Source organism: Phocoena phocoena, chromosome 13, assembly GCF_963924675.1.
Source record: "Phocoena phocoena chromosome 13, mPhoPho1.1, whole genome shotgun sequence".
NCBI classification, from domain to species: domain Eukaryota; kingdom Metazoa; phylum Chordata; class Mammalia; order Artiodactyla; family Phocoenidae; genus Phocoena; species Phocoena phocoena.
This window is the reverse complement of record NC_089231.1, coordinates 63,657,952-63,789,208: the sequence shown is the minus strand read 5'-3', so window position 1 is coordinate 63,789,208 and position 131,257 is coordinate 63,657,952. Positions and strand designations below refer to the sequence as shown.

At 48.4% G+C, this 131,257-nt stretch overlaps 2 protein-coding genes across 2 annotated transcripts in view; both read right to left on the bottom strand.

Moving 5' to 3' along the window:
- The window catches only part of SLC25A1 (solute carrier family 25 member 1), a 2,436-nt gene extending 573 nt beyond the window's left edge, over positions 1-1,863 (bottom strand). Inside the window, exons 1-8 of the mRNA XM_065889990.1 lie at positions 1,779-1,863; positions 1,409-1,516; positions 1,241-1,340; positions 1,017-1,155; positions 572-656; positions 324-428; positions 117-232; positions 1-40 (exon numbers count right to left, since the gene is read on the bottom strand). The exon at positions 1-40 is cut by the window's left edge and continues 34 nt beyond it. Coding sequence (XP_065746062.1) covers positions 1-40; positions 117-232; positions 324-428; positions 572-656; positions 1,017-1,155; positions 1,241-1,340; positions 1,409-1,516; positions 1,779-1,863 — 778 coding nt within the window. The remainder of the gene's footprint in view (positions 41-116; positions 233-323; positions 429-571; positions 657-1,016; positions 1,156-1,240; positions 1,341-1,408; positions 1,517-1,778) is intronic.
- Positions 1,864-57,465: 55,602 nt separating this feature from the next.
- HIRA (histone cell cycle regulator) lies at positions 57,466-116,364 on the bottom strand. Its single transcript, XM_065889632.1, has 24 exons — positions 116,310-116,364; positions 114,974-115,084; positions 113,706-113,796; positions 112,399-112,493; positions 107,327-107,422; positions 106,154-106,314; positions 104,299-104,466; positions 103,701-103,814; positions 101,900-101,970; positions 101,229-101,334; positions 99,176-99,391; positions 98,234-98,319; positions 91,781-91,978; positions 89,973-90,134; positions 77,840-78,044; positions 77,388-77,492; positions 75,689-75,837; positions 73,813-73,974; positions 73,628-73,686; positions 73,325-73,430; positions 71,977-72,099; positions 71,453-71,616; positions 69,635-69,723; positions 57,466-58,327 (listed from the first exon to the last, which is right to left on the bottom strand). The coding sequence occupies exons 2-24, from the start codon at positions 115,050-115,052 to the stop codon at positions 58,211-58,213; spliced, it is 2,922 nt and encodes a 973-aa protein (XP_065745704.1). The 5' UTR covers positions 115,053-115,084; positions 116,310-116,364; the 3' UTR covers positions 57,466-58,210.
- Positions 116,365-131,257: the final 14,893 nt, after the last annotated feature.

Genomic DNA, 131,257 nt, shown 5'->3' with positions numbered 1-131,257 from the left:
CGCAGTCCCACGTGTTGCGGTACTTGTGCGCCTCCAGGCCCTGCAGAACACCAGCAGCTGCGGGATTCAGCAGCCAGTCCCACCCCTTCCCGGCCCCGCCCAGGCCCCGCCCCCACCTGCATCCGGGTCTTGATCACGTCCAGCGGAGTGTTCCCGAAGACACTGGCTGCGCCCGCGATGGCTCCAAACACGCCAGTGATGAGCGGGTTCATGGGCTTGTCGGGGTTGTCCCCTGGATGGGCGTGAGGGCTGCGGTCAGAAGGGGACGGAGGACAAGGGCTGGGTTCCAGGCCTGGAGGTAGGGTCTTGGGGAACAGACGCACCTCGGTACCAGTTGCGCAAGGAGGTCATGACGAAGAATCGAATGGCCTGGTTGGATCCCTGCTTCAGCACGGTGGCCGTGAGGCCCTGGTACGTCCCCTTCAGCCCTGGGGCGGGCAGGCACTGCGGTCACACTGACGCCTCCAGGCCACGGCCCGCAGGAGCGCCAAGGCAGGAAGGGGAGGTGCCAGCCCTTTCCAGCCGGACCCAGGTCCCTAACCCCACCTGAGGGTAAGGCTGAGTGGCTCACCTTGTTCCCGCACGATCTCCCTGACCCCGTGGAAGAATCCTCTGTATTTGGGGCTGGGGGAGGTCTGGTCATGGATGAACTTCACCTGAGAAAGAGGGAAGCAAAGGCGCTGGCTCCCAAGGGTCAGGGCAAGGGCACACCTGGCCTCTGAGACACGTGGCCCCAGGAGCAAGAGGGCCGCCTTACCGAGGAGCCTCTGCCGTCATGTCTGCTGGTTTTTCCCCACAACTTAGGCAGCAAACACATGGTTTGTGCTCGTAAGTTTTTTAAGACCTTGTCTTCCCACTGCCTCCAGAATAGAGTCCAGTCCACAGAAGGCTCTTCCAGCGGGCCTCCTGCTCCAGGCTCCCCAGGCAGACCCCTGCCCACCTTGATGGTCTCCACCGGGCACAAGACCACCACCCCGGCCCTCTCTCACGCCTGTCCCCTACCGAGACCTGCCCACCTTGATGGTCTCCATGGGGCACACGACCACCACGGCCTCGGCCACACCAGCGCCCAGGCCGCACAGCAGCCCGCGCGTGCTGTCCAGCCGTCCCTGGGCGTCCCGCATGTGGTTGCTGAGAAACTCGAACATCCCGAACCTGGGGTGGGAGGCAGAGGCATGAGAGCGGACGGCGCGGGGCCGGGACTCCCTCCCGCGGCCCCGGGGCCCCGAGCCCGCCTCACCTGACAGCCGCCTTCGGAATGGAGCCGTACAGCAGGGAGCTGAGGCCGCGGTACAGGCCCAGGACGCCATGGTTGCGGACAGTCTGCCGCACGCAGTCCCCTGGGGGAGGGGGCGGTCAGCGACCCCACCCGCCGGCCTGCCCGCCCCCGCCGGCCGCCCCCACTCACCGATGCCCCGGTAGCGCGGTGGGTGCGAGCGCTCGTCCAGCTGTAGCTGCGTTTTCACATACTCGGTGGGAAAGGTGATGCAGATTTCGATGCCACCCGCCAGGCCGCCTGCGGGGAAGGACCGAGACCCGGACCGCGCTGAGACCCCTCTTCCTCCCTGCCGGCGTGCCCCTCCCCTGCCCCCGCCCGGACTTTGCCCGTCTCCCGGGAGCCAGGCCCACGCCCCTCCCGCGGTCCTAGCGGGGGGGCCCGGGGGGACACGCGGAGGGGCCCGGGCCCGCCCGGAAGCGCGGCAAAGCCGGTGTCCTGGACCCACCCGGAAACGCGGCGGGGTCGGGTGGGGGTCGGGGTCCGCGTGCGCGTGCCCCACCTGCCAGGATCGCCTTCCCCGGGTGCGTGAGCGCGGCCTTCCCAGGCGCTGGCGCGCCGGCCGCCAGAGCGCGGGGCGCGGGCATGGCGGGCGGGGTTCGGGGCCCGGCGGCGGCCTCGAGTCCGCGCTCCTGCGCTCGGTCTTGGCGGCGGCGGCGGCGCCGGTTATGGGCCGGGACGGGTCGGCCGCGTCGCTCCGGGGCTCCGCCCTGCGTAGTCCGAGCCCGGCCCTGCCCCCGGGCCGCCCGGAGCCCGCGGGAAACTAAGGCCGGGTGGGCCGGCGGCCCAGCCAATGGCCGCGCGGGCCCGACTAGGCACCGCCCCCGGAGCCCCGCCCCCGGGGCGCGTGGGGCCGCCCCCTCCCTACCGGGAGGGCGGGGCCGCCCCGCACCCAACGCGCCGCGAGGCCGCCGCGGGATTCCAAGCCCCGGGCGGCGCACACGGTGGAGAGAAGACCCCTGACAAACCCTGCTCACCGCCCTCCCCCCACAAGAGGCTCCGCAGCTCTTCTGGCCCCTCCCGCCCACGCCAGCACCTGCGGGGAAGCTCGGCCCGGATAAACAGACTTTCATTTAATGTGCGAGTTACACGTTCTGTCCAGCGGGTCCGCAAAGTGACCCGTTGGGTGGGGGCAGCTCTGCCAGCGCGGAGTGGACAGGGCGCCGTTCCCCTGCGCCTGGGAGTACTTGCGCTCGACTCCCCAAAAGTGCAGGCTCCAGCCAGAGGGCCCAGAGGTCGGAGTCCACCTCCTGCGCGGCGGCCGCAGCGGTTGCCTCGGGCAGTCAGTGGCCGCCCCAGGCCCCGGGCGGCTCAGAGGCTGCCATCACTGGGCTCCAGCAAAATAAATGACGTCCAGGCGTCCCGTCTCCCGTGGGTTCTCTGCGCTTCTGGGGTGACGCGGTCCTTGGGGAGGTTAGTGACCCGTAGAGGGTGCTGCACCCGGCGCCCTCCCCACGGAAGCTGCACAAGGGAGCCGGCGGGGGATTCGGCAGGCCGGGCCTGCAGTGGGCCTGTTGTCTGCGTAGCGGCGGCCTGCGGAAGAAGAGGCCCAGGGTGAGGACTCCTGCTGCCCCCGAGTGGCCAGGGGTCCAAGGAGCAGGGTTCAGGCCAGCCCAGACCACACAGGGGCTGCAGGGATGGTGGGAGTTGCTGTTGTGGGGCCCCTGGAGGGCTGGCCAGGCTGTAACCTAGTCCCCACACAGACACCTACTTAGCTCAGTGGGCTGCGTCCATGCATGTCCATCAAAATATTAAGAAACAGACTGACATTAATGCTGGGTGGGCCTGAGTATGGAGGACACAGGTGTGGGAGGCCTGAGGCTCCGTGCCGCCTGCCCACAAACTTCAGGCCTGTGTCCCTCCTGCAGCCTCTGTGTAGAGGACACCAACCGCTCTGACTGCTCACGGCCAGGCCATCCAGGCAGCTTTCCAGTGCAGAGCAAGCGCAGGCTTGTTGCCTGGGGCCAGGCAGTGGGGGGGGGACGACACAGCAGTGTTTGTAGCTGGGCAGCCGCCAGGCATGCAGATCTGGGAAGATGAGGCCATGCCAGTCCAGCAGTCCTGGAGCACTGACCTTTGTCCTCCCTGGCCATCCCACCCTGCCCGAAACCCAGCCAGGGAAGGGCAGGCGGTGTCAATCACTGCCCCACTCTCCTCCCCTCCCCAGGGGACTAGGGGCTACGAGCTGCCCCCTACCAAACAGCAGAGGGGCAGGTGCCACCATGTGCTCCTCTCACTGCCACAGTCTGTCTGGGGCATCCAGTCTGTCCACCTGCAAAGAGGAGGGAGTGCCGAGTGCCTGCCTGACAGGCTGCGTGCGGGCTGGGCCTGAGTTTGGTGGGGGGCTGGGCAGCAAGCACACAGCCTCCAGGAGAGTTAGAGCTGAGGCCGGGCACACAGGGCACCCACCATGACCTCTGTAACCAGGCAGAGATGGGGCGGGGGACCCTGGTGGACCCCAGCCTCCGCTGCAGCCCTGTGCCTTCAAGTGGGCACTTGGCCGCCAAGGCACCAGAGTGGTAGACAGTGACAGCAGTCCATGGGTGCAGCTGAGTCCTCTTCTGGACATGGGGACACTGCCAAGACAAGGCAGTGCTTCCTGCTTTCAGCTAGTCCAGGCTGCCCATCCCTCTTAAGGAGGCCAGTCAACTGACACCTGGGACTCACCCCCCGCAACAGCCATCTGAGGACAAGCTGCCCCCCGCCCTTCCTCCAGGAATTCCCAGATGCTGCCCGTGCAGTGCTCACAGGCCTGTGCAGACACATGGACAGGGAGGGAAGAGGGTAAGGCGTAGCCATGGGGCTGCAGGGTGGTCACACTGTGTTCTCCAGACAAGAGCAACTGTGTGTCTGGGACTCCAAACAAGCACCTGGGTGAGAAGAAAGTCACGTGTCCGGCACATACTCAGATCTGGGAGAGACCAGACCAGCCGGGACCAAGCAGAGACAGCCCTCCCCTCCCTCCATGAGACCAGGGCTGAGGAGAGGAGCTGGACAGTCTGAGCTGGGCCCATGGACTCCCCTGGGAGAGCCCAGGGGGTTGTTCCAGGAGGGTTGGCCCTCAAGCTTCCCAGATGAGTCAAGAGGCCCAGGGCCCGGTTTTCCACTCGGGAAGGGGCCCTGGCCTTCTTGTCCAGGCCCTTGGCCTCACAGCACTGTCCAGTCGGCCAGGCCCCCCACCACCTGAGCAGCCCCCCTTGAACCCCCTCAGCTTGTCCCAGACAAGCTCCTGTCCTGCCCTCCAGCCGTCTCTGCTTTAGTCTTCCCCATCAGTGATGATAACCCTCTGTTTCTGATGTTCAAGTGCCAAAGCAGTCATCCTTGGCTTCTGTCACTCCACACCCAATCCATGTGCACGTGGGGATGGCCGCCCTCTCACCCCGAAGGATCACTGATGGCCTCTCACTCGAGTCAGCACCACCGGAGGGCTCCTGGCTCCCACCCCTGAAGCCTGTTCTCAGCAGCAGGCCCCTCACCTCAGGTCCCAGGTCCCACTGCAAGTATGACCTGAGGCCTGATGACAGCCTGTGACCCCCGCCCCTACCCCCAAGGCCCTTCTTTGAACATCTGGCACGTTTCTGCCTTTACCTGCCCTGGCCGCTGACACTCCCTTCAAATGTCCCCAAGACCAGGCCCCTGGATTCCTCTGGGCTCTGCTCAGGGCCGCCTTCTCACTGAGCTGCCTTGATGGCCCTGCTGTGAAGCTCCACTGGCACCGTGGCCCCCGCACCTGCCCCACCCCCAAAACTCACCCCCTTCAAACACTGTGTCACCTGTCAACCTCACTGAATGTGAATTCAACCGAATAGGGTTTTTTCTGTTTTGCCCACTGATAACCATTACCTGGAATAATGCCCAGCACACAGTAGGTGCTCAAACATTTGCTGAACGGTGAGTGTTCTATTTGCCAGCCTCCGGGCTGCTTCAATACCCTCCACTGTTTGCTTTACAATTCATTTCGAGAACTTCTACGCAATAGGAAATCTCATGTCACCGGACCTTGGTGGCAGGCAGCTTCACAGGCTCACAGGTCCCCGAGTCCTGGGACTCATTAAGCCCCCCCAGGCTCCTGCCCCTCAGTTGTGGGGGGCGGGGCTGGGGCTCAAGCTCCATGGGAAACACTGCTGAGCAGGGTCACATCTCCAGGCTGCCCTGACCGATCCCACCCCCGTGACCACAGCCCAAGGGAGGCCCAGGCACTGCACACCACGGCATCCGCCTGTGAACCACCCAGCAGCAAAGTGTAACTACAGCACCAGCACGAAGGCCCCACCGTTCCAAAGGTCTCCCGGGGTCCCCCTCCTGGACCGTTGCACAGCCTCTGTCCCTAAGGCCCCATGGGTGTGGCTATGGCTCTGTCACCACCAACCCACTGGTCTCAGCAAGTCACCCAAGGGTGGTCCCATGGGGACTGATAGGGCTTTTGAAGGTCCCAGGACACAAGAGAGGGGAGGGCATTTGGAAAACCCCAAATACCAGCTGGCAATGGGGCCCAGGATGTCTCATATGCCAGTTGGGGTTCATTTACAGAGGGGTCATCAGCCTACCATCTGGGTGACAACCGCCCCTTTGTCTGCAGTGCTTAAGCGCCAGCGCCGGAACACCAGCACTGGGGCTTTCGCAGGTGGATTCTGAACAAGCAGAGACCTGGTGAGCTTCACGAAGCTGGGGGTGGGGGGACGTGGGGGCGCATCTGACCCACAGGCCAGGCGGGTGTTGGAAAAGTGGGGTGAGGAGGACTCCCTGATCCTGCCAGGCCTGCTCAGGGGACGGGGGTGGGTTTGGGGTGCACAGAGGGTTTGATGGGGTCCCCAGGGCTGTCCGTGCAGGTGGCGCTGATGATTATCTTAACTGTACTTGTGCTCCCGGCACATACCGTGTGCACCCACGATGCTGATGTCAGGAAGTGAAGAAAGAGCCCCTTGTTCTTTATTTGTTTTTTTTTGAGAGTTCTGTTTTATTCAGTGGAAATTTTTAGGACTTCAAGCCCAGGAGGCAGCATCTCAAGTAACCCTGAGCGAACTGCTCTGAGGAGATGGGGGAGTCAGGATATATAGGAGTTTTGCAACAAAGGGCAGGTAGTCTGCACATCAAAAGATTACTGTTAATTAAAGGAAACCAGATATCTCAAGTTAAGGAATTTAGTGCTTTTCCATGTATGGGAAGATGCAAGAGTCTGGAGTCCCTTATTCTTGAGCAGAAGAGGCTTCTGCTCCAAAGGGCTCTGGCGAGGCCGTCAGGCTGCAGGCCTCTCCAGGGCTGACCGGGAGGACCACCGCCAGCAGAGCCATCTTCTTGGAGCTTTCCCACCTCCCCACCTGTGGCATGCAATACAAGTTTTCTTGGAGCAAGAGGCAGAAAACGCAGATAAAAGTAATCAGCACCCAGAGATGACTGGTCGCTACCCTGGGGCGTGATCTTGGCCCGTGTTTTCTGTGTGATGTGTCACCAGCAAACCCTGGACCTGCACACTCACACATACAGATGGGGTTGTGCTGTTTACCACTGAAACTGGAAACACCCTCTCCTGTAGCTCTGTCTGTTCATTCTGGACAGCAGGGTAGGTAGAGTCATGACATATATACTGTTTAATTAACGCCTTGCTACTGATTGGACTTTTTTATTAAACAATGCTTCACACATTCATTGAAGCTAAACCATGTGCACATCTTTACAAACTTTTTCCCACTCACAGATGATTCTGATATTGTCAGAGAGCTTCGAGAATCTTCCTGCCAACCGACCACAGAAAACCAACAACGCCAACTGACACTGATTATGCCAATAAGGTGATACGATTTTAGAAAATACTTTAAGTTGGGATGCTGCTTATAACACTGATAATTCCATGCTATTAGCACAATTTCTGGAGCTGATTAACCAACATGGAGCTCCCCTGGGCCTTTGCTTACAGGGTTCTCCTAGTCATCCCAGAGGACAAGGCAGGCTGAGGGTGTGGAGGTGACCAGGGTGGAAGCCAGGTGAGCATGAAACCAAGTTCCCCCACAACCCAGCTCCTCTGCCAAGTTTATTTTATTTATTTATTTTTAAGGAGTGTTTATTTATTTATTTAGGGCTGCGTTGGGTCTTCGTTGCCACGTGCAGGCTTTCTCTAGTTGCGGTGAGCAGGGGCTACTCTTTGTTGCGTTGTGTGGGCTTCTCATTGCGGTGGCTTCTCTTGCTGTGGAGCACAGGCTCTAGGCGTGCAGGCTTCAGTAGTCGTGGCTCACGGGCTCTAGAGCACAGCCTCAGTAGTTGTGGTGCACGGGCTTAGCTGATCCACGGCATGTGGGATCTTCCCGGACCAGGAATTGAACCTGTGTCCCCTGCATTGGCAGGCGGATTCTTAACTACTGCACCACCAGGGAAGTCCCCTCTGCCGAGTTTATGATGAACCTCTCTGTCCAAAATGTTATTCCCTTTTCTTGTCCAACACCTGTTCCCTCAAGATTGACACGTATCAAAGAAAAGGGGGAACTGAAACCGAGCATGACCCTGTGGGGCCCTCCCAGGCACAAAAGCCTTTCCGTGTCCCTGCTTCTTGTTTGTAGGAAAATGGCTTCAGCCTCCTAGACCTTCCCTGAGTTCCAAAGGGCAGATTCAATTATTGATACTAATTAGGGAGTGAGGGAATGCAGAAAGCAGCAACAGTGCAGCATGGGGCAGGGGCCTGGCTCCTCCTCATGGGAGGCACATAACAGTCTGACATATACCTCTGAGTACTTCTGCAAGGAAGGACAAAAGCCCCCACCCAGGTGGAGGATGGTGACTTCAGGCTGAGCACAAGCAGTGGACCCCAGACGGGTTAGAACCATAAGACTGATGATTGAGATTCTGGGAACACCACCCTGTTACCTCCCCACCAACCAATCAGAGGAAGGTCACACACCCTGCAGACTTCCCCCCAAATTTTACCTATAAAAACTCTTACTCAGGACTTCCCTGGTTGGCGCAGTGGTTAAGAATTCGCCTGCCAATACAGGGGACACAGGTTTGAGCCCTGGTCCGGGAAGATCCCACATGCCATGGAGCAACTAAGCCCATGTGCCACAACTACTGAGCCTGCGAGCCACAGCTACTGAGCCCATGTGCCTAGAGCCTGTGCTCCACACAAGAGAAGCCACCGCAATGAGAAGCCTGCACACCACAACAAAGAGTAGCCCCCACTTGCCACAACTAGAGAAAGCCCGCGTGCAGCAACAAAGACCCAACGCAGCCAAAAATAAATACAAAAACAAAAACAAACAAACAAAACAACTCTTACCTGGGGGAGGGATGGATTGGGAGCTTGAGATTAGCAGATACAAACTACTATATATAAAATACATAAAAAATAAGGTCCTACCGTATAGCACAGGGAACTATATTCAATATCCTGTGATAAACTGTGATTAGTTCTCTGATCTAAACTCCTATGTTTCAGTTTGTTTGGCCTCACTGTGTGTCAGGCACATGAACTTGTGTTTGACAACAGGTGTGGTTGGGGACATTGTTGTACAGCACTCGGTGGCCTCAAACAACCCCTCCTCCTAACAGGGGTCTCCAACTTATAGTCAATCAGGTCTACTGAGATCTTCTTAAATGGGACGCCCCCCAGAGTTGGTCTGAAGTTTCCAGGTGGAAGCAGTGTTTTCTGTTTCAAAGCAGGTGAGTATCTCGCTGATCACACAGCAGCCTGGGCCTGCAGAGCCCTGGAGGAAGGAGCGGCTCCAGCCTGGCCCCACTCCTGGTGTGTGACCCTCATGGCCCACCTGCTCCCACGGGAGGTGCAGGTGTGCTCTGTGCTGCAACCAGACCAGCCTTCTTCCCACTAGCAACCGCCAACTGGGGATCTTGTGCTGTGATTCCCCACCAGCTTTCTTCCCTGGTGGCTTCAGCTTCTACGTCCTCTGCTCCGAGGCCCTGGTATCCCCCACCTCAGCAGCCACATCAGAGCTGCGCCTGGGGAATGGCCTCAGCAGACCCCAGCTACTGCCCCACCGCCCTCGCTCCCTCGGTGGTGCTGGCTCTCTGGCCTTGCGGAGAGCCATTCTCTGCCGAGTTCACACCAGGGGCGTGGGGTGAATCCTGATGCCTACCATCTGCCTTGAGCTCCGACACCAGCCCTGGGGCTCCCCCACCAGCAGCCATGTCTGGTCTTGTCTGCTCCTCAGACCCAGCTGAGAACCTGGCCTCCCACTCCCCGAGGAAACGGTTTCAGCCAGAGGGGCCGCATGTGCTGGAGGCCCAGAGTCAAGTGTAGTCTAAGAAGTCTGAAGTCTTTTTTTTTTAAGGCTGCACCATGACGCTTGCAGGACCTAAGTTCCCTAACCAGGGATAGAACCTGTGCCCCCTGCAATGGAAGTGCAGAGCCTTAAGCACTGCACCTCCAGGGAAGTCCTGAAGAAGTCTGAACTCTTAATGAACCACTTTGTTTTTCTTGCATAATAGTTTATATACTAAAGTAAATATATATTAAGTGGTTTATAAAGAAAAACCAAAAAGTTACTCAGTAATTTTAAAAGCTTACTTGATCTTTTTTTTTTAAATTTTTATTGGAGTATAGTTGATTTACAATGTTGTGTTAGTTTCTGCTATACAGCAAAGTGATTCAGTTATACACATACATGTATCCAATCTTTTTTAGATTCTTTTCCCATATAGGTCTACTTGATCTTTTTTGGAATTTTCTGTTCTGTGCCAGATAATCCCAGTACCCACAGTCTGTCTGGGCAGGTCTAGCTCTTATTAACGGGGCCTCATTTCCTTACACATTTTGTCAGTGTTTTTACGACGAGTTCAGTTTTTCTTGGAATGGTATCTGTCAGAATTCTTTGAAGCCTTGATTGAAGGTAGGTTCTCCTTAAGAGGACTTGTGGGGCTTCCCTGGTGGCACAGTGGTTAAGAATCCACCTGCCAATGGAGGGGACACGGGTTTGAGCCCTGGTCTAGGAAGATCCCACATGCCGCAGAGCAACTAAACCCGTGCGCCACAACTACTGAGCCTGCGCTCTAGAGCCCGCGAGCCACAACTACTGAGCCCATGTGCCACAACTACTGAAGCCCGCATGCCTAGAGCCCGTGCTCTGCAACGAGAAGCCACTATAACGAGAAGCCCGCGCACCGCAACGAAGACACAACGCAGCCAAAAATAAATAAATGTATAAATAAATTTATTTTAAAAAAAGAGGACTTGTGTTGGTCTCTGGCAGAGATTGGAAATTGTTTTAAAATTAAATTCCTTACTTGAGGTTTTTTTAATACATGAATTTGTGCTACAACCATCTGAGGGCTGGCTTGCCAGGCCCAGTTTTGTCCTCTTAATCTAGCACCGTGGTTGCAAAGAGCTCTTTCTGTTCCTTTTCGCCCAGTCTCTCAACAGAGGGCTAGGCAAGGCTGGAACAGCCTTACCTTACTCATTCTTGCACTGACCGCGGACACTTTTTTGTCGGCCTGCTACGTCCTGTAGCGAGTGAGAGCCACAGCTCAGTTCAACAGGGTTGGGCAAAAGTCAATCATGTCCCTCTTCCTTCCCGGAGTTTTTTACCTCAGGCTTCTTTGCTTACTTGCCAGCCCACTGATTCACTTTGTCTGTTTCACCCTACATTTTACTGATTCACTTTGTATGTTTCACCCTACATTTTATGTTTTTCCGGTGACAGGTTTGTGGGTGCCTCAGTCGGCTGCATGGACAAACCTAGGCTATTTTCGCCTGCACAGAAAACCACGCCTGTATGAGGCTGTCAGTCACAGGAAGGACCACAAGAATACAAAGGTCCCTGCGTGTCCAGGAAGTACCATGCCCAGGGAGGTGACACAGAGTCAGGACCACCTTTCAGTGCTTTTTGTGCTAATATTTATAAAGGAGGTCGGCCAACAGCAGGACAGAATATCCTGGTCACCTCAGGCCCCTTAATGCCGGCATCCTGTAATCAATCAGGGTTTACAATTCCATTAAAATATAATTTCACATTCTGTAATTTACTGAACAGCATCTCCAAGTTTAAACACACACACAGCCCTAACACAATACCACAGGCCTTGGAAGCCTTTCTGGACTACAAAATACACCTTTCAGTTAAATTTTGACAGCAGGATTTTGAACGCACCATAATCTGTTTAATCAAGACTTTAAAGTGAAGACAAATACTGGTGAGGCGGTGCGGAAGCAGGCTGCCAACCCCCCCGCCCCGGGTTGCCATGTGGCCGCTTCTGCCCTGCCCGCCACTCCCCACTATGTCTCCAAGGGGTCCTTCCTGCCACAGGGTCCAATGTTTGTTCACCGTGATTTCCAGAATCTAACACGCATGGGACATACCAGCCCTGACATGTGCTCGCTCCCTTGTTGGGGACTCGCAGGCAAAGAGAAGTCGGGAGGGCGGCTTCCCAGGAGGAGCGGGACTCAGGCTGCAGGACACAGGCATGTTCAAGTGAGGGGCGGCGGCAGTGGGAAGGGTTGGACTGAAGGCTCAGGAGGGCACGGGAAGACTGGCCCCGCCTGTAGAGGCTGGTGGGGGCAAGACAGGTTGTAAGGGAAGGTCTGGTGAGTTTGGGATCTGCTGTCGAGGCCAAGTTTCTGGGGCTTGTCGGAGGTGGGCGAGAAAGAGCAGCCAGCTCTGAGGAGGTCTGACCGCTGACGTTCAGCCCCGGCTGTGGACGTGAGCGGCTTCAGGGGAGCCCACTCTGTAAGAGGCCACCTGTACTCCGGGTGCTCTGAGACACGGGGCCTCCCCGAGGCGTCTCTAATGATCCGATAGGACCGCTGGGGGATGGAGGGGGCAGCACGGAGGTAAGCACAGGGGGCACCGGACTGGGAGGGGGACGGTGGCATAGAGGGTGCCCACTGGGGTAGATTCCTTCTCGCCATCCTGCCATCTGTCACTTCCTGAACGCTCACAGCATTTGAAATACACACTGGCTGTTTTGAGGGCAAAAATGAATTTCTACTGTCTGAGTGGACACTGGGTGCCCAACCCAAGGTCAGCTCAGGAACTGCTTCCCTTAAGGGGACCTTCCGTAGTGAGCTTCCACTGCAGACCTGAAGCATTGGCCGCCCCCAAAGCACTGCTCAGAGGCTCTGCGGGGACAGTCCCAGGGTGGGGTGGGGGTGGGGGGTGGGGCACGGCTGTGAGTACCAGTCTCGGTGACAACACGAGGGCTAGCTTTCTCTAGTTGTGGCGAACGGAGGCTACTCTTCATTGCAGTGCATGGGCTTCTCACTACGGTGGCTTCCTTGTTGTGGAGCACAGGCTCTAGACGTGCGGGCTTCAGTAGCTGTGGCACACAGGCTCAGTAGTTGTGGCGCATGGGCTTAGTTGCTCGGCAGCATGTGGGATCTTCCCGGACCAGGGCTTAAACTTGTGTCCCCTGCATTGGCAGGCAGATTCTTAACCACTGCGCCACCAGGGAAGTCCCCATGTCTTTAGACCTCGGTTGGGAGAGGTGACTTGGGGAGCACAGCACCTGCTTCTCCAGCCCCCATCGCAGGGGCTCCACGCTGGAGGGGAGCAGTGTGTGCTCATGGCTGTGGTGGGGACGGTGCGGAGAGGCCAGGGGGGACTCGGAGGAGGTGCGGGAAGAGTTCGTTTCAGCTGCAGGGGGCCTGCAGGTGGGCGGAAAGGGAGGTGAGCCCTCAAACTACACGCCTGAGGTCCACGCTCTGAAAGGCTGAAGTTAACACCGCGTCTGATAGAACAAGACAGTCTCTGTCAGAGGCTCGCGTCACTCACTGACCCACTGAACAGCAAAAGAACAGCAAGACCCAGCGCCAGTACCCCTGGGGACGGCCAGTTCCAGCACATTGGCTGGGTCCCTCCCCGTCTCTGGGCTCCACTGGGATCTTGGAGACTCTTCCAGCCCCACCGCCCTGCTCTCCTGGAAACGCTGCCAGGGCAGGCAGCAGACAGGATCTCATAACCACAAGACAGTTTATCGTGGCAAAGGCCTGAGTTGTTCAAGGCTGTGCTGGGGACGTGAGACTCTTCAAGAATCGGAGAAAGGACGGTGGACGAGAGGCCACCCCTGCTCTCATCAGAAAAGCTTCAAGTTCCTTTCATCGAGTGGAGAGGTGCCGCAGCTAAAAAAGTCTCGGAACTAAAAAAGTCTCGGAAACTCACAAGCAGAGGTGGATCAGAGACACAAAACAAGGGTCAGGGAGGCAAGCAGAGAAAACGGGTGTGAACTTGGGGGACAGTGGGTCCAGCTGGGCAGAGAGAAGGGGGAACCCCAGAGATTCAGGCAAACAGAGGGAGACCAGGCAGGAAATGGGGCTGATGCAGCGAGAGCAGGGGCTCCTGCTGGTCAACATGGGGGGCCTGGAATCCCAGCCTAAGGGCACCTAAGGTAAATGGGAGTTTAGGAAAGTTCTCCTCCATGGGTGGGTGGGGCTGAGGACCTAACAAAGGGCTGTTCCCGCCCAGGTGATGAGGGTCTAGTGCACCGCAGGCGTGAGCTTTGCTATAGCTGGGCGGTGGCAACAAGAACAGAATGGGGGCGCGGACGGAGGCCTATTAATGTACGAGGCTTCTGATGAAATAAAATTCATATTTTAAGTTAAGACAAGCAACATTTAAACAAAATTTTTTCTCTGCCTATCTGAGCCTCCTCCCTCCCCTCCGCTGTGCCCTGTGCATCTGCATTAAGCATGACCCGACTCCCCAGTGGCAGAAATACCTGCTCAACCACAAACATCAACTTTTCTCCTCTGGTGCCAGCCATGTAACTCCTTAGGAGGTAACATTCCTTTCTCAGTCCTGTAAGGGGTCATGATGACCCACCACTGGCCTTGTAGGTGCAGGACTTTATGGACAAGGCCACTATATCATTTCCCTTGAAGACAGCGATTGGTGCAGAACAGACTGGTCAGACGACCTGGGGAGATACTGGGCTGGAGTTCTCAGCTTAAATACTTACTGATGACCTTATTAATGTCACTAGCTATAGTTCTGCCTATTTTACAAGATTATTGTTTCTTTTCTTTTTTTAAATAAATTAATTTAATTAATTTATTTATTTTTGGCTGCATTGGCTCTTCGTTGCTGCACACAGGCTTTCTCCAGTTGTGGCGAGTGGGGGCTACTCTTCGTTGCGGTGTGTGGATTTCTCACTGCAGTGGCTTCTCTTGTTGCAGAGCACGGGCTCTAGGCATGAATGCTTCAGTAGTTGTGGCACGTGGGCTCAGTAGTTGTAGCTCATGGGCTCTAGAGTTCAGGCTCAGTAGTTGTGGCACACGGGCTTAGCTGCTCTGCGGCATATGGGATCTTCCCGGACCAGGGCTCGAACCTGTGTCCCTTGCATTGTCAGGCGGATTCTTTTTTTTTTCTTTAATATTTGAATTTTATTTTATTTTTTTATACAGCAGGTTCTTATTAGTTATCTATTTTATACATATTAGTGTATATATGTCCATCCCAATCTCCCAATTCATCACGCCATCACCACCCACCCTGCCACTTCCCCCTTGGTATCCATACGTTTGTTCTCTACATCTATGTCTCTATTTCTGCCCTGCAAACCGGTTCATCTGTACCATTTTTCTAGGTCCACATATATGCGTTAATATATACGATATTTGTTTTTTTTCTGTCAGGCGGATTCTGCGCCACCAGGGAAGCCCAAGATTATTGTTTCTTTAATGACCAAATGTGTGGCTGAGCCTCTGATAAAAATAATGATGACTAGAAGACCTGAAACAACTGACCAAATATATAGTTCTGTAAGATCAGGAATTTTAATAGTGTAGCTCTAGATGTGGGAAGAAGCAACAACAGGGCAATAACAGACTAGTAGGACAGGCGGCCCAAAGGCCTTGGGCTACTGTTAGTTAACAGGGTCTAGTCTGGTAACAGCACATTGAAGGGCCTATCAAGGATATCCTCACCTAACCTGGGAACGAGCATTCTTAACACCATGGGACAAATCTGTCATGAAATGCCTCCCAAACCTTGGTTGAAATTAAGGCTGAAAGGAAAGGGACTGTAACAGAGAGAATGTTGCCCACCACCCAGTTCTACAAGAATCAAGTCATTAACCACTGCAGTCGCTGACCTACCTGAAAGGAATTCAGGGTGAAGATCGGGATGAGGCACTTTGTGCTCTGGGAAAACTGGCAGAACTGGCCCTCAGACACTTAAAGATATTTTCAGGAGAAAACTTTTTATTGCCTCTTTCCATACTTAGAAAAGCACTAAAACTATTAACTAAGGTAATGTGTTCCTCAAGAATAGCAATAACCTTCTACCAAGCTGGGTGCTTGGTTGCACATATCCCTTCACCAAAATCACATATATACTGGCCTCCCCTCTTTCCTCTTTTTTAATTTTTATTTTATTTATTTTTATTAAAAAATTAAAAATTTTTTTTATATTGGAGTATAGTTGATTTACAATGTTGTGTTAGTTTCAGGTGTACAGCAAAGTGATTCGGCTATACATATATATATATATATTTTTTTTTTTTTGTCAGATTCTTTTCCCATTTAGGTTATTACAGAATATTGAGTTCCCTGTGCTATATAGTAGGTCCTTGCTGGTTATCCATTTTATGTATAGTAGCGTGTATCGTTAATCCCAAACTCCTAAATTATCCCTCCCCCCTTTCCCCTTTGGTAACCATAAATTTGTTTTCTAAGTCTGTTTCTGTTTTGTCCATCCACATTCCCCCTTTCCTCTTTGGAACAGTCCTCAGACCTTTCTGAAAGACTGTCTCTGGGTTATAATCCTCAAGTTGGCTTGATTAAAAGTTTCCATTTCTTTCTTAGATTGACTATTGATTTTTTTTTAACAACAGTTCCAATCATTCCATATCCCCACAAATACTTATTTTCCATTTTAAAAAAATTACCACAATCCTAAGAAGTAGTTCATTGTGACTTTGATTTGCAATTTGCTAGTGACTAGTGATGTTGACCATCTTTTCATGTGCTTATTGGCTATTTGTATATCTTCTTTAGATAAATGTCTATTCAAGTCTTTTCGCTCATTTTTTATTTTTATTTTTAAATTTTATTCTATTTTTTTACATCTTTATTGGAGTATAATTGCTTTACAGTGGTGTGTTAGTTTCTTCTGTATAACAAAGTGAATCAGCTATACATATACATATATCCCCTTATCTCCTCCCTCTTGCATCTCCCTCCCACCCTCCCTATCCCACCCCTCTAGGTGGACACAAAGCGCCGAGCTGAGCTCCCTGTGCTATGAGGCTGTTTCCCACTAGCTATCTATTTTACATTTGGTAGTGTATATATGTCAGTGCTACTCTCTTACTTCATCCCAGCTTACCTTTCCCCCTCCCCATGTCCTCAAGTCCATACTCTACATCTGTGTCTTTATTCCTGTCCTGTCCCTAGGTTCATCAGAACCATTTTTTTTAAGATTCCGTATATATGTGTTAGCATACGGTATTTGTTTTTCTCTTTCTGACTTAGTCTCTAGGTCCATCCACCTCACTACAAATAACTCAATTTCTTTCCTTTTTACGGCTGAGTAATATTCCATTGTATATATATGCCACATCTTCTTTATCAATCTGTCGATGGACACTTAGGTTGCTTCCATGTCCTGGCTATTGTAAATACAGCTGCAATGAACACTGTGGTACATGACTCTTTTCGAATTATGATTTTCTCAGGGTATATGCCCCGTAGTGGGATTGCTGGGTCATATGGTAGCTGTATTTTTGGTTTTTTAAGGAACCTCCATATTGTTCTCCATAGTGGCTGTATCAATTTACATTCCCACCAACAGTGCAAGAGGGTTCCCTTTCTCCAACCCCCTCCAGCATTTAATGTCTGTAGATTTTTTGATGATGACCATTCTGACCAATATGACGTGATACCTCATTGTAGTTTTTTTTATTTTTGCGGTCCGCGGGCCTCTCACTGTTGTGGCCTCTCCCATTGCAGAACACAGGCTCCGGACGTGCAGGCTAAGCGGCCATGGCTCACGGGCCCAGCCACTCCACGGCATGTGGGATCTTCCCAGACCAGGGCACGAACCCATGTCCCCTGCATCGGCAGGCAGACTCTCAACCACTGCACCACCAGGGAAGCCCTGTTGGATTGTTTTTTTAAAAATTTTTATTTATTTATCTGATAAGAGTAAATATAAATAAATCTACTTATCTATTTTTTGCTGCATTGGGTCTTTGTTGCTGTGCGCAGGCTTTCTCTAGTTGTGGCAAGCAGGGGCTACCTTGTTGCAGTGCGCGGGCTTCTCATTGCGGTGTCTTCTCTTGTTGCAGAGCATGGGCTCTAGGCACACAGGCTTCAGTAGTTGTGGCACATGGGCTGAGTAGTTGTGGCTCACGGGCTCTAGAGCGCAGGCTCAGTAGTTGTGGTGCACGGGCTTAGTTGCTCCACAGCATGTGGGATCTTCCCGGACCAGGGCTCAAACCTGTGTCCCCTGTATTGGCAGGCAGATTCTTAACCACTGTGCCACCAGAGAAGTCCCTGTGCTGTTGGATTCTGTTTGCTAGTATTTTGTTGAGGATTTTTGCATCTTTTGCCCATTTTTTAATTGGGATATCTTTTTGTGGCTGAGTTGTAAGCTCTCTCTGTTTATTCTGGATACTAGACTCTTATCAGATGCATGATTTGCAAATACTTTCTCCCATTCTGTAGGTTGCCTTTTTACTTTCTTGACAATATCCTTTGATGCACAAAACTTTAGTTCTGATAAAGTCCAATTTATCTATTTTTTTCTCTTGTTGATCATGTCTTTGGTGTTGCACCTAAGAATCCATGGGCAAACACAAAGTCATGCATATTTCCCATTTTCTTCTGAAGATTTTTATAGTTTTAGCTCTTAAATTTAGGTCTTTGATCCTTTGAGTTAATTTTGTATATGGTGTGAGGTAGGGGCTCCACTCCATTATTTTGCACGTGGATGTCCATTTGTTACAGAGAACAAATGGATGGTCTGAAGTTTACCCCTCATAATAAACCATTCATAATAAGTAAAGTGCCTTCCTGAGTTCTATGAGCCATTGTAGCAAATTACTGACCCTGAAGAGGGACTGTGGGAGCCCCTGATTGACAGCCTGTAGGTACAGGTGGCCTGGAGCTTGAGACTGGGGTCTGAAGGGGTGGGGAGTCTGGCAGGAGTATGCACCAACCCTGGGTGTTAGCGTCAGAACACAGTTGGATTCTTGGACACCCAGTTGCTGTCCACAAAGAACTGGAGAATTGTCTGATGTAGAAAAACCAACACCTTTGGTGTCAGAAGTGGCGTGAGAGTAAAAGAGGTTTAGCTTGGATTTTTTTAATCATTGGTTTTAATTCTGTCAGCAAAGCATAAACAAGTGACACTGTGATTTATAGTCTTTTACTTTAAAACATTTTATCAAACATGATGATCTCCCTGTAAATAGGCATAATTCCCAAAGGTATTAACAACTTAACTGAGATGTAACTCACACACCATGGAACTCATTTGTTTAAAGCACGCCATTCAAGTTTTTAGTTTCTCACAGTATTGTGCAGCCATGGTTACAATATAATTTTCAACACTTTCATCACTTAAGAGGAACCTCATTGGCTGTCAATCTCCATCCAACCTTCACACTCCACCCCAAGTCTAAGCAACTACTCACCTATTTTCTGTCTCTATAGATAACTATTCTGAACATCTCATCTAAGTGGAATCGTACATCTTTCCCTTTGCTTAATATGTCCAAGGTTAATCATGGTATAGCATACATCAGTACTTCATTTCCTTTTGCCATCAAATTAACATTCCATTGTATGGACATACATTTTATTTATGTATTTAGCAGCTGATGGACATTTGTACTGTTTCCACTTTTTGGCTAGAATAAACAGTGCAGCTATGAACATTCATGTATAAGTTTTTAGTAGTAATTTTTATTTTAATATCTATTTTATCTGATATTAATATGGCCAATCCAGCTCTCTTCGGAGTACAGTTTGCATGGTATATCTTTCCCATCCTTTTACTTTCAATATATTGTGTCCTTGAATTTATTTATTTATTGTTTGTCTGTTTCTGTTTTGTTTTTTGGCCACACCGTGTGGCTTTCGGGAACTTCTCCAACCAGAGATTGAACCTGGGCCACAGCAGTGAAAGCCTGGAATCCTAACCACTAGGCCACCAGGGAACTCCCTATTGTGTCTTTGAATTTAAAGTTTGTCTCCTGTAGACAGCATACAGTTGGATCATGCTGTTTTAAAAAATACTTGCCAATTTCTGCCTTTTTATCAGTGTTTGATCCATTTAATACAACTATCAATAAGGTAAGATTTACTTCTGCCATTTTGTTATTTGTTTTCTTCATGTCTTACATCTTTTTTGTTTCTTTATTCTTTCATTACTGCCTTCTTTTGTGTTAAATAGGTATTTTCCAATGTGTCATTTCAATTACCTTGTTATTTCTTCTACTATTTTTAGTTATCTCCTTAGTGGTTGCCTTAGTATTACAATTAACCTCATAATTTTTTTTTTTTTAATTTTTTTTATAACCTCATAATTTGATTTGGATTCATACCAATATCATTTCAACAGCACACAAAACCTTTGCTCCTGTATAGCTCTGTGCCTCCTCCCTCCTTTGTACTAGTACTGTCATACAAATTACATCTTTATATACTTTATATACGTATCAAAACAGATTTATAATTATTGTTCAATGTAGTTGTCTTTTAACACAGACAGGAGGAAAAAGAGTTATAAACAAAAATTACATTTATGGTCTTGTACATTTACCTATCTAGATACTTATATATCAGGACTCTATTTCTTCATGTGGGTCAAGTTCTTACTTGTGTCTTCTCATTTCCACCTGAAGGATTCTCTTTAGTATTTCCTACAAAGCCGATCTGTTAGAGACAAGTTCTCTCAGTTTTTGTTTACCTGGGAGTGCCTTAATTTCCCCTTCAATATTTGAAGGACAGATTTGCTGGATACAGAATTTCTGCTTGACCGTCTTTTTTTTTTTTAACATCTTTATTGGAGTATAATTGCTTTACAATGTTATGTTAGTTTCTGCTGTATAACAAAGTGAATCAGCTATACGTATACATATGTCCCCATATCTCCTGCCTCGTGTCTCCCTCCCACCTTTCTTGGTGGTCACAAAGCACAGAGCTGATCTCCCTGTGCTATGCAGCTGCTTCCCACTAGGCAGTCTTTTTTTCAAAGCACTCTGAATATCTCATCCCACCATGCTTTCTGATGAGAAATCAGTTGTTCATCTTATTGAGACCATTGTACAAGATTGGTTTGCTTCTCTTTTGCTGCTTTCATGATTCTTTGCCTTTTGATGGTTCAACTGTGATATGTCTGGGTGTGGATTTCTTTGAGCCTCCTGGTTATGTACAGGAGTCAGTTTTTTAAAAATCAAATTTGGCACGTTTTGGCCATTATTTCTTTAAATATTCTTTCTTCCCCTTTCTCTCTCTTCCGTCTAGGACTCCCATTACGTCTGTTGGCCCACTTGATGGTCCACAGATCTATGAGGCTTTGGCTTTTCCTTTCTTTTTTTTAATACTTCCTAGTTCTTTATTGCTAATGATCTATGTGGTGAGACGTTGGTCTCATACTTTAGTTTTTTAGATATGGTTTCTATTAGTTATTTAAACATATTTAAAATAGCTGATTTAGTCTTTGTTTGTTTGTTTGGCCACGCCATGTGGCATGTGGGATCTTAGTTCCCCAACCAGGGATTGAATCCATGCCCCCTGCATTGGGAGTGTGGAGTCTTAACCACTGGACCGTCAGGGAAGTCCCCTGATTTAAAGTCTTTTCAAAAGTAACTCTAATGTCTGGGCTTCCTCAGCACAGTTTCTATTGACTGCTTTTTTCCCCCTGAATATGCTTTGCTTCTTTGCATATTTTGTAATTTTTTTCCCTGAAAACTAGACATTTTAAATGCTATGATGTGACAACTCTGGATGGAAATCAGACACTCCCTGCCTTACCTGAGCTTATTGCTGCTGTTTGTTGGTTTAGCAAATTTCTTGAACCAATTTTGTAAAGTCTGTGTTATGTGTCATATGTGGTCAGTTAAGTCTCTACTCAATTAGCTTAGTGGCCAGTTAATGAGCTGAAAGAGATTCCTTAAATGCCTTGAATCTCAGCCTTTACTGAGAGGCTCTGCGTGTGCTGAAACATGTCTTCAGTGCCCTGGAAGGCAGTTTCCAATTTTGCCTTGGCCTCCAGCCTACGCTTCTTCCTTGTGCATAGCCTCGAGGTCAGCCAGAGGTGAGAGCTCAGGGCCTTGTCAATTCTCTCTTGGACGTGTGCACAGCCCTGTGCATGCACAAGGCCTTCTAGATTCCCCAAAATATGCTGAAGCTTTTGAAAGCCCCCCATGAACATCTCATTCCACAACCGCTTTTTAATTTTTTTGCACCCTCTGCCCACCATAAAGGCCAGCAACATCCAAATCCTTTCAGAGGGAAGCCAAGGGTAGATAGTAATTCAAGGTAATAGATGATGCACCACAGAAAATGTCCTGGTATAAAATTACTCCTTTCACGTAAGCCTTGGCAATCAGACCCAAACAATCCCTGACATGGGTGACAGCATCATGTCATTTCATGGGTAGGAGCAATGGGAATGTCCATTATCCCAGATGTGATATGAGGTTTCCCACAAATACGCTGCCACTCCAGCTTCACCCTCAGCCCCGACAACCAGAAATAACTGAGGCTACAGGACCTCTCACTGGAAGGTTCTGTGACTCTAAGTAAATCCCTTAAATTACATCAAAGAACCCCAGGTCACCCAGGAAGAAAAACTTGTCCGTACATCACAGATGAAGGGTTAGACCCCAGGTACGCCAACTCTTCTGAGGCAAACGCCAGGCCACCATCTCACTCTCCTCTCCCCGACAGCAGACGCCCAGCCCAGCACCAAGTCCTAGCCACTTCGCCTCTAAAATCTGAAGTCTCGCCTCTCCTGTTCATCTGCAACACCACCACCTCCAGCTAAAGCACACAGAGACTCCCAAGGTAGAGAGAAGTATTCCTTCCATCTCTGTTCACTCCTCACCTCTCTCCTTCACGTCTCTGCCCCACATCATGCTGCGTGGCTTTATTCTGATATCTGCCCGTCAACTAGCCTCTCGGCCTCCAGTCTCACAGTGGCCCATCTCAACATCACCCACTGCAAGAGGGAGGATGAGACACGGGACTCTCACTTTAGAAACTGCAGCAGAATCCCCACTGCCTGCAGGACAGAGCACCCCCATCTCTCCTGCTTTGCCCGCTAGCTGCTTCTTATACTCCCTACAGGTACAGTCATAGTGGAGGACCACAACCTCCCAGAAGGAGCAACACTCTTCCAGTTCCATGCCTTTTCACACATTTTCCTCTCAAAGTGAACTTTTACAGCTGGCAAAATGCAGCTTTAGGCCCCCTCTACTGTGGGCCCTCCCTGACTTAGGGTATCATCTGACACCCCCGCAGCACTCTCTTCAAATGTCTGACAGTCGGTTAAGTACTAGAATCCTGCAGTCCCACCTTCTCTACTGGGCTATGGAAGACCGATCAATGGCCCAGATTGGCTAATAACAATCTAAGACCAAACACCCTACGGTTGTCTAATATCTGAGGACTGGATTAGGAATGAAAAAAGAAACCGTGGCAGACAGTTGCTGTTTTCATTATAAAAGGACATGGGTTAGCAACATTCCACTAAAACTCTTAAAATAGAGACCCCCAAACTTCATCCTATAAACTTATAGGTTCTAAGTAGTTCTACAAAAATCCTCAACAATTCACTTCTTAAAACTGTGCCAGAAATAATTTATAGATTTAATATTAGTAACCTGATGGGATACAATAGCTGATGAGGCAAAGTTGCATTTAAATACTTATATGATCTGGGACTTCCCTGGTGGCACAGTGGATAAGACTCCATGCTCCCAATGCAGGGGGCCCGGGTTCCATCCCTGGTCAGAGAACTAGATCCCATGTGCATGCTGCAACTAAGAGTTTGCATTCCACAACTAGAGTCCATGAGCTGCAACTAAGGAGCCCTGGAGTCGTAACTAAGGAGCCCACCTGCTACAACTAAGACCCGGTGTAACCAAATAAATAAATATTAAATAAATAAATAAATACCTATATGATCCAAAGTTTGGATTTCTTTGTAACCTCTACTTCTTTCAGTCCGGGGCCTACTTCTCCTGCCTTACACCTACACCAACTTAAATATTAGGCCTTGATGGTCCGTTAGGCCAGGCCCTGAAGGCAGCCAAAGCTCACCCTGGCCGAGATGCCAAGAGGCGCAGTCCCTCTGGGTATTCACCCGTGCGGCAGTGGATGGCCCAGTGCCCCATGAGACCGGCGTGTCCATCCAACATCTTGGTGGGCTCGGAGTCACCTCATGCTCCGGGGTAGACTGTGGTCTCTGTCACCAGGGCAATGGTGCTCGCAAAGACCCATTTCTGTAAATCCCCCTTTCCGCCATTGTCTGAGACGTCGCTTTACTCTTTGTCTCAATATTAAGGATCTGAAGCGTCTTCCCAGCTAGTATTTAATGTGAGGGAGATTAGAGAAAGATAAATTAAAAATTAGAAAGACAAATTCTACACTCTTAATTCTGTATCTTTCTATTACTTTAAGATGTACTACTTACAGCTAATCTGATTAAGAGGAAAAAGAAAATGTCTCGAGTAGTAATTAACCACGTTAACTTCTAAATATTGACAAGAGCCTCCTAGGCATTACCTCCTTCTCAGAAGAGTGTAAAAGTGTGTCAGTATTTATACTCACGTTAGAAAATATGTTGAAGGACTTCCCTGGTGGTGCAGTGGTTAAGAATCTGCCTGCCAATCCAGGGGACACAGGTTCGATCCCTGGTCCAGGAAGATCCCACATGCCACGGTGCAACTAAGCTGGTGCACCACAACTACTGAGCCTGTGCTCTAGAGCCTGCGAGCCACAACTACTGAGCCCACATGCCACAACTACTGAAGCCCGTGCACCTAGAACCTGTGCTCCACAATGAGAGAAGCCACTGCAATGAGAAGCCTGTGCGCTGCAACTAGAGAAAGCCCGTGCACAGCAACGAAGACGCAACACAGACTAATGTAAATAAATAAATACATTAATTAATTAATTAAAAAAAATCACTTCTGTGGTGTGATGCCCAGGGTGTGGCAGTCATTTAAAAAAAGAAAAAAAAATAAAGGAATTTTATGGCCTTTAAATTCCACCTGCATAAAGTAGTCAGACACAGAAACAAAGGCTGGGCTGCAAGTGCAACTCCAGGATAGGGCTGCCTTCCGGGGTCAAACAGCCCAGGCTCAGGGGAAACATCCTCCAGCTGGAAACCTGGTCAAGCTGTCCTCAGACTGGCTAAAAATAACTTGTTTTACATGCAGTACAAACTATCTAGCATCACAACAAAAAACAAAACAAGGACCAAACACCCCTTTGGGAATCAACCTCAGGACTGAGGTCCTTGCAGTGAAGGGGTCCCGCCACGAGGGGGCGCCATCCACTGCCCTGCGTGCCCACCTGAGCCTGGCCACCTGCTTGGCTGGCAGCAGCCTGCACCCGACGTGCCTCTAAAAATGAAGGGAAAGAGGTAACATTTGTGAAGAGAAGCACACGCGAATGCTCAGAGGACAGTGTTTCCTAATAACAGCAGGAATATCACACTTGGGCCGTGATACAAAGTCACAAACTGTAGGGGGACGAAGACCCTGGTCACACATTCATGTTTTGTGTTTACAACTCTTTAAAATATAAAAACCACCCTTAGCTTGGGGTCTAAGTCTGCTGATCCCGCAGGCAGAGTATTAATATTCCATGAAAACAGCAGCAGTGAGGGATTCTACCCGACTTCAGGCTCTTTGGGTCAAGGGTGAAAATGCATCTCTGAAAATATCCACCAGGAATCCATCAGTGGACGGTCTGAAGGGCCCAGGGTGAGTGAGTCTGCTCGGACGGCTCCAGAAGGAACTCTCAACCAGGTGGGAGCGGGCTGCAAAGCAGAGCTTTTAAACAAGAGCCCGATGGACTTCCCCGGCCGTCTAGTGGTTAGGGCTCTGTGCTTCCACAGCAGGGAACGTGGGTTCGATCCCTAGTCGGGGAACTAAGATCCCGCATGCAGCATGGCGTTGCCGAAAACAAGAAAGAACCCTGTTCCCCCACGAGCCCTCAGCCAACATGGGTGCCCGTGATCGTCCAGGCTCAGACCCCCACCCCCACAAGTTCACACCAGCCCCCATGGAACAGCCCGGGCTTGTGAAACAGTAACAGTGTAATTCAGTTACCTGTGTAATGCTATCTTGTATTTAAAAAAATACTTTTTTAAAGACAACTTTGCTCACTTTGGTGTTGCCTCCATTTGCCAGCAACATGTACTACAGGGTCCAGGATCCTCCTGTGGCCACAGGGTTGCAGTAAGAACAGGAGAAAAGCCTTAAAATGACATCACATTGGTCCTACCGCCTCACGCTTCCTTGTGCAAAAGAAAACAGCAAAAAAAAAAAAAAAGAAAAAGAAAACAGTGCCACACGTGGTTCCAGCTGCAGCAGCTCATGTGAGCACGGAGAGAAGAGGGGCAGCCGGGCAGCTGGAGGCGGGCCACGCTGCCCTCCCGGAATGGGAGCTACTCACAGAGCCCCCGGGGACCGAGATGCAGTGAGATGGGAAGGCCGCTTCAGGGCGTGATCCAAGCACAGATGACAACCAAGTCACTGTGCCTCTCCTGAAACACAAAGAGCCTCCGCTTGGCAAAAATGAGTGGCTGCTGTCTCTTCACCCATCCCAGCTTCACGCTCTCCAGTCTGCCCCCACCGCACCCCACCACCGCCGTAGGGAGGGTTCCTGAGATGCCCAATCAGAGAATCACTCCCCTCTCTGACAGCGTCCAAGCTACAGCAAACTCTGGCTTCCTTAGACCGTCCCCCAGACTACCCAACGGAAGCCCAGATCCCATCAAAGCTTCTACTTAACACCCTCCTACCCAGGCCCACCCTCCATGGTGCTCCTGGTGGTCTCTGGCTGGAGGGACGGACAACATGCAGATGCCGTGTTCTCTCTGCCCCCATGCCCACACCCCAGGAGAGCCACATGTTAAAGGGCCCAGGAGACCAACAGGCTGGGCATCGCGAGGCCCGTGGAGCACACCAAGCAGCAAACAGCACACTAGACAGGGTCTCCCGACAATACTGTAAAAACAGAAAACGCAGAGGAGCCAAAAGTATCATTAAGAGTTCAGGAAGTTTAATAACTTCAATTAAACTTAAAACAGTTTACAATGCTTACACTACATGTTCAAAAACATAGTGACAAGAAATAGAGCTGATAACAGACAAAAGATCATTTCAAATAAAAGTTATTCAGCTATTTCTTTTTGAACAGAAAGGTCTCCACTTCCAGATGTCCCTCTACCTACTGAAATGACCAAGCAGACCCTCTTTCTGTAAAAAAATAGAAGCAACGCAAAGCTAATATTTGGCCTTCACAAATTTTAGGTCCAGAAAGTGCTTTCACTTTTCAAAGTAAGGATAAAGGTTTCACGTAAAACACTAGCAAGCCCAGTATATACATAATCCTTTCATTTCCTGAATCCTGGCAGTAAGGAAAGATTCTATGTCCTCAGAGTAACTAGATTTCAAGCACTTGAGACCCCAAGTCCAGGGAAGTGAAATTCTACTAATGCCCAACGGCCCCGTCATTGGCACATTTCCCAAGTGAAGCAGGATCTGGATGCACACTCCAAGCTGCCTGGACAACCTCCCTCCCCCCCCATCACCCAACCTTCCCCTCTGAGGTCAAGAGTGCCTGCAGGGCGAGGCATGGCGCTCCCTCCCTCACGTGCATCTGGACGTAGGGGTGAGGGCACCAAAGCTCAGGGCCTCTCTTACTGAACAGGACGCGCAAGACACAGCTTCTGCTAAAACTTCTGGAGTTTAATGCTATTGATGACACTTTGCTTTGAGTGTCTGACGCTTGTTCAATATAAAAGGTAACAAAGCAGGTGAGGTAAATGCCTTTCTGAACATCCATCAGGAGTACCTTCCAGAGGCTGGATGCACGGTGGCTCTGTCTGCAGACTGGCCGTGCAGCAGGTGCCGTGGGTCACTCATGCCAGCGTTCACCACCTGTGCCGGCTCGTCCTGGGCACACGGAATCCTGCCAGGTCCCATGGTCAGTATGCTGAAGCCAGCGTCAGTTGGATTAAGTCCCAGGTTTTGGAGCTAAACAGAAAAGAAGCATTTGATTAAAGTAAGTTTTTCCTCTCTGAAACAGATCAGATCTAGACCAGATAAGGGATCACAGCAAGTGACTACTGGAGGCTAATGCGAACATGCGTCTCTATGCCTTTAACAGGTACAGCCAGCACAGCAGCAACAGGCTTCCAGGAGCCCGCAACCGTGAGGGGCTGAACACACGGGAACCCACAGGAGTAAGGATGACAGCAGTAGTGGGGAGCCCGGTCATGACCATGGCGAGCCAGCGGGAAGGAGGCCTTGGGGATGGGCCCAGAAACTGGCTTCCCCAAAGGAAGCAATAACAAAGACCCGCCCAAGAGCTTTTGCTTAAAGCATTCCCCTGCATGTCACAATGTCTAAATCTACTTCCTTGGGGCTTCCCTGGTGGTGCAGTGGTTAAGAATCCGCCTGCCAATGCAGGTGACACGGGTTCAAGTCCGGGTCTGGGACGATCCCAAATGCGTCGGAGCAACTAAGCCTGTGCGCCACAACTACTGAGCCTGTGCTCTAGAGCCCGCGAGCCACAACTACTGAAGCCCACGCGCCTAGAGCATGTGTTCCGCAACGAGAGAAGCCACCACAATGAGAAGCCCGTGCACCGCAAGGGAGAATATCCCCCGCTCAACGCAACTAGAGAAAGCCCGCACGCAGCAACAAAGACCCAACGCAGCCAAAAATAATAAAATAAATAAATTTAAAAATACATATGTTAAAAAAAATTAGTGATTTGAGTCCAGTTCCTCACGTAAGAGCTTATACACACATTCGTGGCAGTGGGAGAAGTCCAGTACCTCACAAACATAAGATGGTGTCTTAACACCTGGGAACCATGGACGCAAAAATTAGCCAGAGACCATTAGAACCCGAACAAATGAAGACGGTGGTTCTAGCCGGGTGGGATCCTGTAGTCTCTGGAGACAGGCAGGGACAGCTTTAACTCCAACGACTCGAGAACCCTGAGGGCTGGGGCCCGGGATGCTAAACACAGCACAACCCCACACAGAGTACCAGATACCCCTGAGTTTTACTCCACATGCAAAAAGAGTCCCGAGATGCGGTTTTCCATTAGTCAGTAGAAATAACCAAGGACTCTGATTCCCAGAATAATCAGTCTGGTAGGTAACCAAGCTACACATTTAAACAGCCCATATCAGAGTTAATAAAAGTAGACAAGGGACCTCCCCAGCAGTCCAGTGGTTGGGACTCTGCCTTCCGATGCAGGGGGCACAGGTTCGATCTTTGGTCGGGGAACTTAAATCCCACATGCTGTGTGGTGCAGCCAAAAATTAAAAAAAAAAAAAAAAAAGGCACTCTCACAATCCTTTCGGTTCTCTAGACCTGCGATGAAACGAACCCAAATTCGAATCTGACGCTGAGGAAAACATAAAAGCAACTGCGCATCTGAATGTCCTGTGGCTGCTCTACTGAAGGGACCGCAGCCTGGCCGGCAGGGCCGCAGCTGTGCTCACACAAGTCGCTGGTGACAACACTAGCTTCTCGTGTCAAAGAGCCAGACGCCCCACGGGGTCAACACCTGGGCTGTCACCTCTGGGCCTTGTTCCTTCTGCGTCTGTCTCCTCCCCAGGTTCACTCACTGCCGATCCCAGGGCCCAGAACATGGATGTTATATAATTAATTGGTAGAGAGGTTACTTGTTCTAGGCAGTCAAGAAAATATGCAGTTTAAGAAAATATATTTCAAACTTATTAGCAAGACTTTTCCTATGTTAGAGGAAGCTCTGTAAATGAGGGCCTATGAAAAAATGGTGATACTAAGGTCTTTTCTGGAACTTACCTAAATTTTAGGACTAGGTTAGTTCAGGATAGTTTAAAAGCTACATTTTTAGTGCATTACAGACTTCTCTCAAATTACACCACAGCAAGTTTTCTCTATTTTAAAACCAATGCATAAGACCCTATATTTATCCCTGTTAAATGTCATCTACTTGGATCCCAGGCTGTCAAGATCTGCTTGGATTCTAATTTTGCCCCTGAACTTCGCCATCCCAGCTCCGTGGCGCCATTCCTCAGCCAGCCCAGGGGGATGGTCACCTCCCCTGCACAGAGGGTCCAGCGGGCCTCCAGCAAGAGAGATGGCAGAAGAAAATGAACAGGCTAAAAGCAGAGAAGGAGGTGAAGCAGCAAGGGAAAGAAAAATCAGGACGAGCAGGGAGGCGAGGACACATTTCCAGGACAGGGTGACAGGGAGCCAACAACTACCATCCCAGGGGATGTTAGTAAGCAATTCTGTCAAATACATGCTGGGATCTATATGTGATTTTTTTCCCCCTTGGCCACACTGTGCAGCATGTGGGATCTTAGTTCCCCGACCAGGGATCGAACCCATGCTCCTGGAATTGGAAGTGCAGAGTCTTGACCACTGGACCGCCAGGGAAGTCCCAGTACAATATGTGATTTCAAAAGAAATCTTCAAACCGTGTTAAGTTACAAAAGCAAAGGCCAGGAGAATATTTTTACTATAATTCTTTTAATCATTTTTTTGAAAATATAATGCTTTCCTTAACAGTTTCTTATGGGGAGAGAGACCCCCCTGGTTGCACAGTTTCCATTCATACTTTTTATTTGGGGCAATTCTTCCATGCACACATATTACTTTAAAGTCTGTTCCAAATACTTCTGCCCCAGCTACAGGACGCTGAGGAGCCTGGGGAAGCTTGGCTAAGATCACGTGGGACATGACACCTCCATCGACCCAACAAAGCTCAAAGAGCACTGGGAAGCATGTGCGGTTTGGGAATCTTGAACATTTAAAATTGTTTTTCCAAAGATGCCCGACTCTAATCCATCCGATACTCGGTCACTCACCTGCCACACACTCCCTTTGTAAACAAGGTCAGACGCAAATGATCAGCCCAGCGTCTACCTCCAGTATAAGGACAATCAGTCCGCCAACAGGTAAAATTTAACAGCTTACACAAGACCTTACAAAAAGCTTCATATAAACGTAGAACAACAATTCTAGGACACAGTAAGCCCACTGTTGTGCGTCTCAGAATCTGAAAAGTGGCAGAAATAGAAACACAGATGGAGAGAACAAACGTATGGACACCAAGGGGGGAAAGTGCGGGGTGGGGTGGGGTGGTGGTGGTGGGATGAATTGGGAGACTGGGATTGACATATATACACTGGTATGTATAAAATAGATAACTAATAAGAACCTGCTGTATAATAAATAAAGAAAGAAAAGAAAAAGAAGAAGAATCTGAAAAGCAAGGCAGCAACATAAACCCAGCATGTTCTGGGCGGACATGTCCTCCCCAGAGCCCTGCCAGCACACTTGGATGCTCAACGTCTTCAGTTCAAGCTCAGACCCCACGTGAAAAAGGCTTCGAACATCAACCTCTCTAACTATGAATAATGACTAACCTCTAGAAGACTGGTTCTCAGCTTCGTCTGGAGGCAACGCCACAGCGCAGAGACTTGGATTTCCACCCGAGGTGGCCCCGCCGGGTGCTGTGAAGTCCCAGCCGCACGGAGAGGCGCTAATCAAGACCAGAGACTGCCGGGCTCCTGAAACTTACACGGGTTCCCTTGGCCAAGTCCGCGTCTGTTAAGAGCATCACCTCTGAGCTCCAAGATCAGACCCTGAGGGATCAGTCTGTATGCCTCTGTGGGGGAACTGTGCCACGTTTCAAAACTCACACACTAGCAGCTGCTTTCTGACGCAGCCGGGAGAGAATTCCTGGAGCTCTGAACAGAAATTTTCTGCCACCGAACGGTCCAGCCAGTCCTCTTGCGAATCAAGGCATACCCAGTTCTTAGCCCTTTAGTTTTTTGCCGTTCTCGGATATCACAAACAGCAACCGCCTTCAAACTCAGGTATCTGATTTTGTTTTAAGTTCAGATAGTACGTACGAGAAATGTTTCTGCAGCACCAGTCCGCCCCTCCAAACTAGGGTGACAGGATAAATAAAGCAAAATAACTCGCCACTGTCTGAAGCCCAAGTGGAGGGAACACCTTATTAGGACGCAAGAGACGTAACACGTGTGGCCTCTGCCCACTGCGCTCTGGAGAAGCTGACCATAGAGTAACGGTTCCTGCACATGTATTTGTTTCCCCACCGACCGTTATAAAAGTATTGTTTTTCCTCTAGGGAAAATCATGTGGAACAAACTAAATTTAAAAACAGAAAAAAAATATTGTTACAATTAGATCACCTGTAAAAGTATCTAGAATTATTTTTCTATAGGTGGCACAGAAACCAAGATCTAGAGGAAAAACAGTTTAAACGAATAGAACTGATATTTTACAGTCACAAGTCTACATCCTCCACTTCCTAATACTGTACAACTGGAGAACCGATGTCCACTCTCTTAAAGGATTTTTGGTCTGGGGAGCGATCAGGTGGGGTGAAGGGCCCCAGGGGAGCAAGCTGGGGGCCCGGAAAAGCACACGAACCGCGTCACCAGACAGTCCTCGTGATACCTGATCGGTCACCGACTATCCAAACATCTTATTAGGAAATTGCTTTCACTCCTTCACGGATCTGAGGGCCTGCTTGGCCCCGGGCAGTGGGTTCCTGTGCTCGCAGGCCCGAGGGAAAGCAGCGACCACACCACGGGATGGGGCGTCCTCAGGGAAGCCCCCAGACCACGGGCGCGGAGAGGGGGCCCCTCACCCTGGAGGTCAGGGCCGGCCTGGGGTGGGGGGCGTCGTCTGATCAGAAACCAGAAGCTAAGCAGCTGGTGGCTGGGAAAGAGGGGGCGAGGGGGGAGCGTGCTCTGCAAAGAGGCAGCAGCACGTGCCCAGGCTCACGGGCCAGCGTGGGGGCTGCAGAGAAGGTGCTGGAGGACATGTGGGGGGGCAGCGAGAGGGTCTTCCCGGGGCCCCGCGGGTCCAGCATCCTCACCCCGGGGCGACGGGGCCGCTCACCAAGGGACTTGAAGCGGACAGCTGTCCTCTGGGAAAACGCCTCTGCCCGGGTGCTGGGCAGGGACCCGGGGCAAGGCCGGAGAACGAAACCCAGGGACAGAGTCGGCGCCGCCCCCACCCAGGGAGGAGCGCGAAGCCCGGGAAGAACACTCGGGCCCGAGGGCCGAGCAGCCCCCGCTGTCCGCGCACCGGGAGGCGACATGTGGTCGGACCTTCGTCCTCCGCCCGCGTCCAAGTCTGAGCCCCGGGGGTTTTCTAGCCCGCGAACGCCAGGCGGCACGCACGCGCGGCACCCGCGCCCCCACCGCACCAGGCTGGGGTCTGGGGTCGGCGGTGCCCTCTGGGACCCTCAGGCGGCTGGGACGCGGCCGAAGGACCGAGCGCGACCCAACCCCGCGCAGCTCCCAGATCTCACCTGGAAGGTCCTGAGAGAAGCGCACAAGCGCGCGGACAGGGAAGCGCGGAGCCCCGACCAGAAATGCGCACGCACACTAATTGAGGCGCGCATGCGCACTGATTGGAGCACGCCGCAACGACTCTTTCCGTGCTCCCACCGCCCGCGCTCCCTCCGCCGGCCGCCCGGGTGTGGGGGCGGGGGGTCTGCGAAAAGTAGTCCCGGGTGTGGCTGCCGGTCCTCTCAGTCCACTGAGCAGGAACGAGTCTGCGCTGCCCCGCTGGTGCCCAGGGAAGGTGAAGGGGTCCCGGGTTGACCCCCGGCAGGTGTGCGTGGGAAGGTGAAGGGGTCTCGGGCCGACTCCTGGCCGTGCACAGGTCAGGTGCGCGCGGACAGACTTGGCACGGGCTGCACTCAGCAAGTTCCCCGAGTGACGGGGTTCCAGGCGGGAGAAGCCCAGTTCCGGCGCCCTTCCCTCGAGCCGTCCATGTGCAGAGAAAGGGCAGAGGGGGAAGGTCTGGACAGTTGAGTTCAGGGACATTTTTAAAATTCAGGCACAGATGGGCCAAAAACACCGCGAAAGGAGTCTCGGAATTACGGGTAATGTGTTTACATGCAAGGCGCTCCTAAACATCTTTCCTGGCTTTGCATGTAAACATTTCTGGACACTGTTGGGTCAGAACATCGGTGCGGAGAGCTGAGAGGTCGCAAAGCAGCAGGTGGGCCACCGAAGGCGCAACGGTCACCTGGGTGGCCGGTGGCTGCACATCTGTAGTGGCAGGTCCGGCACGGAAAGCACACCTGGTTCGCCCAGCGGTCATTGTTTCCCGAGGCACCTTTTGAAGGTGTTTTGCGCACAGGTGGCTCCGCTGCATACAGGATGTTCGTCAGGGAAGGTAGGCCTGAGCTGTCTGCGTTCCCACGCTCGGGGTAACCCATCTCCTCTGCGCTCCGCCTTGCTCCCCGGTAATTTTAAGAAATGAATAGGACACCGTGAATAACACAGTGATGGTGCAATTATTTGCACAACAGCTTCACAATCTAGCAGCCAAAAATACGTTAAAGAAGAAAACAGACTATTCACTTTCAAATTAAATCTCTTTCCAGTGTTAGCTGAGACCTCTGCAGACTGCAGGTTCCACGTCTGCAGCCTCATCAGCTAACAATATGGACTCTGGCGGTAGCACTACATTTCCCAAATCTCTATTTTGGCAGTAATGCCTATGATCCCAAGCACCCTTCACCCCGAACACTATATAAAGCCTTTAGTATTTGTAGTATTTCATTCCCTAAATCCCCACCCTTCCCCCCACCCCACCCCTCCTCCCACCCCAGGGCTTTTGGAGGTCAAAACTAAAAACGTACAACCTAGAAGAAAAGAATTTTAGGAAAATTGTAGTTAAGCAGAATGACAGGATTGTTAATAAGTCAGGACCTCGCCCAGTGTCTTTACGTGTAAAGGAACTAAACGTCTGATTTGAAAGGGATTCTAATAACCTCACTGCTGGTAACTTGCCAAGTAATCCTGAAAAAAATCTTTAAATCCTTTGTGATGATTTCCCATCTTCACAATAGAAATGATGAGCTCCCACAACTCAATAAGATCAACAACCAAATAGAAAAATGGGCAAAAACATATGAAAAAAAAATGCATAGAAAAGAAATACGACTGATTCTTAAACATGAAAAATAAGAACCTAACTTCACTCATAAGCAAAAGGCAAATTCTAGCTATCCTACAGTTATTCGTGCAGACCTCCATCCTACAAATAAAACTCTAAGGAAAATAAGCTCATGTTAAAATATAATAATAAAATTTTAAAAAACCACTCAAGGAAACAAGTCACCACAAGAAAGAACAAGGAGAACCAAGAGACAGATACTGTCACAGAGGTTGAGAAAATGAACTCATCACAGACTTTAAATTACTATATTTAATGTATTTAAAGAGCTAAATGGCAAACTTAAAAATACACGTGGGGAAGAAACTGTAAAGAATGACCAAGCAGATTTGAAAAAGAACCAAATAGACATTCTAGAAATGCAAATTGTAACAGTATAGTAAAGTCTTGGCGTAACATTCTAAGTGGGTCCAAAATATCTAATCATGTTGTTGTCAGTGAATAAAATGAGACTAGAGGAGGGAAGGTTGGGAATTCTGTCCGTCAGAATCCAGCCCGGTGACAGAAACCACACCAGCTGCTTGAACAGAGGGAACAGAATGTAAACAAGAGGTAAGGGAGAGCTGGAAGGGTAGGACCAGAGCTCAGGTGGTGGTGGAGGGGCAGGTGTAGGAAGGGCCATGCCCCCAGAGGTCGGGGTGAATGGGAAGAACCTGGAAACATTGCACCTTTGAAGAAGGGTCTGCAGAGCTGGAACTCAGCCCCTGGGAGGAGGAGGTGGACGGCTGGGGCCAGAGTTTCCAATCCTAGAGGAGGGGTCCCCAGAGGCTGGGATACAGACCTCGGAGGAGGAGGTGCGTTGAGGCTGGTTCTGCAAGTCTTGGAGAAACTGCAGCCTGGCTTCAGCCTCTTGGGCGGGAAGACTGCTCTGCCTGGTGAAGAGGTGGGGCTAGGGCGATGCCTCTGGGATCAGAGCCCGCAGGCGCCCTCCAGCGCCCCTAGGCGGAGGCCGACTGAACATCTGCCAGCGGTTTTCAGAGCCTCAGCCCCAGCACCACATGGCCGTTTATGGAAGGGGGAAGGAAGGGAGAGCTGAAAAACAGAAGACGATAACGGGCAAAGAAAGCGTGTCATATCCAAATCCAAGTTCTCACGGGCTTTCCCATACGTGAAATTAAACCGTCCCTGGAGAACTTCCGTTTCCGGAAAGCAGCAGAGAACCAACAAGGCGGTGACTGACAACTGGGCCAACATCCGGGAAACAGAGGAAGTGAGCAAGGTTATCCGGGTATCAGGGATGCTTCTCCTGAGGGGCGTTAGCCAGTTCCAGAGCAGGGCCAAGAGGGCCGCAGCACCTTTAACACCCTCGCAGCCCTGGGAGGACAAAGTTTGGAGTCTGGGAACCACCACGGAGGTACCCTCACGTGGTATTTTGGACCCCAGGTTGTTTGGGACTCCGTTCAAATAATGTCAGTCCTTGCCAGCAGCAAATATAGGTTCTCTCAGGAGAGAGAGAACCTCATGATAGAGTTCAAATGATTTCTACAGTTGTTCATGTGCAGTGATCAGCATTCAGTCAGGAATAAGCAGATGTCCAAGGAGAGAAGACAAATGACTGTAAACGAAGAGAAGTAACAAACAGACCTGCAGCGGGTCCAGATAACAGACTTTTTCCAAAGACTTAAAGGGCTATGCTTTATATGGTAAGAGGATGAAAGACAAGATTGAGAACCTTATCACTGACCTGCAAACTATGAAAGAAGAACCAACTGGACGTTCTAGAACTGAAAAATGTAACTGAAACTGAAAATTCAATGGATAGTGTTGTTGGTAGGTTACACACAGCTGAAAAGAGAAAAGTAATGAAGGTGGAGTTACGTCAGAAGAATATACCCAAACTGAAGCACAGAGAGAAGAGGGTAGAAAGATACATAATACAGTAAGACAGCCTGACCTTCATGGAATTGGGGTCCTAGAAGTGGAGAGAATAGGCAGAAGCAGTGTCTGAAGAGATAAAGGCTTGAAGTCTTCTTAAAATTGATGGAATACGTCAAGCTTCAGGTTCCAGAAGGCTTACAGATTTCAATCATAATTCATAAAAAACAAACCACACTTAGGCATATCATAGTAAAACTGCTGAGAACTTAAAAAAAAATCTTAAAAGCAGCCATACTGAAAAAAAAAATCACTTTCTAAGAAGCAATAATTAAACTGAGAACTGACTTCTCAAACTATAGAAGCCAGAACACAGAAGAATCATATCTTCAAAGTGGGAAAGTAAAATAACTGCTAACCTAGATTTTATATCCAGCAAAAAATTCCTTTAGGAATGAAAGGGAAATTATGACATTTGCAGACAAATGAGATCTGAGAAAATCCATTACTGGTAGACTTTAACCAAAGGAAATACTAATGGATTTTCTTTAGACAAAAATAAAATGATTTCTAATTGGAAGGTCAGAGATGTAGGAAGAATAACACAAAAATAACAATGCCTTCAAGGATTAAAAACATATCAGGGCTTCCCTGGTGGTGCAGTGGTTAAGAGTCCGCCTGCCGATGCAGGGGACGTGGGTTCGTGCCCCGGTCCGGGAAGATCCCACATGCCGTGGAGCGGCTGGGCCCATGAGCCATGGCCACTAAGCCTGCACATCCGGAGCCTGTGCTCCACAACGGGAGAGGCCACGGCAGTGAGAGGCCCGCGTACAGCAAAAAAAAAAAAAAAAAAAAAAATCAGAATTAAAATATATGAAAACTATAGTGTGTAAGTTGGGGTGGAATAAATTGATTTAAGGTATTCTAATATCAAAACCCAAGCATCGTCTGAGAAAAGGGTGCACAAAGGCTAGATTTGTAGTACATTGAATTATCGATCCTACGTCTTAATCCCCTGCAGCGGTTTGTTCATCCATCCTCTTGCTGTGGCTTTGTGACGAGCTAAGGGGACCCCTTCACCCCTTGGGTCCCGGCATGGCCCTGGGACTCGCTTTGGTGGACTGAGTGTTAGCATCATGATACCAGCAAAGGTTTCAATGCCCTGCGCTGTCTGGCTTGCACTTCAGCACTTGCGCTGTGTCCGTGAGTACAAGTCCCCAGTACCCACTGCCTTTCCAGCCTGAAGTTCAGATTAGAGCACGTGGAGAAGACCTGGGCCCAATCTGAAGCCTTGGCACAAGATTAGCCAAGTTCATCCAAACCCCAACCAACCCACAAGTGAGTGAGGGAAAAAAAGTAAATGTGATTATAAGCCACAGATGTTGAGGCTGTTTTATACGTAGCATTATTGTGGTAAGGAAGTTACTACCCAGAAACAATGTACTTCCATAACAAAAAACAAATATGGGGCATTGCTTTGGGACCGGATGGTGGGTAGTAAGAAACTGTTATACAAAAAAAGAAAGAAAGAAAGAAAGAAAAACTGTTATACAACCCTGAGAAAATGAAGATCTGTGTGATTGACAAAATTGCCTGTGGTAAATGTTATGGGTTGAATTGTGTCCACCCCAATTTCATGTGTTGAAGTCCTAACCTCTACTATCTCAGAATGTGACTGTATTTGAAGACAGGGTCTTTAAAGAGGTGATTAAGTTAAATGAGGTCATTAGGGTGGGGTCCTGCTCCATATGAGAGGAGGAGATTAGGACACAGACACAGAGGAAGGACCATGTGAGGACACAGCGGGGAGATGGTCATCTCCAAGCCAAGGAGAGAGGCCTCAGAAGAGAGAACCCTGCTGAGACTTTGATCTTGGAGTTCTAGCCTCCAGAGCTGTGAGACAATAAACTCATTGTTAAACCAATCAGTCTGTGGTATCCCTAGTGGCAGCCCTAGTAAACTACAGTAAACCTACAGTAACTTGTAAGAAAGAAAATATATCTAATGAACATAAGGCATCACTGGGTGAGGAGAATGAGGCAAGTACTGAAACCATGAACTCTTACCTCTAGCTTCACTCTGTAAGGCATGCTCTCAGAAAGGAACAGATCCATCTGCAAGCTGAATTTAGAAGCCCTGGAGAGAGTGCAAAAGTTGCAGCATTGGGAAATGAAACTATTTCCAAAACAATCAAATGTGAGCCTCTCGGGAAGATATCCATATCCAAAACTCGGCCAGCAGGACAAGGATCGGGGTAAACGGCGACTCAAGGCATAGCTGTAACACACTTTGTTGGGGTGGCCTCTGGTAGAGCCTTTCAGTGGGATAAGAGCACTGCCATACCTCAGTGTGGTTCTGTAGAAGCCTGCCCTGCTCAAAGTAAACTCAGAGGCATGTTGTGAAAAGAATTTGGGTTGTGGTTTTTGGTACGTGAAGTTGATTCATGACTGTGGCACAGGAATCAAGGAGGGAAACCCACCGCTGTGGTCTGAATGCCTGTGTCCCCCCAAAGTTCATCAACATGATGGTGTGGGAGGCGGGGCTTTTGGGAGGTCATGAGGTCATAGGGTGGAGCCTGGGTGAATGGTGTTAGTGCCCTATTAAAAGAGGCCTCAGAAGGCTCCCTTACCCCTTCTACCCTGTGAGGACACAGCCAGAGTTTGGCAGTCTACAGCCCGAGAGAGAGCCTTCACCAGAACCCAACAATGCTGGCACCCTGGCTTCCAGCCTCCAGAAATGTGAGAAATAAATCTCTGTGGTTTATAAGCCACCCAGTCTGTGGGCATTTTGTTATAGCCTCCCAAACAGCCTAAGACACCCAGAAAGTTTTTGAGAGAGTGGTGTTGGCAAAAGCATCACCCAGACTAGACTAAAAGGCAATGATGCTGTTTGAGATGAAACAGATGACTGGGCCCTGAGCTCTCTGCTGGCTGAGGGTACAGAGAGAGCTGACCAAACACTGCAAGGGCATGTTCCTTCATGTGTCTTCAGAAGCAGCCAAGGAGAATGATGGAAGGGAATGTCCTCCTGGAGCAGATGAATAAATTGTAGTTTGATCACACAACAGAATGCTGTAAACAACGCAAGTAAATGATCTAAAACTCTACACCATGTTATGGAGGAATCACACAGAATGTTGAATAAAAGAAATCAGACCTAAAAGAGTACATATTGTAGGACGCCACACAAAATAGGCAAAACTAATTTATGTGTAAAAGGATAGGGTGGCATATGTGCTTAGTGGGTTTTGTGACTGGGAATCAGAAGAGGGGGCTTTAGGGATGTTGTTACTGTTCTGTTTCTTTTTTTTTCTGTGGTACGAGGGCCTCTCACTGCCGTGGCCTCTCCCGTTGCGGAGCACAGGCTCCGGACGCGCAGGCTCAGTGGCTATGGCTCATGGGCCCAGCCGCTCCACGGCACGTGGGATCCTCCCGGACCAGGGGACGAACCCGCGTCCCCTGCACTGGCAGGCAGACTCCCAACCACTGTGCCACCAGGGAAGCCCTACTGTTCTGTTTCTTGATCTGAGTGTTGATTATATGAGTAAGTTTGGTTCGTGAATTGTCACTGAGTTATTCAGTTGTATTATTTGTGGTTTTGTAACAGATTTCCCCAAAACTAAGCACCTGAAAATAACAAGTATGGATTAGTGGACAGTTCTGAGGGTCAGGAGCCTGGGATCTGTCATGAGGTTGCAGTTAAACTGCCAGCAGGGCCTGAGTCATCTGGAGGCTCAACAGGACCCTCGAATTTGCTTCCAGGTTCACTTGTGTGGGGTCTGCAGCCTGTTCCTCCATGGCTGTTGGCTGAAAGCCTGCTTCTCTGCATGGGCCCCTCCATGTAGTACCCAGTGTCCCTGCCACATGGCAGCCATCTTTCCCCAGAGCGAGTGATGAAAGGAGATGAAGATGTAGAGGAAGGAGTAAGGCCCAGTGTCTTTCATAACCAGGTGTCAGAGGGACATGTTACTTCTGCCTTATTATATTCACAGAAAGTGAGTTACTAAGAAGGGCTGGGAGGGACTTCCCTGGTGGTCCAGTGGTAAAGAATCTGCCTTCCAATGCAGGGGATGTGGGTTCAATCCATGGTCAGGGAACTAAGATCCCACATGCTGCAGGGCACCTAAGCCTGCGTGCCACAACTACTGAGCCCACGTGCCTCAATGAGAGTGCCCTTGTGCCACAAACTACAGAGCCCACATGCCCTGGAGCCCGTGCACCACAACTACAGAGAGAAAACCCACTTGCCACAACTAGAGAGAAGCTTGTGTGCTGCAACGATGACCTGACGCAGCCAAAAAAATAAAATAAATAAATATTTTAAAAATATATACATTTAAAAAAAAAAGGAAAGAAAAAGAAGGGCTGGGAAGTTGAGGTCCAGTTCATGAAAGGAGGAGCTATATCAGTCAGCTCGGGCTGCCATAGCAAAATACCACAGACTGGGTGGGTGGCTGAAACAACAGATATTTATTTCTTACAGTTCTGGAGGTTGGAAGTCCAGGATCAAGGTTCCAGCTGACTGGGTTCTTGGTGAAAACCCTCTTCTACTGCTCACAGATGGCTGTCCTACTATGTCCTCACATGGCAGACAGAGCAAGAGAGGGAGTGCAGTCTGGTCTCTGCTTACAAGGGCACCAAGCTCATCATGAGGACCTCACCCTCATGACCTCATCTAAATCTAATCACCTTCCAAGGGTTCCCATGGCCCAATATGGAATTGTTTCACGTGGTCATGGAGTCTGGGAAGTCCCAAGAGCTTTAGTCTGAAGATCTGATGGGGTAAGTTCCAGTCGGGTCCTAAGGCACGAGGAGACTGATGTCCCAGCTTAAGACTGTCAGGCAGAGAGAGCAAATTCTTTCTTGTTCAGTTTTTTGTTTTATTCAGGCTTTCAGTTGATAGGATGAGGCCCTCCCACACTGGGGAGGGCAATTTGCTTTGGCCCACCAATTCAAATGGTAACCCCATTTAGAAACACCCTGCAGACACACCCAAAATAATGTTTAATCAGATACCTGGGTGCCTTGTGACCCAGTCAAACTGATGCATAAAATTAACCATCACAAGTAAAAAGGAATTTGTGGACATATTTTAAAAACCACTATAACATGTTCATATGTACCTTTATATATATAAATTTAAAATTTGTTGAGCAAACTAGAAATCAATAATGGAAAGATAACAGGGACATCTCCAAACACTTGGGAAATAACATATTTCTAAATAATCAATGGGGGAAAGACAAAGTCTCAAGGGAAATTTAAAAAATATATTGAACTGAACAAAAATGAAAACATTAAAAAAATTTGTGGTTTGCAGCCAAAGCAGTGTTGAGAGGAAAACTTATAGCAGTAAATACTTACATTAGAAAAGAGGGAGTGATGTCAGCAACATGGCTAAATATGACAACACTCATTTGTGTGCCCCCCCAACAATAACAATTTGGCACCCATCCATCCATGCCCAAATGATACTTTGTGGGAACTGTAGAACCCTGCATCATATACCAATGGACGCAGGAGGAGTCTTGCACAGCAGTGCACCAGGTAATAGGCAAAAGACCTTGGTTCTTGCTGTGGACCCTTCAGTGGCCTGAGAACTGGCTCTAGCCCCTCTCAGCCAGGAGCCCCTGGAGAACACTGTCTTACACAATCACTCACAGATGAGAGAGTCTTTGTGGAAGTCTGGATTTCCAGCAGAGTAGCTCTAGCACAGCACTGGAGCAAAAAAAAAAAAAAAGAGTTTGGATGCACTGGAGAGGGTAAGAGGACAGCTCAACTTACCCACATCACTGCTTCCCCAAGGTGGCACAGCTTAGGGCCAAGAGAGATCTTCCCTGCCCATGATTTCTCCTGCAGGGAAAAGTGAGAGTGTAGAGTGAGTGCCTGACTTCCCCAACTGTGCAGATGCTGCCAAAGAGGCCTGTTTCTCCCCCACCGCCTCCAGAGTACTGAATCATGGCCTATGTGACTGGGGAGCTGGGAAGAGGCTGGGGGAGCAGCAGATAGGACTCTTTGAGGGCACTGAAAGTATGTGAACTTTATTAACCATATCACAGACTCCATCAAGAAGCTGCCTATGAGCTGCTAGGTATGCCTCACCCACAAATTCTCCCAACTGGTTCATGGCACCCCCAGCACTCTGCATGCCTCATCTACACCCCCATCCTGTGGCTGGCTCCCTGTGTGTGCTCCCAATGACAATGGCAAGAGAGAGCTTTGGCAGACAACTACTGGGCATGCACAGAAAGCCAGCCCAAATCTGCAGGCCAGAGAGACATAAACGTGAGTTTTACTGCCACACTTGGGAAAGAAAAAGGGAGGCTATCAGCACCCAGCCTGGTGTGTCACTGGATTGAGAGAAGGTGTACAAGCTTAAGAATTCTGCCACAAGAGGGAGCAAAAAGTGTGGAGCAGATGTATCCATAGAAGGTCTGAGAAAGCCTCAGAATCACTAGCAGGGCTGATAAAAGGTATTTTTCTCCTGAAGGGAGCTAGTAAAGATTGGAAGAGGTGACTGCTACTTCAAATGCAAAGACATCAGTGCAAAAACTTCAAGAAACATGAAGAATCAAGGAAACATGACACCCCAATAGATCATAATAATCTACCAGTAACCAATCCCAAAATATGGAGATCTGAGGTTTACCCAATAAAGAATTCAAAATAGCTGTTTTAAGGAACTTCAGTGAGCTATGAGAAAACACAAAGACAATTCAATGAAACCAGGAAAACAATACACAAACAAAATGACAAGGTAGCAAAGAGAAAGAAGTCATAAAAGTGACCAAACAGAAACTCTGGAGCTGAAGAATTCAGTTATTGAAATGAAAAATGAAACAGAGAGCACCAACAGCAGCATGGATCAAGCAGAAGAAACAATCTGTGGATTAGAAGACAGGAACTTTGAAAGTATCCAGTCAGAGGAGAACAAAGAAAAAAGAATGAAAAGAGTGAAGGAAGCCTACCTGATATATGGGATAGCATCAAGAGAAACAATATGTGACTTATTGGAGTCCCAGAAGGAGAAGAAAAGCATAAGGGGGTAGAAAGCTTACTTAAAGAAATAATGGCTGAGACTGTCCCAAATCTGGGGAGAGATTTAGATATGCAAGTTAATGAAGGTCATAGGTCACCAAACAAACTCAGTGAGATATTCTCCAAAACACATTATAATAAAACTATCAAAAATCAAAGATAAAGAGAATCTTAAAAGCAGCAAGCAAAAAGAAGCTTGTAACTTACAAGGGAACCCCCATAAGGCTATCAGTGGATTTCTCAGCAGAAACCTAACAGGCCAAAAGAAAGTGGGATAATATATTCCCTGATATATTCAAGTGCTGAAAGGGGAAAAAAAGGCCAACCAAGAATTCTATATCTGGCAAAGTTGTCCTTTAGATATGATGGAAAGATGAAGATGTTGGGACTTCCCTCGTGGTGCAGTGGCTAAGGATCCACCCTGCCAATGGAGGGGACACAGGTTCAAGCCCTGGTCTGGGAAGATCCCACATGCCACGGAGCAACTAAGCCCGTGTGCCACAACTACTGAGCCTGTGCTCTAGAGCCCATGAGCCACAACTACTGAAGCCTGCATGCCTAGAGCCTGTGCTCTGCAACAAGAGAAGTCACCACAATGAGAAGCCTGCCTGCCGCAACGAAGAGTAGCCCCGATTCACCGCAACTAGAGAAAGCCCATGCGCAGCAATTAAGACCCAACGCAGCCAAAAATAAATAAATAAAAGAAATAAATTAAAAAAAAAAAGAAAGATAAAGATGTTCCTAGACAAACAAAAGCTGAGGGAGTTCATCACCACTAGACCTGCCTTACAAGAAATGATGAAAGGAGTTCTTCAAGCTAAAATTAAAGGATACTGATTAGCAACATGAAAACGTTTGAAACTGTACAGCACACTGGTAAAGTATACAGTCAAATTCAGAATACTCTAGTACTGTAATACAGTTGTGTGTTAACCGGTTAACTCTAGTATAAAGGTTAAAGGACAAGAGTATTAAAATAACTATAGTTAAAATAATTAGTTAATGAGTACACTGTCTAAAAAGAAGTAAATTGTGACATCAAAAATATTAAAGGAGGGCAGTAAAAGGGTAGTTTTTGTATGTGATCAAAGTTCAGTTGTTATCAGCATCAAAATAGACTGTTATATCTGTTAAATGTTTTATGTAAGCCTCATGGTAACCACAACAGAAAAACCTATTGTAGATTCGCACAAGATAAAGAGAGGAGAATCAATGCATATCACTAAGGAAAATTATCAATTTACAAAGAAAGGCAAGAGAGGGAGAAAGGAACAAGGGAACTACAAAAAAGGCAGAAAGCAATGAATAAGATAGCATTACCTATAATTACCTAAAAATTCCTCTTACCTAGTAAGTCCTTACATATCAATAACTACTCTAAATGCAAATGGATTAGATTCTCCAATCAAAAGGCATAGAGTGGCTAGAAGGATTAAGCAAATACTAACAGATCTGCAGAGAGAAATAGACAACAATACAATAATAGTAGGGGATTTAAATACCCTACTTTCAACAATGGCTAGAGCATTCAGATAGAAAAGCAATAAGGAAATGTTAGACCTGAAATATAGTTTTAAATGGACTTAGCAGACATATACAGAACATTCCACCAAATAGGAGCAGTATACACATTCTTAAGTGCACACAGAATGTTCGCCAAGATAGATCACACGACAAGTCAAAAAACAAGTCTCAGCACATTTAAGAAGATTGAAATCATACCAAGTATCTTTTCTGATCACAATGGCATAAAACTAGAAGTCAGTAGGAGGAGGAAAGTTAGAAAATTTACAAATATGTGGAAGTTAAACAACACACTCCTGAGCAACCAGTGGGTCAAGAGGGTTGCCAATTTCGTTGATCTTTCAGAAGGATTATACCTAAACATAATAAAGGCCACAAATGATAAGCTCATAGTCAACATCAAATTCAATGGTAAAAGGTTGAAAGCGTTTTCTCTAAGATCAGAAACAAGACAAGGGTGACTACTTTCACCACTCCTATTCAACATAGTACTGGAAGTCCTAGCCAGAGTAATCAGGCAAGAAAAAGATAGAAAAGCCCTCCAAATTGGAAAGGAATAAGTAAAATTGTCTTTGTTTGCAGATGATATGATCTTATGTATAATGAGTCCTAAAGACTCCACCAAAAACTGTTAGAACTAATCAACAAATTTAGTAAAGTTGCAGGATACAAAATCAACATACAGAAATCAATTGCATTTCTATACACTAACAATGAAATATCTGAAAAATGAAATAAAACCATCCCATTCATAATAGCATCAAAAACAATAAAGTACTTAGGAATAAATCTAGTCAAGGTGGTGAAGGATCTGTACATTGAAAACTATAAGGCTTTGATTAAAGAAACTGAGGGCACAAATAAATCGAAAGGTATTTGTGTTTATTAATCGGAATATAGATATTGTTAAAATGTCCATACTACGTAAAGCCAGCTATATACTTGAAAGTTACTAAGAGAGTAGATCATAAATGTTCTTACCACAAAAAAGAAATGGTAATTATGTAAGGTGATAGAGGTGTTAACTAACCCTGCTGTGGTAATCATTTTATAATATATATATGTATCAAATCATCACACTATATAACTTAAACTTACACAGTGTTTTATGTCAATTATATCTCAATAAAGCTGGAAAAAAAGAAGAAGTTCTTAGGTCAATAATCTAAGCTCCCATCTCAGGGAAAGCAAAGTAACACTAAAAAAGCAGAAGTAAGGAAACAAGGGCATAGATCAATGAAATGGAAAGTGGAAAATAGAGAAAACCAATTAAACAAAAGTTCTGAAAGATCAATAAAATTGGCAAACCTCTTGCAAGATGCACAAAGAAAAAAAGAGGCAAGCCACAAAGTACCAATATTAGAAACAAAATAGGGGATAAAATACGAGTTATCATGACAAACCCTGTAGACCTGAAAAAAATAAGAGAATAGTAGGTACAACTCCACAAAAGTAAATTTGACAACTTAGATGAAATGGGCCAATTCCTCAAAAAAATACAAACTGTAACACCAAACTAATATGAAATAATCTGAGTAGTCATAAAACGATTAAAGATGTTGGACTTGTAGTTAAAGAATTCTTGAAAAAGAGATATCTATTGCCAGATGCTTTCATGAAGAAGTTTACTAATTTTTTTAAAGAATCAACACCAATTCTATACAATCTCTTGCAGAAAACAGAAGAGGAGGGAACACTTCCAAATTTATTTTATGAAGTTAGTATTACCCTGTTATGAAAACTAGACAAGTACTACGAAACAGGATACTACAGGCATGAATATACATGTAAAAATTCTTAACAAGGTATTATCAAATGGAATTAAGTAATACATAAAAAGAACTATATACCATGACCAAGTGGGGTTTATTCCAGGCATGTAAGGCTGGTTCAATGTTCAAATATTAATCAATGTAAGCCACCATACTAACTGGCTAAGTAAGAAAAATCACATCATCTTATCAGTTGAATTTATGCAGAAAAACATACGACAAAGTCCAACACCTATTCATGATAAAAAGTCTCACAAAGCTAGGAATAGAGGGCGATTTCCTCAATTTGATAAAGAACATCTCCAGAAACCTACAGCTAACATTGTACTTAACGGTGAAAGACTGAATGCTTTGCCCCAAAAATGAGGAACAAGAAATCTATCCTCCTGTTGTCAGATGGCTTTTTATTCAGAGACATTGTAGAGACTCTAAAGGGCCCAGGACCGTCAGATATGCTGCTTTCAAAACAATGGCTGCTATGGTTGCCTAGCAGGCCTCGTGTGAATTCTAGGCCTCAGTAACCTGTGCATGAAAAGAACCATGATATTAAATCACTAACTGGATTTTCGAATAAAGTGACTGAAGTGAAAAAAAGCAAAAAACAAAATACAAAACACTCAACAAAATACTGGAAATTCCAGCCAGTGTAATAATGTAGAGGAAATAAAAGGAATACCAATCAGAAAGGAAGAAATAAAATTGTCCCTATTTTCAGATGACATGATTGTCTGTGTGGATAATCCCAAGGAATCTACAGAAAAATCCTGGAACTGATAGTGAATTTAGTAAGGTTGCAGGATATAAGATCAATATATAAAAATCAATTATATTTCTATATACCAGCAATGAACATGTGGACACTGAAATTAAAATACAACATATTTGTAATTGCTCCAAAAAAATTCTTTGGTGTAAATCTGACAATACAGGTACAGGACTTGTATGATGAAAACTACACAGTGCTGATGAAAGAAATCAAAGATCTAAATATACGGAGAAACATACCATGTTCATAGGTTGGAAGACTAAACATAGTAAGGATATCAATTTCCCCCAAAATGGCATACAGTTTTAACACAATTACTATGAAAATCCAGGTACTTTTTAAAAGATGCACACAAGCTTATACTACAATTTACATGGAAAGCACAGGCCCTAGAATAGCTACAATAGTTTTGAAAAGGAAAAACAAATTTGGAAAATTACCCAATGTTAAGCCTTTCCATGTAGCTATAGTAATTAAGACAATGTGATATTGACAAAGAGACGGACACATAGATCAAAGTAACAGAGTACAGAACCCAGAAAAAGACCCACACAAATGTCCAATAGGTTTTCAAATATTAATAGACAATTATTGTATAGCAGTTTTAGGTTTACAAAAAAAAAAAAATTGAGTAGTTACCTCAGAACCTTTAGAACTCTCCCTCTACAGAGAGTTCCCATATATCCCAATGCCCTTGTTTTTGTTTTTTTTTTTTTTTTTTGTGGTACACGGGCCTCTCTCACTTTTGTGGCCTCTCCCGCTGTGGAGCACAGGCTCCGGACGCGCAGGCTCAGCGGCCATGGCTCACGGGCCCAGCCACTCCGCAGAATGTGGGATCTTCCTGGACCGGGGCACGAACCCATGTCCCCTGTACTGGCAGGCAGACTCTCAACCACTGCGCCACCAGGGAAGCCCACCCTTGTTTTTTAACATCTTGCCGTAGTATGGTACTTTTGTTACAATTTATGAACCAATATTAATACATCATCATTAAAGACTAAAGTCTATAGTTTACATTAGGGTTCACTCTTCGTGTTGTACATTCAGTGAATTTTGACAAATGCATAATGTCATGTACCCACCACTATAGTATTGTACAGAACAGCTTCACCACTGTAAAAATCCCCTGTGCTTCACTTATTCATCCATTCCCCTCTGTCCAAACCCCTCCCCCAGACACAGAATCTCTGGCAACCAGTGACATTTTTACTCTCTTTATAGTTTTGTCTTTTACGGAATGTCATTTAATTGGAATCATACAGTATGTAGCCTTTTCAAATTGGCTCAGCAATATCCATTTAAGATCTTCACATCTTTTCATGGCTGTGTAGCTCATTCTCATTTTTCTTTTTCTTTCTTTTTTTTTTTTTTGCGGTACACGTGCCTCTCACTGCTGTGGCCTCTCCCATTGCGGAGCACAGGCTCCGGATGCGCAGGCTCAGCGGCCATGGCTCACGGGCCTAGCTGCTCCGCGGCATGTGGGATCCTCCCGGACCGGGACACGAACCCGTGTCCCCTGCATTGGCAGGCAGACTCTCAACCACTGCGCCACCAGGGAAGCCCTCATTTCTTTTTCTTGATGAACAATATTCCAACACACAGATGTACAAGTTTGCTCATTCACCTACTGAAGGACACCTTGGTTGTTTCAGTCTTTGGCAACTATAAATAAAGCTACTAAAACATTCATGTGTAGGTTTTTGAATGAATATAAGTTTTAAACTCATTTGGGTAAATACCTAGGAGTGCAATTGTTCAATCATATATAAGGCTATGTTTAATTTTGTCAGAAACTACCAGAACTATCTTCCAAAATGGCTGTACCATTTTGCATTCCCACCAGCACTGAATGAGAGTTCCTATTGTTCCACATCCTCACGAGCATTTGGTGGTGTCAGATTTTTGGATTTTAGCCAATTTAATAGGTATATAGTAGTATTTCATTGTTTTTTGAATTTTAGATTCCCTATTGAAATATGATGTTGAGCATCTTTTTACATACTTATAGCCATCTGTATATCTTCTTTGGTGAGGTATCTGTACAGACCTTTGTCCATTTTTTGTGTTGCTTGTCTTCCTATTGCTGAAATTTTAGAGATCTTTAAAGAGTTTGTATATATTGCATTGAAGTCCTTTATCAGATAAATAATTTGCAGATACTTTCTCTGAGACTGAGTCTTGTCTTTTCATTCTCTTAAAGGTCTCTTAGAGCAGCATTAAAAAAGTCTAGATCCTTTTTTCTTTTTTTGCATGTGGATGTCCAGTGCTTCCAGCAGCATTTGCTGAAAAGACTATTCTTTCTTCATTGAATTGCCTTTGTCAGATTACTGAAAAATTACAGGGAGTTCCCTGGTGGTCTAGTGGTTAGGACTCAGCACTTTCACTGCTGTGGCCTGGGTTCAATCCCAGGTCGGGGAACTAAGATCCTGCAAACTGTGCAGCAGAGCATGGCCAAAAAAAAAGAAAGGAAAAAATTACACCTGCATCTACTGTATCATGCAATTGTCCTCTTGGGCATTTATCTCAGAAAAACAAAGATTTATATTTATATAAAAACTTTAATAGCAGCTTTAATTGTAATAGCCAAAAACTGGAATCAGCCTGATTGATGTCCTTCAACAGGTGAATGGTTAAATAAACTATGTAGCAAAACCATGAAATAGTATTCAGTAATAGAAAGGAACGAAGTACTGATACATAAAACAATTTGAATTCATCTTCAATTATCCTGAGTGAAAAAGGCCAATACCAATAGATTACATACAGAATGATTCCTTTTATTTTACATTCCTGAAATGAAAAATTGCAGATGTAGAGAACAGATTAGTGGTTGCTATGAGTTAAGGAGATCATGGGGTGAAAGGGAAGTGGTGTGGCTGTAAAAGAGCAACATGTCTGCACTTAACAACAGACTATATGTTCTTCTCAGGTGTATATGGAACACTTCTGGCATAAGCCATAAAACAAACCTCAGTAAATCTAAAGGATAGAAACAATACAAAGTGTGTTTTGACTACAATGGAATAAAGTTACATCCATAACAAAATAAAATTGGGAAATTCACAGATATGTGGAAATTAAACAGCACACTCTAAAAGACCAATGAGTCAAAGAAGAAATCAAAAGAGAAATTAGAAAATAATTTGAGATGAATTAAAACCAGAACACGACATACCAAAACTCGTAGGATCCTCCTAAGGCAGTGCTTAGAGGGAAATTTTATAGCTTTAATCACATAACGTTCCATCTTAAGACACTGGAAAAAGAGGAGTAAACTAAACCTAAAGCAAGAAGAAGAAAGAAAGTAATAAAGATTAGAGCATAAATTTATGAAATAAGGAATAGGGAAGCAATAGAGAAAATAAAGGAAACCAAAAGCTGGTTTTCTGTAAAGATCAACGAAATTGTTGAACATTTAGCTATATTGACCAAGAACACAAGAGAGAAAACTCAGATTATAAGAATCAGAAATGAAAGAGGGGACACTACTAACTTTACAGAAATAAAAAGGATTATAAAGGAATATTATGAACAATTATATGCCAATTAATTGGATAACTTAGATGAACAAATTTCTAGAAAGATGAACTATTCTAACTGATTGAAGTAGAAATAGACAGTACAAATAGACCTATAAGAAACAGAAAGATAGAATTAGTAATAAAACAACCACCTACAAAAACAGCACTAGCCCATAGGGCTTTACTGCTGAATTCTACCAAACATTAAACAAATCATTACTAATTCTTTACAAATTCTTCAATGAAACAGATGAGGAGGGGATACTTCCCAACTTACTCATTCATTTTGCAACACCCTGACACCAAAACCAGAAAAGACCTCACAAATAAACTGCGAAACTATCTTATGACTATGGACACAAAAATCCTCAAAAACACAGTGACACATAAACAAATTTTATACCATTACCAGGTGGGATTTATCTTGAACCAAGGATGGTTCAATATACAAAATAAATTAATTAGCATTAGAAGGGAACTTCTTCAATCTGATGAAGGGCATCTATAAGAAAAACAGAATTAGTATAATACTTAATGATGAGAGACTGGATGCTTCCCCACTAAGATCAGTGAAAAAACAAGGATGTCCACTCTTGCCACTTCTATTCAATGTTGTACTAGGTGGAGGGTCTGGCCAGAGCAATTAGGCAAGAAAAAGAAATAAAAGGCATCTAGGTAGGAAAAGAAGTAAAACTATATTCACAGATGTCATGACCTTATATATAGAAAATCCTAAGGATCCCAGTAAAAGTTATTAACACTAATGAATGAATTTAGCAAGGTTGCAGAATACAAGAGTAATATACAGAAATCAATTGTATTTCTATACACTTGTAGTGAACAATCTGAAAGTGAAATTTTAAAAACACTTCCATTTATAATGGCATTAAAAAGAATTACATAGAAAATTTTTATAAAAGAACTGTAAAATTTATATACCAGAAACTATAAAACATTACTGAAAGAAATTAAAGACCTAAATAAATGGTAATCTGTTTGTATTCATCAACTGGAAGATATTTTAAGATGGCCTTCCCCAAACTGATCTACAGATTCATTGTAATCCCGATCAGAATTGCAGCTTTCTTCTTTGCAGAAATTGACAAGCTGATTCTAAAATTAATATGGAAACTCAAAAGGCTCCAGAATAGCAAAAAAATATCTTGAAATAGAACAATTAAGTTGGAGGAGTCACACTTCCTGATCTCAAAACTTACTGTAAAACAACATTAATCAAGACAGTGTGATACTGGCATAAGAAAAGACATATAGATCAATGGAATAGAACTGAGTCCAGAAACACCCCGTGTGTCTATGATCAACTGATTCTCAACATGGGTGGCAAGACCATTCAATGGGGGAAAGAACAAACTTTTCATAAATGATGGGACATTGGATAGCCTCAAACAGAACGGTGAAGTTGGATTCTTACCTCACACCATATACAAGTATTTACTCAAAATGGATCAAAGTTCTGAATGTAAGAGTTTAAACTATAAAACTCTTAGTAGAGGGCTTCCCTGGTGGCACAATGGTTGAGAATCTGCCTGCTAATGCAGGGGACACAGGTTTGAGCCCTGGTCTGGGAGGATCCCACGTGCCGCGGAGCAACTAGCCCGTGAGCCACAACTACTGAGCCTGCACGTCTGGAGCCTGTGCTCCGCAACAAAGGAGGCCGTGATAGTGAAGAGTGGCCCCCGCTTGCCACAACTAGAGAAAGCCCTTGCACAGAAACAAAGACGTAACACAGCAAAAATAAATAAATTAATTAAGAGTTAGGACTTCAACATATTCATTAAAAAAAAAAAAACTCTTAGTAGAAAACATAGGAGTAAATTTGCATGGTCTTGGATTTGGCGATGGTTTCTTAGATGAGACCAGAGAAGCGCAAGCAACAAAAGAAAAATAGATGGACTTCATCAAAACTGAAAACTTCTATGCTTCAAAGACACTATCAAGAAAGTAAATATACAGAATGGGAGGAAATATTTGTAAACCATATATCTGATAAGGAATTTGCATGTAGAATGTATAAAAAACTCCCACAACTCAATAATAAAGACAAATAACCCAATTTAAAAGTTAGCAAAGGATCGGAATAGACATTTCTCCAAATAAGATATTCAAATGGCCAATAAACACATTAAAAAATGCTCAACATGTTTTGTCACTAGAGAAATGCAAATCAAAACCACCCACTCAGGGGGAAGGGTAAGCTGGGACTAGGTGAGAGAGTGGCATTGACATATATACACTACCAAATGTAAAATAGTTAGCTAGTGGGAAGCAGCCACATAGAACAGGGAGATCAGCTGGGTGCTTTGTGACCACCTAGAAGGGTGGGATAGGGAGGGTGGGAGGGAGGGGATATGGGGATATATGTATACGTACAGCTGATTCACCTTGTTATACAGCAGAAAGTAACACAACATTGTAAAGCAATTATACTCCAATAAAGATGTTAAAAAAAAAGAAGAAAAAAAAACCCCCACCCATTCAGATGACTATAATAAAAAAAATCAGACAATAAGAATTGTTGGTGAGGGAATTCCCTGGCGGTCCAGTGATTAGGACTCTATATTTCCACTGCTGGGCACCTGGCTTTGATCCCTGGCTGGGGAGCTAAGATCCCACAGGCCATGCAGCGTGGCCAAAAAAAAAAAAAAAAAGAATTGTTGGTGAGAATGTGGAGAAATCAGAATCCTCATACACTGCTGGTATGAATGTAAAATGGTGCAGTCACTTGGAAGGCAGTACAGCAATTCCTCAAACAATTACAGTCACATTATTACCTACTAATTCTACTTCTACATATATATAACCATGAGAAATGAAAACATGTCCACACAACAACTTGTTCACAGATGTTTAGAGCAGCATTATGCATAATCACCAAAACTGGAAACAACCCACATGTCTATCAGTGGATGACTGGAGAAGCAAAATGAGGTATACCCATACAATTAAATATTATTTGACCATAAAAATGAGTGAAGTACAGATACATGATTGAATCTTGTAAACATTACACTATAGAAGCCAGTCACAAAATACCACAGTCTATGATTCCATTTGTATGAAATACTGGAATAGGCAAGCCTATAGAGACAGAAAGTAGACTGGTGGTTGCTTAGGGATGGTAGGGATGGGGGTATGGAGCATGATAAAGGGCATGAGGTTTCTTTTTGAGGTGATGAAAATATTCTAATAGTAACTGGTGATGGTTGCACATATGTGTGACTATCCTAAAAACCACTGAATTGTACATTTTAAATAGGTGAGTTACATGTTATGAGAATTTTATCTCAGTAAAGCTGTTTTTTTTTTTTTAAAGGGAAACATGAGATATCCTTGTGATGAAAAATGTTATGTATCTTTAAAAACAAAACAAAAACAAAAACCTAAGAGTGGAATACCTGGGTCCTCTGATGACTGTACATTTAACTTTGCAAGGAACTGTCAAACTATTTAAGGTGACTATACTATTGTGCCTTCCTGTTGGCAATACATGAAAGCTCCAATTGCTCCACATCCTCAATACTCAGTATTTTATATATATTCTTAACTTTATGACATTCTAATAGGTATGTGCTGTTATATCACTGTGGTTTTAATTTGCATTTTCTAAATGACTGGTGACATTGAACATCTTTTTTTGTGCTTATTTTAATTGCCATCCATGTATCTGGTGAAGTGTCCTAAGGTTAAAAAAATAAGTTACAAAAGAACAAAAATTAGGGACTTCTCTGGTGGTCCAGCAATTAAGACTCCGTGTTCCCAATGCAGGGGGCCAGGGTTTGATTCCTGGTCAGGGAACTAGATCCTGCATGCCGCAACTTAAAGATCCCACATGCCACAACAAAGATCCTGCACATAGCAACGAAGATCCCATGAGCTGCAACTAAGATCCGGAGCAGCCAAATAAATAAATATTTTTTAAAAATTATATTAAAAAAAAGAAAATTAAATTTCACAAAAATTAAAAGCTTAAATTAACACACAAATAAAATTTAAAGATGAACTGAGAAAATATTTGCCATATATGTGAGAGAACAGGAATAATAGATTTAACATGGAAAGAGACGATGCCTTATCTCTTATCTTATGCCTTATCTTATCTTATGCTTTGCCTTATCTCCTCAGTGTACCTGCTGCAGGTATATACAACCTCCCACAGCATCAGCCTAATGTGTAAAGGGCTCTGACTCCTGTGAGTCAGGCTGAAGCTGGGAGGGGCCTAAGGGGATCAGGTCAGAACTTGGAGAGAGGCAGGGAGATACAGCCCAGGAAAATACACCCAGTGCTCTGCGTGCAAACAAGTTCAGCAGGCAGAGGTAGTGGGAAGGTGTGGAGCATCAGTGGACAGGCGTAGGGAGGTCATTATGACATTATGGTAGGGATGAGGGCACAGTGGCACAGAGGTTGCCTGTAGGGACACAAGGGACAGCAGGAAGGGTAGGGTAAATTTTTGGCCGTTATTTATTCAAATATTTTTTCTTATCACCACTTTCTCTCTCCTTTCCTTTGAGGACTTCAGTTACCTGTGTATTAGGCTATCTGACGTTGTCCCATGACTTACTGATGCTCTTTTCTGTTCTTTCCTCCTTTGGATTGTCTGTTTTGGAGCATTTTTATTGCTCTGCCTTCAAGTTCACTTACCTTTTCTGCAATGTCCAATCTGTCATTAATCCTATTCCACACATTTTTCATCTCCATGTTACAGGTTTTCATCTCTAGAAGTTTGATTGCAACTTCCTTGTTACGGTCTTCTATGTCTCCACTTAACTTTTTTGAACATAAGGAATAGTGTTATAATGACCATTTTAATGTCCTTCTCTGCTAATTCTAATATCTGTGTAACTTCTGGGCCAGTTTTGACTGATCAGTAAGATTGCTTATTCTCATTTTGCATTGTGTTCCTGCTTCTTTGTACGCCTGGTGTGGATGCCAGACACTGTAAACTTTACCTTGTTGGATGCTGGGTACCTCTGTATGCTTATAAATTCTCTGGAACTTTGGTTTGCAATGTAATTAATTACTTGGAAACAATTTGATCCTTTTGGGTCTTGCTTTATTTTCTGTTAGATGGATCTGGAGTAGTGCTCTAATTATTCTCCAAAACTGAGGCAAGACTTCCTGAGTAACTCTTCTATCCCAAGCCTGTGAGTTATGAGTTTTTCTAGTCCTGTTGGTAGGAAGAGGCACTATTCCCAGCCCTGGGTGACAACTAGACAATTGTCACCCTAATCCTTTCAGATGGTTCTTTGCCTGGCCTCAGCCATTTCCTCATCACACAAGCACTGATCAGTATGCAGCTGAATATGCAAAGGCACTCCCTCTGCTGAGCTCCAGGGTTCTCTCTCCATGGAGCTCCCTCCTCTCTGGAATTCTGTCCTGAAAACTCTAGCTGCCTTGGTCTTCCTGGGCTCTCAGCTTCATGTCTTCAACTCAAGTATCCTGCTGGGCTCTACCTCAGCTTCCCCTCCCTTTGCTGCAGGCTGGAAACTCTCTCTCCAGGTAGGAAGCTGGGGCAGTCACAGGGCTCATCTTCTTTGCTTTCCATCTCCCAGGGATCACTGTCCTTTGTTTTCTGATATCCAGTGCCTTGAGACCATTGTTTCATGTATTTTGACTGGTTCCTTTGGTTGTTTCAGGCAGAAGGGTCAATTTGGTCCCTGTCAATCCATCTTGGCTGGAACCAGAAGTTTCCAGTCTTTCTGCTGCTTGTCTCCTCCCCTGTCCAAATAGTAGTGTATAAAAACACTTGATTGTCAAAGTTTTATTCACGGGAACATGTGCTCAGTGCCATGACTTTGCCTCTGTGATCCCAGTTGGTCCTCACAACCATGCACGTTTTCTTAACCTCACCTCCCTTTGACAGCTGAAAAGTGAGGCCCACGTTTTTCGTGGTTTGGATCCCAGGCAGGCCTGTCAGTTCCGAGGCTGCGTGCATCCTGGGGCTCCAGAGTTCTCAATGCCTGTGCAGCATCTCTGGCTCATTCCTCAGCGAAAAGCTCACACTTGTAGCCTGGCTTCTGGGTGTCCATGCCCAGATGCAGTGTGTGTGCCGGCTCTGTCGGGCATGCAGGTGTGCCTGGTTCTCATGCAGCCACGTGACTTCTGAGTGAGACAGGCAATGGGATGGCCACCTGGCAGGGAGGTGCTGAGGAGGTCCAGGACCCTGGGGAGAAGGTGCTTGGCCCTCACCAGGCTTGAGGATTCTGATTCTGGCTGTCTCCTCTCCTGTGGGTCAGCATCGGAACCACTTTCTAAGAAAATCCCAGCTTCCAGATAATTCTTCAGAAAACTCAAGTCTGTATTTATGGATTTCCTTACATGATTTCCTTGGTGCCCAGCACAATCAGAGACCCAGAGCACAGCACAGACAGAACCAAGGACCTCTCCACCTGGCTTGGGAGAAGACAGGTACACAGTGGCCAGCCCGCTCGCTCAGCTCAGCCTGAGATGCTGCAGGACCAGGAAAGTGACTCCATGCTGTGAAATGACTTTTTGCATGAAGGGGCCGGGGAAGCAGATGACATCAAAGGCGAGGGATTCACAGTGCAGGGGAGGGAGGTGGAAGTTAGAAGGAAAAGGCAGGGGAAGTCAGGACCATTTGGTATCCAATGCGTGTTCATTTATTTTACACTTACAAAAGAAATCGCCCACCCTCTGCCCCATCCCCCCCAAAAGTCTCTTTTTACAAACATTTAAAAATTAAAACTAAATGAAGATAGACAAGTTAATTTCAGTACAATTATTTTTCAATGTAGCTGTCATAATTAGAGTTTAAATTTCCTACAAGTGACCAATGTCCAAGTGACTTATAGGGAAATCCTGATTATTGGCCAAAAGGAAAATTCCATATTACAAGTTAGCAAATTCTAGTACAAAAATAGTCCATGTGTTGGAATAGGCTTTCTTTTTACATAGGTTTCAGGTCAGTCTACTGACTGCATAATATGCTAACGTCTCAGGGTTCTCTCTTTCACAAATGGCTCATTCGTCATAGCTGGAGCAGCATGGCGCCTACAGTAGCAAGGCTAGTGTCCATCTGGGGACCGTGCTGGAGACGGCAGGCCTGGGCTGCCTCACTGGCCCCAGGGCAGTTGGGCAGAGCTCCAGCTCCGCACTGGGGTCCTGGAGGGAGGAACGAGTTGCGGGCAGAGCTGCTCCCCCTGAGGGAGAAACAGGCCCAGGACACAGGGGAAGTGTGCCCAGGGGCTGAGCCGGTACTGGTGCAAGACAGCCCACCTCCTGCCAGTGTCTCCTCATCCTGTAGCCCAGCGAGATAAGAGGCCGACCTGTGTGTCCTCAGTGGCGAGAGTGTGGCCCTGCCCTTGCTGCGGCTGGGCAGGCTACTTGTCCCTCAAGATGTCGAGCTGTTCCTGACACTCGGTGAAGAGGCGCTGGAAGCGGAGGTTCTGCCCGATGACTGGCAGCAGCTCCTTCAGCAGGTCCCTCTTCCGCAGACCCTGAGGATACAGGAGTGACAGCTGAGTGCAACTGACAGTGAGGAGAGCTAGACTGTGGGGGTTTCCCTGGCCCAACAAAGACCCTTGTGCCCATCTGCCCCATGGGCACCCCCTGGAGAAACCATAGATGGATGAGAACAATTTCTCTGTATGCTGGGAGGCCTGGGACAGCTAAAAAGCTGAGCTTGGGCACATGGGGTGGAGTGGCAGGGCCCAGGGAGGGACATAGTTCAAGGGTGGGTACCAGGTAGGTTCTGCTCTTCCGTGTCCCCTAAGTCTGCTGGCACAGTCACCGCTGGCCTCTGATTGCACTGGTTAGTGGCCAGAGTAGCCTGACCTTCCAGAGCAGAATGCAAGTAAGGCTACTAGGGCAGAGGGCCAGGCAGACGGCTATCCTGGAGGGGCCACTCCCTTATGTGGATGTGTTCCAGGGACGTGAGGTCAAGGCCAGGAGCGAGGAGGTGCCTGAGTGACAGTGACTGGCCTTGGTTTTACAGTCCTGGAGTCTCTGTCCTCAGCTCTTGCCTATGCCTCCTCCACCCTGGGTGGCACCATGTCTGCCTGGGCCCTCCTGCAACATGCACTGCCATGCAGGGTCTCCACCACACAGACCCTTGAGGAGCACGGCTGCTGCAAAGGGAAAACCACCAACTGACAGCACTGACCACTGGAAGAGAAGGGCCAATATGTTAAAACAAGTGTGGTAACAAGATGATGAATTATAGAAAAGAACCAAGTGTAGATACCAAGTTTGAGCAACACAGTGGTTGAAGGAGGTGGGATTAGCAGGAGACTGGACACTGCTGAAGACCAAGTCAGAGTGAGGTCAGATAGAGGAGCAGCCCACACTCAGCAGGGAGGCAGGCAGAGGGGAAACTGTAAGAGGAGAAACTGTACCATTGCCTACAAAGGCAGGTGAGCGCAGCAGGTAGGCCCAATATCCACATAATGGATCCCACAGGAGACAGAGAAAGAAGAGAGAAGGAAATATTTAAAGAAATAATATGGGTATATTTCACATAATTAAACAACGAATGGCCTTAGGTTGAAAGGCTCCACTGAGTGCTGATCAAGTAATATATGGGAAAACTGATAACCAGACACATTAGAATGAAATATACAGAATTTTCAGATATAAAAGACAGAAAATTTCTGAAAATTTCGAAAGTACAAGAACATATTACCTACAAAGGAAGATATACCAAGATTCACAATAAAGTGGTTTTTTTTTGGCTGTGCTGCGTGGCCAAAAAAAAAAAAAGATGGCAACTCATGACCAAGTAGGGTTTATCCTGGAAATCAAGGAGAATTTAATATTAGAAAACTTAGAACTGGAAAATAGGAAATAAAAAGATTATTTGAGATGACTTCATTGTTTAAACCACATAGAAAATGCAAAACAATTAATGGACAAATTAATAAAAATAATAGAAATGTGTAGAAAGATGGCTGGTGATTAATATACCAAAGTCAAATGCATATGTACAGCAGCAATGAATAATCAGAAAACATAAAACAACTTATCACTTAGAATACTCACAATTATAAAATATCTAAGAATAATTCTAAAAATGATGCGTATGGCCTATGTGCTGAAAATTAAAAAACCTTACTGGAAGGCATTAAAGAAAACCTAAATGAATGGAGAATACTGATGGGAACAGTAGCATAGTATAGATATCAGGATGGAGGCTGCAAAAGGCAGTGGTGAGCACTGTGGCGTGTGAAAGCAGCAGGGGAACTGCAGACTCTTGGGAACCTGGGGTCAAGAGATACAGGTAGAATACGACAGAATGTCTAAGGTTGTGGGAAGAAGCAGGAGTGAAACTTTTAGGGAAATTAAAAAATTTAAAAGCAGTCTTGTAAAAAAAAAAAAAAAGCAGTCTTGTATAGCATAAGTGGAAATACAGCACATGTTGAAAATGGATTAAACTCCTTAATCAAAAAATGGATAAAAGAACAGGATCCAAATATATGCTGCTTACAAGGAACTCACTTAGATCTAAAGGAGGATATACACAGGTTGAAAGTGAAAGAATCAAAAAGATATCCCATGTAAATAATAAGCAAAATAGAAAAGAGATGGCTATACTAATAACAGACAAAATAGACTTTATGTCAAAAATTGTTATAAGACACAGGACACTGTATAATGATAAAAGGGTCAATTGACCAAGAAGATGTAACAGTTATAAACATATACCCACCAAACATCAGAGTTCCTAAACACATGGTGCCAACATTATCTGAACTGAAAGGAGAAATAAGACAGTCCTACAATTTGCAGAAGACTTCGATATCCTATTTTCAATAATGGATAGAACAACCAGACAGAAGATCAATAAGAAACAGAGGACCTGAAAAGCAGTATAGACCAACTGGACCTAAAGCACACATATGCAGAACACTCCACACAACAAGAGCAGAATATACATTTTTCTCAAGTGCATGTGTAACACTCACCAGGACAGACCAAAACAAGTCTCAATAAGCTTAAAAAGACTGAATCATAAAAGTATCTTTTCCAATCACAATGGAATGAAACTAGAAATCAACAGCAGAAGAAAAACTGGAACACACACAAATATGTGGAAATTAACACACTGTTAAACAATCAATGATTCAAAGAAGAAATTACAAGGGAAATTTAAAAATATCTAGGGACAAATGAAAATGAAAACACAACATACTGGAATGCAGCAAAAGCACTGGCTAGAGAGAAATTTATAGCTATAACAATCTACAAAGAAAGATTCACAAATCAAATCAATAACAGAACACTGCATTTAACAAAACTAGAAAAATAAAAGCAAACTAAACCCAACAAGCAGAAGAAAATCACACATATCAGAAAATAAGTAAAATGGAGAACAGAAAAACTATAGAGAAAATAATAAAACCAAAAATGAATTCCTTGAAAAGATCATCAAAATTGACAAGCATTTAGCTTACATGGACTAAGAAAAACAGAAGACTCAAATAATGAAAATCAGAAGTGAAATAGGGACATTGCAACTGATGCCACAAAAATAAAAGGAGTATAAATAAGAGAATACTATGAACAACTGTACACCAACAAATCGGATGACCTAGATAAAATGGACAATTTCCTAGAAATACACAGCTTACCAAGACTGAATCATGAAGAAATAGCAAATGTGAACAGACCTATAAGTAACAAGGAGACTGAATCAGTAATCAAAAACCTCCCAACAAAGAAAAGCCCAGGACTGACCAGATGGCTTCACTGGTGAATTTTACCAAAAATTTAAAGAAGAATGAACAACAATCCTCCACATACTCTTTCAAAAAACTGAAGAGAAGAGAACATGTTTAGATTCATTGTATGAGACCAGCATTATCCTGACGTGAAAGCCAGACAAAGACACTACAAGGAAAGAAAATAGTCCAATGTCCTTTGTGAACACTGATGAGTCCTGAACAAAATACTAGTGCAGTGGTCCCCAACCTTTTTGGCACCAGGGACCGGTTTCATGGAAGACAATTTTTCCACGGGCTGGGGGTTGGAGGTGGGAGATGGTTCAGGCGGTAGTGCGAGCAATGGTTCAGGAAGTAATGCGAGTGATGGGGGGATGTTTCAGGAAGTAATGTGAGCGATGCGGAGCAGCAGATGAAGCTTCACTCGCTTGCCCGCCACTCATCTCCTGCTGTGCGACCTGGTTCTTAACAGGCTGCAGACTGGTACCGGTACTGGTACTAGCGAACAGAATTTAACAGCAAATGGAAAGGGTTATATGCCATGACTAAGTGTGATTTACTCCTGGAATGCAAGGGTGGTTTAAGAAACTAAAATCAATCAATGTAATACACCACATTAATAGAATGAAGAAAAAAAAATCCCACAAGATCATCTCAATTGATGCAGAAAAAGCATTTGACAAAATTCAACACTCCTTCACTACTAAAAACTGGTAATAGAAGGAAACTATCTCAGTAAAATTAAGGCCATATATGAAAAGCCCACAGCTAGCATCATACTCAGTGTTAAAAGACTTAAAGCTTTTGCTCTAAGGTCAGGAACAAGGCAAGGATGCCCCACTTTCACTTCTATTCAACATAATACTAAAAAGTCCTAGCCAGAACAATGAGGCAAGAAAACGAAATAAAAGACACCCAAATTTGAAAGGAAGAAGTAAACTTATTTGTTTGCAGACAACATAATCTTATATGTAAGAATGCCAACAAACACATGAAAGAATGCTCAACATCATTAATCATTAGAGAAATGCAAATCAAAACTACAATGAGATATCATCTCACACCAGTCAGAATGGCCATCATCAAAAAATCTAGAAACAATAAATGCTTGAGAGGGTGTGGAGAAAAGGGGACACTCTTGCACTGCTGGTGGGAATGTGAATTGGTCCAGCCACTATGGAGAACAGTATGGAGGTTCCTTAAAAAACTACAAATAGAATTACCATATGACCCAGCAATCCCACTACTGGGCATATACCCTGAGAAAACCAAAATTCAAAAAGAGTCATGTACCAAAATGTTCATTGCAGCTCTATTTACAATAGCCCGGAGTTGGAAAGAACCTAAGCGCCCATCATCGGACGAATGGATAAAGAAGATGTGGCACATATACACAATGGAATATTACTCAGCCTTAAAAAGAAATGAAATTGAGTTATTTGTAATGAGATGGATAGACCTAGAGTCTGTCATACAGAGTGAAGTAAGTCAGAAAGAAAAAGACAAATACCGTATGCTAACACATATATATGGAATTTAAGGGAAAAAAACGTCATGAAGAACCTAGGGATAAGACAGGAATAGAGGCGCAGACCTACTGGAGAACGGACTTGAGGAGATGGGGAGGGGGAAGGGTGAGTTTTGACAGGGCGAGAGAGAGTCATGGACATATACACACTAACAAACGTAGTAAGGTAGATAGCTAGGGGGAAGCAGCCGCAAGGCACAGGGATTTTAGCTCGGGGCTTTGGGACAGCCTGGAGGGGTGGGATGGGGAGAGTGGGAGGGAGGGAGACGCAAGAGGGAAGACACATGGGAGCATATGTATATGTATAGCTGATTCACTTTGTTATAAAGCAGAAACTAACACACCATTGTAAAGCAATTATACCCCAATAAAGATGTTAAAAAAAAAAAAAAAAGAAAACCCTAAAGATTCCGCAAAAAAACCCGTTAGAACTAATAAATGAATACAGCAAGTGTGCAGAATATGAAATCAACACACAAAAATTAGCTGCGTTTTTATATACTGACAACCAACAATCTGGAAAAGAAATTAAGAAAACAATTCCATTTGCAATAAGCTCCAAAAGAACAAAATACTTAGGAATAAACTTAACCAAGGAGGTGAAAGACTAGTATACTGAAAACTACAAAATGTTGCTGAAGGAAATTAAAGAAGATATAAATAAATGGAAAGACATCCCATGTTCATGGACTGGAAGACTTATTAATATGGTTAAGATGTCAATAATACCAAAAGCAATCTATAGATTTAATGCACTCCCTATCAATATCCTACCGGCATTTTTCACAGAAATAGAAAAATCCATCCTACAATTCTTATGGAATCCCAAGGGACCCCAAATAGCCATATGAATCTTGAAAAAGATGATGTGCAGTCTCATACTTCCTGATTTCAAAACTTATTTCAAAACTACTGTACCTTTTAATTTTTGAAGTATGTGGCTACATTATCATTCAAAATAAATTTAAAATAAAAAAACCTGAAAAGCGCTATTTAAAAAAATGAAAGGGAATGAAATAAACTGCTATAAGCAAAGCAAAACATTCTGTCTGCCTGTGGCACCAGGGGCAAACTACCAGACAGAGGATGTGCCCTCTGGCTGGAAGGCTGGTGTGGCTGGTATCAATACCAATAGCCACCAGTACCACCTCCCAGCCTGGGCTCTCAGAAATGGATGGTGCTGTGTTTCAGTCACCAGCCTGGACACAGCTCATCACCACTTCTCAGGTCAGTGTCACAGGTCCTACAATGAAGACCCTGGCAGACGGAGGCTTCCCAAGAGCAGGGTCCGGCTGGGGATTCAGAGGCCGGCAGCCACGCACGCACCTGAAGGACGGCTGCTTAGTGCCCAGCCCTCTGCTTACTGTCTCCCTCCTGTACACACTGAGCCGTGATCTTTGAGGGAAAGAGACCTGGATTGTGGGGGTCCCCTGAGATGCGCTGGCAGCTCATATCACAAAGTTTCCCAAAATATAAAGAATTCCTACAAACCAAAAAGAAAAACAAATGACACCAACATATTTCAACAGGAAATACAAGTGGCTCTTAAATCTAGAGTCAGCATTGCTCGTTGGCAGCACGCTCCATCCCCAGCTCCATTTCCCAGCCATCCTGAGGACCAGTTTCATTTGAATGGCCAATTCTCACCATGAGAGTGTTCACAAAGAAACTCAACAAGAAGGCAGAGGGCTCATACTTGATATGGGGATATCAAGATGAAGAGACAGTAAGGAGCTCAATATCAAAAAAACAAACAACCCAATTAAAAAATGGGCAGAAGGGCTTCCCTGGTGGCACAGTGGTTAAGAATCCGCCTGCCAATGCAGGGGACACGGGTTTGAGCCCTGGTCCGGGAAGATCCTACATGCTGAGGAGCAACTAAGCCCGTGTGCCACAACTACTGAGCCTATGTGCTACAATTACTGAAGCCCATGTGCCTACAGCCTGTGCTCTGTAATGAGAGAAGTCACTACACTGAGAAGCCTGCACACTGCAACAAAGAGTAGCCCCCGATGACCGCAACTACAGAAAGCCCGTGTGCAGCAATGAAGACCCAATGCAGCCAAAAATAAAATACATTAAAAAAAAAAAAAATGGGGGCTTCCCTGGTGGCGCAGTGGTTGAGAGTCCGCCTGCCGATGCAGGGGACGCGGGTTCGTGCCCCGGTCTGGGAGGATCCCGCGTGCCGCGGAGCGGCTGGGCCCGTGAGCCGTGGCCGCTGAGCCTGCGCGTCCGGAGCCTGTCCTCCGCAACGGGAGAGGCCACAACAGTGAGAGGCCCGCGTAACGCATAAAAAAAAAAAAAAAAAAAAAAAAAAAAAAAAAAAAAAAAAATGGACGGAAGACCTAAATAGACATTTCACCAGAGAAGACATACAGATGGCCAAGAGGCACATGAAAAGGTGCTCAACATCACTTAATTATTAGTGAAATGCAAATCAAAACTACAATGAGGTATCACCTCAATGCCAGTCAGAATGGCCATTATCAAAAAATCTAGAAACAATAAATGCTGGAAAGGGTATGGTGAAAAGGGAACCCTCCTGCACCATTGGTGGGAATGTAAATTGATACAGCTACTATGGAGAACAGTATGGAGGTTCCTTAAAAAACTAAACATAGAACTTCCATATGACCCCGCAATCCCACTACTGGGCACATACCCTGAGAAAACCATAATTCAAAAAGAGACATGTACCACAATGTTCATTGCAGCACTATTTACAATAGCCAGGACATGGAAGCAACCTAAATGCCCACTGACAGATGAATGGATAAAGAAGATGTGGCACATATATACAATGGAATATTACTCAGCCATAAAAAGAAATGAAATTGAGTTATTTGTAGTGAGGTGGATGGACCTAGAGTCTGTCCTACAGAGTGAAGTAAGTCAGAAAGAGATAAACAAATACCGTACGCTAACACATATATATGGAATCTAAAAAAAAAAAAAAATGGTACTGATGAACGTAGTGACAGGGCAGGAATAAAGATGGAGACATAGAGAATGGACTTGAGGACACAGGGCGGGGAGGGGAAGCTGGGGCGAAGTGAGACTAGCATCGACATATACACACTACCAAGTGTAAAACAGATAGCTAGTGGGAAGCAGTGGCATAGCACAGGGAGATCAGTTTGGTGCTTTGTGACCACCTAGAGGGATGGGATCGGGAGGGTGGGAGGGAGGCTCAAGAGGGAGGGGATATGGGGATATGTGTATACATATAGCTGATTCACTTTGTTGTACAACACAAACTAACACAGTATTGTGAAGCAATTATACTCCAATAAAGATGTATTAAAAAAAAAAAGGCATACATTCAGAAGAGCGCTGAGGCCAGAAGGGGATGTGGCAGACAGCAGGAGTTGGCTCTGTCCAGACCTGCTCCAAGACTTCCCTGCCATACTCTTCACAGCTTGCCTTCCTGGCCTCCCTCCCAGTGGGGGTGCCCAAGTGGTCTGCCCCCTGCTGTGAGGCATGGGCTGGCTTTCCTTTTAAGAGGGTGGATGCTACTGGTACTGGCTTTCTTCTGTCTTCCTTCCTTCAATTGGACATGAAAGCCATCTTATGACATGAGGGAGAGGCCAACAGAATCACAGAGATACAGACCTCCACTTAACTCCAAAGGACTTGTTTTGGAGGACAGAATAAAACTACTTCAGCCACCACTAGACAGGGTATCATTTACCTGCAGTTGAAAGCATTTGTCATGGATATTGGGACCCCGAGCAGACCAGTGGTTTTAGGCAGTTGGCGGAGGTAAAAAGCAGGTAGCATTGCACTGATGGTGCTCCTGGGAAGGGAGCCACAGGCTCTCCTGGACAAAGCTTGGGGTCAGCAAGAACAGCAGGAAGGAGGGGGAGAGGAGGGTGCATGGCTGGTAACCGGTGGCCTGCCTGTGCTCCCTGCCCCACCTTGGCCTAGAGTGCCCACCTTCAGGCTGATACAGAGAACCTCTATGTAGAGCTCTGGCTAACGTCTTGGGCTCAGGCCCCCAGAGTGGCAGTTGGGCACAGAGTGAGGCCCCACAACCCGGCCAAGGGTAGGGCTTTGTCAGACATGTGCTCCTCCACCCCGTAAGCAGATGGCCTGTCAGGCTTCCCCAGAGGTGAGGTGTGCTGGGAAACAGCTCGACTACTGCAGGTAATTGCGAACACCCTTCCTGTTGAGGACAGGGGACAAAACTGGTTAAGCAGAAGCAGAACTCCAGGAGCTAATGTGCTGGGGTGAAGGACTGAGCCAGGGTGGGGGAAGGCAGGAATTCAGAGGGATACCTTGGCCTTGGGAACATGTACTGATCAGGAAGAGGCTGAGTGGGCTTCTGTCAGAGCTGAGAGCCCGGGGGACCAAAGCAGGGGCCTAAGGCCCATGAAAAGTGGGGGTCCCTGGTAAACCACCTCTTCTTTGTGCTGGTATCCCCAAGGGATGACCCGACCCTAGAATAAGGGTAAACTGGAAGGAAACCAGCCCCGGCACCAGCCAGTGCCCAGCTCTGAGAAGTCCCCAGGCAGCCCGGAAAACCTCCATTCCGACCGGGTTGAGACCCTGCAGAGCGGGTGCCTTAAGAGCTGGCACCAAAGCAAATAAAATGCCCTGTGCAAAAGCCACATCACCTGAGGCTCAAGCCATTTCTACAAGCAACTTTTCAAATACCATGTCCAGCAGACAGCTGAAAATAACCAGGCACTTGAGGAGATAAGATAATGTGAACGAGAACCAGTAGAAACATTTATAGGCAATAGACAGACCCACAAGGGCTCCTGATACTAGGACTATCAGACATGCAATTTTAAAATAAAATAACTAAGCTTACTGTGCTCAAAAGACTAAAATGAAAATTTCAAGGAGAATTAGAACTATAAAAAATGATGGAGCAGATTTTAAGAAGGGAGGACATGCTATCTCTCTGATGAGGGAAATGAAAGGGAAGCTATAACCAAAGACAGCCTCTAAGTAAAGTCCACAGAATGAATGAAAGACATAGACCGAGAGCTTTGTGAAACTTGAAAGCACCAAGGCAGGATCCCGAAAGAACTTACAAAGCAATGGAAATCGGACTGGTGGCAGTTTTAGCAACAGCAGCAAATGCTAAAAGTCTGTGGCACAATACCTTCAAGATTAAAGAGAACTGATTTTGAATTTAGCATTCTAGTAACCAACTAAACTAACATCTACAGCAACAAAATAAAAAATGGAGGCCAAGTACACACCAAGACCTCCAGAGTCCTCCCAGGACTAACCCTCCAATCTTTCACCTCTTTTACCCTCCCATCACCTCTGCTCAGCTGCTCCTTTTACACTCGAGCCCTCATACCTCAGGGCCTTTGTCCTCACTGTTCCCTCTGCCTGGATGTTCTTCCCCCAGATATCTGCGGGGCTTCCTCCCTTACCTCCTCTGATCTCTATCAATCAGTCAGTGCTTCCTCGATCACTGGATGTAAAACAGCACCCCACCAGCACTCCGCACCCCTGCCCTATTCATTGGTGTTCACAGGACCCATCCCCGTCAACACATTATATGTACTTGCTCATTTGTCTCCAATCTGCCTCTGTCCCCATGAAGGCGGGGCCCCTGAGCCTTGCTCGCTGCAGCCGGCTGCCGAGCTACACCTGGCCAGAGTGGGGCTCCACCGGCAGCTGCCCAACGGCTGAGTGAAGCAGTGGAGTGAACCGTGCCCCCAGTTCCCCGTCAACCTGTTCCTTGCCCAAGTCGATCAATGCACTCTACCCACTTGTGTGAGCCACAGTCTCATCTGTGCAATTTCATTATGTTCATTATTCTCTTTCCCTCACCTGCTCCACATCCAACCACCCACCCGCCCAGTCTTGTAGGTTTTGCCTCCAAAATACATCTTGAATCTGCTTCCTCTCCCTTCTCTGTGGCTGCCACATGGATCCAAGTTGTCTTCAGCTACTGCCAGGTCTACCTTGTCCTGATTGCTCTGCTACATCAGCGCCAACTCCTCTGCCGGCTTCCACTGGCCTAGACTAAACCCCAGCTCCTCACAAGGTCCCAGGGATCCACCTCCTGCCCTCTCTGGACTCACGTCACACCCTCTCCTCTGCCAACGATGTTCCAACCACAGCGGCCTCCATGGGCCAAGCCCTCTGCACTTCTGTCACCTCTACCAGCACATTCCCCGGTCTCCACGGAGCAGGCTCATTCCTGTCCTGGGGTTTCATCCTGAAAGTCCTCTTCCGAGGTCTCCCCGCCGCATTCTCCCAGGCACACCCGTCATTGCTCTGTTGACTGAACTGCTTACTCGCTCACGTCTGCCTCCTGACCGGACTATGAGCCTCACTACCAACAAATCCACAGCCCCCGGCAGGCAGCTTTCCCAGCACAGGCATGTGGCTGAGTGGACGCTCCCTCAGCCCCTGATGCCAAGGGCTCCTGCCAGGGTGGGTGGGCTGGCAACTCGCCCTCTCTCTGATGCCCGCAGTGTGCTAGAAGAGTGTAACAGGGAAGAATTTCAAAGCACTTTGGCTTACTTTTCAATTTCCACCTTTACTTTTCAGGAGAGATTTCTTGTGGCAAAAAGGAAAGTGGCACTTACCACTACTGTTGACTCCCATTGGCTTCCAGTGGAGGAGTGAACAGGCCCCAGTAACTCCTTGCATATTTCTCGGAGTCGGTATTCAAACCCTAATTACAGAAAACAAAAAACAAAACAAAACAGAAATAGGAACACATTAAAAAAAGAAATAAAGTCAAGAACAGGCTAAGTTGTTGTGTACATCAAAGCAGAAAGAACAAACACCCACTTTGTTGCCTCCTTGTCTCAGTTCAGCGCTCAGAGGCCATAGCGAGAGGCTCTGACTCACCCCCCCCAATCCCGGGAAACACACGCAGTGGCCGCTGTGTGCTGGGCCAGGGAAAACGAGACGTGGAAGCTCTGGGACAGACGCCCCAAGGGGGTGGAGAATGTGGGGGCTGTGGGAGGAGGAGAGTGGGCTGAGGGGGCCTACTGGAGAGGAGGTGGGGGCAGACGCGCAGGGTCAGGTGGTGTCCTTCGGGAGAAGATGGGCTTGGGAATGAATTTGGGCGGAGGAGACGGAGGAGGAGTTGGGGCTACGGCACAGCCGGGGGGAGCGCCAGCCACGCTGGAGGCAGAATCGGGGGCAGCCGAGGCCACAGGGAATGGAGGAAATCAGCCAGTGATGAGGGTGGAACCTGAGGATGCTTAGAGGAGAGCTGGTGTCCCTGTGAAGCTCGAGTCCTCCTCCCCGCGGGGAGGAAGGAGGGACAGAGAGGGTAGGGGAGTCGTGTGCGGGCCCTGGGCCATACGCACGTGAAGATGGAGAAAGAGAAGCAAGTGGTGGAGGTGAGGTGTCCCCTACAGGGGCAGCCCCAGTGAATTGAAACCCAGGATGGAGGAAACCAGAGAGGAGCCGGAGGCAGGCTTTCCGGGGGTATGGGGGTGAGGCCACACGTGACCTGAGTGCCCGGCAGAGGCACAAGGTTGCAGGAACACCGAGTGTTTATTAAGTCTGGGTGGGATGAGTCCATACTGAACTCATCCCTGGGATCTGTGGGGGAGGGGTCTGGCAACATGACGGGCGAATTCTGCGAGTTATACCCGTAGAGGTCGGGCAAGTTTTTCTCTGTCTTTTCCGTAATTAATTTGTTTTCTCTAAGTCATGAACAAAACAGGGGAGGAGTTGAAAGCAAAGCAAGAAAGGCAGGAGAGGGTGTGGGGGTGCCGGCTCCGTGACCAGGCCCAGGCTGTGTGGTGACACAGGGAGAACTGGGGAGGGCCATCCCCAGGCCACGGCCCTGGAGGCCAAGCTCAAGTGGAGGGAAGCTGGGCAAGGCCGGAGCCCACGCCTGCCTCACAGGGAGTCAAGAGGCTGTGGGAGGTCACGTCTTCCAACACCCTGCTGTCTGCTGACCCACAGGAGGAGCGGGGCGGGGCGAGGAGGGGGATCCTGGGACGGGGACATGGGTGTAAGAGCCCTGGTGGGGAAAGCTGGGCTGGAGGGCCGAGGGGAGGTGCTGGACAGCAAGCTGGCCCTTCCAGGCAGGAGAAGGAGAGGTACAGGCCCACCGATGCTCTGAGGGGGCAACGAGGTCAGGGGGAGCTGAGCCTGTGTCTGTGAGTCCTCTGCCCCCACACCCTCCTGCCGCCAATCCTTGTGGCCTCAGGGGCTGCTCGGTTCAGCCCGTGGTGGGGAGGGACACCTGCTGAGCTGCCCACCTCACTGACTTGGGAGTGGGAGGGCAGGGCCCCAGGGGGCGACCATGGGAAGCCGGGAGGGAGGACAGAGCCCAGGCTGCTGCACCTGGGCCCTGACACTCGGGCCCTCGGGAGGGTCCCGTTGGGACAGGGACTGAGTGGGGCCCGGGATGACAGAAGGACCACCGGGAAGCTCACCTTCGTTCACGAGGTATCGCACGTAGAGGAGGAGCCAGTGGCGGTACTCGTGGCTGGAGCGCAGGGTGAGCGCTGCGGCGACCTGGCTCTCCAGGTAGGCCAGGGTGGTCTCCTGCTGTACCATGTGAGGCACGGAGAAGAGCCGGGCTGCCTGCCTCCCCGAGCTGCTGGGGTGGGGAGGGGCAGATATCAGACTCCACGGTGGCCCAACCGCCCCCAGGTCCTGCTGTTTTGCACCTCCCATCTAGCCCCCGAGGGGACAGGCCAGCAGCCCAGGCCCCCACCCAAAGTGCAGCCCAACATGGGGATCCATGACCCGCAGCCCCTCAGACTGCCGCCCAGGTCTTGAAGTGACAGAGCTGTGACCCTGCACCCTGAGACAGTGCTCACTGTGGCTCCCAGCCCTCGGCAGCCCCAGCCCAGCCCTGTGAGTGCCGCTGGGCTCAGGCAGTCAGAAGGCAGGCCTCGGAGGGACCACGTCCACACAGCCAGCCGGATGCCTCCCCTGCACCCGGGTCACCTACGTGGAGGCGCGGCCCTGGACTATGGCTAAGGGTCCCGAGCACAGCATGGCGTCCTGGGGTGGCAGGCTGCTCCTGAAGTCTGCACACTGGGCCAGGGAGTCCTGCTTGTCAGAAACCAGGTTCCTGGGGAGGCAAAGGCAGGAGCAGAACTCAGGGAAACCAGGAGGCCCAGCAGAGGCAGGCAGCGAGGGGCACTGAGGGAGCCGAGGTCCCTGTATGCCCATGTAGGGCCTCCTTACTCGGACACTCTGGCCCTGGGTCTTAGGTCCTGGGGGCAGGGGGAGAGTATGCCTGGGATGCTAGTCTGTCTGGGAGCCCATGTGCTGCGGCCCTCGGAAGCAGCTGAGGATTCCCAGCGTCCAGCCTCCCAGAGCTCACACAGCATCCCAGGCGTCAGCGCTTCACATTCTCTGGACCCTTCACACAATTTAAAAATAGCCTGGTGCCTACAGAGTCCACATTTCCCTTCTCAAATAACCAGCTTGTTTCCATTATTATACTAATCACATACAATACACGATATTTTCCAATTTGGAGGAGCAGGGAGTGGGGATTTTGAAGGTTGCTGCTTTTTTTTTTTTTTTAACTCAAGAAAGAGATCTCAGTCTGAGGATAAACTTGTGTCCGGCAACCCTTAACAGAGACAGGCTGGATGGTGGCACACTTGGGCCTGAAGGAGCAAGGTGCAGGCAAGAGAAAACTTCTGATTGGCTGGTACACGAGGTACACCCTTCCTAACTCTGGGTTAAGATCTCTGATGTACAAAGAAGTTTTACAGGTACTTCCCTGCTTAGGACTCCATGCTTCCTATGCAGGGGGCCCAGGTTCGATCCCTAGTTGGGGAACTAAGATCCGTGAGACATGCAGCACGGCAGAAAAAAAAAAAAGAGGTTTTACAAATATAGAAAAGGACTCCAAAACGGACAGAGCAAAGGTACAGACCTCACATGTGCTGAGTGACAGTGCAGCCCCACTAATGTACCAAGCCAGTCGGAAGTGTCCCTTGGCTCCGACTAAGCTACAAAAACAGCAGGGCTGGATGAGGCTGCCGTGAAGCTGACGGCACCTACGGAGGCCAGGCTGGAACTACTCATCAACAACCATAAAAGTTCAAATGTCTGCTCCAGACAAAGTGACCCCTGGGGAACAGTGGAGGGGAAGGACAGCGTCCCTGTGCACGGGTCTGAGGGCAGAGAGGCAGGGGGCCGGCAGGGATGGGGGCTGCACTGTGGCCTCCACTCTGGCCAGACTCCTAGGAGAAGCGGGCCAGGCGGTGCCCTTGCTGGCTGTGCTGGGTTCTGGCTCATATGGACCCTCCATGGGGCAGGGCTCAGGGCGGCATGCTTACCACGCAGACAGTGATGGGTTGAAGCAGTAGGCCTTCCCGTCCGACAGGTTCATCACGGGGATTCCATGCTGCGTCAGCAAGATCTGTGACACCGTCATGTCACTTCCTAGGGAGACACCAAGAAGGGGTTCCAGCGTATTCCCGTCAGCGGGCGCCATGGCTCCCGCAGCTCTAGCCATGCAGAAGGGACCCCAGAGCCTGCTCTCCATCTCAGTTGAGCAGAGCCCTTTGTGCCAGACCTGGACTTGAGCTGCCCGCCCCCAATCCCACCCCAGGGATGGGGCGGCCCCCGGCCAGGCTCACCTGCCAAGATGGAGTGTAGGGACTCTTCCTTCACCACCACTATCTGCCTGTGCACATCCCTGGGGGAGAGAGGAGCAGCTCACCCTCCAGCCGGGCCCGAGGGCCTGTGTGCCGGGGTGGGGGTGGGGGGCAACCCTCCCTGAAGCAAGGGGCACCCGCATAGCCGCTCCCGCCCTGCCTCTCACCAGACGGACAGCGTGGCTGTGGCGGTGAGGGCCATGACGTAGGAGCCAGTGCAGTGCAGGGTGGAGATCGGGGATGGCAGCAGGATGGGAGGGAGGAGGCGTCGACCACAGGTGGAGAACACGGACAGCATCCGCTTTTCACAGGCGACACACACCACGTCACTGGGGGAGCAGGGGGCTGGCATCAGGGGGGCTGGGAGCTCTGGTGGCCCCGAGATGCAGGGACAGAGCCAGGTGGGCGGCAGGGCTGATGGTGCCTACTGGAGACCTCTGCCTGGAGATGGAGTCCTCTCCCCCATGTGGTGGCTCAGGCTTTTCTGGGTTCACACGGAACTGCCCCCAGGGAGCACATGCCCAAGGAACAGCGGCCCTGACAGTGAGCCAGGAAGCAGACCTCACTGCTCGGGAGCAGCTGCAGAGCACCCCCCGCCGACAGACTCGTAGCTGAGACCAGCCAGAGGGGCCCTGGGAGGCCTCTGCCCAGACAGGCCGGGGGGAGTGTGGGGACGACAGGGTGCATCTCTCACAGGGGGTGCCCAGCTGTGCTCAGAAGGCCTTCGAGACCGGGGTGGGAGAGACATGTCGCTCCCTGAGTGAGGAAGGCTTCACCACGAGTGTATCGGCGCAGTCTCGTGTCTCTCCTCTGAGCACCCACTAGGCCCCTTGGCTCTGCCTGGCACAAGCAGGCTCTGCCTTCCTAGTGGGGTCTCCTGGGGTGAGAGCAAGCCTAGAGTGAGGCCAGAGCCTCAGACCCCAGGCAGTGGGAGTAGGCGTGCAGCCAGCACAGCAAGGTCCGGCCCAGCAGCCCACTGGAACCCTGCTCCAAATCACTTCTGGGCCGCCAGCCGGCGCCTATGGTCCACACGGGCAGCCAGCTCACAGCGAGGTCAGCCAAGGAAGAGGCCGTGGGTCCCTGTGTTCTGTCTGCTCGTCCCTGTGGTCAGGGCGCACCTGCAGCAAGCCCGCTGCCAGGGATGCCGAACCTCTGGAGCTGCGGTGCCGGGGGCAGGTCTGCACGCTGGGCTGGGGCCTGGCTGGCCGCTTGGCCGGACTCTCCAGCAGCCTCTAGGTCACATGGGGAGGCTGTGCTGACACACCTGGCCCCCAGCTGGGGCATGCCAACTGCCTTGGGACCAGGGACGAAGGGGGAGCCCCAGGGGACGGAGGGAGGAACATAACGGTGGTTCCGTCCAGGCCCAGCACCTGGCTCGCTCAGGGCCAGGGTCACAGACATTGGTGAGAGTGTTTCACATGCAGCCTCATGATAAAGGATTCCGGGCCTAATGAAAACGACCAAATCTAAGCTGAAAGCTTTGTAAGACCCTCGTAGGGGTACTGAGCACACAATCCCGACTGGGGCCATACGTCCCCGGGTCCTCTTTCCAGATGGAGCATGTGCGGGGCCACCTCCAGGGGTGGTGGAAAGACACTGGGTGAATGACCACCGAATTCAGGTCTCCCCCAAAAGGGCAGATCTGGAAAGGGCTGGCCTTGGGACTCTGAGGACAGTCAGAAGTCCATGCTGACTTCCTTGGATGAAAACCTGGGGTCCAGAGAAAAGGCCAGCCAAGGTCAGAGAGAGGCAGGCAGAGCTCGGCCTGGAAATGGAGACTTCAGGAATCTGACTAAAACGCCCAGGGGGCTTAGGTGACCCTCCAGGACTCAGTTTCCTCTCCTGTAACACGGGGGTGATGGTGCCACCTTCATGGGGTGCCCCAGGGACTCGGATGATTCAGGCACCAGCTCAGTCCCGAGTGAGGCTAGGTGTAGGCCTCCCTCAGACAGGCCACCTCCCAGGACAGCCCAGTGCCCCACAGCGCAGTGCAGGGTCTTGCTTTACGTTAAATGCCGGTGGGGTGGAGACCCCTGCTCTTACCAGCTGCCGGCAGCGGTGAGGATCCGGCTGGTGAGCACCGTCTCCCACTCCTTCCCTTCCCGGCTGCACTTTAGGCGGCTCAGCTTTATGCCCCCCACGGCCGTCACCTCGTTCTCCACCTCGATGTACATGGAGGGGTCGGAGCTCACCTGGGGGAGAGAAGCAAACAGAACGTTTTCAGCAGCAGTGGCCTCAGACGTGGGCCACGGACAGAGGGAAGGACACGCAAAGGTGGAACAGAGCTGCCAGCCAACAGCAGGCTGGGGGTGGGGGTGGTCACAGGGCAGGACAGGGGGCCAGAGGTCCCAACGTGCAGCCCCCAGGGCAGGGCAAGTCCCAGGAGCTGGTGTCCACCTTGTCCTCTGTGCAGTGGAGCAGAGAATTGGTGTCACAGCTAAAGACCTCGAAGCCTCCGGATCCCACCACCTCCTCTCACAAGGGAGGATGCAGAGAAGGCAAGCAACCGGCCAAGAGAATACGGCACAGAAGGACCCCAGCCCGCTCGGGGGGACACGGGTCTCCTGACTCCTAACTGAAGGATCTTCAAAGACTGTCAGGTTTGGCCAGAACAGAGGCTGTGTCGGCACTTGGAGGAAAGGTCTGGAAAGCCCTTAGGCCCTCCAGCTCCTTGGCAGTGCACCTTGGCATGCACACTGGAGCCCAGTGTCACTGACAGGAGGGTCGCCAGAAAAGCGTGGGGAGACGTGTGCAGTTCAGCACCAGCTCCACAGGGGCTCAGCCTCGCGTTTTGTGTCTGGGGAGCAGACAGGCAGATACCCCACGTGGGACCTAGGTGAGCGGTTCGTACTTGTGTGGCCACACAGTGGGTGAGCTGGGGTGGAGGATCGGCTGTGGCTGGGGGCTGGGCCCCCAGAAACCGAGAACAGCCCCACACAGCACTCCGCAAGGAAGGCCCCGGGGTGAGGGGGGCCGGCTGAGTTTGGGAGGGGGATTTGTGCAAGAAGAACCAGGGGACCCCGCCCTTAGACCCAGAAGGACCTGTCCACCTGCCCCCTGGCAGCCCTGAGGGGCAGCCTGGGCTGGGGCAGCGTGCAGCCCACCTGCATGTGGGGTTCTAAACGGTTTCCCGAGGACATGAACCTGAGCTGAGGTATAGAGGGTGGGAGATGACGCCGTGTGCAAGGCCTGGTACGGGTGCTGGGCTGAGCGGCCAGAGGGCCTCTGGGGATAAAGGACTACTTGCTGTAGATCTGTGTTTTGAACAAGCCCGTAGTTAGAAGATTCCACTCGAGACCTTGAAAGGCCCTGATGATGACCCCACACTGGGCACTGGGAAGTGGACAGGCCAGCAGGCTGGTCAAGAGACAGACCAGTGCCACACGGTCCCATGGGCTGAGCCCACGGCCAAGAGTGGAGATCGAGGAGGCTTCCAGGAGAAGGAACACCTGGGACAGGTCTTAAAGGAGCTGGGAACCCAGAAGATGGAGGGTAAAGCCATGGAGGAGAGGCGTGGGAGCTGGGGAAGTGAGGGGTCCCAGAGGAGAGGCCAGCCTTCTTGTTAAGATTGGGTGGCTGCTCTGCTCAGCCACAACTTCCCCCAGAAGGTGATGGAGAGCCACTTGAAAGCAGCCCCAAGTCTGTGACAATTCAGGGTTTACAGCCCCCAGGGGGTGGGGGTGGGCAGGCAGACAAACAGAATGTGCAGGCTCAGGAGGGAGGGAGGCAGAGGTCTGCTCACCTGCAGGGTGAAGGTTCTCTGGGGGCCCGGCATGGGCAGCTTCAGCGCAGCTGCTGGGACAGACAAACACACGGCGTCCTTCTCTGCGGTCAGGGCAGCTGGGGACTGCAAAAGCAGAGATGTCCCTGAGCCCTGCCCGGCACTGGAGGGCAGTGCCAGGTAAAGGTGAGTCACCAGAGGTGAGGCTGGGCCTACTACCTGGGTGTTTCCACCCTCTGTGAGGGCAGATGAACGCTACAGAGACCCCTACTGCAGAGACAAGGCAGCTGACCCCAGGGAGGGGCTCAAGGACTCTGGGTGGGTTGGGGCAGTTCTGGAGGTATACGTGTCCATGCCAGCTGTCCCCACACCGATGAGGCATGCGGGGCCCCCCTTCCTCCCCAGGGCATATGCAGGCCCCCACACCTAGCTCAGGAGGTGGGCCGGGGGCAACACTAGCCCGCCAGCCTCACCTGCACAGACAGGGACATGGGCATGAGCCGCGAGTCCTTCCGAGGCCGCCCTTTCTTCTTCTTCTCCACCGTTTCCACCTCGAGCTCCAGCTTCCGCTTGGAGAGTGAGGAGGGCTTGGCCACAGGGACCTTCTCGTCGCTGTCACTGCTGCTCTCCAGGACATCCCGGGGCCGCAGCTCCTTCACAAGGCTCTGCTCTTTCAACCTGCACAAACACAGACACCCGTGGCTTTTCCACAGGACTACTAGCTTCATGATAATCAATAAAATCCATACTCATCCCCAAAAGTTAATAAATTAAAAAAGTAGGAGAGGACTTCTGGTTTCTGCTCTAAGATGCAAACAGCTTGGGAGTCGTCATTCTCACTCTTAAAATAAGAGGAAAACTGACAACCTGTATACCAACAACTCTTCTTAGACCCACCAGAGAAACAGCTGTCCTGCCAACTGGAGACAAGGCAAAGACATAAAACCGCCTGGAGTCCCCACCAGGGAGGGAGGAGGGCACCCACACTTGTGTTAGTTTTATCTCCAGGAGCTCCACCAGTTGTCATGGGTGGAGATCAGGAATGGAGGGCTCCTCCCATATGCTTTGGGCTGAGGAAGGGGAAAGCAACCACTCTGAAACATACCCAGAGTCCTGTTCTCCTTAACAAAAGCCTTCCCCCAAGGAAAACTACTTTACTGAGTATGATGTGACCTGGGGGCAGGGCAATCAACCAACTCCAGCCTAGCCCCCCTCCACACGCACTAAGAAACTCTCTTGAAGGTCACAGGCCAGGGACTCTGGCCCAACAACAACACAGGAGACAATCATGAGACTAGAGAGTGCTTCTCCTCCCCAATACCTCACAAAATCAACAGGGCCCCTGTGTAATAAGAACACTAGATCACAACTAAGAGAACTGCAAGACACAGACTCCATTTAACAAGGAGTTTCTAGGGAAACTCAAGGAAAACAGGGAGAGAAAAGCAAAGACACCAGAAGAAATGGAAGCCTCTAACACCTGCAGCTTCAGGAGACAGTAAATAAGACCTAATTCTTACCAGGTAAACAAAACCTCACATTAAAGACCTTTTACCCCCAGTTCCTATTACTTAGTACATTATGTCCAGGTTTCAACAAAAATTACAAGACACGATAAAGGCAAAACAAAACAAAATCAAACAAAAACCCAAAATGAAACAGTCTTGAGATGAAGCAGGATCAGGACCAGAGTCAGACATGGCAGCAATTTTGGAATTATGAGGCCAGGATTTTTAAATAACTTATTAATATGTTAAGGGCTCTAATGGAAAAATCAGGACTACACACAAGAACAGATGGATCATATAAGCAAAGAGAATTTAATAATAATAATAGCTAAGACTTTTTCAAAATTAATGAAAGATACCAAACCACAGATCTCAGCTGCTCAGAGAACACTAAGTAGAATAAATACCAAAAAGTCCACACCTACCTACACATAACATAAACTGCAGCAAACCAAAGACAAACAGAAACTCTTGAGAGAAGCAGAGGGAAAAATACACTTCAGCTAATAAGGGACAGAATAAAGATTACAACTGACCTCTCTTCAGAAACCGTTCAAGCAAAAACTGACTGAAGTGAAACATATAATGTGTTAAAAACAAACCCACCAACCTAGAATTCTGTATCCACTGAAATTATATCTCAAAAATGAAAGAGAAATAAAGGTTTTCTCAGACAAAAACAACAAAAAGACACTAGAGGAAATGTGTTGTCAGCAGAACTGCCTTGCAAGAAATGTTAAAAGAAGTTCTTCAGAGAGAAGGAAAATGATACAGGTCAGAAACTTAGATCTACATGAAGAAAGTGCTAGAGAAAGAATAAGTACTGTAAGAATTTTTATTTGTCTTATTCTTAATTAAAAGATAACTTTTTGGGAATTCTCTGGCAGTCCAGTGGTTAGGACTCTTTGCTCCAAATGCAGGGGGCCTGGGTTTGATCCCTGGTTGGGGAACTAAGATCCCACATACCATAATAAGCACGTGTGCCACAACTACTTAGCCCGTGAGCTCTAGAACTCAAGGGCTGCAACTAGAGAAGCCCGAGTGCCGTAACAAAGACCCAGTGCAGCCAAAATTAATTAATTAATTTAAAAAAAGAACAAATCACGTTCTCTAAATAAGAAATAAAAAACAGAACATAATCATATTATAAAAAAAATCCCTGGTCGGGGAACTAAAATCCCACAGGCCACACACACACACACACACACACACACACACACACACACACAAAGTGAAAGATAACTTTTTGTTCAAACTAGTAACAGCAACAATGTATTGGATGATAAGTGAAATAAATAAACAGTAGCAATGTTATATGTCTTGGAAAGAAAGAACTGGGAATACTTTGTTAACAGGCACCTGCACTACCCTTCAGCATTATAACATTATTTGAAAGTGTATTTAGTTATAAATGTTTATTTCAAACTGTAGGGCAACCACTAAAAAAAATTTAAAAAGCAGTACAGTTGACATGCTAAGAGAGACAATGGAAGAGATACATTATCTTACTATCTAAGATATTCTTAGATAATGCTAAGAGATAATATAAGAGAGAGAAAATGGAATCATACCAAAAACATGCTCAATTAAAACCAGAGAAGGCAGAAGAAAAAGGGGGAGACCAAAATCGTTAAGAATATGGTAGATATTAATTCACTATATCAATAACCACTTTAAATATAAATATTCCAAATATACCAATTAAAAGAAACTGACAAAAATAATGAAAAAGAAAACCCAAGTATATGTTGTCTACAAGAAACTCAGCTTAAATATAAAGACACATAAATTAAAAGTAAAGGCTGGTTCCAACTATATGACATTCTGGAAAACAAAAAACTATGGAAATAGTAAAAAAAAAATATCAGTTATTGCCAGCGGTTGGGAGGAGAGAGGGATGAACAGGCAGAGTGCAGAGGATTGTTAGGTCAGTGAAACTATTTTGTATGATACCATTATGGTGGTAGATACATGTCCTTATACACTGTCCAAACCCACAGAATGCACAACACCAAAGGTGAACACTTAATGTAAACTATAGACTTTGGGTGATAATGATGTGTCTGTGTAGTTTTATTGGTTGTAACCAATGTATCACTCAGATGTGGGATGTCAATAGTTAAGGCAGAGGGGTATATGAGAACTCTCTGTACTTTCTGTACAATTTTGCTGTGAACCTTAAACTGTTCAAAAAAAATAAGTCTACTCTTTAAAAAAAGGGATGGAGAAGGACATGCCACACTGACACTAATTAAAAGAAAGCTGGAGTAGCTGTATTAATCTCAGACAAAGCAGTCATCAGAGTAAGGAAAATTATCAAGAATAAAGACAGGCATTATATGATGATAAGAGGGCCGATTTTCCAAGAAGACATAGCAATCCTTAATATGCATACATCTAACAACGGAGTGTGTCAAAATACATGTGGAAAAACTGATAGAACTGGAAGAAGAACTAGACAAGTCCACTATTATAGCTGGAGATTTCCATATACCTCTATCAGTAATCAACAGATCCAGGAGACAGAAAATCAATGAGGACATAATTAATTGAACAGTACCATCATTCATTGTATTTAATTGACATTTATAAAATACTTCATTTATCAATAGCAGAATATACATTATTCTCAAGATCACATGGAATATTCACTAGTATAGACCATATTCTGGGTCATAAAATATACTCTAACAAATATAAAAGAACAGAAATCATACAAAGTGTGCTTCAAGACCACAACAGAATTAAAGTAGACATCAATAACAGAAAGTCAGAAAACACACATCTTTCATGATTAAACAACATTTCTAAATAACACATGGATCAGAGAAAACGTCTCAAAAGGAATTTTAAAATATGGAATTAAATGAAAATGAAAACACAATGTCAGATTTTATGGGATACAGTGAAAGCAGTGCTTAGAGGGAAACTTATTGCAGAGAATGCATAAATTAGAAAAAAAGAAAGACCTGAAATAACTTCACCTTTAGGAACTAGAAAAAGATGAGCAAGCAGTAGAAAATTAATAATAAAAAATAAATAAATAATAATAATAAAAATAATATTAATGCAAGAATAAGCAAAATAATGTAAAGCAAGCAGAATAAAGTAAATAGTAAAAATTAGAGCATAAATCAATGAAACTGAAAAGGGAAAATAGAGAAAAATCAATGAAATAAAAAGCCAGTTCTTTGAAAAGATCAATAAAATTGATAAACTTATAGTGAGGCTAATCAGAAAAGGAGAGAGAAGACACAAATTACTAATATCAGAAATGAAAGGGGAGGGACTTCCCTCGTGGTGCAGTGGTTAAGAATCCGCCAATGCCGGGACACAGGTTCAAGCCCTGATCCAGGAAGATTCCACATGCCGCGGAGCAACTAAGCCTGCGCACAACTACTGAGCCTGTGCTCTAGAGCCCGTGCTCCACAATGAGAAACCACCGCAATGAGAAGCCTGCGCACCTCAACAAAGAGTAGCCCCCGCTCACCGCAACTAGAGAAAGCCTGCGTGCAGCAACAAAGACCCAATGCAGCCAAAAAATAAAATAAAACAATTTATATAAAAATAAAGAAATGAAAGGGGAGGTAAGCAACAAGGATTTACTGTATAGCACAAGGATCCATATTCAATATCTTGTAATAACCTATAATGGAAAATAATCTGAAAAATATATAGCTGAATGATTTTGCTACACAAAATATATTGTGTGAGACTAACACAATATTGTAAATCAAATACACATCAATAAAAAAGAAAGAAATGAAAGGGGGCCCTCACTACTGATCCCATCCATGGACATTAAAAGATCATAAAGGAATATTATGAATGACTTTATACCCATATATTTGATAAGTTAGTTAAAATGGACCAGTTCTTTGAAAAAAAAATCCACATAACTCACACAAGGAAAAATAATCTGAATAGACCTGTATCTATTAAAGAAATTAACCAACAAATAATAATCTTCCAAGAAAGAAAGCACCAGACCCAGACAGTTTTACTGGTGAATTCTATCAAACATTTAAGAAAGAAATTATACCAATTCTCCACAATCTGTTCCAGAAAACAGAAGTAGAGGAAATAAATCCTAACTCCTATGAGGCCAGCATTACCCTAATATCCAAACCAGATTACAAGAAAGAAGAACTACAGACCAATCTCTCTCATGAACAAAGATTCAAAAATCCTCAACAAAATATTAGCAAATTGAATCCAACAATGTATAAAACGAATTATACACCATGACCAAATGGGATTTATTCCAGGTAGGCATACTGATTCAACATTCAAAAATCAATTAATGTAACCCACCACATCCAACAACACTAAAGAAGAGCATTATGACCATATCAACTGATGCAGAAAAAGCATATGACAAAACCAAACATCTATTAATGATAAAAACTTAGCAAACTAGAAATAGAGAACTTAACTTGATAAAGAATAACCCAAAAAAAACCTTACTGTTAACAATGTACTGGAAGTCTTAGCTAATGCAGTATGACAAGAGAAGGAAATAAAAGGTATAAAGATTGGGAAGGAAGAATAAAACTGTGTTCAGTGAATAAAAACATCAGTGATGACATTGTGTCATTGTAGAAAATTCCAAAGAATCAACAACAACAAAATCTGTAACTAATAAGCAATTACACCAAGGTTGCAAGATACAAGGTTAACATACAAAAGTCAATTGCTTTTCTATATACCAGCAATGAACAAGTGGTATTTGAAATTCTAAACACAATACCACTTATACTGGTGCCAAAAGAGCAATAATTTGATAAAAATATAACAAAATATGTATAAATTCTATGAAGGAAACAATACTCTGATGAAAGAAATCAAAGATCTAAATAAACTGAGATATTTTATGTTCATGAATAGGAAGACTCAATATTGTTAAGATGTCAACTTTTCCTAACTTGATCTAGAGATTCAATGGAATCACAATAAAAATCCCAGGAACTTATACTATAGTATCAACAAACTTATTCTAAAGTTTATATGAGAAGGAAAAGACCGCAAAATAGATCTAAACAAATGTAGTCAATTGATCTTTGATAAAGGCAAAGACATAGAATAATCTTTCAACAAATGGTGCTGGCACAAATGGACGTCCACATGCAAATACTAAATCTAGACACAGACCGTACACCTTTCACAAACATTAACTCAAAACAGCCTGGAGGGGTGGGAGGGGGAGAGTGGGAGGGAGGGAGACGCAAGAGGGAAGACACATGGGAGCACATGTATATGTATAGCTGATTCACTTTGTTATAAATCAGAAACTAACACACCATTGTAAAGCAATTATACCCCAATAAAGATGTTAAAAAAAAAAAAAAAAAAAAACGGATCATAGATCTAAGTGTAAAATCCAAAACTATAAAATGAGAACTCAGAAGAAAACATAGTAGGAAGTCTAGGTGAGCTTGGGTTTGGCAATGAGTTTTTTTTTTTTTTTTTTTTTGCGGTACGCGGGTCTCTTACTGTTGTGGCCTCCCCCGTTGTGGAGCACAGGCTCCAGACGCGCAGGCTCAGCGGCCATGGCTCACAGGCCCAGCCACCCCGCGGCATGTGGGATCTTCCCGGACCGTGGCACGAACCCGTGTCCCCTGCATCGGCAGGCGGACTCTCAACCACTGCGCCACCAGGGAGGCCCTGGCAATGAGTTTTTGATACAACACCAAAAGCATGATCCATGACAGAAAAAAAAAAAATCTAATGTGTTGGACTTCATTAACATTAAAAATTTCTGCTCTGAGAAAGACACTGTCAAGAGAATGGAAAGCCAAATCAAAGACTGGGAGAAAATATCTGTGAATCACATTACCTGAAAAAAGACTTGTATCTAAAATATACAAAGAATTCTTAAAATTCAGCAGTAAGAAATAACCAATTAGGGCTTCCCTGGTGGCACAGTGGTTGAGAATCCACCTGCCAGTTCAGGGAACACGGGTTCGATCCCTGGTCCGGGAGGATGCCACATGCTGTGGAGCAGCTAGGCCCGTGCGCCACAACTACTGAGCCCACATGCTGCAACTGCTGAAGCCCACGCGCCTGGAGCCCGTGCTCTGCAGCTAAGAGAGGCCACCGCAATGAGAAGCCCGCGCATTGCAATGAAGAGTGGCCCCCGCTTGCCGCAATTAGAGAAAGCCCACGCGCAGCAATGAAGACCCAACACAGCCAAAATAAATAAATAAAACAAATAAATAAATTAAAAAAAAAAGAACCAATTTAAAAAAATGAACAAAGATCTGAACAGGCACTCACCAAAGATGAGATGGCTGATAAGTGTATAAAAAGATGTTCAGCATCATATGTCATTCAGCAATTGAAAATTAAAACAAGATACCACTAAACACTTATTAGAACGGCTAAAACCCAGAAAATTGATGATACCAAATGCCAACAAGGATGTGGATCAAATGAACACATTCACTGTTGGTGGGACTGCAGTCATTTTGGAAGACAGTCTGGCAGTTTCTTACAAAGCTAAACCTAGTCTTACCATACCAACCAGCAATTGCACTCCTAGGTATCTGCCCAGTGGAGATGAAAACATATATTCACACAAAAACCTATACGTGAGTACTGACAGCAGTTTTTATACATCATCTATATATAATTGCCAAAAAATGGAAGAAACCGTGATGTCCTTCAATGGGGGAATGCTTAAACTGTGGTACATACAAACTATGTGCATCCATACAATGGGACAAGATCTGTTAATAAAAAGAAATAAGCTATCAAATCATGAAAATGCACGGAAGAACCTTAAATGGATATTACTAAGTAAAAGACACCCATTTGAAAAGGCTAGGTACAGTATGTTTCCAATTATATCACATTCTAGGAAAGGCAAAACTGTAGAGACAGTAAAAAGATCAGTGGTTTTCAGGTATTCGGGGAGGACAGAGGGAGGGATAAACAGCTGAAGCAAGAGGGATGTTCAGGAGGTGAACTTACTGTGCCTGATACCAGACCCTCCTGCTGCCTCAGAAGCAGGAAGCTTGGCCCTAAGTGAATACTCACTCACTGCCACTTTCTTATTTTTTTGGGTTTTTGATTCTTTTATTTATTCACTGCCTTTTCAAGGGAGAAGCTGAGAATGGCAAACTTGATGAGCCCTTATTCTATAGTTCCTGCTGGAGCTGTATGTGTGGCTGAAAGGCCTTATGAGATGTGGGTAACACAGCTACTGAGGGACAATCTCTGGTGGCATCGGGCCCAGGTCATGCATCAAGACTTTGCCCTCTAGCAGCCTGATTCAAGGGGTAGCCTCTGCACTTCTCAAAGCAGGGTCTGCACTCCCTGAGAGCTAGGAACTGACAACGAAAAGGGCCATGGAGACCTACAAGGTGAACATCTTCCCTCAGTGAACGGAAGGAATTCCTAGCTATGGTGCCCTGTGGTTTCACTAAGGTGGAGATTGTGTTTTATTCTGGCTATTCAGAGCTCACTCCATTTCCAAAACTGAGATTTCAATACTTGCTTAAGCCTATGAAACATCGGCCACTCCCTCTTGACCAATGCCCCACAGCCCGCCCTCTTTGGGGAACTCCTGTTAGGTGCACGCAGACCCTACCCTCTGCCCTCCAGACACTCCTCCTTGGGCTCCACCTCTTCACCTCTGCAGCACCCAGGCCATTTCCTCAGATCAAATGCGCTCCTCAGCTGGGCCTCCTCTGCTGTCAAATATGCCCACTGAGGTTTTTTTTTTTTTGGACACATGGCTTGCAGGATCTTAGTTCCCCGACCAGGTATTGAAACCTGGGCCTCTGGCAGTGAAAGTACTGAGTCCTAACCACTGGACCGCCAGGGAATTCCCTCCGCTGACTCTTCAATTGCAATGATTATTATTTTTCTTTTCCAAAAGTATTTTTGGGTTCATTTCCAAATCTATCTGGTCTTTTTGATGGTGTATTATTTCTTACTCAGCTATAATTCACATACTATAAAAGTCACCATTTTAAAGTATAGAATTGAGTAGTTTTTAGTATATTCATAAGGCCATCAATCATCACCGCTAAGCCTTGAGCACTTTCATAATCCCCAAAAGAAACTTTGTATCCATCAGCACTCACCCCATCCTGCCCTGGCAACCACTAATCTACTTTCTGTCTCCATAGATTTGCCTATTCCGGAATTAAATATAAATGGAATCATATAACATGTGGTCCTTTGTGACTGGCTTCTTTCACTTAGCATAATGTTGTCAAGGATTTTCCCCTGTTGTGGCATGTATAAGCATTCCATTCCTTTTTATTGCCAAATAATATTATTGATATATTGTATGGATGTACCACATTTTAAAAATCCATTCATCAATTGACGGACATTTGGGATATTTCCACTTTTTTGCTATTATGAATAATACGGATATGAACTTTTTTTTTGGCTGTATTGGGTCTTCATTGTGGCATGTGGATCTTTCATTGCAGCATGCAGGCTTCTCTCTAGTTGTGGTGTGCAGGCTCAGTATTTGCGGCAAATGGGCTCTCTAATTGCGGCACTCAGGCTTAGTTGCCCTGCAGGATGTGGGATCTTAGTTGCCCGACAAGGGATCAAACCCATGTCCCCTGCATTGGAAGGTGGATTCTTAACCACTGGACCACCAGGGAAGTCCCCTGATATGAACTTTTGTGTACAAGTTTTTACATGAATACGTTTTCAATTCTCTTCGGTATCTACCTAGGTGTGGGATTGCTGGCTCAGACAGTAACTCTATTTTAACCATTTATGGAAACGCCAGATTGTCCTCTAAACCAGCTGAACCATTTTACAATCCCACCAGAATCTATGAGGGTCCTGATTTCTCCCCATCCTCACTAACACTTCTTATTATCTGACTTTCTGATCATGGATCCTAGTGGGTGCAAAGTGGTAGTTCACTGTAGTTTTGGTTTGCATTTCTCTGACGACTAATGATGTTGAATGTCTTTTTATGTGCTTATGGTTGTTTGTGTATCTTCTTTGGAGAAATGTCTATTTAAATCCTTTGTCCATTTAAAAACTGGGTTATTACTCTTTTTACTGTTGAGCTATAAGAGCTCTTCACTCAGATGTGATTTGCAAATATTTTCTCCCATTTAGTAGGTTGTCCTTCCATTCTGCTGACAGTGCTCTTTGAAGCACAAAACTTTTAAGTTTTGATCATGCCCAATTTTTCTATTTTTTCTTTAGTTGCTTTAGGTGTCACATCTAAGAAACAGTTTTCTAATCCAAGGTCACATCTATGTTTTCTTCTAAGAGTTTTACAGTTTAACTCTTACATTTAGTTCTTCAATCCATTTTAATTTTTATACATGGGATAGTATACGAATCTTTCCTCACATTTTCTTTATCTTTCTTGTCTTTGACCATCTTACGCGTGTTTATTTTACAGCCACCATCTGACAATCTACCATCAGAGGTACAGAGGTCTACACCTTCTGCTCCTGACACGCGTGGATGATCAGGGTTTCTTCACGGGCTTTGTTCCTTTGGATTCTGAGTCATCTCAGGCAGTGTTTCTTTAGTGGGAACACAGTACCCCCTGGGGTCAGGATAGATTTATATTTGCTTTGCCAAGTGCCTCTGGGGTGTCAGTTAAGACTAGAATCTTCTTTTGTGTCCAGTTCTTGGCTTGGTGATTTCCAGATGACAGAGGTAGTGTTAAAGTGACCTCCAATCCACTTGAGGGCAGGCCTGTGGTGACAGCCTCAGGGGAAGACTGTTTTCCTAACTCAGAGGGCAGGCTGAAACATTCAGGCTCTGGCCATGTTCCTATGCTGTCAGTCAGGTTTCTTCTAGTCCCCCTCTCACTGGAGGTACACTTTCTTAAGCAGCTTGACTTCATGCTAGTGTCTTAGGTTCCAATCCCTACGTGGTTCAGCCCTAAGGCCCTGTCTCAAATCTGTGTGGCCATTAAAACTCAAGGTCCTTGTTCACCAGGCCAGTAACCTCCTGGCCTAACACCCACGGCTCTGGTTGTTTTGTTCACTCTTAGATTTTGGCTCCTAGGGACTTCACTTACTTTCTTGTGAACTAGTCACATACTTTAGGGACATGTTACGTTTCATCCAGCATTTCAGAATGTTTAGCAGCAAGGAGGTTTCAGATCCTCTATATTGCTGGGCAGAAAAATTGCTGGGTAAAAAGATCACATGAAACACCTGCATAAAACAGACGTGACCACACTGCAGACCCCACGCCAAAGTCACCGCTGACCTGAAGGGACAGCTGTCCCATGCTGGCTTCTGGGGCCTATTCTCCAAGGACGAATCCCACTCAGACAAGCAGTTTTGAGAACATGGGTGAAGCCCCGGGGACAGTACAGTGTGGCTTTAGCTCGAAGACACCGTCCACGGCAAGGACAGGTCTCGTCCCAGATGCTCCCTCCACTGGGCACCTTCTGGCCATGCGGTTCCTGCGAGAGGCTCTGGCCCACATCCCTGATGTGGCTAATGGTAATGCTGAGCCCAATCACCTTGCAGTGGGTCACAGCTCCAGGTTGGCACTCAAGGCCCTGGCCTGTGTGGAGGAAGGTGGCCCGGCCCCCCCTCAGACTCTCCCAGCCTTCGACTTGCTGGACCAGGCAGTGAGCTCCGTGCCACAGCAGGCTCGGCAGGAGGCCCTCCCAGGAGGCAGAGAAGCTCTGTGTCAATAGCAGAGGCTGAAACACTCAGTGTGGCTCCTCAGGAGGACTCCTGCCCCCCCGCCCCCATGACTGCTGCCTGTACTCAGGAAGGTGCAGAGGACATGCTGCAGGGGCTCAGAAGCCCGTTGGACCTCACAGAGGCCTCCCCTCCATCACTTTAATTTCAGCTCCCTACCTCCTGGTCAGAGTCTGAGCAGAGGCCAGGACCAGAGCCTTCCACCCTCTGACCATCTCAGCACAGCCTCTGCACCCACCAGCCCTCGTGCCTCTGCCCTTTGGTCCCCCACCCCCACCCCATGGCTCCGTGAAGCAGCCACACCTTTCTCCTCAGAGTGGTGGCTCCTGAATACAGAGGGACAGAAGTCTGCACCCTCACAGGAAGGCGGACATGGCAATGGCTGGCCCAAGTCTGTACCCTCCCCATCTCTGGGGCCCCATACAGCCACCACCTACCTTTCCATAGCTGTCGGGGTCAAACCGGCCAAGGCAGGAGCCCCCGGCGTGGCTTTGGAGCGCTCCGTGAATCGGGAGTCGAACGCTTTCATAGGTTCGATCTTGGACGGGGTTGTGAGGATGGAGGGGGACGGTGCAGCGGGAGCAGAGGCCGCATTCACGCTGGGGGTGGGGTGGAGACGGAAGGCCACATCAGCACAACCCACTGAGGATCCGGGAGTCCGGGATTTGTGGGGCTTGGAGCCAAGTGAATGGGGCACAAATATCAAACTTCCATAAATAATTTCAAGACGTAATCGACTATTGCCAACTTTCTTTAATACCTTCACATATTAAAGTTCTGGGAGTTTGGCTTTCTGAGAAGACTGTGAGCAAATGCTCTCACACCCATACCACTTTAGTGTTCTCAGAGCTTCTGGGGGTAGCACGAGGCCTCAATAGCGGTTCCTACAACCCCCTTTTCCTCACCATAGAGCTCTGTCTCCACAACCTGAATACAGCAGCTCCACCCAACCTGCTCTGACCACCAGCTCTGACCACGGTCTCACAGGGACAATCACACACCCTTTATGCTCTCCTCCAAGTGCTCCCTGTGTCTCTGACTCCACAGAGGAAAGGGAGCTCAGGCTGGAGCTTGCCAGCTCCGTTGTCCCAGCACATCCCACACGCTAGGTCAAAGTCATGGGGCCTCCTCTGCCCACATCCGGGCTAACTGCCCTCCCCGCCGCTGGACCCCAGGCCAGATGCCCGCAGGCACCTGTATGACCCTCCCCTCCTCTCCTGGGACCTGCATGGCCAACTGCTGAACATTTTGCAAACCTGGCATTCTGTCCTTCCCCAGACACCCCTCCTCCCAATGCTCTGCTTCCTGACTGGTCTTGCTGCTCCATACCCTTCTCTTCCCTCAAGGGAGAGGGGACACTCGAAGCCTGGCGCATGCCTTCACAGCCATGACACCACAGGCAGGAGCTGTGATAATGCGCGGCCCTGTCCCTGGTGATGGAGGGTCACGTTGACAGTGTCAGTTGTGTGCCAGTGCAGCAGCTAAACTTGGGCCCCACTGTTGGTCGTTTCCTAAGGTGCAAGTCCCAGCGCCTGTGTGTCCACTCCAGGGAGAAGCCAGCCTTCCTCCCCTTGCCCACCACTCTTCAGGCTCCAGGCCTCTGCTCTCGCTGTTGCCCCTACTCCCCAGCCCCGTCCCCTGGATCAGCCTAATTGAGAAGCCTTCCTGAGACCTGCCTGCCAAGGCCCTCAGAGGATCAGCCCTGCACCCCTGTGGCTACCTCTTCCCCTACCAGCCTAGATCCTCCCCGGAGATGAGGACCCACCAATCAACCCCTGCAGATGTCGGGCCTGGCACAGCTTGTCACTCAGAGCAGGCGCTGGGCAAATGGCTCATGGCTCTTAGTCATGCTCCTCTGGTCCTTTCAGACTTCTAGTTTGGTTTCCAGGTGATGGCCAGTGAAGACAATGGGCTCCCCGAGCAAATGTATTCTGAGTGTAAGGGGAGTCTGTGCCATGGCACATGAGCAGGCCGGCCGAAGGTGGGCTGGCCCCGTGACAGGTGACGTGTCACGGGCCAGTTGCCACCCTTAGTATTCCCATCCTGGGACTGCATCTTCCCGCAGGACATGAAGTCCTCAGGGCCCTAATCATCAGACTCTCCTGATCAAGGCTCCCTTCTGAGCAGGCCCTCATCTGAAACCAAGCACCTGCCTCTTTTCTTTACTGAAGAGGCCACGAAGTGTCCCTGGAACTGTCCAAACCGCACTTGCCCAGGTACAGGACCAAGCTTGGCACCTACTCACCTGTCCTTACTGACAGAATCACCCGCAGGCCTGGTGCCGGTCGCCGCCACAGGCTCTGTGGAAGGCTTCGAGGTGCCGAAGGGGACGGGGGTGTTGGAGTCCAGCGGCAGCAGCTGCGGGCTGCTGTGAGAGGTGAGCATGGTGCCTGCCAGGGAACCCGAGAGCGGGATGCTGTTGAAGAAGGCCGTGGAGAAGTCCCTGTTGTCGAGAAGGAGAAAAGTCAGCCTTGGACGCTGAGCACCATGTTGAGTACTTACACATCCTAAGCAAATTTTTTTCTGGGTCCAATGGCGATGTATTTTCATGGCAGAATTTCTATGCAAGTTACAGAAAAGTAAAAAGGAAATTAAAATCACTCCATACACGACATTTAATTAGATCTAAGATGAACTGGTACTTTATATACCACTAAGAAAGAAAAAAACTGTGACTGATTATAACTGTCAGGTGTCACTGATAAGATGCACTCTGATCTCAAGAGGTGTTACCACGTGCAAATGTGTCTTGGGGCTGGGGAAACACAGTGCACAGAGTGGGCCTCCCTTTCATTATGGGCAGTGTGGATGTGCCATGGTTCACCCAACCAGCCTCTCGTGAGGAACAGCTGGACGGTTTCCCGGTGTTTCTGTAACAAACACTGCAGTGTGCCGGCTGAGGGCCCTGGGTATCATGGCTCAGCCATGCACAGGCTCTGAGGCCTTGGGCACCTCAGCCACCATGTCTGCAAAAGAGATGACAGGACCCTCCCCACGAGGCTGCTGTCTGGACTAACGTACTTCCTGTATCGCATGACACGGGGCACACACAGAGACGCCTGCTGTTGTAACTGTCATCCCACTTGTTTCATACGTTACGTGGGATAAATTCCTAGAAGGAACTGCAGCAGCAAATGGAATGTTCATCGATGATTTTGGATAAATAGTTCTCAAGGGTCCTGCTTTGAGGTTCACCTCACAAGCCGTGCGTGGGTACCTATTTCCCCAAACCCTCATCAACAGTTTTATCAACTTTTTTTTTTTTTTTTTTTTTTTTGCGGTACGCAGGCCTCTCACTGTTGTGGCCTCTCCCCTAGCTGCTCCGTGGCATGTGGGATCTTCCCGGATCGGGGCACGAACCCATGTCCCCTGCATCAGCAGGACTCTCAATCACTGCGCCACCAGGGAAGCCCTTTACCAACTTCTTGATACCTGATAATCTGAGAGATGAAAAATAGTATCTTACTACAATTTTAATTTGCCATTATTTTGATGCAAGGTTGAAATTTTTTCATCTAGAAACATCTGATTTCCCTTTTTTGGGAGCTGTTTGTTCATATCTGTCATCCATGGTTCTATTTGGTTATTGGTCTGTATTATTCATTGTAAGACCTATTTACATATTCAAAAATTCCTATATGGACAGGAAATATTTTCTCCAGGATGTTGTGTTTTGAAGACTTTTTTTACCTCTGAGATTATGAAAGTATTCTTCTATGGAATATTCTAAAATTTTAAATAATAAAAAAGTTAAACATTAAAAAAAATCTCTGAGATGTTCAGAATGTTCTCTGCAAAAATTTCTGAGCTGTGCAAAATTTTAATGTGTGAGATAGGGCTCCAAATGTTTTTTTAAATTTATTTTATTGAAGTATAGTTGACTTACAATGTTGTGTTAATTTCTGCTGTACAGCAAGGGGATTCAGTTACACACACATACACACACACACACACACACACACAATTCTCTTCCATTACAGTTTATCATAGGATTCTGAATACAGTTCCCTGTGCTACACAGTAGGACCTTGTTGTTTATCCATCCTATATATAATAGTTTGCATCTGCTAATCCCAAACTCCCAATCCATCCCTCCCCCACCACCTCCCCGCTGGCAACCACAAGTCCGCTCTCTATTTCTGTGCATCTATTTCTGTTTTGTAGATAGGTTCATTTGTGTCATATTTTAGATTCCACATGTAAGTGATATCATATGGTATTTGTCTTTCTCTTTCTGACTTACTTTACTTAGTACGACCATCGCTAGGTCCATCCGTGTACCTGCAAATGACATTATTTCATTCTTTTGTATGGCTGAGTAATATTCCATTGTATATAAACCACATCCTCATTATCCATTCATCTGTCAATGGACATTTAGGTTGTTTCCATGTCTCAGCTATTGTGAATAGTGTGCTATGAACATTGGGGTGTATGTATCTTTTTGAATTATTGCTTTCTCCAGATATATGCCCAGGAGTGGGATTGGTGGATCACATGGCAACTCTACTTTAGTTTTTTGAAGAACCTCCATACTATTCTCCATAGTGGCTGCACCAATTTACATTCCCATCAGCAGTGTAGGAGGGTTCACTTTTCTCCCTTTCCAGCATTTGTTACTTGTAGACTTTTTAATCATGGCCATCCTGACCAGTGCGAGGTGGTTCTTCACTGTAGTTTTGATTTGCATTTCTCTAATAATTAGTGGTGTTGAGCATCCTTTCATGTCTCTGTTGGCCATCTGTATGTTTTCTTTGGAGAAATGTCTGTTTAGGTCTTCTGCCCATTTTTCGATTGGGTTTTTTTCTTTTTGTTCTTGTTGTTGTTGTGGCCTCTCCCGTTGCGGAGCACAGGCTCCGGACGCACAGGCCCAGCGGCCATGGCTCACAGGCCCAGCTGCCCTGTGGCATGTGGGATCTGCCCGGACTGGGGTACGAACCCATGTCCCCTGCATCAGCAGGTGGACTCTCAACCACTGCGCCACCAGGGAAGCCCACGATTGGGTTGTTTTTTTTATTACTGAGTTGTATAAGCTGTTTCTGTATTTTTGAAATTAAGCCCTTGTCGGTCACATCATTTGCAAGTATTTTCTCCCAGTTTGTAGGCTGTCTTTTCATTTCGTTCCTGATTTCCTTTGCTGTACAAAAGCTTGTAAGTTTGATTAGGTTCCATTTATCTATTTTTGTTTTTATTTCTTTTTAAAAATAAATTTATTTTTTATTTTTGGCTGTGTTGAGTCTTCGTTGCTGTGTGCGGGCTTTCTCTAGTTGCAGTGAGTGGGGGTTGCTCTTCGTTGTGGTGCATGGGCTTCTCTTGTTGCGGAGCACGGGTTCTAGGTGCGCAGGCTTCAGTAGTTGTGGCACATGGGCTCAGTAGTTGTCGCTTGCAGGCTCTAGAGCTCAGGCTCAGTAGTTATGGCACATGGGTTTAGTTGCTCTGCGGCATGTGGGATCTTCCCGGGCCAGGGCTCAAACCTGTGTCCCTTGCATTGGCAGGCAGATTCTTAACCACTGCACCACCAGGGAAGCCCTTGTGTTTATTTCTATTGCCTTGGGAGACTGACTGAAGAAAACATTGGTACGATTTATCTCAGAGAATTTTTGCCTATGTTCTCTTCTAGGAGTTTATGGTGTCATGTTTTATATTTAAGTCTTTAAGCCATTTTGAGTTATTTTTGTATATGGTGTGAGGCAGTGTTCTAATTTCATTGATTTACATGCGGCTGTGTAGCTTTCTCAACACCACTTGCTGAAGAAACTGTCTTTTCTCCATTGCATATTCTTGTAGGGCTTCAATTTTGTTTCTAGAGAATATCACTTCCTCACGTCATTTATTGAATTAGGTAATGATTCATCACAGATGCAAAACATTACCTTTAAAGTTCTCATAAATATTTGAGTCTATTTCTGAGTTTTCTATTGTATTCCACTGTTCTATTCATGTGTCAGTACCTCACTATTTTAATTATTATAGCTTGTAAGATTTAATTTCTAGTGGGGCTAGTCTTTCCTGATTAATCTTTTCCAGAAATATATTAGCTACTCCTATGTACTTTTTTTTTTTTTTTTCTATGTACTTTTTCACAGAACTTCAGAATCAGTTGTCTGATGCTGAAAACTTCTATGGTTATTTGTATTGGCTCATGTTACATTTATAGGCTGAGGGAGATTTGTCATCTTTATGATACCGAGACATCCTATCTAATAAATGGTATGCATTTCTGTGAATTTTCTTTTAGGTATCTCAGTAGAGTTTAAAATTTTTTCTTCATAAAGATCTCCATTTCTTGTTACATTCTAGGTACTACAGTTGTGAAAGTGATTTCTTCCTTTGCATCTTCTAAAGGTAACTGGTGCTAATTGATCTTGCTATGTTGCACCCACTCATCTCACTGTCTTCTTTTACTGTCTATGGTGGTTTTTCCAGTTGATTCTCTTGCAGATTATACCATCTTTGACTAATGACACATTTACCACCTCCTTTCTAATTTCTTCTTTCTCTTAACTAACCATAGGAGCTGGGATCTCTAGAACAATGTTAAATTACAGTCACAGGTGTAGACATGTGTTCAATTCTTAAATTTAATTTGAAATAAGATAGTTTAACAAGTTTAACAAACATCTATCTGTTCCCATTCAACTGAGTTTTAAATAACAATGATGTTGGGTTTAATAAAAATGCCTCTTAAGCACCTACAGAGATGATCATATAATTTATTTATTTTGATCTACTGACATGTAGGAGTAAATTAAGTTTCCCCAAATCATTTGAAGCATCTCGCTTTCCTGAAATAAATTTTACTTGTTTATAGTGTATTAGCATTTTAACACATGTAACATTCTGTTTGTTATGATTTTATTTAGGATTTTGCATTGACATTTGGAAATAAGATTGATCAGAAATTTATTATATCTTTGTCACATTTTGATTATGAAATTTCAATATTGTGTTCATTAAAAAAAAAGATTTTACAAGCTTTCTTTCCTTTTCAAAGCACTAGAATATTTTCAATAGTATTAGAATGAGCTGTTCTTTAAAAGTTTGTTAGAATTTTCCTGTCAAGCCGTCTTACTCTGGTGGCCTTTGATAGGTTAACTGTTTGACAGTGTCCTCTATTTCTTCTATAATAATTCATCTGTACAGATTTTCTTCAATTTTGGTAATTTTTGTTTTCCCCCAAATAATTCACTTTCAAATTTATTTGCAGAGCTCAGCAAAGATGTCTTTCACCCTTTTGATTTATTCTTCATCTTTGATTATTTCCCATTTATGTCTATTTTAAATATGTGCAACTTCTCTTTTCTTTCTTGATTAGATAAGCTAATAATTACCTCTTCCATTGCTACTTGTTTTGACATGGGAATCAAGAGGAAAAAAAAATCAAGTTCTAGTGCCAGAAATATGTGCCCAATGGCAGAAAGCTGGCTCAAGGCCAGGCAGGAAGTCATCTACCACCTCTGCCTCCTCACCAGGTGAGACCTGGAAGGATCCACAGAACAAAAGTGCCACCACCACTTCTACCATCTCTACAAGCCTCATTCTCATAAGCTCTGAAATGTTCAATCACTGTCACATACTTGGTTTCACGTGGTCCTAATAAAGGTGGGCAGGTGGCATTCTCTGCATAGGTTCATAATGGGAAAAAGGTTTGATCAAGGGAAAACCACTCTATGGGAGGAGTCTGGAAGTTGGTTTTGGCTCTACCTGGTCAGGTCACTTCCCTCCAGGTCCTCGGCACTTGCACACCTGACATGAGGAGGCCATCAGCACATCACGTGACTGAAGGTCTCTGCAGACTTCAGGGAAGATTTGGAACAGCTCATGGAGGAACTGGTGGGAAATGCAGAGGACTACTGTGTGTGGTGCCCTGAGTAGACAGGCTGAAACGAGTGAGTCACCTTGATGTTCGGCCTATTCCTCTCACATGGGGCCTTATCATCCTTTGAATCAACATACCTCACTTTGGGGAGAATGACCAATACAAAAGCAAGCCTGATGACAGATGCCAAGAGAAGGACAAATCCAGCTGAATCCACTGTCCCTCTCTGCTCCATCAGGGAAATCTACCCCTCACCCAACAAGTCCACTTCTGGGAAGTGTCCTGAGGGAACAGTCACAGGTGTGCTCAGAGATTCATTTACAATCACAAAACACTGTACAAACTACACGTCCACAGTTAAGGGGCTGGTTAAGTAAATCATGGTGCGTTCACAGGCGGGGCACCTGGACCGTCAGCAAACCAATGCTTCAGAGAGTTATTAAAATGGATGCAAGGTCAAGATACAGGAACAAACAGGAGATACGGACACCAAAACGTTAACAGTGATCGTATCTTTGTGCTTTTACTGTTTTCCACAATGTGTACATATTCCTTTCTTAATCAGAAAGAGAAGGCTATAAAAGTGGAAAGAGAAACAGAAAAAAAAAAAATCAGTCTGACTTTTCTCTCCCTGGTATCTTCAACAAAGCAGGGCCAGCTTCCCCACCCGCCTGCACCACCATCAGGTGTGCACAGGGCTCTGCAGTAGTGCAAGGCTTTGAGGATGCTGGGAAGCTGGAATCAACTCACTTCCAGACTCTGTGGGTGAGGCTGGCCCAAGAGCCTGTGAAGTCCTGGTTATGATAGTGCTACCTGGCGAAAGGAGAGAGGAAGACCTCCCAGAGAAGGCCACAGAAAGCTCGGTGAGTGAACGAGTACCCGGTGTCCAGCTGTGCTATGCAGAGAGGCGTGATTCTCCTCCGACCATCTGCCGTCCGAGTCTCAACTTGTTTCTTTAAAAGATTCTGGCAAAGTAGAGAAACATAAAGGAATGGAAACATTTCTGAATCTCCAAATACCAACAAATAAGACTTCTAATGAAATGTATTCTAACTCCTCTGTGGCCTTTCAGATACAACTAAACTAAGGCACTCATCAAAGAATAAGCGTTTTTATCAGGGTGTGTGCTCGACAGTAAGGCATCAAGGACAGACGCTCCCAGGTGAACCAGCTCCAACATCTTCCTTTCTATCTCCAATTCCCACCTGGCCAGGTTCCTGGAGCGGTGAGCACATGCCCGGCCAGCCACATGCACCCAGCGGCCATGGGGCTAAACAAGGGAGCTAACAGATGAGACCCCTGTCTCTATGCCACAATTTCAAACTTTCTTTCAATGAAGCCCAGGGTTTGTCACACACTGTGTCTGAACCACCTGGGGAGTGTGACACCCTGCACAAGCTCCAGGAGAGGGTTTTAGCTCCCAACATCTGTCCTGTTCCCTTCCCATCTCCACCCCGACCCCCCAAGGAAACATGGGCTTCCAGAGGAAGAAGGGGGAGTCAACAGATGTCTCTTGAGGGCAGAGCCTGAAACCCACTTTTCTCAGTATCTCAAATCTCCTAGAAAGGCTAGAGGTGAGGTTTGAAGTTCCCCCAAAGGATGCTCTCCTCTGGATCTCCTTGGGGCGGGGCTTTTGATAAGGTGCCCTGGGCCCCGCTGCTGCCACATGCAGACAAGGGCAACAAGGCCAAGTGGCCCCCTGCTGGCTCCCAGCTCCCTGCCCATGTCTGTGCACTGTTTAGATGGCCTCTTGCCCTCCTGGCCTTGTGCCGCCCCTGGGCACGTGCCTGTGTCCTCAGTGCCGCTGGGCCCAGCCCTCACCTTCCTGATGTCCTCCAGACTCTCCCCGTTGACGACGCCAGCAACCGAGGTAGTGGAGCCTGTCTCTCTGGCCGCAGAGCCCTTCTGGTCCAGCTGCTGCTGCTGCTGCCTCCGCTGGTACTTGAGCATCTCAGGGTTCTCGATGACGGCGGTGGAGAGCTGGGTCTCGGTCATGATGGCCAAACTCTTGCCGTAGGTGGACTGATGGATGCGGCTCTAGAGAAGGCAGAGAGAGAGAAGTGCAACAAACTGGCCGGGACACTGCCCACCAGTGGGCAAGCTGCGTGCTGGCCCCCGGCTCAGAGCGAGAGACCCCTGGGCAGGGCCCCAGAGCCCTGGACGCTGGCTCTCTTGAAACCTCCCACCCTGTTTGCCTGTTTAGATGACTTAGGAGAGGCCTTGTACCCTCCCTCGATGTTTACAGCCTTCAGGGATGAAAGTAGATGCGTAACCCTCAGGAAAATACCTACAGCAGGTCTGGTGCAGAACAAACAGCAACAAACATTTGCTGAACTGAAATTACGACATTCAAATTACTAATGTAAGGCTATTAAATCACTCCAAGGACCCCAAACGCTTCTTGGGAATCAGACACTGAAACCCAGAGCTGCTTTCCTTGCTCCAGCTGCAGCCATATGCTCCACGTGGCCGGAGGTCGCCATGGGGCCGCTAACAGAGCCCCTGAGAGCAAGGAAAGGCCTGGCACGCAGGCCTAGGGGAACCCTTCTCTGCCCGCATTGCCCCCAACATGTCCTGACCCTTCCGAGTAGGGCCAGCGCCACCTTCCCTGGTCTCGGCAGCCCTGTGCCACAAGCCAGGCTGTGTGAGGGCAGGGACGGTGGCCCCAGCACACTGGAGTGGCCAGTGTGACGAGGAGCAGACTTGCACATGGTGTGCTAACGACCAAAGCAGAGGTCAGTAGGACACCTTCCTCACAGGAAGGATACTGGGCGGGCAGCTTTGGGGCCCACTCCGTAGGACCTGGAGTGCCTGCCTGTGGCCAAAACTCCCTCCCCGGCACCCCTGGAATCTCAAGGCAGGATTCGGAGTTCGGCCCTACTGTTCCTCAAATGCAGGGGCCCTGCCTGCATCCAAGACAGGTTACGACTCTCTAAGGAGAGGGGAGGTCACCTGACGACAGTGACTGGTGGAGGGAAGAGCTGGGGCTGCGGACACACTTGTCCCCCCACTGACAAGTGACCGTGGGTGCCAGGCCAGTCCACTGTGGTGAGCGAGGCCGACTCTGAAGCCCAAGGGGTAACATTGTAGTGGGGGTCCCCACAGAAGCCTAAGAGGGGTCTCCCAGCAGCAATGGCACCCTGAGGGGAGAGCTGCCGCCTGCCCTGGGCTCTCGGAGCCTCTTGCCCCCACATACTGGTGTGGGCCCACTTGCGGGAAGGCAGGCTCCTAGTCTGAGGCAGGGAAAGTAGTGCCTGTCACCAAGTCCCTGAGGATGAGCACTGGCCACGCTGTCCTGGGCAGAGCATGGCGGAGAGGAGGCCTGGCCCCAAGGCTGCGGATGGGCTCATGCTTCCACTCTCAGACCTCAGGGTCACATGCTATTCTCCTCAGTGAAATAGGACCAGTCCTGCCTGGAGGGGTTTTGTGTAATTTAAGTGAAGAAACGTGGCCCTGGTTCTGGCACACAGTAAGTGCTAGGAAAGGACTGCTAACATTGTTGTAACTGCTGACCCGAGGCCAGTACGTTAGCGAAGGACAATGGAGAAGGGACGTGAGCAGCCCTGGCAGCCACTCCCACTCTCCCAGCGTGAACACCTCCCAGGGTGGCTATCAGCTCAAGAGGAGATGCCCGGGTTTACTCAATTCTATTTTCCGCAAGATGTTATGGAAAAACCCAAAGGAATTTTTTGGCCAACCCAATAGAATGGATTTCTGACATGAATAGAGGTTCATTTTAAATTAAATCTCTCTTGTAGAGAAGACGAGGATTGTAATATACAAGAGGCAAAGGACCAGGAATGCTTCAGGAAACAATGTGTCTGTGTAGGTCACAGGAGGAGGTCCCTCAGAGCCGCCATGGCCGTGCTCCTACCTTCTCTTCCTCGCTCAGGGGGTCTCCGAGCTCGTCCTGGGAGAAATCCAGGAACGCCACAGAGCCGTCCATGGAGCACACCAGGATGCCCAGCCCGTTCAGAGTCCTGGAAAAGATGGCCATCAGCAGCCAGGCGCAAGCCCTGCGGTGCTCGCCCGCCACAGAGTGGCCCGGGGGAGGCAGAGTCTCGGGAGAGGCCCCCACGCGCTCATGGGGAGGCAGAGTTCGGGGCGACATTCCCATTCTACAGAGCTCTGGGCCCTTTAGTTCTCAGCACAAGTACAGAGTATCTCTCACCCTGTGCTTTGTAAGAGTTTCATGTTCATTTAGCTCATTTTTGAAACCATTAAAAAACAACTGCGAGGGAGTGCACATTTAAATGAGGTCGCTGAGAGGCATGAAACAAGCGGCTTCCACAGCCGCACTACTCTGATTCAGGCAGCGACAGAGCCAAGTGCAACCAGGATCATGCACTCTCCTTCCCAGACGAACACCAGTCTGTCTGAGCAGGGGTTTCCAGTAGGGCCAGGAGCACAGCACCCTGGAGTCTGTCCTGGCTGCGACACCTGGGATCCTGGCTGCCCAACCCTAATCACACCCAGGAGGCCTTGAGCTCCAACATGTGGCTCCTCCTTTCCTAGACCAAGCCTCGAATCGAGAATCCATCTTACCAGGAAATGTCCATGATGGATTTGTCAAACAGCTCATGGATGACAACCAAAGGCCGTTTTAGACACGTGAGCTGGAAGGAAAGGGCGGCAAAGGTTAGTGAATGAATGAGGCCCTCTGTGTCCACTCTGCTCAGCTGCCGCCACCAGACCCAGAAGGCTTGGTCTGAGCTGTGCTGACACGTAGGGTGTCTTCAGCTCTACTCAGACAGCCACCACCGAGACTCTGGAACCCACGCCCGCCAAAGACACGTGTGCCAGCATGGGGTCTGCCTCTTCGGGCCTGGCAGGGCAGACAGCTGTATACACACAAGACCAGCAATGGAGGAGGGGGTTCTAGAAGGCCTACTGAACAGGGATGCGATGCCAAGGCCTGGGCAGGGAATGCAGCAGGAAAGGCAGGTCCCAGGACAGGAAAACAGCCTCAGAGAGAACCTAGCACCCCTTCTCAAGGCTCACGTTCAGGTGCATACACATATCCAAGGCTCCATGTGATCAGTGCCACGCACCACACAGGTTCATGCTGCCCTGACCCAGGCCCCAGGGTAGCCACTATTAACACTCTTCCTCTCTTCCGTCTTGGACAAATATTTTATTCTTTAAAGTAAGGCACACGGTTGCCTGCTTTTTCATTTAATGCAGAATGAGTGTGTCATCAACATCCTGTGAAAACCTGTGTCTGGGGACCGTACCCGCTGCCTTCCCCATGTGCATGTGGGTCATCTGGTCCCCTCACGTGGCTGAGCACATGTCCACACTCCCACAGCAGCAGCAGGCATAGCTCTCACACACAGGGCCTGCCTGTCCTGCCCACTGGTCCTGGGCCCCTGGGTGGCGGGCTGGGGTGGGAACACGCCTTGAGGGCAGGAGGCGCTAAGACAGCCCTAGTCCTGAGGTTGGGACTGGAATCTGAGCACCTGGAACCCATGAGAACCTTGCCCCATCCTAGTTCTACTCCCCAAAGAGAACCAGCCTGGCCTTCCTTCCACAGACATGCCTACAGACCCCCCAGAAACCTGGGACCTCTGTCAACACCTGACCTGTCAGTGATGTTTTGGTCAAAGTACCAGGGATGGAGCCCAGGCCCAGGCGAGCCCAGAAGAATGCGCCTGAACCGCCTAGGACGCACGAGGTCCAGGGTCTGAAATGGGGTCATAGGATTGCTCTGTGAGAAGCAACTGTCCTAAATGCAGCCAGAGGATAACCTCCAAATCTACAACTTCAAATCCACACTGCTTATGGGGAAATCAATGATAAGGAATAAACTATTGTTAACGCAACACACACAAAGCTCAACCACTTTACGCCAAGTGAAAAGAACACAAGATGCAAAAAAGTAAACACTGCACGACTCCATTCATATAAAGTCCAGAAACAGGCAAAGCTCATCCATGTGACAGACATCCTTAGTGCTGCTGCCCTGGCTGAGGGGGCGCTGCGGGCAGGGTCCTGACAGGGAAGGGGCAGGGAGCATTCTGGGGCAATAGTTACACGGAAGTAAACACGTCTGACGACAGATGCACTGAGCTGTGTACTTCGGGTAGATCCACTATGGAGGTTCTATATCTACACAAAGTTCTTTTAAAGGAAACCCAACACAATATGCCAACTGTGGCCCTGACTACTGAAGGTATGATCTGGGTCTGGACACAAGAGCTGCTCTGGCTGGGTGGCAGGGTGGCCTCTCCTGGCCAGGCCCAGGTTCAGGGCAGAAACACTCACTGAGCACCACCAGAAGTGGGGGGGTCTCTCCTCTTTCAGGCACCCCCTCCCCACAGAGCACCGAGCTCACAGTAGGGCTCACCCAGACAGAGAGTGAGCGGTCCTTGCTGCCGACAGCACAGCAGCAGTATGGGCAACTGGGCTTTGCAGAACTCCCGTTCTTCTGCTTCTTCTTGAAGATTTTTGGGTTGAATTTCTAAAACCAAGTAACAAGGGTTAATTAGTAATTCATCAAGCATTAAGCACGCACCCTACGCCAAATATGAGACATACCAGGATCCCAGCCCAGCAGGCGTCCCCCAGCCCCGGGCACCGGCACGCGTCATCGCGCTTTCACAGCTACCCAGCAGGCCTTGTGCCGAGGATGACACGTGTCCTAATCAAAGTCTGGTTCTGGTGACATTCATCACGTTAAATAAAATATTAACTTCATATTCATCACGTCCATTTGCCAATAAAGCACATGGGTATGTATTCTATTTTGTATAACTAGTTTAAAATATTGAAACATTAAGTATTTAAAATGAAACAAGAAACTAACAACGTGTGCTGAATCTCAGAGGCCACCATCTCAGTCCAACACATGACCCAGGATGGGGGAGCACGGCACTGCCCAGGTTCTGAGGGTCCCACTTAGGGCGGCGCTGATGGCCAGCCAACCTGAGGCCAAGTGGACTCACCACGACAGTCACAGCTTTCCGGTGCCCGACAAAGTCCATGTTGGTCTTCCAGCCCTCCCGTTCAATGATCTGGGCGGTGGGGCCGGAGTTGTTCATGGCGTGGGCAGACACCAGGTAGTGCCCGTCAGGGGACCAGCTGAGCCGCAACACGTGGGTCGTCCCTCCACACTGCGAGAAACGTCTGTGCTTGAAAGGAGCCCAAGGCCAACTCTGTGACCAAAATTGGCCCCAGGAATCAAACTGAGCTCTGATGTACAAATGCACGATGGTGGAGCACGCCCAAGCTGCTGGCTACACGGCCAGCTTGACTCCAGTCTCTCCGGGTGAGCTGACAGCAGGGCCGTCAGGAGACCGGTAGGGGCGCCATTCTATCCTCCCCCACTGCACGGTGGCACAGGCTGAGGGGACGGCTGGACGGCCACCTCTTTCCACTGTCAACCCTATCTGGGCCAAATCTATCTGACCACAGACCCCTTCTCCTACCCAGCACTGGGGAACCCCACAGGAGGTTTGCAGACCACGTGTTGCTGCAGAGAAAGAGCACTGCTGACCCTCGGAAGCCTGGTCACAAGCCTCTCTCTGCACTGCAGACAGTGACCACCAGGCCCCACCTGCTCTCTGGATCCTGTCTCCTCGCCCAAAGCCTGGTGACGCCACCAGCCAAGGAGAAGAGGTTTGTAAAGTCCATAGAAACCATAAATGGCACAAGAGAAAGGCACTGTTCCCCTGACCCAGGCAGAGGCAGGGCACCTCTTCACACCATGCCTCCTGCAAAGTGAGATGACATTGGCTAAAAGCCAGCCCCTGAAGGTCAAGGTCAGTCCAGGGCAGTCGGAAAGGCTTAGGGGTTAAGATCCAGGCTGCGCAGCCCTTGGGGAAGGCAGGACAGGGCAGGGCCCGAGAGCAGCATGGGGACACACCTGCCTCCACTGCCAGCCAGGTCCAAGCCAAGGTAGGACAGCCCCCCCAGAGGCTGAAGAGTGCTGCCAGCTCCTGCAGGATTCCAAACATTCCTGTCCTGCCCGCGCCCCCCACCCCCCGCAGCCGCCCCAGGAGCCCAGTGGCTTTCCACAAGGCCTGCAGCCCATGTCCTCTCACACTAGGTGGCTGCCAAGGAGGGCAGAACTAAGTGAGGTAAGGACCAGGCTCATGGATCCAGTTCAGGAACTTCTGTGGGTTGGGGGACAGCTGAACATGTGATACCCACTTTTCTCCACAGCCAGCCCTGACCAGTGGGCAGGTGTCTATTCTTCCTGCAAAACTTCGTACTCAAGTCCCTTCCTCCAAGAAGCCCTCTCTGACATGACCACCACCTACCCCCAGCCATTTCTGCCCACTCTGGATAACTCCATCTCAATCCACATTCATTTCCTGTACTCAGGACAGTCGTACACACAGGAGGCACTCAAGAAATGTCCACTGAATAGTGGCGACCTTGAGCTCTGGTCCCACATGAAATCAGAACTCAAATGAGGGAAGAGATGGTAAAATACTACACAAGCCAGTGCAGTCCAAGCTCCAGATGTTTTGCAAACTGGACTGTTAACGCCTTCCACAGGAGCCGGCTGGCCTGCAGAGCGAAGGTCAGCAAGCACGGCCCAGCGCCCTCAGGAAGACACAAGAGCCTCCTCCACCCTCTACGTCCCCCACACCCCAAGGGGCAGCGTGCTGTAAACTCTTCAGCTTTAACACCTACAAGCCTTTTCACTACAAAGGTGGATGTTTAATAGCTTCTGAGAAGTGAACGATTTTCATCACCTGACTCTGGGCTCCCCGACCACGTCTGGACCCCAGGCAGCCCCTGCTCCGTGTGGGAGGCAGAGGGCGGGGGTGGGGGACCTGCCAGGCCTCTTACCTCATCGAAAGGCTTGGTGATGCTGGTCTCTAACTGCCAGTCCAGCGTCCTCCACACCTTCAGGCTGCGGTCGTCGGCTTGAGAGGCAATGTATTTACCAACAGGGTCCCAAGTCAGGCCCTTCACCAGGCCAGAATGGCCTCTCAGAGTAGCTAGGATTTCTGTGAGGACAAATAAGTGAGGTTGGAAAGGCATTACCAAGGGGAAAACAGTGACTCTGTCTAGAAATGGGCCACGGGTCGGCCGGCCAACAGAAGGGGCTTCAGGAGTTGCCCTGGTCAGCCCCACCCCTGGGCACAAGCAGAAGAGTCTGTTCTCACCCAGGAGGTGGGCACCACCCATTTCCCTCCAGCCAAGCTGACATGTGTGGGTTGAGGCTGCACATGCTCTCAGAGGGGCAGGCAGCCAGGGCCAGAGCTGAAATGCGCCGCCTTACCTTGCCGGCAGCCGCAGCCCTGCCCATGATTTCCTTTCCAGACAGGAGCCCGTGCCCATCCGAGCCCTCCCGATGTGACCCTCCCTGGGGGACCGGGCCCTGCACTGAGTGAGTCCTCTGCTCGTCATCACTGAGGACAAAGGGGAGGGAGCTTGGACCCCAGAGAGCTGTAAGCTGAATGACACCCCAGCCACGGTGGCTAGGCAGAGTCCCCAAACACGGTGGAAGCTTATGAAGAGAGCAAGTGACCGGGACCCGAGCCTATGAGAACACGCTCCTGTCACCAGGCAGGGACTAGAAGCATCTCACTGGCTGCAAACTGCAGTGCCATCCCAGGCTCTGCCATCGGTAGGGACTTCAAACACGTTAACAGAAAAACTGATCTGCAAAACTGGATCTAATAGCCTGCTCATGCTCGAGGGCATCACAGAGGAGACGGCTACTGGGCTGAGGCCAGAGCCCGGAGTGGGAGGGCGCACCCTCAAGAGCAGCTGGCTGGGCTCCCAGTGCCAGGGGTCCATCCTCACAGCCTGCAGCAGGGACACCCATGCTGGCACTTGGTTACTATTATTTTTCTTTAATGTAAACTTCTCTTTAAACCTTAAATGTGATTGATAAAGAAGACCTGAGTTACTGACAAGACAGGCTGGCTGCCACCAGCCGAGGAGACCCAGCCCACCCGTTCCAGACACCGCCGGGCAGCCCCACGGAAAGGCCGCCCGGGCACAGGTGCGGACCTGGGAACTTCACTGCGTTCCAGATGACCACGGTGTTGTCCACACTGCACGAGGCCAGCCAGGCGTCATGGGGGGACCACGCTACGTCCATCACATCTGGAAGACAATGGCCAATGGTGAGTCTCTTACCTGGTGGTGGATATGGACACGGCGCAGCTCCACCCTGCCAGCTGGCCAGTCAGCAGCCCCCCGGCGTTCTCACACCTGAGGAGACTTGACCTGGGACCATCATAACTAGACTTTTCCAAACCAACCTGAAGAACTTCCCCACTAAGGTTCTGCAATCAGTCCTAAGATCTGAAGCATCTAACGGCCCCACCTGACTCCCTTCTGACAAAGCACTGAGGGCCTGGCCAAGAGTGTGGCACTCGTGCCACTGCATGGCTGGGTCTGCAGCCCTCGGGCCGGCTGAGCCGCCTTCTCCAACCCTAACCCGGCCTCATCAGAGCGCGGCGTGACAGCCAAGGTCTCCCTGGTTTCTCCAACCTCAGTGCCTGGTGCGGCACCGGGAGTGCGGAGGGATGGCTGGTGAGGTGAACAAACAGAGAGAGCAGCCAGTCAGGAGCCATCTAGTCCTTTGCTCACAGGATGATTTAAATCTTCAGAGTCAGCTCGACAAGACCGCCCACGCGGGCAGCACTGTGATCTCCCGTGTGTGCGCCAGTGCTGAGCACGAGCCTGGGCCCCACTGTCCTGCTCCGCGTTGCGTGGCTGAGGGCACTCGAGACCCGGAACAGACCTAACTCAGCAGTGGACTTGGACCAGGTTCCAGTTCCTCGTGCCCACGTCATTCTGCACACCCCGGGGCGTTTGTTTGAGACGGATGCCGCACCATGGGAACCTGGGCGGAGCACCTGGGCATTTTCATGAGTCTGGATTCTTCACATTTCTACTAGCAGAATGTCCTTTTCAAAAGTCCCTTTTTAGCTTGAGGATTATGATTTTTTTCCCTTCTAACTTATTGAGTACATTTTTACGTTTGAAGTTCCACTTTAATTCGCAAAATGAAGACTGTGCACATTGGTGTGTCTGAAGCTGTCTTCAGGGACTCCTCTGTTCCTACCCCATCTGTTGGGAGGTGATTTGTGCTGGCGGGTCTAACGAGAACGCAGTGTCTGCTAAAGGAGGCACAGGAACCTCTTCTGGGGCTCAGAGCATGGGTGGGATTGGGGGGCAGCCGTGCAAACCACAGACCCCCCTGTGCTTCCTGAGTCCTAGAGCAGAGACATGCTCACCTGGGACTCCAGAAAGGAGACCGGTTTTCTTAGCAATTTCCATGGACTATGGACAATACAGACCTTAGCTGCAAATTCCATCAGTTTACCTTCCTATGCTGTAGAAGGTTTATGTAGTAAAGTCAGTTATTCTCCTTTGTTGTATTTTTAAAAATGATTTCTCTTATTGCTTGTTAACTTTGAAAAAATATTCCCTCTGCTGGAGGTCTAATAAATATTCAATTCCGTTTTCTCTTGCTTTATTTAGAACGTTTCTTTAATACCTGGAATTTATCATGCTGTCTTTAGCTAAGGCTCTACATTACCTTCCTTTCACCCACGAACTGCTGAATGGCTGGTTACCCCGTCATGTGTGGGGAATGAATCTTGCCTTCTGTTATCGGTCATAGGTGCCGCCTTCACAGCACACCAAGCCGTCAGGAGCACTGTAGCCTCCTTCAATGTTGTTAACTTTGTTTGAATGAGTTCTCCCACGTCCTGAGTCATCCTTCCAGACACCCTTTGGAGTCACTGCTGAGTTCTGCAGTAAATCCACACATGTGACATGACTTCCTCCCCAAACCCCAGTTTTGGAGCTTCTGTCTTCAGACCATACAACGCCCTTTCCTTCTCGCCACAGCTCTACACACACCTGAGACCCTCCCTGTCCTTGAAGATGTAAGTTTCTGGTCACTGTCATTCCCGTCATCTCTCCAGCATCATTCTTGGTGATTCCAAGAGGATGATTTTTCTAACACCCTTAAAGTCCTCCACCTACTCCAATGACCTTGGCTTCTGGCCTCAGCCATCGTTCCCACAGTCATGCCCAGAGACCCTCCCTGACAGAGCACTGCGACCCCTCCCTGGTCTTACTGCCCCCCTCCCTGCCGCCACGTCCCCCGCTCACTCTCCGATGGGTCTTCCAGCCGCTATAGCCCTTCCGTCTCCTCATCGGGCCTGGAGTCCATCCTCCCCTCAGCTCTTCTGCTGTCTTTCTTTGCAGGTGCCTGACAAGACCAGCTGGGTTCCGTCCAGCTCTCTCCCCCGGTCTTTCCTGAGCGCCCGCCAATTAGGCCTTTACCCGGCTTCACCAACAGGAGCCACGTTTGCCAAGGCCACCGGCGGCTTCCATGCCATCCAGTCCAGCGGCCGATCCTCGGTGCTCACTCGACCGTGAGGCAACGTGGGGCACACTGCTTGCTCTTGCCTCCTTCAAACGTTCTCTCCACCACCTTCACTGGCTCCCTGGCTCAGCCGCACCCCAGGCTCCTCCCCTGTGCTCCAGGCTCACCCCCCAACAGCCAGCCCGCAGGTCCACTCACCCTGCTGCCAGGCACTGCGGACCCAACAATGTCCACTCGCCCCCACACCCCCTCCCACCTCAAGTAAGGAACCTGCATCCCTCCCGCTGCTCAGGCCACAGTCTGGGAAGCCGTCCCACCTCCTCTGGGGCCTCACCTCACTTCCCACCCCAGGGAGTCTGTGTGACCACCTGCCCTGACTTCCACCATGACGACCCACGGCCCCCGACAGGCTCTCACCTAGATCACATCACTGGTCTCCCCAGTGCGGCCTCGGCCCCCCCACCATATGGGCTCCATACTGCTGCCCAGGCCTCCACACTGCTCTGCCTCACTCAGACGAAAGCCCCTCCCGGCCCCCTCCCCTCTGCACTCTCCCCCGCCCTGGTCCTAAGCCCACGTCTACACTCCATCTGCTGCCCCAGTTGCTCCCTCCACCTGGATAGCTCTCTGCAGGTCCACACGGCTGTCCCCTCATCGCCATCTGCTCAACCCCTGGATGCCACCTTCTCAGTGAGACCCTCCTTGGGAATCTGAGTAAAACTGCACTTATCTCTTTCTATCATTAGATATTCCAATTGGCTATGATTAGTGAAAGACAGATAATTAAAAATCTTCTTGTATAAGGCCAATTCAATGACTTATTTTTATTAGTCTGAAGTGCTTTTCAATGCTTTATAAGTCCTAAAAGCTTTATTCCTCATATCATCTCATTTTTCTATTGTTTTCCAGTTTGTCAACCTACTTCTTTTTCTTTTCTCTCTTTTTTTGGCTGCGCCACATGGCTTGTGGGATCCTTGTTCCCTGACCAGGGATTCAACCTGGGCCCCGGCAGTTAGAGTGCCGAGTCCTAACCACTGGACCGCCAGGGAATTCCCTGTCTACCTTCTTCTGATTCTGCTTAACTGTACTGCAGAAATTCCAAAATAACAAATGCGGTGATAGCACCCATGTTTGTCTTTTCTCAGTATCAACGGGAACAAGGCTCAACTGTGAACTATAACATGTGCGCGTGGTTTAAAAGACACAGATCTATCATGGTAGGGAAACAGCTTTCTATGGCCATTAAAAAAAACTATTTTTATTAGCAATTGATGGTGCTACCAGGACCACTGCAAAAGGAGTGGCAGGTATCCCCACTGAAGGTGGGCACCCCTACCTGCCTGGTCGAGAGGAGCCCTGGGGTGGTGGGCCAGGAGGGAGGGCGAGGTTATGGCTCAGTCCAAGTCTCAGGTTAGGGGTCCCACGAAAGTCGTCACTCAGGCCCCACCCCACTTGGATAACCTCATGGATACCTTGTCCAAGTTCCAGAGAAGCCCAACTAGACTCCACTGTGAGCACCTGCCAGCAAGTTAGGGTAAGTTACACATTTTTACTGTTATCAAAGATAACACAATGTTACACTATCAGCTTTCAAAGATGTGGACTCCATCTGTGGTCTCTAAGAGGTGGGTCTGTTCACCTTTAAAGTGTCGTCTGCAGAGTGGGTGTTGAGCACAGACTGCAATGGACCATAGCTGATTCTCTCCTGCCCCATCTCCACCCCCCCAGCCCCCGAGTGGCAGGCTCAATTCCAACCAGCTCGGGACACCCCCCACTCCTACCCCCCAAACCCAGCACATCCTGCACTGAACTGGCATCCGGCCCCATAAACCCATGGTCGTATGGTCTCAGCAGAGGATACCGCTGGCTCCCCAGGCACCCAGCTAGGGGTCTCCCTCATGCCTCCCTTTGCTCAGCCCTTCAAAGTCCCCAGGTCAGTCTCTTCCTCTCTCTCAATGATCACAGGCCTAGTTTGGGCCCTTGCAGTTTTCATCTGAACCCCTGAAACTGCCTTCTTTTCCACAGGGCTGTCAGATGATCCCCCTCTCAAGCCTCCACGACAAAGGGCACCCTCATTAGCAGGAGCGCAAACCTTCCATGACCTGCCCTCACACACTTAGCCAGCCCCACCCCGCGCCGCTTGCTGCCGTGCAGTACACGTCCAGTGGGGTTACATGCTGCCAGCTCACCACTGGCACCAAGCCTTTCTGGCTTCTGCTGGCCCCTGCCTGGCACACCCTCCCAGCTATTCCCGGCTAGATCGCAGGTTCTCTGAGGAAGACTGAATTGCACTGACTCTGGTATCCTTGGCATCTGACCAAGTCAACTTCAGTCCAAATCTGAAAAATGAGTTTCTTTCCATACCAAGCCTATTTAAAACACTTTGCAAACACTCTCAAAGTCAAGTAAAAAGCTTTCCAGTGGGCCCCCGTGTGCGGGTTTCTGTGGAATAAAGAAAGTGCGCTTACGGACTTAGCGATCCACTGATGGAGGTAGTGACTCAGTTCCCAGGATAAACAGCGGAACGTGGGGAGTTCTACATTAAAGATATAAACATACAGCCCATGAGGGCAGGAGTGGGGACACTGACGCAGCTGGAGGCAGGCAGCGGGGAGGGGAGGGGTGGCCCAGACACAGGGCTGCTCTAAGGACCCACAGTCCACAGGGGCCGTGGAGGTGCCGCTGCTGCTCTCGGCCACCGCCGGGGCGCCCACCCCATGGGCAGCCCACTCACCGCCTGAGTGACTCCGCAGGATGGAGACACATCGCCACTGCTCCACGTTGGCAAGCTTGCCACTGGAGCCGAACACGGTGCTGGGGCCGATGTACCTGTGTGAGAGAGGAGTCAGAAGGGCACCCGGGGACTTCCGGGCATCGCAGAGACAAAGCAGACAGACAGCGGCTGGCGAGTGCCAAACGGGTGAACAATGGGGGCTGACTGGGCAAATTATGATCTGTTCACCGGATGGAACGTTACACGGCCTACACCAATCTTGGGAAAATGTCCATGGGATAGAATTACGTGAAGGCAACAGGTCCCAGAATGTCATATACAACACGATACCATACATCACCTATGCTGGAAAATGGACCAGAAGGACACACGTGAAAAATACAAAAATATTAACTGTGGCTTCCTTTAGATGGTGGGATTATGATTTTTTCTCTTCAATTTTCCAAACTGTATACTAAATACGTTATTTACGTTGGCTAAAGCAGCAGAAGCAACACTATTTTTCAATCCCTCCAGTAAGGACTTGAACGCCTCTGCCTGAATACTGGGGCAGGGAAAGCACTGGAACTGGGGTGCTCGCTCCTGGGCCTTGAGCAGTCACGGAGCCCTGCAGACAGGGCACCAATACCTCGGACCCCCAGAGGCTCTGTTAACACCCTTAGCTCCTGTAGAATTCTTTCAAACCTACAGGAAGGGCTCGCGGAGGCAGCTGGCTGGGCTGAGGGAGACAGTGCGCCTCTGCTCGCCAAGCCACAGCCTTGGGGACACTCTGGCTGAGCAGGAGGGTGGGGTCTGGTCCCCAGCCTGGCTGGCCCCAAAGGCCCAGGACCCACCCTAGGAGACTCCAGGAGATGGTCAGTTCATTGTGGGTGCAGAGCAGGGGCTTTTGGGGAAGGTGGGGCTCCTGGGAGCCCCAGGTAAAGCTGACAGAGAATGAGGTGAATGGCAAGAGGGCACGCTCTGGATCCCCCACCCCAGATCCCATCAGAGCACCTTGTGTGTTAGGAAATTTCACTTGAAGGACAAAACAAATGAAGCCATCAATGTCAGCCCTGCAAGGGATGAGCCCTTCTTTTTCAGGTGAAACTCTGCAGCCCTGTGAGGAGTGCTGAGCAGGTCCACAGGCAGGTAGGTGGCCACCCACCGCCCTGGTTAGGCCCCAGCTGCCCTCGCCTACATGTGCTTCCTGGTACTCATCGAGTCAGAGCTCTGGAGATCTCAGTGCCAGGGTGGGGACAGCGACTGTGATAAAGACCAGCAAAGAAGCTTCTAAAAATAAAATGTGAAGTAAAGAAAATGATGCTTACGTAGCCCGCTTCCACACCATAATCAGTTTGTCATCTCCCCCAGAAGCTAAATACATCCCACTGTTTGACCACCGCACACAGTTCACACATGCTGGGAAGAAAAAAAAATAGGGTGATGAAAATCCAGTCGCCATGCTCATTTGCTTTGTGCAGTTTGGCAAGATGCAGAGGGTTTACAAAATCTAATCTATCTGATCTACTCAAGGTACCTACTGTGTGAAAGCCCCGGAAGAACAATTCAGTTCACGCACCAACCTACTTGTGCTGTAAGAACAAATACCAGAGCAGAGTCTGGAGGGGAAACGCTACGTCATCTGAGAAGCATTAGTGCTTAATCAAACAGTCAATAGGAGAAGGCTTCTTTCCATGAAAACTGGTAAGTAACTAAATCTCAGGGCTGTCGAATGATGAGATGTATTTCTGAGTAGGGATAATTCTCAAAATGAGGGCATATACTAAAAAGGCCAAGATGCCTTTCCCAGAACTTTCAGGGGAGCAGCTTGGTAGAGCATAAAACTCTGACTTCAAGCCACCTACCAGCTCTTTTTCCAAACTTGTCAACACTGCAGGCAGACTGGTCCTGCACTTATAAACTAAGGCCAGGAGAAATCCCTGTTGGCCCTGATGGGTCAAGAGCCTCTGGAGCCCCACAGCAGAAGGGACATTATCCAAGATGTGGTCCACACGTGGCCTGCGGGCACCTTGTGTTCTGGGGTGGAGGACGCCAAGGGGCGTGTCGGGAGAGCAGGAACACATAGCACACAGGGAGGGGGCATAACTGATAGTGGAGCATCTCAGTGGGCAGCTAGGTTAGAAACCAGAGCCTGATGCTCAAGGGCAGGAAACTAAGGCACTACAGCAGGAAAGGAAACTACAACACTGTCCAGTGGCCACAAGGGCCTGGCAAAGGGCCCCAAGTGACACGGCGGCCATCTGAGACATTTGGTGAACTGTCTTTCGTGCACCCTTCCCCGGAACCCTACTGCTTCCAGGTCGCTGGCCCCAAAGCCCCATGGAATCAGGCAGTAACGACTCATGAGCAGGAAATCACCAGAGGTACCTGCAGACTGTCCAAAGATGGTTCTGTGGGCAGGCCGAGTCTTCTGCTGAATAACTCACCCAGGTGTGCAGCCAACATCTGTGCCTTCAGACAGCAGGCCGAGGGGAGCTACCGCCGCACGGGCCTTATCTCTCTAATTACAAACACACGTGCTAACCTTGGGCACTGTGCCAACACGCAAAGCCTGCAAAGGGCCACCCTGTAATACCTAAGTGATTGTCCATCTGGCAAAGCATCTTGGGGACATTTTCATCCTTCTCGTCATCCTCCTGGAGGACTGGAGACATATTCCAGATTACAACCTTCCCAGAATCCTGTCCTGGAACGAAGGAGCAGAAACAACTCAATGTGTCAGGAGTGGCAATAGGAGCCTGTGACCCGCCCTCACCTAGCTGTCAGAAGTCAGGGCTGATAGATCAGCAGGATCTGAGTTACTATTATGTGTCACAGGGAAGGTGAACAAAAACAAGTGCCGCTGGGGACTGGAGGCAGTGGGCTCAGTAGGAGGCTGAGGCCTGCCTGGGTCTGCACTGAACTCTGGCCTGGTCTCTAACACAGGTCCACCAGGGGCCCCTAGGAGGTCCTTGTGCCCACCCAGAACCCAGACCCCTCATATTGAACCCAAAGAGGCTGTGCACAGGCACCCCTGCAACCTCCCCTCCCCTCTAGGTGCTGCTTGGGGTCCACTGCTGTTCCCACAGCTGACTGGACACTTTTGAGAACCAAGCCTGAAATGTGCCCTCAACACAGGGAAAGGATCGTTACCATCTTACCTGCCCTTTGCCATCACCTACAGATGGGAGGTCAACTAAAAGAGGGCATTTGAGGTTCCTGTGGTCATAAGCAGAAGTAGTACTCTGCTAAAAATATACATCTATGCATTTTAGTAATGTTTTCCATTACTGATAACTAAAAAAGGGCAACCTCTCACTAACTTTCTGTTACAGAAGGCAAAAACTAGTAAGTGCCTAGAAATGGACATGTCAGAATTACCATAAAGCACACTTGAAATGGCCTCTTGGCCAGTAGGTAAAAATATTTCCTCAACAGCTCCCAAGACCTCACTGTGCCAAGTCGGGCGGGAAGGTGCGCCCCCTCTCGTGGACAAGGACAAAACTCCGGCCCCCCAGCTAAGTCCAGAGCTCCTGAGTGACACAGTTGAATTCTTTTGAGCCCAGAAAAATAAGCTTCATGACTACATGACTAACTTCATAATTTAGCCACCTCCTCCCTTTTTCAAGGTGAGCAAATGCTACCAGAGACCTTGCCTCTGGGGCTAGGGCTTTGTCCACAGGACCACCGGCCACTCCCCGTGCTCAGTAAGGTGGGGATGCAGACTGATTGTAATATGAACCTAGTCAGCAGGAATCTGCTGCCAAAGTAGTTACAGAGAGTATGCCAGAGCCACAAAGGGCTTAGATGTGACCTAGCACATCCATGCTGATGAGCAGCAGGCCCTCTCCCTCCTCCCAGCTCCTGGGCATCAGGAGACATGGGGTGAGGCGCAGGGCTGTGAGCGCTCCCTCCACTACCTGTGAACATACCTTGTCCTCCAGTTGCGAACTTGGTCCCGTCAGGGTGAATATCAACTGAAAAAATTGGCTTGCCTGGGAACAAAGAAAAAAAACACATAACATCTCTCTTGGCTTTTATTCATTGGAAAATAGCAGCAAGCTCAAACATTTAAAATATTGGTTTTTCATGTAACGTCCCTAATCACTGCTCCTAGGGAAAAAAACAGGCTACCAATAAATCACCTGTGAGTTAAAAGACTCTCCAAGGGACATCGAATAGCTTAAAGTCTGAAAGTAGGACAAAGCATCCTGTCACTGCGGGACTGAGCCCGCAGACCCCGGCACTTACACTGAGGTCCACCAGACGAAAGCCCGCCACCTGCCAGGTGTGCGTGTTTGGAAAGACCATGAGCTACTGGGGACAAGAGCCCTGAGTCACAGGGGCTGCACCTCAGCCATCTCCCCATCCCAGGGATTTGTACTTGGCTGCAGCTGGGACACAGGTAGCCTGGCTCTTCTGCCTGGCCATCTGACAGCTGCGCAGGACCAGTGGCTGCAAAGCATAGGCACCGCCTCCCTTGTCGTGACCCTGCTTCCAAAAGCCCCCCCCACCCCGTGTGTTCTTGCTGCATTGACGTCCATGGAGAGTCGCCTTCTCAATGTCTCCTCCAGCTGAGCCTCCAGGGATGGCCCCACGGTGTGGTCAATCAGACAGTCAGTCCCTGCGGGGGAAGGGCTGTGGTACAACACGGGCCCAGTCCCCCACCAGGGGCCCATGAAGCTGGATAGCCAGCTGGGCAGACCTGGCTGGCAAAGGCGCCACGGCAGACTATGCCTGTGCCCGGTGGGTGTTTGTCCAGCTCCCTGGCCTCCTTCAGCTTCTGGCCTGGGCCTTGGGAAGGTGGCTCAGAAATATCTGCTCAGGGACAAATGAGACACCTGACAACAAACTGGACATCAGTGGTCGTTGATACAAAGGGCTGTTGCCAAGGGGTCTCTTAGTTGAGGATGCTCTCTCTGTCACCCAAGAGGTGGTGGCATGGACACTAGCATGAGGGTCACGAGCTGTGGAATCATGTGGCAGCAAGTGCGGGTTGGGCAGGTCCAGCGGTGGCTGCTTGAGAGCTGAAAGTCCTGCCAGGGCTCCCATGAGAGCACGGAAGATCAAGTGCTGGGACCAAAAGGCCAGCGTGGCCCCTGGCGGCACCCAGCTCACCCCACCTTCTTCTGGAGGGCCCACTTCCACTGTCAAGCTGAGAGTGAGCTTCCACAAGACCAGGGAAGTGCCCCCTCCCTCTATTGGTCATTATGTGGTCCTGGGGGAAGCAGCGGTGCAGGGCTATCAGCAAGCAGAGGCACCAAATGCAAATGCCCTACTGCGTCTCCAGTAGCAGGGCAGTCACTCCAACAGCAAAGCCTCTACAACAGGCCCCGGTCCCTGAGCCAGAGCTCTACAGTGACAGGTCAAGTTCAGCCCAGCAGCTGCCGACCAGTCTTGAGCACACGCAGTGTGTTCAAAGCCATCCCCCGCACACAGGAAACTCAGTCCCAGGCCACTGTGAGCACTTGTTCCCGGGGTACGTGGGACGAGCCCCGACACAGCCTCACTCTCTCCAGCGCAGAGCAGCCGGCCCGCCAGAGCTCTTCCTCTGTAGGCCAGACCCTAACAGTCCCCCCTTAACCTTCAAGAAAAGAGCCCAGAAACCATCCCCTGGGGAGCCCAGGAAGGCAGGTGCAGAGAGCACGGGGGAGAGGACCTGAAGGGCCCACACTCAGGCAGGCGGGGACGCCTGCGCCCTCCTGGGCCAAGCGGCTGCCACCAATGACACCAGACTCCCACATGCGCTGCTGGGAACGTGCCACCCTTTCCCCACAGGCTGAGTGGCTGGAGGGAAGCCGTTGTGAAGGTGGTTTCCTGCCACCTGCGCTGTGAGAAAGAGAAAGGACGAGCGGGGCCGTGGGCCCAGACACCCAGCGCCGAGACCTGGTGGGGCCCTGCTGGACGCCAGGGGACAGGGAGCAGCTGGCACCGCTAAGGCCTCGTGAAACTCAGAAGAGCAGGTGTCTCCAGGGGCAGGGGCTGCGACCCGGCCGTGCCTTCCTCCAGGGCCAGGGCCACGCGGGGGTCCGTCCGAGGGACGCTGCCTTTCTAGGGCCAGCCCCGCTGCTCCCTGGCCCCCCACTGCTCCCGGGCTTTTCTCAAACCAGCAGGCAGCATGGCCCAGGGCCTTCCCTCACTCATTTCACCACAAGGGGGAAACGGAGGCATGCAGAGAGGTCTGGAAAGTTGCCCAAGGCCACACAGCTGCCTGGTAGAGGCCAGGTATCTGGCCCCAAAGCCCAAGGAGTAAACTACCTGCCTGGGGGGAACCCATCCCCGCAAAGCCCAGAGGGGAGAAATGAGGGCTAGTGAGCCAGAGGGAAGGCGGGCGAGAGTGTAAGCATGAGCGTGCAGGACCGGGCCTGCTGCTCCGAGCATCGCCCTGGACTCCTCGGCTCTTTGAGCCTGTGTGCACCCTGCCCCCTGAATTTGGGCTGGCCCTGGACCAGTCTTTAACTAACAGAATGTGTGGCGGGCTTGTAAGGAAGCTTCATTCAACATCTGCCCTCTGGAGAGAGCCTGCTGCCATGTAAGAAGTCCAACCCCGCTGAGACCATCCTGCTGAGAGGAGGCCCCAGCTGGCCACACGGAGTGAGAAGTGGGCCTCAAGGCCAGGCCCCGGGGCCCCTGGTGAGCTGTTCCAGCCCCGGGCTGCTCAAGCTGCCCCAGCAGAGCCCGTGAGGAGCTGGGATGAGCTGGCCCCACAGAGCCCTGCCAAGAGCAGCGTCACAAACGATAATAAAGCTGTTGTTTTAAGCCAGCAAGTTTGGGGGTGGTTTGTTATACACGAGATAACCCAAGATGCCAGTTCATTCACTGTTCTGCTTAAGCCAACCCAAGCTGACCATTTATCATCTTAACCAAGAAAGTTCCAGCTCAGCCAGCATCAGTCTTAAGTGGCCACCAGTGAGGAGCATCCACCGGCCCCCGGGGTGCTGGTTAGCTCCTGAAGTCTGTATTCCCTCCTGGAGTGCATCAAAGTCACTTGCCTACAAGTCATGGGCCAGCCTGACCCCCCAAGAACATACAGAGCCCAAGGGCTCCACTGCACAGGTACCAATCACAGCCCATCCTAGGAGCTGACACTGGGCTAAGCAGACAGAAAGTAAAGATACAGAAGCCTGGCCCTGCCCAGGGAGCGCCAAAACGTAGACAACATGAACCTCACAGCTAAGTCCAGTGACAGAGGTCTGCACGGGTGGGGAGCCACCTAACTGATCTTGGGGTCTTCCTGCAGAAATCACAACTGCCCTAAGTCCCCAAGGTTGAGAAGTCAGTGAAAGAGTGGGTGAGGGGACCCCCAAGCCGAGGGGACGTGGCATGGAATCAAGAATGGGTCCGACCTGCCACTGCAGTGCAGCATGGGCAGAGTGGGGAGGGAGCCAGACAGATAGGCAGGGTGCCACCAAGGAGTGCAGACCTTCCCAACTGCCACTCTGGGGCGAGGGCATTAGCTGTTCAGATGGAGAGGGAATTGCTAAGCTGGAGGGCAGTGGGATGGCAGAAATGGGGGGTGGGAACAGGCCTGGGCTTGGGCAGTAAGCGCCCACGGGTTGGATCCTCAGTCCTGCTGCTCACCAGCTCCACAGCCTCGAGTAAGTTACTTAATCTTCCTCTGCAGTTTCCTAATCTACAAAATGGGGAGGCCACAGTCACCCTGACCAGCACCTTGCAAGACGGATTAAGATGCCGAGTCACATGCTTCTAGGCCTAAGTCTCATGTCTGTTTCTGAGATCAGGGTGCACCCCGCTGAGGGGCGTGGCTGGCATAACTGTCTCCTCTTGCAGTGATGCGCCCTGGGGACACACAAAAGTGGACCTACAGGAGGCCACCGGCATGGTACTGGCTTTTCACCCGCTAAGGCAGTGGACCTTCCAGCCCCAAGGAGAGCAGTGGCTCACATGTCCTCCTTCTTCTAAAGGGCTCTTGGCGGTGGAGCTGAGGGAAGGGACGCTGTGGCTGGACTAGTTCGAGAACTTTCCATGTGGCTCAGCACAAGGACAAAGATGAACTCCCAACCCCCTCCAGTGTTCAGCTCTTCTTTGTACAGAGACAGAGACAAAAGTTAAATTAACACACTCCCTGGACCCTTAGAGCTGTCAGCACCCAGCACTCTCTTCCCCGACACCCACCAACCCATTCTCCTCAGCTCTGCTTCCAGGTCACCCCTCCTTGACACCTTTGGGGACCCTTCCTCAGTGCACACAGAGCACCCCGCTTCCACACTCTCCTGTCTGTGTGTGCTGATCTGAGGACTGTAGTACAGATGCTCGTCATCAGGTAGAAAAGAGTGAGTTACAGAAGCTGGGTTTTAGCCAGGGTGCTCAGATAGAATCCTCCTTCCTGGCTTCAGGGAGCTTCCCAGAGGAGAGGAGTGCTGGTGGGGAGAAGTGGGAGGAAGCACGGAGGGCAGACAGGCCAGCTGCCTGCTATGCAGCCACAGGGCCTCTGGCCTTTACACTCTGACGGCTCAAGGGGCAGAACTGACTGGAAGTCCCTTAGTGCATCGTGCTGGCGAGGAGTTTGGGGAGGGCGAGGCCTCCATTCACTGTGTGCTGTGCCCATATGACCCAATAATACTTGGTTCTAACAAATTTTGGTAAATTTGTAATTAAACGTGAAACATGGGAAAATGTGTGAAACATTTATTAAGTGAAAAAGAAGTTACAAAACAATATTAAAATATAAGGTGGGTGCAAAAGACACGATCTTATGTGTAAAAACCCTAAAGATTCCACAAAATAAACAAATTTAGTAGAGCTGAAGGATACAAAATCAACAAACATCAGCTGCATTTCTACACATTAACAGTGAAAATCCAAAAGAAACAAAACAATTCTATTTAAAATAGAATCAAAAAGAAAAAAATACTTAGAAGTAAACTTAACAAAGGTCAAAGACTTGTACGTGAAAACTAGAAAACAGTGCCAAGACAACCAACAGAAACACAAATAAATGGAAAAACAGCCCATCTTCATGAATCGAAGACTTAATATTGTTAAGATGTCAGTAACATCCAAAGCTGTACAGATTTAATGCAATCCCTGTCAGAACTGCAATGACTTTTTTAGGGGGGGGGGCAAAAACAGAAAAACCCATCCTAAAATTCATATGGAATCTCAAGGGACTCTAAATAGCCAAACAAATTCTGAAAAAGAACAAAGTGGGAGGTCTTACACTTGGCTGATTTCAAAATTTACTACAGGGCTTCCCTGATGGTGCAGTGGTTGAGAGTCCGCCTGCCGATGCAGGGGACACGGGTTCGTGCCCGGGTCCAGGAAGATCCCACAGGCTGCGGAGCGGCTGGGCCCGTGAGCCATGGCCACTGAGCCTGTGCGTCCGGAGCCTGTGCTCCGCAACGGGAGAGGCCACAACAGTGAGAGGCCTGTGTACCGCAAAAAAAAAAAAAAAAAAAAAATTTACTACAAAGTTATAGTAATCAAAAGAGTGTGTTACTGGCATGAAGACACACAGACCAATGAAATAGAATACAGATTTTCAAAAAGGCTGCCAAGGCCATTCAATACAGCAAAGGACAGTCTCTTCAACAAGTGGTTCAAGGAAAACTGAATATCCACATGCAGAAGAATGAGACTGGATCCTTACCTAACACCATCTACAAAAATTAACTCAAAATGGATCAAAGACCCAAAGGTTGAACCTAACACTATAAAAATTCTTAGAACAAAACAGGGAAAAAGCTTCATAACATTGGATTTGGCAATGATTTTTTTAGATATGATAGCAAAGGCACAGGCATTAAGAGAAAAAAATAGACAAACTGGATTTCTTGAAAACTTTTGCCCATCAAAGGATACTATCAACAGGATAAAAACGCAACCCACAGAAAATACTGGCAAATTACATATCAGATAAGGAATTAATGTCCAGAATATATAGAGAACTCCTAAAACTCAATACAAAAAAACAAAAAAAGAGAAGTAAAGTAAAAATAACAAGTGCTGGTGGGTATGTGGAGAAATTGGGAATGTACTCTGCTGGTGGGAATGAAAAATGGTGCAGCTGCTGTGGAAACCAGTATGGCAGTTCCTCAAAAAATTAAAAATAGAATTACCTGTGATCCAGCAATTCCACTTCTGGGTTTACACCCAAAGGAATTGAAAGCAGGGTCTTGAAGAGATATGTGTACACCCACATTCATAGCAGCTTTATTCACAACAGCTAAGAGGTGGAAGTAACCTCATGTCCATCGATGGATGATGGATAAATAAAATGTGGTACGTCCACACAATGGAATATTATTCAGCAATAAAAAGGAAAGAAATTCTGATACAAGCTACAACATGGATGAACTGTGAAGACATTATGTTAATTTGCATAAGCCAGTCACAGAAGCACAAATACTGTATGATTCCACTTATATGAAGTCCCTAGAGGAGTCAAATTCATAGAGACAGGAAGTAGATGGTGGTGCCAGGGGCTGGGGGAGGGGGAACTGGGGAGTTACTGCTTAATGGGGACAGAGTTTCAGTTTTGCATGATGAACAGGTGTGTGGAGATTGGCTGCACGACAATGTGAACATACAGAACACTACTGAATTATACACTTAAAAGATGGTTAAGATGGTAAATTTTATTTTATGGTTTACTTTGTCACAACTTAAAAAAATGCTAACCAAAACCAAAGCAAACCATAAATATGTATACAAGCTGGAGGGGCGTGGGAGGGAGGTGGGTATGGTTGTAAAGGTGTTCGAACCATTTGGTCTTGACTGCTGTGTTTACATGAACCCTCACAGGTGCAAAGCTGTGTGGGACTCAGCAGCCACCCCACATAGATGAACGCTACAAGTAAGAGTGGGCTCTGAGTGAGGCAGGTGGGGTCTGTCAACATCATCGTGACATCAGACTGCAGCTTTGCCAAACGTCACCCCTGGGAGAAACTGGGCAAAGTGTACAGAGGATCTCAGCTGCGTGGGAATCTACAACCACCTCAATAAGGAATAAATGCGCATATGTACACATGAAGCCTGTTTTCTAAAAACTGCATATATGTCTGTGTCTGATAAAGGTAAACATCAAAACACCAGTGGCTGTCATCATGAAGCGGATGCTTTTCTCGTGCAGGTGACAGTGCGCACGTCCCATAACCAGCAATCTCTCTGGAGGGAACCCTGCACCTGAGCTCTCTGCTCTCTGCGGGGCAGGAAACCCCTCTGTCCAGCTGCCCGCCTGCCTGCTGCTGCCACAAGCAGCTCCTGGTCTTCCCGCCCAAACCTGCCATCTCGGTCAAGGCCTCACAACAGCCACAGGACTCGCGACTTCTCCGGCCTCAACTCCAGACCAGCCCCTGCCCCCACTGATAGTCCAGCGCCCGCTTCCTCTCCACTCCCACCCAGCGCCCACCCTGGCTCTTTCCCTCCTGCCTCCGTTCCCCGCACTGAGGCCTCCCCTGACCACCCAGCTTGGCACAACAACCCCCCTAACACTGATCTACTTTCCCACGTACTGTAGGTGTCGCTTCCTTTATTGCACGTCTGTCTACTCTGCCCACCGGAATGTAAAGCCCGAGAGCTGAGTCACTTTTGTCTGCTTAGTCACGGGGTCTCCCCAGGGCAGTGACACACAGTAGGCACTCCATAAACACTTGATGTTGTGAAAGGCTGGGCAGAGGCCCCCAGTTCTAACACTCATTCCATGTCACTAGCATCCCAATCCTGGGAAGGTGGGCAGGGGAAGCAGAGCCCTGGCTGCACAGAGCCGTCTGCAGCTAGGACCTCCACCGCTTCAACCACAACTTCTTGGTCTCCCTAAGTCAGCACAACTGCAGGGACACCTCAGGTGTCAGGTGCCTGAGACATTCAAAACACAGCACAGGAAGGAAGCTGGAGCAACCGTTGTTGGGTTGGGTGGTTTTTTTTTTGCGGGGGGCGGTGGGGGGGAGGGGGGGCCATGAACTAGAGTTGAAGAAAGTGCAGGTATATCATTTACAGACCTCCTCACGTCTCCTGCAGCATTTGCCAAAACACAATCAAGAAGGCTTTGGGGCGTCCCTGGTGGCGCAGTGGTTGAGAGTCCGCCTGCCGATGCAGTGGACATGGGTTCGTGCCCCGGTCCAGGAAGATCCCACATGCCCCGGAGCGGCTAGGCCCGTGAGCCATGTCCGCTGAGCCTGCGCGTCCGGAGCCTGTGCTCTGCAACGGGAGAGGCCACAACACTGAGAGGCCACAACACTGAGAGGCCCGCGTATCACACGCACACACACACACCAAAAAAAAAAAAAAAAAAAAAGCTCTGGTGTTTCTTCATACTCTTTTCTCCTCTTATTTTACAGAACAGAGATATTCCTTAAAAGATATCTGCAAGATGAATTTCTATAAATAGAGTCATCCCTCCTTATCTAGATCCATTAGAGAATTAAGAGCAGTTAAGAACAATTTTCCAGGCTTCCCTGGTGGTGGAGTGGTTAAGAATCCGCCTGCCAATGCAGGGGACACAGGTTCGAGCCCCGGTCCAGGAAGATCCCACATGCCACGGAGCAACTAAGCCCGCGCGCCTAGAGCCCGTGCTCCGCAAAAAAGAGAAGCCACTGCAATGAGAAGCTCGCGCACCACAACGAAGAGCAGCCCCTGCTTGCAGCAACTAGAGAGAGCCCACGCGCAGCAATGAAGACCCAACACAGCCAAAAATTAAAAAAAAAATTAAAAAAAAAAGAACTTTCCCATAGAGGAGAAAGTTTAACAACAATCACAACTAAGAAAATAACACTATAGTTAATAATACTGCATTGCATTTTTGAAAGTTGCTAAGAGAATAAATCTTAAAAGTTCTCATCAGGAAAAAATAATTCTTTAACTATGTGAGGTGACAGATGTTCACTTATTGCGGTGATCATTTTGCAATTATGAACAAATATTGAATCATTATGTTGTACACCTGAAACTAATTAATGTACGTCAATTAAAAAAAGAAAAAAGAAAAATAACAACCCTACAATATCATTTAAGTGGAAAATGCATGGTAACACTTCAGCTGTCTGAAGGGAGGCTACTCAATAAAAACACTGGATTTATTATGATATTGGGCATTTGGCTAAGATCTTGAACAACCCAGGTACCTTTATAATATGGTATGCACACTAAACAAAATGTGTTTTCAAAAAGCACTGTTACCCAGTTATTTTTTCCAAATGGTCTGAAAGACCATATTAAAAAGTTTTAACAATGTGTTCTCCTTTTTGTATTTTCTAACTTTTTCTAAATTGAACAGGCATTACTTTTATAAGAAAAATTACTTTACATTTTCCACATTACAAGCATAAAGTCACAAAGTGCTCCATTATCCAGATCCTCACACACCATTAACGTACCCTAGAGCAATCAGATTGGCAATGGACACAGCCAAAAACAAAGCAGCCGTCCTGTTCCTCAATAGCAGCTCCAGCTCAGAGCCCTGGTGCTTCAGGATGAGGAGGCTGAGGCCCCTCAGCATACAGGCGCTTCAGGAAGGCCTCTCGCGGGGCCGGGCTTGGTCATCCCGCGTCACTGAACCTGGCTCCTCCTCCCCATCTGCTCCTTCACAGTCTTACTGATCCCACGGGCTCCCCTTCCCCTGCTATCTCACACCCCACATTTGACCTGATGACTACATTCACTACTGTAACATGGACATGGGTTCGTGCCCCGGTCCAGGAAGATCCCACATGCCCCGGAGCGGCTAGGCCCGTGAGCCATGTCCGCTGAGCTAATTTTCTGGGGAGGTGCAAACATTCTGTATCTTGAGTGGGGAACAGGTTACAGTGTACCTGTTTGTCAAAACTCACCATGTCTGTGCATTTCACTATGTAAATTACACTTCAACAACAACATGTGTGTATGTGTTTATGTATACCCCCCACCACCACACACACACTCACTGCACCACCACTGCCCTGGCCACCTCTGGATCACTGCCACAGCCTCTTCCCAGGTCCTCCAGCTCCCGCCCTTGCCCCCATGCCCACTGCCCGGCCGAGTCCCAGTGCAGTGGCCAGCAAGATCTGAGAGCACGCCAGGTGTGGGACTCCTCTACTCGAGCTGCATGGAGGGCCCGTGCGTGCGGGTCCTCCAGCCAGTCCACTGCTCACTTGGCCTCACCTCCTGCTGCTCATGCCTCCCAGTGTTGCTCCCACATCCTTGCTCTTCCTCAGACCCACCAGGCAAGCTTGCCCTGGCCATTCTCGCTGCCTGAAATGCTCCTTCCACAGAGGGCCGCCTTCCTCACCTCCATCAGGCCTAGGAGGTTGCCATGATGCCCTGTCCAGGTGCCCTCCCTCCAGTACTGAAACACGCCCCCCCACCCCCCCAGCTGTGGGAGTGTTTACAGCCTGTGACAGCTCCTCAGCAGAACTGCTTTGACCAAGATCAGGCCTCCTGGCAGGGACAGCCTACACCTGATGACTGTGGATGTGGGAGTATAAAGGCCTGAGCCCTTCATCCCAATTCGGGACAACTCTGAAGGGCTCAGCCAGCCCCCCAGAAGGGCCAGTTGCAGCTTCTGAGGTACCTGCATTACCGACCAGCTCCTACCTGTCCAGCCCTGCTTCCCTCACGCCCCGCAGGTGGGGAGTCCAGGAGCACCCCAGGTATGTCTTGGGCACACACACATCCAGCTCACCGCCTGCTTCCTGCAACGAGGTCTCTGCTCACATGTTACCTTCTCACTCAGGCTTCCCCAAAGAACCTTATTTAAACTCCTCCCACCCTACCCCTACCCCAGGGCTTTCTCCCGCATTCACCCACCTACCACTCTCGTTTATGAGGCCTGCCCTCTGTCACCTCAGTAAGCTCCCCTCCTGCATCTCCTTTTCTCCTTACAGAAACTTACTGTCTCAGTTCCCATCTGCCAACTGTACTGTCAGGGATGTTTTCTTTCTGCAGCAAGTCAGAGAGAATTTCAAGGGTAACCTACTAAGTCACGTGACAAGTCCTGAGAAGGGCTGACTTCAAGGTTCATTCATAGCGGCATAAGCAGCCACTCCTTCCACCTTCCCCTCCTGTCATCCTCGGTGCGAGCCCTGTCCTCAGGGTCACAGGCTGGCTGCCACACACAGACACAGTGAAGTCCAGGAGAAGAGAGATGGGCCTCTCAAGCATCTCTTCTTACCTGATTATTCCCCAGAAACCCTGAGCAGACATCCCCTCCCAGTCCTACTGCCTAGAATGGCATCACATGGCTGTTCCCCAACGAGGCCTGGGCACTCACCCACACTCCAGCTCAGGGCTATCAAGACCCTGAAGAAGAGGGCAGACAAGAGGAAAACCCTGGGGTTCTGATGGAAAGGAAGTGGGTGGGCGTCCAGTGTCCATGACATGCCCTCCCTGCTCTTTAATGACGTGGATGAACCGATGGCCCGCTCCCGCCTCCAGGTGTTGCTGCTCGTCTTGGCAGGATAAAATGTGCTTGCATTAATGTATGGTCCCCAGGGCTCATTCCAGACCCATGTTTCATGAGCCAGACACCTCTGCAGTCCACAGGCAAACACCCTGGATGAACAGGGTAGCCTCGTACCTCTGGGGAAAAGGGGGGGTCAAGGCAGGCAGCAGGTCCCCTCAATGGCCAAGGCCAGGCACTGCCCAGAGGTCCCTCCCAGCTGTGTAACTTCAATTCAACTCATAAGGTGAAAACATCTTTTTAACCACTCCTTAAATTAAAAGAAATATTTAAGAAAACCTCATTTCCTAGCCCTCAACTCTACTCTGTTCTCAGCATACTAAAGAAATCAACTCTGAGCGTCTCCAATCTACACAGCTACCTGCCTCTACCCCGTGTGCACCTCTACCACTGACCTCCCTGCCTCCATCAGGACCTCTCACCTAGGCCCAGGGAATGCCTACCAGCTCCTCTGGGGCCTTCCAACCACGCCCCATGCTCCCCTCTCGCAACCCCCAGAAGGAGTCCAAGCTTCTAGGCAGGTGCTCATGGCTCTGCCCTGCAGCCCCACCTGCCATCACCTGCGCAGTCTCTGTGCTAACATGCTCCACACGCCAGCCCTCCCTGGGCCTCCACTCCTGACGCTCCCACAGCAGTGGCACCTCCTCTGCCACACAGTCCTCCTGTGGTCCAGACCCAGCCCAAGGGCACCCACAGACCACGCCCTCCTCCCCAGGCTACCCTCTGCCCTGCATTCTAGAATGTGGTCTGTTCCCCTCTCCCACCTGGCACAGTTTTCCGTGCACAGGGAGTGTCTTTTTACCTCTGATGCCCACAGAACTTCTCTCCAGAAGGGTTCAACGTTCAGAGTATAAATCAGTGTAAATCCCACAAGTGTACTATCTAAGGCAAAATCCCACCCAGTTTTCTTCCGAATCCTCTTCAGATGTATTCTGGTTATTTTAAAAAATCACTCTACTGTCTTCAGGTGTTAAGTCAGTGTGACACTGTGAAGAGAGTGTGCATTTCCTGAGCCTTCGCAGGTGAGCAGGCAGCAGCCAAAGCAGCTGTTACCCGCTTCACTTAACAGACCAGGATAAGAGACGTAAAGAACCTTCTGTAACACCCTTTGTGAGCAGCAGAGCACAGAGACTCAAGAACAGGACTATCTGACTCCAAAATAATAGGCAAATTCCTTGTCCTCAAGAAGCTTACAATCTAGTTGGATGGATGAAAAGGCCAAATAACGATACAAAGGTACTCTCACCTAGAGCAGTTTCCCAGCCTCGGCGCTATGGACGTTGGGCCAGGTGACTGTTGCAGAGGAGCATCCATGAGGCTGCAGAGCATTCTAGTTCAGCGGCATCCTGTCCTCCACCCACACTCCACCCCCTCCAGCTGTGAAAACCAAAAATGTCTCCAGACTCTGGCCTGTTTGAGAAGCCCTGATCTGGGCCAACTGCACAGGTTACCTGAATGACCAGGGCAGTCACAAAACGTCACTACCGGGATCCCTCCTGGCCTGTTCTCAGAGCAGCTGTGCAGAGCCTTTCCACACCCAGGCCAGCTTCATTACTGGGTCATCCTTCCTCGAGTTTCCCCTTCAAACTGACATTCATTATCACTCAGGTGCAGGACATGCCTCAGAAGAATGTCTTAAATCCTTTGTGGAATGAGAAGAGGTAGGGAAAAGAATCCAATCATAGGACAGGAGAAAAAACACACGCCATAAAGCAATGCAGTTAACTGACAAATTATCCCATTATTGAAAATTTGCCATATACCTTTTTACAACACTGCCAGAAACCAAAGGAGAATGAGTGTCCTTTCAGTCCTGGCCCTTCTGGTTAGAATGGGCTTCACTAAAGAGCTGTGCATGAACACCACGAGAATTCCAGAAAAACTCTCAGGGACAAAGGCCCTGCGATGGGAAGAACCATGAATCTCAATGATTCTCAACATACAAACTGCATTTTCCTACAACCAAAAACCCAATTGCTTTCAGTTTCTAACAAATATATGGTCATAACCTAACTTAGAAATAAACCTTATTTTGGCCAAGCCTAAAATAAAATACATAAGGAATGCCATATCCAAGAACACAGAGTAAAACACGTGTGTGTGTGTGTGTGTGTGTATGTGTGTGTGTGAACAATGCCTGGCACATAGCTTCAACTTTACCAAGGCCCAGAAAGTGGAGTCACAAGCCCAACAATCTACAGCTAATAAATGATGACATCTTGAATCCAGCCTGATTCCATGCTCAAAGCTCATTACTGTGACATGACTTCAATACTTAACCGATCACCTTAGAACAGTGATTCTCAACTGGGGGTGACCTGGCCAACAGAGAGCAATGTCTGGAGACAGTGTCTGTTGTCACAACTCTGTGTGTGTGTGTGTGAGTGAAGATGCTACTGGCATCTGGAGGGCAGAGGCCAGGGATGCTGCTAACATCCTACAACACAGATTGGTCTCCACAACAGTTATGTGGCCCAAAATGTCAATAGTGCTGAGACTGAGAAACCCTCCCTTAGAGGAAAGGTCTCACTACTATAATCAGCCAGGAAAACGAAGACTGAGAACACACCTGCACCCAACAAACACTTCTCTCTCTGCTTTCAATTTGCCCGCTTACACTATTTGATGAATCCTGCCACCTCAGGGAAAACGCAGGGCTCTCTGCTCCCTCCCTCTTCAGGCTTTCAGACCCCAGAAAAAGTATGTTCGCGCTGCATAATCAGTCAGGAGACTGAATGCAGAGTCAGGAAGCCAGAAAGTGCAGTGATGCTCTCTCCAAACCACCACGGTCTTTTGGGTCCCTTAATCCAAAGCACGTTCGACTTTACTGGCCACCACCCACCACTTGGGCTCCTGGCTAAGCAGCGCTCGCCCCCAGCAGCTCCCCCTATTCACCAGTCTTTAAAGGACAGCTCAGTACTGATCCAGACCATCAGTATGTCCTTCAGGAGAGCAGTAATTTACCTGACAGTCCTGAACACTCAATGAGACGGGTGATTCCCGGAGATTTTAAAAGAAAGGAAACCTGACAAAGAACAGGTTTAAAAGAGTCTCAATTTCTTCTATTATCTCGGGGAGCACTTTGTCTTCCTTCCCAAGCAAACACCACAATCACGCTATAAAGAAGGCAGGGCAGATACTATCAGGTTCTACTCGAGGACAGTGGAGAGGCTGCAGCAACAAGAGGCCCCAGGCCCACAACTCAGCCCACCCTGCCAGGCGGGGACTACTGGCTGCGGCCTGGCTGCAGACTCTCCCTCATTTGTGCCTAAACAATAGCTTAAGTATCCTGACTTACTTGTGCCTACACAGCATAAAACTTGTGTCCTACAAAGGAGCTTATCACTAAGTTATAAATTACATGGTAGAAGGAAGGCTGGAGAAGGGTACACAACACACACAACCTCATCTAGGCAGTGTCAAAATGAAAATTCCTTCAGACTTCACTTGCACAGCAAACTAGCTCATAGTAAAAACTTTTCC

Bases quoted from the DNA above. Each gene is read 5' to 3' on its own strand.
- HIRA (XM_065889632.1), bottom strand. From the start codon at position 115,052: ATGTCTCCAGTCCTCCAGGAGGATGACGAGAAGGATGAAAATGTCCCC. The intron at 75,838-77,387 runs GTGAGCAGACCT...TCTCTCCCCCAG, and splicing joins AGAGAACCTTCACCCTGCAG to GTGAGCTCCGACCCCTCCAT. The intron at 71,617-71,976 runs GTAGGTGACCCG...CCACCCCAGCAG, and splicing joins GTCCAGGGCCGCGCCTCCAC to CTCGGGGAGGCAGGCAGCCC.